Source organism: Sturnira hondurensis, unplaced genomic scaffold (genome assembly GCF_014824575.4).
Source record: "Sturnira hondurensis isolate 20B ecotype Veracruz unplaced genomic scaffold, ASM1482457v3 Scaffold0022136, whole genome shotgun sequence".
Taxonomy (NCBI): domain Eukaryota; kingdom Metazoa; phylum Chordata; class Mammalia; order Chiroptera; family Phyllostomidae; genus Sturnira; species Sturnira hondurensis.
The window spans coordinates 6798784-6942962 of NW_028094767.1; positions in this window are offsets into that span (position 1 = coordinate 6798784).

Below are 144179 nucleotides of genomic sequence, written 5' to 3' on the forward strand. Positions count from 1 at the left end.
ATAGAACTTTAGTGACAGCAAATAGCCACTCTGCTCTTTAGGACACATATATAACCTACAATCAGCCAGCCCACATTTTGTCATTGTTTCTTTCCATGGAGTACAGGTAGAAATTAACCCCTGATCCCTCTAAAATTTACTGCCTCTTGATTTTATAAAAATTTTCATTAATAATTATAAAGCTGTGATATATACCATATTTTCTGGAATTTTAGCAATTAAATACCTAGCATTTATTACTAGCATACACAACCTTCACCTCATCTTTGTATGGTGAGACTGACAAATTACTTCAGAGCAAATGTTAGCTCTTACATATTTGCTCCTTGGATGTTCATTTGAAAATAAATGTCTTAAGCTGTAAATTATCAGAGTGACAGACAGGAGAGAGAGAAAATACCTATATTTTTCCTATCAATTAAACACATTTGATTTTAGAGTCAATGCTTTAGTGAAGGCTTTCAGAGCTGTTAAACATTGTTCATGGCTGGCTCCGTGATTACTCTCACCACGCATCTAAAAACTCCACCGGGAGAAATTCTGCTCCCGGTGTCAGAGGTTGCACAGTGCCCAGGGTTAATCCTCTCCCTCTTTAAAAACATCTCTACAGTACGCCTGGGCTCTGAAAAGAGGAGTGGCTTAGGATTACTCAAGTTATAAGTAGAATAAAGTCGCAGATCTCAGACTGCAGTGAGTGTCAGAATCAACTGGCGTGTGGCCATGCAAAATCGCAGACAACTGGGTCCCGCCCCTGGACTGCGTGATTCAGTAAGTTTGGGATGGGGTCCAAAGTTTGCATTTCTAACAAGTATCCAAGAGATATGGATGATGAAGCTGCTGGTTTGGGAGGCTTACCTAAGAACCATTATTAATAAGTATAATTTATTCATCTGTCTTCCTAGGTTACACATTATGTGATAATTGAAAAAGTTATGAAAGTCCGGCAGACTATATGATCCCATTTCTTGGAGATTTACAACAGATATTCTAAGAAGAAGAAAATGTTCAAGAATTTTTTTGTGTTCAATTTTCTGTTACTCAGTATTTATTTAAGTTATTTGATCCAACCCCCTTTATATAATGGATAATTAAAATCTACTTGGATATTTTCTAAAATGGAGTTTAGAAAATTCTTCTCTTAGAACTTGACTTTGAAAACCTCAGAGCATGCTATCTTAAGGAACTGCATTGCTCACATTCTTTCATCTTTTTTTCCTTTTTACTAAGAAGATATTTTGCTATATTGTGTAAAGTTTAAGATAGCACTAGTCTTTCTCAGAGAGAAGGTTGAACTTGATTTTGTTTTTTAATAGAATATTAGTTAGAAATGAGTGTGAAGGCAAGTAGGACACTTCAAATGGGAAAACCAGGTTCTGAGAATGTGAGACATGAGGAAATGAGTTTGGCCTAAATATGGGTCATAGAAGACCCAGGAAGGGACAACATCTCAGAACAAAGCCGCCTCCTGCACTCAGTCATGTTGTGTCCACATCAAAGTTCACTGCAGTACTTTTGAAAAGCTTCAAAAGGTGTTCAAAAGTTGTTAAAATTTCCAGCTCTGGCTTCCTATATCTCATTACCCCATACCAGGTCAAATTTTCTTCAAGGAAAAGTCTGGTTTTTATCCTAGGATTATATTTATAAAGGAGTTGTTTTATAGACATTGTAAGGAGATATAACTAGGCTATTTGAATTTTTAAAAAGTTTGTATAGATTTTCACATTGAAGGGATTAAATATATTTAGGGTTTGAATTAAGTATGAACAGGTGGGGTAATGCCAGGCGGAACTTAATTCATGTTATTTTCATTAAAGATAATCACAATCAATTTCAAAATTCTTAGTGTTATATTCTACCCTCAGTGATTTATTTTAACATTTGTCCACAATGTCTTAATGTAGGGAAATATGGCCCTTTAGGGAAATGATGTAAAATGTGACTTCCAGCATAGAGAAAGAGGGCAAGTAACATTAAAAGTGGTCCTTGAAAGTGTAAATATACTTTAAGTGGGTAAAATAGAACAGCCATGCTCATCGTACATGTTTTATTTTTCCTGATATTATAATCTGTCAAAAATATTTACTCGTCACTTACCTTGTGTCCGATGTCCTCTTTTCACTCTCAGATCCAAGTAAAATCAATAGCTTGTAATGAATGGGAAGGTCACCTGGCAGCCAAAAGGAAGTTGGTAACCGTATTAGTTTTGTATTGCTGCAAAACAAATTGTCACACAAATAGCTGCTTAAAACAACACACTCCTGATTTCACATTTCCGTGGGTCCAGAAATGGACACAGCTCACCTGCGTCCTCTGCTCAGGATTTCGCAAGGCTGCAGTCTAGGTGTTGCCCAGATCACACGCTCTATTAGATTGTCATCTGGGGAAAGGTCATCTTTCAAGATCCCTGAGGTTCTTGGAAAAATTCATTTTTCTGTGGCTATGAGGCTGAGGTCAGTTTTTTTCCTCTTGGCTGTTAGCCGGAGCCACACTCACCTCCTAGAAGCTGCTCAGTTCCTCTCTCTATTACCCTCTCCATTGGCCTTCTCAGAAGGTGGCAGCTTAATCTTTCAAAGCCAGAAAAGTAAAAGAATCCTTCTCATTGGTTGAGAGTCCAGTTCTTCTTTAAAAGATTTTCACCTAATTAAGTCAGGTAAAACCCAGATGATTTATTTTTTAATAAATTCAAAATGAATGGTTTTGGAAAACTCATCTTCTGTCTTCCTAAATCTTTCACCTCTGCCACATTATGTGGCCTGGAAGCATGTCCCAGCCACACTCAAGGGCAGGAGCACACAGGGACTGACTCGTCAGGGAGTAGAGGTCAGAGATTCTATCCCAGTTAAGTCTCCCACAATGACTTAGGTCACATGTTATTTTAATAAGCAAATCTGTAACGAGAAGAAAAACACTTTAAATTAGTGGCTAATGGAAAGGAGAAACACATGGTGAGTTTTAGAATATGCTCATGATTGGGCTTTACAACAAAGCTTATGATTTTATTGTTTCGGAATAGGACTTGTGTATTCAGTTTTTAAATGCTCCCAGGTGATGCTTGTTCAATTAAGTGGATACAAGTGCTTTCAGAAAACAGTGAAAGAACTGAAGTATTTACCCAACAGTACACCCCTCTGTAATCTCAACGGAAGACGCAGAAATAAATAAAATGGTTTAATCGAACACTTGCAGGAGAATGGGCTATTGTAATCTGGGAATCATTATTACTCACATTTTTGTGGGACATCTAGGTTTTAATTCTTTAGTAGAGAAAATGTTTAACTTGAAAAAAATAGTTCAAGTTGTCTGATTCCTTCCTGAAAAATTCAGCTCTCAGAGGCTGAGAGCAATTTAATCCTGCACTGGTGGGGTGGCGGGGCTGCCCTGAGCTGGAGAAGAGCGTGGTGGAATGAGACTGACGGCAGTAGGAGAGCAGGGAGAGGCAGAGTGTGAGAAAGCTGAGGAAGGTGTCTGCACTGGGGTGGTGATGGCAGTAGACCCGTGGCCTCAATGAGGACCAGCCTATACACACTGATGCACATATTCATGATGAAAATTTCTCACTGTCAGAGGATGGAGGTATAGGTATACAGAGAAAGAAGACTGTAATGAATCCCATGATGTTCTTGGATGGGAATGATTATCAATGAGAACTCACTTGTGTGTGTGTTCATGTGTGTTTATCTAATTCTGCCCACTGAAAGAGCCTCGGAGCAGTGTCACTCCAATAGTGATAAGTGCATTGAGTGCCTAGATCTTGGCTTCTAAATGCCCCTGTCACTAAGAGAAACCATGGCTTCTTGAAGAAGTGACTGATTGTAGAAATGGGGCAGTAAATGTGTAAGATGAGCTTGGAACATATTTTGGAGAAAGTCCTCAAAGAATGTTGGGAACATGTCAAAAGAACACAGGTGTGAGCTTGAAGAGGTCCCACTGTTGAAAGCAGAGATGATTTAAGCATCAAAATGAATATATACATTATAGAAACAAATAAATGCATAAATGAAGAGAAAATAAATATTTTCTTGCAGTAGAAAGCCATGCATTATAGAAGGAATTAAAAACTCATGATTTGGTAAATTCAGAGTTATTGATACAGGTAAGAATCATCTGTGGATGCTAAAAATACTGGGTAAAATTTTGATGAGAGCCAGGACATTTACGTAATCCCAAACTGTCTTCCCATGAACAAGAAAACAACAACAAACTTCTTTAATTTCAAAAAAACAACAACAAAAATAACTTCTAAGTGGAAAATCATAGCAGCTATAACTGTAATCAAGTGGTCAAATTAGCATCACCAGCACTGGGTCAAAGTACAAAATGAAGTAAAAAGCACATGATGACATATAATACAACGTGAACGTCGTTATATAAACTCGCTCTGCGAAGTGTATGTTCAAGCATCAAGGACTTGAAAGTCAATGAAGGAATGAGAAACTATTCCAGACTTAAAAGACTAGAGACATGACAACTAAATACAACGGAAAGTCTTTGTTTGCATGTTTCACTACACATTTTATTATTAGACAATTGCAAAAACTTGTGGGGTTTGTGGATTAGATAGTGAATTGGTTTGCTAGGGCTGCCATAATGAAATTCACAGACTGAATGGCTTACACAACAGGGATTTACTTTCTCACAGTTCTGAAGGTTAGAAATCCAAGACAAAGGTGTTGTCCAGTTTGGGTTTTTTCCATGGCCTCTCTCATGAGGACGCTTACCCTCTTGCTGCCTCTTCACATCTGGATTGGATTGAAATATCCTTCACAGGACTGATTTTAACTTAATCACCCCTTCAAAGACGCTATCTCCAAATACAGTCAAATTCCAAGGTACTAACTTTAGGACTTCAATTTCTGAATTTTGGAAGAGAGAATTCAGCCCATAACAAGTGGTAATAACAAATCAGTGATAATTTCCTAAGTTTGATGGTTCTATTGTGGCTAGGTTAGAGAATGTCCTTGTTTTTAGGAACTGCACAGCAAAGGTTTTAGGAGTAAGCAGACATCAAGTCCGTAGCTTATTCTTAACTGGTTTAGAAAAAAACCAAGTTATTTGTGCTATTCTTTTAAAAAAGTAACACAAATAAGAAAGATTTTGAGCGGCATTATGGGAGAGGCATTACCGTGAGAAATAGGCATAAGATAGTGACAGCAATTACTAAGTAACCATCACATGAGTTTTCGGTTTTTGTTCATGTTGCAATCATAGGAAAAGTGAATACAGATGAATCACTTTCTTGCTCTAACTGGGAAAGTTATCCAGGCAGATAAAAAAAATAGAACCCTAAGGAAAAAGGAAGAGATAAAGCTCTAACTCAATATAGTGAAAGATGAAAGATTTTTGATGCTCGAGGCACAAAACTTTACATCAAATACTAACAACCTAAGTGGAGAGAGCTCTGACAGACAGAAGGAGATACATTTGTGGTTGGCTGTGAATAAACTGGAAGCATCGGAGTGGAGAGTAAGTTAAAATAATTTCTGAAGAAGACAGAAGCCAAGTTCAATATTAATTAATAATTAATAGCTATGGACAGTATATAAAGAAAAACCATCCAATTTCCCTTCACACTGATCCTTTCTCCTTTGAATATTACTATTATATTTAATTACATTCAACACAATTAGTTGATTAGGCTTCTAGATTTTGTGTACATCATCATGGAGAATATAAGTCCTCACAAATACAGGACTTACCATCTAGTAGTGAAGATTAAATGAAAAAACTGCTCCGGTATTTTTACACAAGAGAAAACAAGGCTTGTTTTACTATTCATTGATTGAGGAAAACTGTGGAGGTCAGGAGAGTGAGAAAGTACGGCACTGACCCAGTGTGCCACGCTCTCTCTTCGCCAGGCCTTCTTGCATGCTGCAGATTCCACTTCTTCCCCCACCTTGGGTCTCCATTCACTTAACTAATGTCTGTGCTCTTAAGTACCTAGCAGCATAAGCTCTATTTTATAGACAATAAAGATACTTTACACGTTTTTGAGGAGGGCATCGATGTAATCGCAGTTCTAATTCAGCCTCATTTGTTATTTCAAACAATGACTTACTGGCTTCCAGGCACAATAGGCTACTTATTCCTGACACCTCAAGAACCTGGGTTGAATGCCTTCCTTATCGTTGTATGGAACCCTTACTTATAACATCTAAAGAATCTCTAGCATAGTGATCTGCCTGCCTGTCTGGATCTCCTACTGGCTTATGTGTTTCGTGGGCAGTTACCATGTTTCACTGACTCTTAGATCTTCAACACTTAACTCAATTCCTTGAACATAAAAGTTTGCAAAACTATTTGATAAATCAAAGGGTAAATTCTTTCTGAAAAAGTTATAACCAAAGAGTTTGCAAATTCAGAGTAATTTCTTCCACTTGGAGAATAACTCATGGATTAGGTGGAACTTGAACTGGTATTTGAGGTATGGATATAACATGAAAGGATAGAAAAGGAAGAAAACAAATTCTCATCTGGGGTAACTGTGCAAAGATGTGCAAAGACTTCCAAGGACAAGGGGCACTGTGATGATTAGTCACTTTAACTGGATTGAGAGTGTAGCCTATCTGAAATGTAAACTTTTTCAGGTATTGCATTAAATATTTGTAAATAAAAATTGAGGGCTAGGTTATAGAGGAAATAAATATTATGCTAAGAAGTGTACATTATATGCTGTAGGTCATAAAAAGATGTGAGCAGAAAATTGGCATTTTCAAGGATCTGATTTGGGGTTCACTTATTGCTTTAGTACTATTTTTTGCATGTCTCTTTCGTTCCGGTCACTGTTCAGATTCTAGAGGTAACATGAAGGAACTATCATGGGAGCCATTGTGATGCCCCTGTAAAGACTGGAGACACAGCAGAAAACAAGCCAACTGCCATAGTATTGAAATAACCTAGTGAGAAGTAATGAGACCTTTACTGAGACACTGAAAGTGGAAATCCTGAAGTGATTTTAATAAGCATAATATAATTTACAGAATAAGTAACTAGATATTTATTTTTTCTACATTACATCACTTGTCCAAACTTGGAGTAGGTCTATGTACTGGAATCAAGTAATCATTTTATGAATTGACTTTTGGTCTATCTCAGTTTATAATATTGAATTTCAAATCTTTCTAACCTGTTCATGTTCACAACTAAATCAAGCCTATTTTAATGTGTACCTAAGGGGTAGAAACCATTTATTGGGCTCATGAACAAAAAGGAAAGGATATATGTCTTGTGATTTGTATAACTTCTTCCCTTTCATTCTTGTCACTAGTTCTAGAGGGGGTGGGGAGTTTGTTCTGCCTTCCTTAGTGTCAGGATCATTGTCAACCTCTGGTAAAAGAGGTGTTAATGGCTCCTCCTGAGAGATGCCTTATCTACCCAGGTTCCTACTTTGCTAGAGCCAGGGAAACCAGGAGGCTGAAGATTGGGTCTTCCTTCAGCCATTGCAGGCATGATCTGACATCAATTGTGCTTGTTCGTGACCAGGGCTCAGATATTTAAAAGCACTTAGCCCCAGCCCCAGTCTGTGTGACAGTTTGTTGGAGCATTGTCCAGTAAACCAAAAGGTTGAGGGTTTGATTCTGGGTCAGGGTACATAAGTAAGCTGCAGGCTTGAGACTTGGTCAGGGTACATATGGAAGGTAACCAATCAATGTTTTGCTCACATCAATGTTTCTTTCTCTCTTTTCCTTCTTCTCCCTCTGAAATCAATAAACATTTTATATATCTATGCACATATACATATATGTTATATATATGTATGTATATATATAGCCTGTTTGGGAAAAGCCCAGCCATTATTAATATAATGGGAATGGTTTGCATGACATTGAAATAAATTGGCAGCCAAGCAGAGTGGACTGGAATGCACATGCATGAACGATGACTACTTCACTGCACTAGTCAATGGGGGTGGTAGACACTATTAGGTGAGCATGTGTACTGTATGACCATCACATTCAAAATGACTGAGCAAATAGAGCAACAAATCTGCATCAAATTTTATGTTAAGCTGGATCCTTCCTTCGTGGAAACTATTCAGGTGATTTAAAAGGTTTTGGGGGGCAATGCAATGAGCACATAGCAAATAAAAGTGTGGTATGAATGCTTCCAAGATGGTCAAGAATCTGTTGAAAATGATCCACATTCTGGAAGGCATGCAGCAAAGCAGAACACCTGAAAATGTTGAAGGAGTATGGGTGGTAATCAACAAAGATCGGTGACTGACAGTGCAAGAACTAGAAGCTGATCTGGGGATTCCAAAAACTACTGTGTCTGAGATTTTGACACAGGATCTTGGCATGAAATGCGTCGTGGCAAAATTCAATCCACAGCTTCTGCTACCAAGAGAAGAAGGAAATTGTGCTGCAGATGCTAATGACTTAATTCAAACTGCTACCAATGAACTGGATTTCCTCAAGAAGGTCCATAACTTTGAAGGGGACTGAGGCGTCATTGTCCTATGTACAATGTCTCTTGTACCTTGTATATTCTTCAATAAATGTGTCTATTATTCCTAATACATGGATGGATACTTTCTGGACAAACCTAGTGTATGTCTCCATCCCTCAGAGAAATCAGAGTAGGATTAAATTTCAACATTTCCTTTTTCCCCCAAAGGCAGTGAATCTAAACAGAGTTTACACAAAGCCCTCTTTCCTCCTAAGCCTCTGTCAAAGATATGTGTGGGTGGGAGGGTTAGTTAATATTGATTCACTGCTTTAACTCTATCTACTTTAACTTATTTAGAGAACTGACCCTAATATATTAGATTAGAACATTTCTCTGGCTTCTTGGTTTTGCTGACCAGAATAAAGAAAGCTTTGATTCATAATACATTTTGGGCTAAACATATTCACAATCTCATTCTAAATTTCACTTCAATTTTCAAAGAGAAAAATCTATATTGATATTCTGACCGTAAAAAAATGTTCTCATTTCTTTACTTTTCTTAAGTCTTGACTGCGAAAAGGAGCTTAGAAAACACAGGCCTTTTAAAAATATTGTGCAAATATTTACCAAATGTTGTTAAATTGGCAAAACTGGCTTTGGAGTGGCAGCCACTGGAATTGTAGGTAAAAGGGCTGGAACAAGATAACAAGCTTCTAGGGTGACCAACCTTGTCCTTCTTTCCTTATTGAAATGACCACGAATGTCCCAGAGAGTGTCAGAATCAGAGTGACTCTTTTTCATTGCATCACAGGCCCAGGGTCAAAAATTGCCTCCGTGTCACCAAAAATCAGTGAGAGCCATCTGGGCGTACTTCCATGGCAGCTGATGCTTGAGACCCATGTTTAAGTATTTCTTAAGCATGAGCAAACAGTCTCAGTTGAATAGTATTAATGCCAATCACTGAGAAGGGGTTTATTTTAAAAATGTACATAGAAACATATAATATCATTGTATTTTGAACAGTTTTAAAATTTTAAAGGTGAAATATTGGGAATGAAGTTTCAGTTGTGTGTGTGTGTTTGCAATCAATGCAATACAGAATTACGAAAATGCAGAGGCTGATGGTTGAGTGTGGTGCATCGCTAGTAAGAAACTACACCATATGTATTTTTTGAATGCTGCTCTCATCTTTATTCAGAGTACGTTGGTGATTTTTAAAAGTGTTCATTTCTAGAATAAACAATAAGACTTCATAAAAAACTCAGATTTCTATGAAATATTCCTTGCATTAGTAAATTAACCGAACCTTCATAAATCACAATGTGCACTTGCTGAGCCCCTCCCTGCTAAGTGCTATGAACTGATCTCAATACTTTACATGTATTCATTCATTTATTCCTCACAGCAATGGTGTAAGTTAGATACTATTATTATCCTGATTTCACAGATAAGGCAACTGAGGCACAAAGATTATATCTTGCCCAACGTCATAAACCTAGTAAGTGTCAGAGAAAGGATTTAAATTCCAGCAATGTGGCAGTAGAATCTGTGTTTGTAACTACTGTGCTACGTGCATTTTCTTCTCTGAGCCTAGGAACAGTGGGGACCATGCTCACCAGTGTGAGATGCCAGAAGCCAGTAGCCAAGTGGCAGAGAGAGCATCAGCTGCTGAGCAGCTCAGCGCTCAAGCTGCTCCTGCTTTCCAGCGCAAGGGAGAGGCAGGGAGCAGATCTAAAGAGGCCTCTGCTCCACTAGAGTTATATTACAAAAAAATAAATGCACAAAATTTAAAGAAGTTGCCAGAGTAAATTCATTTCTATTAAGATCAAAATATGCTTTTTTTTAAAAAAAAATAATGAGTGATAAAAACAAACCCACTGAAATATTTTCACTGTTTTCTGTTAGAGGACATTTTCAAGTCATAGTCATCTGTAAAGAACCTAATTCGCCATTTTGGCGCCTCAGAGGGGAAGGCTGCATAGTGGGTTGCGCTGTAGCCTGAGTGTTTGTGTGCCCTCAAAACCTGCATGGATTGTTTCAGTTATGGGGCCTTTGGGATATTCTAAATCATGAGGGTGGCACCATCATGAACAGAACTAAGGCCTCATAAAAGAGGCTCCAGAGAGATCCCTGGCCCACTCCACCAGTGAAGACACTGAGAAATCTGTGACCTGGAAGAGGGCCCTTACCCAGTTTTGCTGGCTCCCTGATCTTGGTCCCACAGCCTCCAAATATTTGAGAAAATTTTTGTCGTTAACAAGCTACTCAGTCTGTGGTAGTTCATTTTAGCGGTCTGAAAAAACTAAGATGGATACTTTCTGAATCAGAGGGTTTTAAAGAACTCATAAGCCAGAGAATTTGGTATTTTTCCTTTCCAGAACTTATTTGTTTTTTTAACTTTTAATTATTTTCAGAGTTATCTAATATTAATTTCTCCTTATTTCTTCCTTTATTAGTCTCTCTTAACCTTTCCTTTTAATTTTTTATTTATTGATTTTACAGAGAGAAGAAGGAGGAGAGAGAGAGACACATCAATTTGTTGTTCCAATTAGTCATTGGTCAGTTGATTCTTGTATGAGCCCGAACTGGGAAACCTGCAACCTTGCTCGTTTGGGTTGATTCTCTAACCGACTGAGTACCTAGCCAGGGCCTGACATTTCTTGATCCTCCCAAAATTTCTTACATTTGGGACTGACAATCAAAAGGAATACACCTGTAAGATATTTTTATCATCAGTGCCCATGCCGTATCTGTTGTTAATTATATTGATTACCATCCCTGTTATATCACTTATCATTACCAATATGTTCTTCACTAATGGTCTTCTTATTTATTTTTAAGAATTCTCACCATCCAGAAATATTATGTTCTGGATAGAACTTAAAGGGCAAAGCCAGGGGATGAGAATGAATATCAGCTACATTTCATCTCCTAATCAATGTAGAACTACACATCTCACCCTTTTCCTGAATACGACCATTTGTATCAAAGTAGAAAGAAATATTATCCAAGAGCTGTTGTGACCAATGGCCAAGGACTGAATTTGGTCTGAAAATGTTTGCCTCACCCCTGAGTAGTCAGAGAGGCATAGATCTTTAGGATGTCAGGGATCTCAGATGTTATCTAGATCAATCTCTTCATTTTATTGATAAGAAAACCAAGCCCGAGGCAATTAAGTGAGTGGCTGGAAGTCACGGAGGTTGTTCAGAGAAGAAGCAAGAATGAAAATTTCATATTACTGGACGTGAAAAGTTTGGGCCACACCTGAAGAGCTAACATGCTAGCATGTATAGAGCGCTTGCTTCATGCCAGTCTAACTTTACATATATTAACATTTAATTTTCACAACAATCTCTGCTTGTATCCTTTTTGAAAAATCCTTTGGCTCTTAATATAGAAGTTCTGGCATAAATAACACCCCTGTTTCATTGCAAAATCTTTTATTACAAAATCATAAGCATGTAATTCTGTAATATAACAATATCACACTCAAGCGCACCATATGACATTTTAGGTGAAATGTTCAAATTAAAACTGTAAACTATTACACACATATTATTACCCTACCAAGCACACTCAAGCAAGTGTTACTTCTGACAGACCGAGTATGTTCTAAAATATACTCGTGCCATTGTAACAGGATAGGACAGAGCAGAGGTCCATGAAAAATAGGGCGACCCCCAATCCTGCAAAAGACAGGGTGGAGCAGGAAGGATGCCCACTGAGCTGAAGGTAGTAGATTTGGGGCACATTGCATAACAAAGGCAGATAAAACAGTGTCTTTCTGAAGGGAGGGGCTGTGGAAGGAGACTGCTGCCTGGGGCAAATTATAAATGTGGCTCTGAGAATTGGCACTGGAAGAGTGACTCCTGACATAGCCATGGGGGTGGAGAGCTCACACAGAGCCTGCATGAGCTGCAAGGGCAGGAGGCTGAACCCAGGACTAACAGATATATGTGTGCCTGTGCATCGCTGGGAAACTTTTGCCTTTATCAGAGAGAGCAGCTAAAAGATGCTCAAAGACACTGAGAAGCTGACAAAATAGGCTGGACACTCCCATTGGCTTCCTGAGCAAATGGGATTTGGGGAGGGGTTTTTTAAAAAGTAAATGGTGGAAAAAGGTTAGCTATCTCTCATTCTGTCTCTCAGTCTCTCTTTGTCTTTGTCTCTGTCTCTCTTGAACACACACGCAAAGGTATGTGTGCACTTAATACAGAGAAGTCTCTCTCTTGCTTAGGAGTTGGTGTAAGTGCTCTCTCTTGGCTTTTGCCATTTGGATGTTTTGGGGCTCCGGCCTTGCTCCCTGCACTCATGGGACCAACATCTGGGCAGGAGCCTACTCCTGGAGACAAGGTGCTATGAAGGGACATGTGCTTCCCTAGGCTCCAGCCTCTGGGACACCATGATCAAAGGTAGCATGGAACACAGTTCCTGGATTCCTACATGGAGACCGAGAACAGCACACTCCAGATCCTGAAAGAGAGAGCGACTGCAAGAAGATGGCAACACCGAAACCCACATGTGCTTGTTGTAGAGAGGATGGGGATGTTTGCACGGCCAGCTTAAGAACAAATAAGGAAATGGAGAACTTCTGGACGCAGTTTTGGCTTGTAGTCATTTGGAGAGAAAGGGAAGTTCTGTGCCTCGTGAGAGAAAGGGTTTCAGAGCAGGAGTGCTCTCTGTGTCCCCAGGGTTGGAACCCTGTTAATAAAAACCTTTTTCCTTCAACACAAGTCATCAGGTCATGTGGACTAAAGGTGCCAAGTGGTTGAAACCTAGTTTGCACAGTTATGCCTTGGCTAGAACAAAAAACCCACAAAAAACAAAATTATTTTCAGAAAATGTAACATGTGTGTAGAAAATAAATAGTAAAGGCTTTTTTTGTTTTGGAATATATGCTTGCAACAAGGCTCAAATAAGTATGTGCCATGGACACAAATTTTTAAGGGGTAATGATTCACCTGGATAGACTAGACTTAACAGCACTCATAATATTTAGAAGTTATAATCAGAGAAATGACAACTAAATCAGAGCCATGGGCAATATCATCCATTCATTCATTTCTTCAGGAAATATTTACTCAGCAGCCCTTCTACCCCATGGTCAGTTCTGGGCATTAGGCTACTGCAGTCAACAAAATGACGATGATAATTTCTATTGATTGAGTGTATATGATAGTGAAAGAAGACACTCACAGATTTAAGAAAGGTAACAAGTAGGTAAATTCATATTTTGTTACAGAGTGATAAGTTCTTTGTTGAATAGGGGAAAAAGGCATTAGGGTTTGGGAGTATTTGAGGAGGAATTATAGTTGTAATTTAAATGGAGTCAGAGTATATTTGCTTGAAAAGCTGATTTTTGAGTACAAACTTTAAAATAGATATATACATATTTGGGGTTAAAAGGGGGCAAATGAGTGTAAATATCCCTATGAAGGAAGAGTTGTTTGGTATGTCCAAGATATAACCAGAAGCCCAGTGTGGTTGGAGATAAGATCAGAGAGGAAGGAAAGGACCAAAGCAGACACAACTCTGTCCTAAGATGAAAGGAAAGCTATAAAAAAGGTTTTGAGATGAACCAATTTGCAATTTATACTTATAAGAGGTCATTATTTGTGCATTGAGAAAACCATAGCAAGGTAAGGTAGGATCTGAGTCAGTGGTCAGGAGGCTATTGCAGCAACCCTGGTGAGAGACCACACTGATGGGAAAATCAGTAAACATTTGTGTTCTAGGGTAGGGACACAGAGGTGATCAGTAGTGGTAAACTGCATAGGTTGTGGGATTAGTTGCAATATTCACCTGACAATTTTGTTATGGGGCCTGAGAGAAAGAATGAAACCAACGATGGAACCAAATATTTATTTACCTGTACTTGGGATTCAGCAACTTGGATAATTGACTTGTCACCAACTGAGAGAAAATTCTAATGATACATGCTTTTGAACAAAGTACTAATTCAGGCTTTACAGATAATGTTGGAGTTAGATANTAGGTTGTGGGATTAGTTGCAATATTCACCTGACAATTTTGTTATGGGGCCTGAGAGAAAGAATGAAACCAACGATGGAACCAAATATTTATTTACCTGTACTTGGGATTCAGCAACTTGGATAATTGACTTGTCACCAACTGAGAGAAAATTCTAATGATACATGCTTTTGAACAAAGTTCAAAAGCTTTACAGGTAATGTAAAGCCATTCAGGCTTTACAGATAATGTTGGAGTTAGATATTATAGTTCCAAGTGGAGGTATCAAGTAGGATGTCTGAGATGTGACTGAGAGAGGTCTAAGTGGGGGACCAAAAAGTTGAGCTTTTGCTATATAGATATTATTTAAAACCCTGAGAATAACAAGGGACTGTATATTAATACAGAACTATAGATGATAGGGCCCTGGGTATGCCAATGTAAAAAATTGAAAAAAGGAGAAATTAGATGAAAAACTAAGGCAGAACAATCTATTAATTATAAGTGACAAAGCATATTGAGTTCTGGAAAACAAGAGACTAATGTTATTTAGGAGGGGGAAGTGATCAATTGTGTAGAATTTGGCTGATAGATCAATTAAGACAAAGACAGAACATTGAACTTTGAATTTAGCAACAAGAAGGGCATTGGTGACATTTGCTTAACAGTTCCATGGAGACAGGAGCGTAGAGTTAGATTGCAGTGAATCAGGCAGAGAATGGAGATGAATAAAAGAAAACAGGGAGAACAACTCTGGAGCAATGTTACTGAAAAGGGGAGTAATGGCAGGTGTCTGATGCTCTTGGGGGAATATATACATGTACAGAAGATGTTTGTGTGCTGAGTGACATCATTTAGTAAAGTGGAATCTGAAGAATCAGGAAAAAACTGAACCAAAGGAAAACAGAAAATGGCTACATTTTATTAGTGATAGAGGAAATAGAGCTACATAAAAGAAAAGGAACAGTCGAAGGAGAGATTTTAAGGAAGTGAAAACGAAGACTGCCAAAACACTCTCTTTCTATATATTAACATTCCATAGATAGAGTTTTGGAATAAGTAGGTTATAGTCTGAATATAAGTGTTTAATGGAGGCTGTTGGACAGTGTCACACTCCTGTGGGGACAGTGTGTTGGAGGAAACTGCAGGCCAGCAACGTGGAGAGAAATTACTTGAGGAATCTAGCTGGCCAAATACATCCCAACATGGTGGAACTGTTTTGGTGAATGTATAACCAATTAACTGTCAGAATTAAATTCCCGGTAAAGAAGCTCACAGAGAATACAAATTTATTTATCTGGATTAGGCACATTCTCTTCTGACTAATGCTAGAGATATCACCATATTTTGTCTTTTAGTCTCTTCCTTTTTTTCAGTTTGTCTCCCTTCTCTTCATATATTCCTCTAGCTCCTTGAACATAGTTGAATGGAGTTATTTTAATATGTTGCTTTGGTTCTTTTCAAACCCAGTCATGCCTCCCTAAGAGCATTTTTAGGTCACTTTGATCAGATTGTATGTGCATAAAGAATGTCTCAAGTTTAATGACAAATGCTTTAGACAAACGAGAGGATGACTAAGCTTATTCTACAACTTGAAGACCCCTAAGTAATTTATCACAGGGTAACTTTTACTACAGTGCTGGAGAAACTTTATGTACACCTCATGTACTTCATGGGTAGTGGTTGAGTTCTTCTAAAGGATGGCAACTTTGGATGTTAACCATTCAGGAAACAGACAGAACCTTCTGAAAAGCCAGAGACTGACACTTTCCATCTAGGCTCTCCTTTCTCATGTGTACAGTAGCTATTTAGGGAAGAACTAAATACCATCTATTAGATGACAGTAATTCAAAAGTAACATCATCTGTAAATTTAGCATCATATTTAGTTACTAGCTAAAGACATGAGAAAAATGGGCTTTGCAAAATTAAGTTCAAAATTTAAACGTATATAGCCTGGGATCGATGTAACTCCATGATGCCAACACACCACAGGTTATTTTATTGCTCCATCATTTAATCTTTGCAGACGACTTCTGTCCTCAAGACTATCTCATTGTCATTGGTAGGCACTGCAGCTCTGGCCACCAAGTGTCCAAGAAAGGCACAAGGATCTTAGAATCCTGTGAGCTGACATTGTTGGTAGGAATGCAGACAGGCGAAGCTACTGTAGAAAACAGTATGGAATTTTCTCAAAAAACTAAAAATGGAACTGTTTTGACCTGGCAATCCCACTGCTGGGATTATACCCTAAGAACCCTGAAACACCACCTCAGAAGAACCTATGCACCATGATGCTCACAGCAGCATTATTGACAATACCCAAATGGTGGAAGCAACCTAAGTGCTCATCAGTAAACAAGTGGATCAAGAAACTGTGGTACATTTACACAATGGAATACTACACAGCAGAAAGAAAGAAGGAGCCCCTACCTTTTTGCAATAGCGTGGACAGAGCTGGAGAGCATTATGCTGAGTGAAATAAGCCAGGAGTGAAAGACAAATACCATATGATCTCACCTGTAAGAGGAACCTAAAGGACAAATGAGCAAAATAGAACCTGAAGCACAGAATCAAGGAATAGACTGACAGTGACCAGAGGGAATGGAGGAGGAGGACAAGGGGGAAAAAAGAGGAAGGGCCTAATCAACAAACAGGTATAAATGACCCATGGACACGGACGACATGGTGGGGATTGACTAGAGGAGAAGGGGTGGGTGGGGCAGGGGAGAGCCATGTGGGGAAATCCGACAACTGTAATAGAACAACAATAAAAAAAGAAAAAGAAAAAGTGGGGGTGTGCAGAGAGAATCCTGCCAGCTGAATTCAACCTTTCAGAAACCTCACCCAAAACTTTCACTTATATCTCATCGACCACAACTTGTTTCTGTTAAAAAGCTGGGAAAATAGGATTTCGTACCTGGATACAGCACCACCCCAATAAAATCAGGGTTTTTCTACTAAAGAAGAAGAAAACAGTGAATTCAGAATGGACAATAAACTGTTTTGTTTCACAATTGGTCTAAGTTTTGACCTATTTTTAAAGAACTTTGATAGTCTGTGTATTAATTTTTAAATTTTGCTTCAGTTTTTTATGCCTGAGATTTTTAGTTATTTTTTTCTCAATGGTTTCTGCTATTGTCATCTTTAACTAGATGCCTAAGTGTTGCTCCTAGTATTAGTGGTAATTGTCAGATACACTGTTTACACTTAGAGCTGATTTTTTTCATTATCGCTTTGACAATTGTTTTTTCAGATCTATTTTTTAAATTAATTAATTTATTTTTAGAGGGGACGGGAAGGAGAGAGGGAGAGAAATATCAATGTATGGTTGCTTCTCGTGCACCTCTTGCTGGGAAATGGCCCCTGCAGGGAACTGGCCTGCAACCCAGGAATGTGCCCTGACTGGGAATCGAACCGCGATTGTCTGTTTCACAGTCCCGCACTCAATCCACTGAGCTACACCAGCCAGGGTCAGATCTATTTTGTTAATAGCTATTCCCCTTAACGTATTCTTTGCTTTTGGCAAAATAAATCGTTTATTTCACATGCAGTCTTCCATACAGTGATTTTCAACTCATTATGCTAAAGAATATTACTATAATAAATTTGTTGAGCTTCTGTGTAATCCATTGTCCCAAAACTCAAATGATTTATAACATTTCAACACTTATGATTATTAATTTGGCCCTCCCAGGTTTATTTCCTTTATGATTTTCCACGAACATAAGAAGATAAATTTCTACTTAGATAATTCTCCAAATGATCTATTTTTTTCTGTTTTAGATAGTCTTATGCTTCTGATAGCAGTTGTATGAGATTTTTTTGTCTTTCTATTATGTTAAGGCCAAATAATACACATTTATAAAAATATCCATTACCATAGAAACTTAAAATCAAATTTAGATCAACTTTTAAAATAACTAATAATATATACTTACTGAATACCTGCTCTGTATCAGAGTGGTAATACTGTATAGACATATAAACATGAATAATAATGGTCCTAATTCAAATAATTCTAAACAAGAGATGGGGGCGGGGATACTGGACTAAAGAAAAAGATTCTGGCACTGATTTGGAGCAGAGGTTTTCGGAGAAGAGAGTCGGGCAAACGATTCCTTCTCTGCAACAGGAATCACAGAACAACATTGATATGAGAGGGTTTTAGAAATGGGCAGGGTTAAAATCACTCTTACATTGCCATGTATAGGGATGAAATCACTCCATAGAGCAGCATTTCCTAATTGTGTTCAAAGCATTTACGTACACCCCTGTCTGCCATAGATTTTATGAGTAAATAGGTCAGGGAAATGCTGAGGGCATTCCATTTTCTTGGGTATTAAAAATGCCAATAACATCAAGATAATCTGAGGACTCTATGGTAGTAAGAACATTTACATCCATAATTTTCTAAGATCCTTTTTCCAAGGAATTTTTGTTTTTTTTTTCCTTCCACCTCATTTTGTATTTTAATTAATATTCTGTGAAACACGGTATAGAAGACACTGCTATGGGCCATGTAGAAAGCTTTGAATCAAATCAATGTGCTCTGCGTAGTTCAAAAGTCCATTTTAGTAGTTATATTAAATTGAAAACTTAGCAATTGGAGGCCTGAAAGCAATTATCAGGCTATTGTAAAAGTTTGAAAAGGGGATCATGAGTTCCTAAGCAAAGCAATGCCTTTGAGAAATATCTAAAAGACAGAATGAGAAGATTTATAGATAAAGAAATAAAAATTACACATGTAGAGGCAATAAAGTCCAGACTATCGCAGAAGAGAATGGGGGATATTTATATGGGAATGTTTACACATCCAAATGAAATCATCAAAGCCTTGTGAAAGATACTTCCTTTTGAAATGGAGAAAGACAAATGCCCTGTTAGTGGTGCTCAAAATCTCTTGACACGAGACAGTGAAAATGTAAATAAAATATTTTAGCTTATAACGACATTATTTCTATTATAAGAGCATTTGATTGTAATAGAATTCAGGAAGAAAAGTATAGTTTAGGATATAAATATGTTCTGTAAATGCCTCAGAAACATAACATACCCCAGGATGAGATAGAGAAAATTATAGAAACATTCTGAGCAAAGAAGTTACAGCAGAAATGTGGTCTGAGAAATAACATGCTGATTACGTACTGAGAACTAGAGGCTGGTAGTGCGATGTATTTCTGAGGCATATGTGATAGTGAGAAGAAAGTTTGTACTGGTTAGCTTTATTTTTATTGCCTTAATGGACTACATTGAGTCTAAACTTCAAGTGCTTACTTGAAAAACAAAGAATTCATAAATCTTAAAATTTGATTCTTGGTTATTCTCTCATTTCTTTCTTTCTTTCTTAATATCAAACTCCCCCTGACTGGGTGCCATTATGAAAAGTTTCTCATAAATCTTGACACTAAATGTTTCTACCACACAAATGAGCTTAGAATTTGGGGAATTAGTAATTACTGTTAAAAATACAGTGTTTCACATTTTTAATAAAGAACATAATCAAGTAGAACTAACCATTTGGATGTGGTGAGTATGCCTTTGGACTATTTTTATATTTATTACAATTTAGACTGCAAGAGTTTTTATGTCACCGTTGAGATAATGTAAGAAGATTAAATTAAATGTTAAGAAGATTAAAATTAAATTTAAGATTTCCAACCTCTCCACATATTATAAGAATACCATAAACCTTAGGCTAAAGCAAAATTTAGATTAATATCTACCCCAAGTAATTTAGGTGTAAAATAAGCATGCAAAAATGATGGCATGAACATATTGAATAAGAATAAATGTTCTAATTTGAATATATTTGGCTATCTAATGAATACAAGGCAGGGTGCAGCAATGTGTGTGAAATCCCAAGTGTTCTATTCCATTTATGCTTTCTTGCATTTCTGTTGATCATAAGGAGAAACAGACAGTTCTTCTCTAAAGAAGTATAGGCCCATCTGCTTCTTATTTTGACTGTTTGAAAGTTTTAAACTAATTTTCAGACCATTTATAAAGCCGATCTAAAAGAACTTTAATTTTAAAACTTGTCACTTAAGAACACATTTAAAAATCCCGATCTCATATGATTAATTTTTTAAAAAATATTTTCTATTGCATCATCAATTTGTTTTTCTTACAACAGAAATTGATATTGGCTTTACAGGTTTTCACCATCATAAATACAATAGAAAATAGTAGGTAAGGACAAAATTCATATATTCTGAGGTCAATATACTGTTAAATTTTATCTCTCCCTATGATTTTTAGTAATATTATGAACTTCATTTTCCCTCCTAATAAACACTACTATCACCTATGAATAGATTCCACGTACCCCTAACTATGAAGTCATCTATTTACATATGCATATTTTTTACTTTTCCTTGACCTACTGATTATCCAGGAACACAAATGGTATCTACTGATAGGAAGGGATTAAAATAGTGCATTTTTGCTGAGGAATTAGGATGTCTAAAAACTAAAATTGTTATTATTAATTACTGATTATATTAAAGAGCTTTAGTTAAATCTGGTCAAATGGACAGTTATAATTGGCATTAACAAAATAGAAACAACATTTTGATTCCTGTAGTGCACTGTTTTGTCAGCTTCCTCGTTTATAAGATTCAACTGTATTTCTTTCATTTGAGGTTGGATAAACTCTGTAGGGAAAGTCACCTGTAAAATATGATATTTTAATCATTCTCTGTTCAGTTCAACAAAGAGAAACAGAACATGAAATAATCAGCCCACTCTATCTTCTCATTACTTCATCAACTGAATTAAGAGTCAACTTGACTATAGGCAAGAACTTCCCATGACGTATGGCATCAACAACTATGAGGGCATTAATACTTTCAAGGCCAACACCTGTTAGCACTGGTCCCTACTGTCTCCAATCCTCAGGAAAGTTTCTGCCTCCCTCTGTGAATTGATCCATACTGCATATTGGGGAATGGCATGAGAAACATGCGGTGCTGGCACTTATGAAGAAGAAAGAAATTTGAATTCAGCAGAGCTGTGTGAGAGTGAGCAAAAACAAAGCCTGAACTATAGGCACAATATTCCTGCAGATTTTTGATAAATGTGTGGTGAAAAAGAAGAATTCTCTAATTCTTCATAGATTTCTCAGTTTCTTTGTATTTCTAATATTATATGAAGGAAATGTGTTTCCTGGTGATTAAATTTCTTACTGTAACCAGGTAGTGATTTATTTATTTTTCTGATATTCCCAAAAGTGCCAAGAGGAGAAAAAATATATTTGTGTTAGTGGGTACATTTAAGTAAAATAAATTAATTGTAAATGATGGTGTGGATTTACAGTATTACTTACAGAATTCACTGATATATTCCTGGGTAGGGCTTGGCTAAGTATGCATGGCACTAATGTCTACACATTTGGCCCCTTGGTAGATAAAGCAATTAGAATTCTCTCAATTAAGAACAACCTGTGTTATTTTCAGTAACAAATAATAGGCAAATACTCCACTGAAAATTATTTTTTATAACAGCTCATGTTTCATATAATATTTTTAGATCTAGAGCCATCTATAAAAAGGAGCTATCAACCATGTCTGAATCATCCGACTGATACCTTGCTGCGGTGTATTGTACAAAGGTGGGAAGTTGGCCAGAATGGGTTTAATACTCTCGACTTAACAAACACTCAGAAAAATGATTGCCTGTCCAACTGCCCAAACTCGAGCTCATTGAAGGATCATAACCAACGTGCTAGTTGCCCACCAATTTCCCTCAGAGCCCTAGGAGGGACAAAAGCTGTGCATGCCTGGGAGAGTATTGATGGATTCCGGAATTCCTTGTGGTCTGAAATTATTGTACTAATGGCACTAGATGTGCTATGCAAAACAATGGCCTCCCCCCACAGATGTCTACACACTAGTCCAAAGACCCAGAAATAAGTTATTACATGAAAAAATAGAATTAAGGTTGCATTTGAAATTAAAGTTGTTAACCATTTTACCTTATCATCGGGGCATTATCCTGGATTTTCTAGATGGATGCAATATAATAATGAGTCCTTGAAAGTGGAAAGGAGAATTAGAAGAGAGAACCAAAGAACCAGCAGCATGAGAATGATTTGGCCAGACGTTGTAGGCTTCCAAAATGGAACCAAGCTACGGAAATTGGTGGTTGGTTGCAGCTAAAATAGGAGCAATTGTTCCTACCCAGAGACCATGGAAAAGAATACAGAAATGTGAATGCTTCATATTAGCCTGGTGAAACTATGTTAGAGTTCTGACCTTGATAACTATAAAATAATAAATTTGTGTTAAGCAACTAAATCTGTGGTAACCTGGTATGGCAGCAATGTGAAACTATACATATTTTGGTTCCTGAAATTGGGGTGCTGCTGTAATAAACACCAGAAATTTGGAACTGACCTTACAATTGGGCAATGGGCAGAGGCTAGAACATGATAGAAAAAGCCCAGGCTTCTTTGAACAGAGTGATGGTATAAATTAGGTTGCTAATGACTCTGTAAGGGAAGACTCGGGAAGAAGTGTAAATAAACTACGTATGGTACAGAAAACACTTATTGCCTTAGAGACTATCTAAAAAAGAATGTTGGTAAATAATGGCAAAAGTGCTGCTGGAGAACTCTCAGAAGGAAATGGAAATGTTATGGAAACCGGAGGAAAAGAGATCCTTGTTATCAGTGACAGAATCTTAGCACAACGGTGCCCCGCTGGGCTGTGAAGAGTCAACTTTACAAATAATGAAAGTGAACATTAGCTGAGGACATTTCCAAGTATTAAAGGTGTATCCACTTTTTATGATGCTGATAGCAAAATACAAAATAAAAAAATATAAATTGGGGAAGTATTGTTAAATATAAAACAAAACATGCTGGATGAGTGGGGAAAATTTTGGGCACATCCACATTGCAAAAGGTTCATTATTGGGAAAGTAGACACTAGGGATAAAAAAAAACAAAAACAAAAAATAAAAACATGTGGCTGGACAGCCTTTTGTTAATACCTTAGATCTAAATTTTTAGTGTGTTTTCGCACAAAAGGCTCTGAAAACATGAAGTGTGTGACTTGGTTCCTTTCAGTTGTATCAGGAGAAGCCAAAATTAGAAGTGAGATAACCTGAGTAAGATCTGCAGAAGGACCTCCTGTCTAGGGGAGTGAATGCTATGACATACACTGGTAGGTAAAGGGTCAATGCCATTTGACCCTCTATTTGACCCTCATCAGAATGGCATATACTTGGTACCCCATCTTTCCCAGCAAATACCAGCAGAGTGTTACAGAGACTGGTGTTGGAAGCCACATAAGCTGTAGGACTCATCGGAGGCTGCTACTCACTGCTGATACCTCTGTTCCTCTTTTGATTTTTGAAGCTTCATGTTTGAGAAATGAGTTTTAGTGCACATGGCCAATCTTGTGCTTGTTTTGTTAAAGTATGGTAGAGATCAATATGGTACGAGCTAGCAAAGTTGTACTGGATACCGAAGCTTATCATATATTCTGAGAGCAGAATAATTACACTTCCTAAGCAAGTTTCATCCGTCTGAAGGAGGTCTGGCAGGTCTGGCAAGGGATTGTTTTCATGTTTGGCAACACATGGTGACTTTTACCTGATAATGATGAAATATTTCTGCAATTTCTGCTTTCCTATATTTTTTTAGTGGAAGAATGAGGTAGTTTTTTACTTGTAAAAATTAAGCATGTTGGCATTTGAGGTTTTTGTGAAATTAAATATATTCACAACTCAATTTTAGTTTTACGAGTTTAAATTCATACTCCTAAATATAATATCTTGCCCTCATGTCCAGTCTTTTTACTCCGGAGTCCAAAAACATATAACACATTATAAGTAATTTCTCAGTGCATACAAGTCCCAAGAGCATTGCTTTTGGTTTCTCCAGTCTTTCAACATAATCTGACATAAATGTAAACAGAGAAGCATCCACATAATAGTCAAAGCAAATTACTGTAATATGACTAAGGCAACATAGTTGTCAGAATAATTTTGAGTATATTTAATAATTCCTAAATCAAAAAAGGTTTTATTCGTATATAAAAACTGAAATAAAATCTCACATATTAGTGTCAACACATGTTTGATCCACTATAGATTATTCAGTAAACTTCGATATCTTACAGCCACGACAGATTGTAGTTACGATATCAAAGCGGCATTTTAAAAATATGTTGTTTTACCTTTCCCTGATATTGAGGCTGAACTCCTCCAAGAAGGCGGCATACCTATGACAAACTCTATGAGGATAAATGAGATTGTAAATGCTTCCTATATGATTTTTTCTATGTGCATTATGAAATATGCAAAGTTTGGATAGTAAGGTATGTGTTGTCAACTTGAGAACTAGATTTGACGCTTCTAGCACAACTACTGGGATTGAAAATACGGTTTTATTTCCTTCAATATGAAGGGCTGCCGCTAGAAAAGGGTATTTTGGAACAGAAAGATCATGTCTTTCAGGTTTCACACTGAAACAGTGGGGCCGTTTTATGCAGGGGGCAGTTTGGATGCACTAGACTTTCCCACAACCTGAAAAGCCTTCCTGGGCAATCATTTGTTGCATCTGGTGAGGGCAGAAGCCATTTCTTCTGGTCATGGTGCCGCCATGTACCTGGACACACAGGTGGACTGGAGGTCCTGTCATATGAAAAAATCCTCTCTTCCCGCACTCCTATCTCCTTGATACACGTTCATTTTCTTGAATTCATTCTTAGACCCTCACATGCTTGGGAACATCCACTGAGTTGTTTTCTTTTTAAGATTTTATTTATTTATCTTTAGAGGGGAAGGAAAGGAGAGAAGGAGAGAAATATCAATGTATGGTTGCCTCTCGTGAGTCCCCTGCAGGGAACTGGCCTGCAACCCAGGCATGTGCCCTGACTGGGAATCGAACCGCGATCGGGTGGATCGCAGGCCCGCACTCAATCCACTGAGCTACACCAGCCAGGGCTAAGATTGAGTTTCTTAAGGTCTAGGAAACAAAAATAGAGGAAAGCCAAAGCAAATTATATACCCCAATACCTGTTCGTAACTTTAGTTTATGCTCAGAGTATTAGTTTTTGACCTTTAGGACTAAACCACGTGCAGAATACAAATACCATTGTAAACATCGGGGTAATAGCTAGTCCTTGGCTCCTTTGTGCACCGCAAATTATGAGGAATTTATTTCATAATGGCAAAGGTTGGAATGAAAATATCCCACATTATTCTACCAATGACAAGATATAGCACAATTATTATAATACGGTGAATGTTATTACATAGAATATTTCTTTTAAAAAGTAACCCTCATTTTGTAAAGCAATTTGAGTCTCTAGGGACACTGGAGAATGTGGAAAGACAGTCACCTAATAGTGAGGAGTGCATTACGCTGTAACTGTTTTTGAAAGAGGAGTATGGAGTGGAATGTAAATCAATATATTTATTTCAAAAGGCTTACTTTAAGGATTTCTTCAAATTTTCTATTTAAAGAAACAAACACCTGGATAACCATTGTAATACTCTACTGTGTTAATTTTGTAATAAAACAAAGTAGTTATTGTTATTTTCTTTTTACAGTTTAGGAAACCAAAGTTAAGAGAGGTTAAATTCTACAAAACCACATGATTTGAACAGACTCAATTTTGAATTCCAAAGACTACAAGCTGTCTCCTACTTCAGTAGAGACTGGTAAAAAAAAACTGAAAGTGTCAGTAGCAGTTAATGCAATGCCTTCAGATTCTTTTTTCGGAAGGGTAAAAACACACACCTTTAAAAGGCTTCAAATTCTCACTAGTAGAATAAACACTTAAATCATACTAAATTAGTCCACTCCTTATCTCACTTCAATCTGTGACATTTCCACTACACCCAAGTGTCAGGATATAAATATGTAAGCATTGTGTTATTTCCCCAGATTTTGAAAATAACTTCATATTAAATTCACAATTTTCTCCTAGCTAAAATTGTATTTTATTGATTCTGAATTTTAACCTGTTTTAGTTTTTGTATTTTTTGGGGGGTATTACATATTATATACTGCTTTATGTGATAATCTTTAATGCACATCATCAAAATCTATTTATTTCTACAACAATTTTATATGGACATCAAAGAATTTCTGTTTGCAGAGAAAAATAACAAATGCAAAAAATGAATGAGCATAGGTGACTTGGCTTAAATTATTTGACTGCTAAATAACATAGGAGTTCCTTGTGGCTTGGAGTTGTCTTTATTCTACTTTCTGAGTTCTCAGCTGTCTCCTTGTGTTTCTAAAATGGTAATTTCAGGTATATTTTGGGTTGGGACTGTGATGGGCTTAAGAACCACTTTCTGTTCTGTAGCCACTCCACAGAGCCTTCTTGGGGCCTGCAACTCCCTGGTCTGTGGGTAGTCTTTATACATGAAGGTGGTTTAAATGTGTAGCTAATGAATACTTCTGTTTTAGTAGCAAGTTCTATATCACCAATGGGCAAGGCCAGCATGAACACAAATCTCTGTGGTGACTTTGGAGCCTACCTGATCTCTACTTTAGTTTCTGAAAGAGCCTTGACCAGAGAAACACAGAGAACATGTATGTATACTGAAACCTTGCTATGCTATTTCAGGTACCAAAATATGAAGCATACTTGGAGGTCAAGGTGCCCTATGGTAAGTTAATTTATAAAAACAGACACACACACACACACACACACACACACACATATAGTATTCTTTATGGACCACAGTTAGGAAACCGATACTCCAGATATATATATATTTGAAAATGTATACCATATACACATTTACCATATATATGATGATAATATATAATATATTGGACTTCCGCCAAGATGGAGGCATAGATGGAAACACTGTGCCTTCTCCCACAACCAAGTTTGGATACAACAAAAGTTTTGGTGAACTACCACACATCCAGAAGCCAGAAAACTGAATTATACGGAAGTCCGACAGCTACGAACCGTTCAATGAGGACGGTAAGAGGCAGAACTAGCAGCGGAGCTGGGTCAGCCAGGGCAGATCTAGGAGCGCAGGCAGCCCAGAACTAGTAGGGGTGCGGAACAGACTGACCAAGGTCACACACTCTCGCGCAGTGAGACAGACCACACAGGCCCCAGGGGGCAAACCCAGTGGTGGAGGGCTGACAGCGGTGGCACACCAGCGTGCCGAGGAGCGGGGCACGTGGCCCTGGTGACGGTGCTGGCTGCGGTGCTGGTGGGGGTCGCGGCAGTGGCTGTGGCGGCGGGCGTTGGAGAGAAGCCATTGCCCCTCTTTGACCCCGCCCCCACATACGACGTCACAACCCAGCGACTGAGCTGCCCTGCTCTGGTGAAAACCTAGGGCTCCGTTCCTGCTACTTAACAGGCACAAATAGCCCAAAGGATGGCTCAAGAAGAACTCACAGTCCCAGAGCCAATAACTCTAAGCGACCAACAGATTGCCAGGCTCTCAGAAGCCCAATTTAAAACACTATTTATTAGGATGCTCACAGAATTGGTAGAGTACAGTCACAAATTAGAGAAACATATGAAGGCTAAACTAATTGAAATAAAGGGAGATGTCCAGGAAACCAATAGTGATGGAAAGGAAACTGGGACTCAAATCAATGGAATGGACCAGAAGGAAGAACGAAACAAACGACCAGAAAGGAATGAAGAAATGAGAATTCAAAAAAATGAGGAGAGGCTTAGGAACCTCCAGGACATCTTTAAACGTTCCAACATCCGGATTATAGGGGTACCAGAAGGGGGAAGGAAACAGCCACGAGTGGAAAATGTATTTGAACAAATAATAAAAGAGAACTTCCCCAGTCTGGCAAAGGAAATAGACTTCCAGGAAATCCAGGAAGCTCAGAGAGTCCCAAAGAAGTTGGATCCAAGAAGAACACACCAAGGCACATCATAATTACATTAGCCAAGACCAAAATGAAGGAGAGAATCCTAGAAGCAGCAAGGGATAAGGGGACAGTCACCTACAGAGGAGTACCCATCAGACTGTCAGCGGATTTCTCAAAAGAGACCTTACAGGCAAGAAGGGGCTGGAAAGAAGTATTCCAAGTCATGAAATCCAAAGACCTACAGCCAAGATTGCTTTATCCAGCAAAACTTTCATTTAGAATGGAAGGACAGATAAAGTGCTTCTTAGATAAGGTCAAGTTCAAGGAGTTCATCATCACCAAGCCCTTATTATATGAAATGCTAAAGGGACTTATATAAGAAAGAGATGATGAAAAATATGAACAGTGAAAGGACAGCAAACGCACAGTTATTAACAACCACACCTAAAACAAAAGCAAACCAATAGGACAGCTAGATCAGGAGTGGAACCATAGAAAAGAAGAACACATGGAGGGTTAGCAACAGGGGGGTGGGAGGAGGAGAAGGGGGGAGAAGGCACAGAAAATAGCATAGATGGTAGGTAGAAAATAGATAGGGGGGAGGGTGAGAATAGTGGGGGAAATATAGGACCTAAAGAACTTGAGACACGTGGTTATAAACTAAGGGGGGGAGAAGGGTGGGGGAAGGAGTGTGCGGGTGGAGGGGAAAGAAGGGGGGGAATAGAACAACTGTAATGGTATAATCAATAAAATATATTTAAAAAAATTAAAAATATATATAATATATTGATAATGTAATATATTATGATAATAATATATAACAATAAATATATTCTAGTTGATTTTAGGCACAAAATATGCAAATAAAATTTTTATTATTTACTACCTCCCCTCCACTCTGTATCTAAGTCCTATTAAAAATAAATTAAACATCTATTGAGTAATAAAATACAAACTATAAGAATCAGATAACATTTGTCTAGGTACATCTTTAAAACTGGAAGGATTTAGAATATTTTGCACCAGTAATTTCAATCTTATGTTTATAACTTTTTCATGCCTTTGAGGCTTAAATATGTCATAAGTATTTAAATTTATTCATTTACATCTTGAATCTTACTAATTCTGAAAGACCATAATGGTTTAAGAAATTGGCAGGAAAAGTGATAAGAAAATCTAACCTGAACTTTTGTAATGTTTATTACATTTTTATTTTATCTTTGTCTTAAGGTCTAATTCCATAGTAATACTATTTTTCTTTAGATGTAACAATTTTTTGTATCATAATTAAAACATTGTATTATTTATCATTTAATTAGAAAAGAAAAAATTGTGCTTTTAGCATTCATGGGTTAAAAAAGTATCAGTTTTCAGATTTGGGCTTCTACCTTTGTGGTGACAGAATATGCTTATAAATGGTACTTTATGCTAATAAATAAAAACTCAAAAGTCTCTGATCTGTAACCATGAATAAAAAGAGATAGATTTGCTTTAATGTCAACATACATAATTAAATAGAATTTAAATTATTGTATAATTGTTTCATACTTGGCATATAGCTATTTATTCACCAAAAATTTTACACACGTCCAACCTCACTTTTTTAAATGCAATATTAAGTGAGCAATAAATAAATTACATATACACATATATATATACATATATAGTACCTTATTCAAGAAATTTGTTTTTCTCTAGTCATTGTGCTGAACATTGTATCTCCAGAAGTTATAATTGGAAGTTTGTGTCCGTGAGTGTGTTCTGTGCCACTGAGTCAGCTCCAGCTTCTGGTGTGACCTTATGAATGAGTGGTGTTTACAATGTCCTGTTCTTAACAGTCCTGTGCATCTTCTTTTGACTCTTACTATGGCTTCTTTTAGGATTTAAGTGGCTTTGTAAAAACCTTAATTCTACTTTATTTGACCACTCTTGTAATAATCTGCTAATGCATGATAAAAAAAATGGTGTCCAGGTATTCAAGACAGTCGATTGCATGAAAAAACAATTTTAGCTTTTAGAGCCTTTTGCATAACTAAGAAGCCTTCTTATATTAAAGTATAAAGTTGCAAACCATTTATATTCAAAATTATAATTGGTGCATTTTTTTACTTCCTGTACCAAAAAATATCTAAGGTTTTTTTGTAATGAAAAATTACATAATATATTTTTAATCTATTCAATTCTACACATGAATTAATGAAGATTATATACATAGAGACTTTTTTGTGGGTGTATTTATTTTCTTCCAACTGGCCAACAATTGGAGAATGCTTAAATACACTGTGGTGCTTTGAGAAAATAGAAAATATTTAATTACTTATTAAAATATTTCTGAAAGCATTAATTACTGGGAAATGCTTATCACATAGTATTTAATGAGAAAAATGCACATGTGATCTACCATTATTCAGTTCAACAATATATTATTGACTGCTACTCTGTCTGCATATATAGATTCTTCTTTTGTTTAATAAGTGGATCACATTCCATTGTATTCAGCTAATCCTGTTTCGAGGAACATTAAATTTATTTCTAAATAGCCTACTATAAAAAGTGATGAAAGATTATTTTTGCATAAATATATTTACATGCTTGCATAATTATGTATTATTTATCTCTTGAAATGGTGGTATAGTTTGTAAAAATAATAAGTGAAGCATTTTAATTTTCTTAGTTGATATGTAATTCAGATATTCTCATTGAAATCATAACATTAAAAACACTCAATTATAATTGGCATACAATATTATATTAGTTTCAGGTATGCAGTATAGTGTTAGACATTGATATAATGTACTATATGATCACCTCTAAGTCCAGTACCCACCTGGCATCATACATATTTATTATAATATTATTGACCATATTTCGTATGTTATACTTTATACCCCATGATTATTTTATAATTGTCAATTAATATGTACTAATTCTTTCATATTTTTCTTTATTTTTTTTCAGTTACACTTTACATTTAATATTATTTTGTTTTAGTTTCAAGTATAAGGCATAGTGATTAGACAATCATATACTTTCCTCCCAATATTTTCAGTACCCATCTGGCACTGTACATACATACTTATTATAATATTTAACATTTTTCCTATGCTGTACTTTACATCCCTGTGACTATTTGGTAATTGCCAATTTGATATAGTACACAGTGGGACCTTCCAATCAAATTATATAAAATAATTTAGAATTGATTTTTAAAATTAACATAATATAGTATATTAAATATATCGAAATTTTAATTCCAAAGTTTTTAAATTAAAAGTAATACTTATTCTTTATGACTATTAAAAATTAGCTGTAATTACTGAGAAACCACTTTACATTTTGGTATATTTTCTCCACGGGAAACATCTGTGTGCGTGTATGTATGTATAATATTTAAATCCTATGCATTATTTATCTACTTACGTTTTATTTCACTATAAAATGTGAATATGTATTTTCCATGTCATTATAAATTATTCAAAAGCATGTATAATGTGTGTGCCAATTTGCTTATCTGCCCCCATGGTTCTCATTGAAATTATAGCATTTCAGTCTTTTTTTTATTTTTCAATTTTATTTTACTTTATTTATCTTTATTGTTGTTCAAGCACAGTTATACAAATAATGTTATGATGATCATCACCCTTGTATAGATAATCATCCCATTTCAGATCCTTTTCTTAGTGTTCCTGCTAAGGGACCAAAACAATGGTTACCCACTTAAAGCTCTACACAAAAGTGCCAAGCAGTTTTTCACCTAGGTTGTCCAACCAGGAAAACTTCCCAAATGTAGTTTCTAGGAATGGAAGTTTCACCAAATCCTGCACAAATATTTGTAAATAAATGAAAACGTTTATGTACCATTGTGGTGTCTTGCCTGGTTGTAGTAAATTGTCCTCATAATACTCAATGTTTCTCAGGAGTGATTTTCACTTTTTTGAATGTACATTTTTTCTTTAAAAACTTTCTTTTATTGTTTCATCTGTTCTCAAAGATTGTTAATCCTTATAATTCTTGGGGTTTATTTATTTATTTAATTTTTTGCTGGCTCCTTGTCCTTTGATAGATTTCTGAGTCCTGAAAGATGGCCAAGTCATTTATTGGTCCTCTTCTTTTGACCATCGATATTTTCTCCTCTCATAAAGTCCCATCTTCAGTGCTAGCTTATCCTCTAATATTCAGACTGACCTACATAGTTCCCATGTAACCTTTCCTTGAGGATCCCAAGCTGACTATATTCAGAACATAACTCTTAATCCTCAGTGTCTTCCATTTTGGCGGTTGGCAACACTATCTACCAAGTTAAAGTTAGCAACCCAAATCCTGGAAGTTATCCCTGATTTCTCATAGATTACATCCATTGACATAGGCTGTGGTTATATTTTCACCATATATCCAAAATATTATTATATTAAATTATCTTCAAGTCTAACATTTTAGTCCCAGCTAACTTCAAAAGCTTCCTATGAATTAATTCACTCCTCTATCCCAGAATTTTTCCACACAGCAGCTAGACTGACCTTTTGAGAAAAAAATGTGAAGCAATAATAAGCACATATTATGGGTAGACTTATAAGTGTGCACACATCCAATGGCTTACAAAGCCATCCTTGATCTAACATGCCTATGCCTCCAAATACTACAGTGGTACTTTGATACTCGGTAACTCACTCGGAAATTTGTAACAAAACTGAATGATTTTTTCCCATAAGAAGTAGTGTGATTAGATTCATGAAAGTTCCCCATAATGTTGGAATAATATTAAGTAATAAGGTTGTTTTGTAACACAGGACCTTAAAATTAAACATATATGGATAAAAAGCAATTAATTACATAGAATAAAATTTAACTTCAGCCCTGGCTGGTGTAGCTCAGTGGATTGAGTGCTGGCCTGTGAACCACACGATCGTGGTTCGATTCCCAGTCAGGGCACATGCCTGGGTTGCAGGCCAGTTCCCAGCAGGGGACTCACGAGAGGCAACCATACATTGATATTTCTCTCCTTCTCTCCTTTCCTTCCCCTCTAAAGATAAATAAATATAATCTTTTAAAAAATTTAACTTCATTTTGTGTATACTGAGATGAGTTCCTGGCATAGTGGGATGGTGGCAAGGTAGAGGAGGAGGAAAGGGGTTTATTGCTGGACAGATGTTCTCTTTCAGGACAATTTCAGGCCATTTCTCAGGGCTTTCTTCTGTTTTCTGTGTCTTAGTTTCACTGAACACTACTGGAGGCTCAGATTTAGGGAGTTTCACTAAAAACCTATTAAGAGAAACCTGTTCCTGTCTATGTTTCAAAATGTTTCTGAAGTATGACATTGTCTGTTCATTAAATATGTTCACATTTTGGGATAGTTTTCCACAAAATTTTGAACTTCAACCCATTTACCACACATCTCTTCTGTAATACAGGACCTTAAACACATCCTCCCTCCCCTCCTCCTCATGGGAGGAGACGTCCTCAGCCACTATTTGTTGCTGTTCCTATGGAATCTGAAGCTCCTCAGTGCTCAGCTCTGCTCTGTGCTCCTCCACTAACTCTCCAGCATTTTCATCACTGACCTCCAGGCCCGTGGACTTGCCCAGAGACACAATATGTTCCACTACTGGGCCACCAAGATCACCCTCAACGCCTCCAAAGTCCCTTGGAGTTACAGCTTCTGGCCACAATCTTTTCCAGGAAGAATTCATGGTCTTATAGGAGACTTCACTCCAGGACTCTTCATCTACGAGAGTAACGTAGTAGAGGACTTTAAGGTGGTCCTCCCAGAACTCTCTGATTGCCAACTGTGTATCTGAGGTTACTTCAAAACACCTCTGGAAAAGGACCTTTGTATAGTTTTTTTGAAGCTGGAAATGACCTGCTGGGCCCTGGGCTGGAGTAGAGTTGTGTTAGGGGGCAAGGACTTCACGGTTGGAAAACTGAATTTCTCCAGGAAGTTGGCCTCCAAGCCTGGAGGGTGAGCAGGAGCTTCATCCGTAATTAACAAAGGCCTCAGAGGCTGTTTGTTTTCCTGCAAATATTTTTTTAATACTGGGATCCAAATCTTCATTCATCCACTCTCTAAAGAACCTTGTCACCTAAGCTTTAGTATAGGCCCTCCATATCACACTTAATTTGCTTTTTATCACAATCTCTATCTTGAAAAGTCAAGGTTTTCACTGTGATATGCCAGAAGAGGCTTATGTTTTAATTCCTCATTGGTGTTCCCACACACGGACAGAGGCAGCCTGTCCTTCATTGGCTTGTGCCCTGGCAGTGCCTTCTCTTCTTGTGGGATGTAGGTTCTGTTAGGAATTTTCTTCCAGGAAAACAAACAAATAAACAGACAGACAACAACAACAGTCTCATTGCAGTTAAACACTGGGGGAACAAACCCCTCAGCCTCTGCATTCTCTTTAAACTTGGTGACACAACTTTCAGCAGCTTCTTTGTCACTGGTTTCTCTCCCATGCCTTGCCACACGATGAATGCCAAGTCTCTTCTTCAATTTATTGAATCATCCATGACTGGCTTTAAACACTTCAGTGTCCTCACCACTTGTTCCAGGCTTGTATTTTAACAGACCAGCATGCAATTGCCTAGCTTGCTTGAAAATTATTGCCTTAGAAATGCTCTCACCCACGGTTTTCCCTTAATTCAGCTGTAAAACAATTTTGCGACTTCTTCCAATGTCTGTGAACATTGCTAACTCACAGACTTTACACCTTTATTGACACTTGCTGTTTTAATAACTTCCTAATTTCTTACTGTTGTTGAGACATTGTTCTTGGCATCTTGAACATAAGAGTGATATCAGTCATTCCCACACCACTCATACTTAGCTAAATTTCCTTTTTTAAAAAGGTTTATTTATACATTTATTTTTAGAGAGGGGAAGAGAGGAAGAAAGAGAGGGAGAGAAACATCTATGTGTGGGTGCCTCTTGTATTCCCCCTTCTGGGCACCTGGTCCGCAACCCAGGCATGTGCCTTGACTGGGAATTGAACTGGCAACCCTTTTGGTTTGTAGGCCAGTACTCAATCCACTGAGGCACGCCAGCCAGGGATTTTTTTCTTTTTGATTGTGATTCTTATTAACTGCCTTTTAGGCTTAGTGATATCACTCTTAACCTTTTTTGAGATCCATGATCAGCACTTAAAATGCACAAAAGTACAAGACAGTAGCATGTGGGGATTCTGCACTGTTCTGGAGCTACCATGAGACTGATGTGTCAAACTTCATTCATTGTGAGAGAGGGGCATGAGTGGTGAGCAAGCAATGAGTGAGGAGGCATTTTCTCTTGTGGGTGTGACTCATACAAGTTCCAGCAAGTGTGACAAGTTCCAAGCAAGTGCCGAGTGCTGAAAGCATTTTTTTCTCATCAAAATGCCATGAGTGGCAGGTATTAGGAGGTCTGAAGCAGATGAGTACCTTGATGTGACCACTCTCACTGTAGTTCAGAATACCGCAGGTAGACCAGCATTGTTGCGCAATCCAACAAACTGGGCTGATTTCTCACCTAAAAACTATACTCACTATCTTCTCTGCCTAAAATGCTGTCCACATGTTTTTACATGGCTAGACCTATTTTTTTACATCACTCGAATCTTAGTTCAAGTACCAACTTCTCGAAGACACTTTGCTGATGAAATCATCTAAGCAGCATTGTACTGGCAGATCATCACTTAAGCTGTGTTATGGTCTCTACAGCACTAACTGACTTCAATGTACATACGATAATGGGTGTTTTATTTAAATGGCATATTTTGAAACATCTTGAAGTATATCACATTTATTAATAATATATATTCCTGATTGCATCTCACTCTCAGGCTCCACCCATTTGAAATGAAATAGCCCAGAATAGCTGTGGCTTTTTGATAACATTAATTTCAAAAAGAACTCACAGAGCAAGAGCAGAGAAACATCATGGAAAGAGAGGGAAAGGAGAGAGTTAAAGAATTCCAACCCTTTTCTTTAGACATTTGCCCATAATTTGATATATAACAAATATGACTGGCATTTTATAAATTTGGCACCCTACCTTGATGAAGTCTTTTATTTTATTGAAATGAAAAAATCTTAGACATTACAGAGAATTTTAGATTTTAATTTTCTTGTGAAACAAAATCCAAATGTACTATAATATTGTTGCTGTCTCGTTTTTCTGTCTCAGGATTTCTGCTTTATCTTTGAGCTTACCATACTTAGACACAGATAGTTTTTTAATTTCCTTAATGTTTTAACAAAAACCAAACTGCCTTATTCCTGTCTTTTGCTTAGCTTGCTTCCTGTTCATGCTCCTTTAATACTCTTCTCTCCCTCTCCTCTTTATGAGTAATCCCTGCAATTTGCAGACATCATCTTAAATACCCCCCCCCCCCCCGTCTGTCTCTCTTCCTCTGGAAACTTTTTGTTCTAGAATCAGTTTCAGTTCCCTTGCTCATGCTTCCATATCATCCTATACACATACTTCCTGTCATTGGTCATAAATGGAATTTCAGAAAAGTTTTATTGATGTGAAATTGACATAATAAATTGTACATACCAAAATCACAAATTTGATATATTTTATCATGTGTGAAACTGTCAATGTAATAAAGAATATATATAAACACTGAACTTACCTGGCTTCTGTTACCATAGATTAGGTCACATTTTTTTCCTTTTTCTCTACCTTCTTATATTTTAAAGTCATTATCAACAAACACACAGTTAATAACAGTACAGAGAAGTTCCCTGTATCCATCATTCTGATTTCTCTAATGACAACTTATATAACTTTAGTAAATTATAAAAACCAGGAAGTTGATATTGGCGGAATTCAATGAACTACGTTACTACATTACAAGTACAAGCCTTACTTGGATGTTATACAGAAGTCACCAGAATTTCCAGTCTGTGAGGCTCATGTAGATTCAGTTTTCCTTATCAAGTTTCATGTGGAATGGAAATTTACATAAAAGCAATAAAATAGTCTTTGACTCCATAGTTTTATCTTGGTATCTGTTGTTCTGGCTTCTGCTCTTGATCCAACCCTGCAGTTATAGGTCACAGATGACTCCTGGCAAAAATGTTTCAAGAGAGTAATTTCAATCTCACATTTTTTTGGTGAAGAGTCCATGTAAAATATAAAGAGGTTAGAAAACTGTAAATAAATGAAGAGGGAAATTTATCTAGATAATAATGAATTAAAGGGCAGGTACAGTGAAAGAAAAAGTGAGAATAACTTTGAAGATTGGATGTAGCAGGGTGTTCAGTAAAAATACTCAGACTTTCTATCAAATGAATAAAACTGGAGAGGCATAGGAAGGTGATTTTGAGAAATGTTACTTTTAGTAATGAATTAAATAATCTTCTCTACAATTGTTCAAGAGATACCAAAAACGATAAAACTAACTTTTTAATTACTCATGATTTTTCAGCTGTGCATGTATGAAAGTGATTCAGTACAAAATCTTAACTATGTGTAGTACTATAATGATTTAGGGTATCACTGAATTTAACCATCACAAAAACCAAGATCATTCCATTGCCAACATCACTGCCCAAGCATTCGTCCATCTATTGAGCTCAATCTTGGTGAAAAATCATTAACATCTTTCCAGTTCTGGAGAGATAAACTTTATATTAATCCTCACCTCTTACCTTAGAGCACAATTATCTATTTAACTATTGTGTCCAATAGATTCCATTTCTTAAACTTCTTTCTAATTTATTCACATCCTCACCCTATAGCCCCTGACCCCTGATCCAGGTTGTCCACCTCTCTGGCCTTCAGTACAAAGTATAAATGCTTCAGTATAAATGCTTCTATTTCCTTACTTTATCTCTGGTATCTAGCCCTTTACACTGAAGCCAATATGACTTTCTAGAACTCATACCTGATGTTGATATTGTATTGCTCCCAAAACTTCAGTGACTTCTTGTCCTTGGAAGGAGCCCAAAGTCCTCTCATCTCAACTTTTCTTATCTCTGAGGCCTCACACATGGAATAGTTCCACACTTCCAACTTTTAACTCTCTGACATACCAAACATTTACTTTCTTCAACTATAACATGAATTATCCAGCCTCTGAAACTTTGTCCTGTATAGGTATGATATATTTTCACTTCTTTCAACCTGGGCTTGTTTCTGCCTCACTGGGGTTTGTTCTTAATCATCTTTCAGGTTTCCACTCAGGGTTCACCTCTTTCAGGAAGTCATCCATTGACTCCTTCTCTCAATTCTTGATCAGTCTCTCCTCTCTGTATTCTGATAGCTCCCCTACTCCCTTCTGTTGGAGCTCATTGGAATACGCACTCATAATAATGTTTATTTGTCTTTACCAGACTGATAGCTCTGTAAGCACATAGACCATAACAAAAAAATAAGGCCTAAGGGGGTGCAATGGAATAAGTGACTAGTGGTGGGGCAGCCTCCACAGGGATGCCTTCCTCCCACCTTGGAGTGACAAGAAATGAGATTTACAGTTTATATCTGGGAAGGAACTGTGCTCTTGGTGGTATGTCTTTCATTACCAAATGACGCAGCTTCCTGAAAGAGGATTAATACACCCCTATATCCGAGAGTCAGCCAGCTGGGAAGAGATTGAACACATAGATCTGAAAAGAGTGTGGGGTCTGCAGACCACGGCACATCCTGGAGAGGGTGAGCATTCCCCAGACCATGGTGAGAGGATTGATGGAGGTGCTCAGGTATCAAGCATCAGGGGCTCAGTGGGAAGCAGACTGAGCAGATGGTGGCAGAAAATAAAAGGATTTATCTGTTTCATTTCAAGGATTCTCTGGAAGTAAGCAGAGTAAACACAATGAATTAAAGAAATAAAATAAATACATTGTAGGGGAAAAGAAGGTTATTATATATTACTCTCTATATTAAGTCTACAAGAAAATGATTGTAGATAGATTAAGGCAGAAGAGAGAATAAACCAAGAGAGGAGAGATGAAGAAGAAATTGAAGGTGGTCAAAAGCATAAGTAGCTGTGGAAGATGAGCTTAAGTGAGAGAATAAATGGACTTCAGGAAGAAGCTGCCATCTCTTCCCTGTTGTGTCCGTGATGATTAAATAGGAACTTCTACCTCAGCTGTTGCCCTTTCGCTCTTTCTCCTACCTCTCACTTACTACACACACATGAACACAGACCATGTATTTCTTATTTAACATTCTAAAAAACAAACAAAATACCTAAACCCCCTAGGAACAAACAAATTAAAAAAAACAGTGGCTGGTTCATACAACATTCAATAATATTTGTTGAAGTAAAATTAAACTTCACCAATTCTATTGTTCTGTGCAATAGTAAATGTGCTGAATGTTAAATAAAAAACATCTTTCATTTTCCTGCTACCATAGATTGGTTAAGAATGTCACTATCTTATATTATCTTGTCAGTGTGCCTCAGAACATAAAACTGCTGTGCCCGCTATTGTATGATAGACAAACACATATTTAGTGTTGGCACAATTTTCTATTAATTTATTATTAGGAACACAAAAAACATGACACATTTACAAACAATATTCTCAAATAATATTTAAGAGTATAGTTTTTTCTTTGTTTCAGTGAAGATGTACCCGTCAGCTCTAAGTTTCTGTTATTCTGAGACCTCATAAGTTGCTGAGAGGACAAATGGACTGCACTAATTATATTGTAATTTCATAAGAAGTGTCATGCTTCTGTCTAGCAGACAGGGTATCAGCTGTCTATTTAACAAATGACATTTTCCAAATAGACTTTACATTTTATAATTGTGAACATAACATCACTATTTTCACTTATGAAGTACAGGGCCCAGCAAAAATAATGCCATTTTTATCATAAAATCTTTTAATTTGAAATCATAAGCATGTAATTCTGTAACATAACAATATCATACTCAAGCACACCATATGATTTTTAGGTGAAATGTTCAAATTAAAACTATAAATTGTTACACTCACCCTTTTACCTTATCAACCACACTCAAGCAGGTGTTACTTCTGCCAGAAACTGTATGTGTTTTTGCTATATTTTGATGTTCTATACAACTGCACTGGATTTCTTTAGTCCTTTTAAAAATCTTTTCTTTTTTATTTCATTGTTGTTCAAGTACAGTTTTCTGTCTTTTATTCCCATCCCAGCCAACCCCCTAGCTCTCCTCATCTCCCTCCCATTTCTACTCCTCCCTAGTTTTTGTCCATGTGTCCTTTATACTCATTCCTGTAAACCCTTCCCCTTTACCCCTGAAATTCCCTCCCCCCTCCCCTCTGGCCAGCCTGTTCTCTATTTCAGTGTCTTGGTTATATTTTGCTTATTTGTTTGTTTTGTTGTTTAGGTTCCTGTTAAAGGTGAGATCATATGGTATTTGTCTTTTACCACCTGGCTTATTTTACTCAGCATAATGCTTTCCAGTTCCGTCCATGCTGTTGCAAAGGGTAGGAGCTTCTTCTTTCTTTCTGCTGCATAGAATTCCATGGTGTAAATGTACCACAGTTTTTTGATCCATTCATTTACTGATGGGCACCTAGGTTGCTTCTAACACTTGGCTATTGTAAATTGCTATGAACATTGGGGTGTGTAGGTTCTTTCGGATTGGTGTTTCAGGGTTCATAGGATATACCATATACAAAAATAAATTTAAGGTGGATAAGATATTTAAATACAAGCTGTGACACCATTAAAGTCCTAGAGGGGAACATAGGCAGGAAAAATCTCAGATATTCCACACAGCAATATTTTTTGCTGATATGTCCCCTAGAGCAAGGGGCATAAAGGAAAGAAAAAAACAAATAAGATCTCATCAAAATAAAAAGCTTCTGCACAGCTAAAGAAAGCAGTATTAAAAGAACCAACTGTATGGGAAAACATATTTGCCAATGATACCTCAGTCAATTATTTAATCTCAAAATTATATAAAGAACTTACGCAACTCCATGCTAAGAAGACAAACAACCCAATTAAAAAAATGGACAAAGGGCTTGAACAGACATTTTTCCAAGGAGGACATACAGAAGATCCAGAGACACATGAAAAGATGCTCAATATGGCTAGCTATCAGAGAGATGCAAATTAAAACCACAGTGAGATACTACTTTACACCAGTCAGAATGGCCATCATAAACAAAGCAATGAACAATGAGTGTTGGAGAGAATATGGAGAAAAGGAAACCCTAGTGCACTGTTGGTGGGATTGCAGACTGGTACATCCACTATGAAAAAAAGTATAGAATTTTCTCAGAAAACTAAAAATGGAACTGCCTTTTATCCAGCAATTCCACTGCTAGGATTTTCTTTATTCTTGAGTGTTGCTTCCTGATGTGTCAGGTGCTAAGTTATTTGTATTTTAATGTTATGTATGGAAAAATAGTCATGATGCAGGATGAAGACAATCATTGCCTTTACCAACCTTCTTAAAAATTAAAATATAAATTGAACATGTAATATCAAAACAAAAGACATTTTTTGACGATTGATTCATTTTCAAATATAATACACATATTCATTTAATTAACATTCAGTTAAATTTCAGTTGTAATTCAGTTGAGTTTCACAGACTTTACATGACTCTGTAAAAGGATCAAGGTCACAAAAACAAAACACTAGCATCATACCATAAGACCCACTTTCCCATGACTTGTGCTAGTCAATATCCCTCCCCCAAAGTTAATCAGTACCCTGACTTTAAACAAAAGAGGTTTATTTTGCTTGTTTTTGAATTTCACATAAATTCAATTACATGGTATGTACCCTTTTGTCTCTGATTCTTATTTCACTCAATATTATATTAATGAGATGTCCATATTGTTGGGTGTGTTTGTAGATTATTTTCATTGCTGTACAATATTGCATTATTTGCATGTAGTACACTTTGTGCTTTCATTATACTGTCGATAAACATTTGGGGAATTTCTAAGTTTTTACCATGAGAAGTAGTTTTATTATAGTAGTTTTATTATGAACATATGTGGATATCTTTTAGATGTATACCCTCAAGTGGGATTTCTCAGTCATAGTATATACATACATTTAACTTTAGTTATACAATCAAATGTTTTCCAAAAAGTTTTACCAAATGCTCGACTACAAGTAGTGTATGAGAATTCTGGTTTCTCCAAATCCTTGCTTACCATTGCTATTACATTACTATTACTATTACTATTACCATTGCTATTATATTACTATTACTATTACTGTTACTATTACTATTATTACTATTACTATTTAAACTTTGCCCATACTGCAGAGTGTAGTATACTTTATTGTTCTAATTTGCATTTCTCTGATGATTAATAAAGATGATAATTTTTTTCTTATATGTTTACTGGCTATTTAAGTAAACATATTTACTGGCTACTTATTTTGTGACATGTCTATTCAAATTTTATGCCCACTTTTTATTAGCTTTAATTTTCTTCTCATACAAATTAGTAGAAGCTCTTTATCCTTTGCTGGGTTTCAAATATCCTTTTTCACGCTCTGAATTTTTTTTTAATCTCTTAATGGTTTATTTTGATAAACATAATTCCTTAAGTTGAAGATAGATCGATTATTTGGAATTTTTAGCATTATGGTTAGCATATACAGCAATTTTCATAAGCTTTTTCTTACAGTGAAATATTCTGAAAGCTATCCTAGTAAAATAATAAGCCTTTGAACTCTGTTTTGTTCCCTGTGTGCAGTGTTACCATAGGCAAGACAGTTAATTTCTCCTTGCCTCTATTTCCTCATCATGAAATAGACACAATGGAAATAATAATACCTACTTCCTGGAATGAATGCCAAAATACAAGATATATTGTGGTGAAGTTACTTTGTAAACAGCAAAGCACAACAGAAGTGCAGCATCACAATAAAGAGAACTATGTGGTTTTCCCATCGTAACTCCATAGAGCATATGAGGCCTAATTTGTGCCATGACAATGTTCATGCCACAGAAATAATTAAAAATTGATAAATTAGGATATTTTATCAACCTATAGTTATCTCTAACATTGCTAACTAGAACGAAACCCCTTTAATCATCAGATCAATTAGTTCCTTTAAATTTCACGGAGGTCTTGTGGTTCTCGTTTGGGAGCTATCACTTAAAATTATGTGTCAGAGCACTCCTGTTCATACAAGGACTGTGGCCATTACACTACCAAAAATTCCAGCATCAAGTATTGTCACTTTACAGAGTCATAGTTTTCGAATATTTTAATAGTACAGCTATAAATCTAAGAAATATATTTATTATAGATTCAATTAGCATCTATGAGAATCTAATTAATATTAGCCAAGATAGGTTGAATGATGTTTCATTAAAAAAGTAACTCTAACCTTTCAGTGCCTTAAGGCAACACAATTGCTGTCTGTGATCCATGTTTTTTGTGTTCTGAATACAAGTTGGCCTTTAGAGTATTGCTAGTTGTGGAAATGATAATGGTACTTTAAAGAGTCTCTCTGATGTTCCATCCAAGACACACAAGACCCTTTTTCTTCATAAACCACTGACAATAACTAGTAACATATCTCCACCCTCACAAAAATAAATCCTTAAATGCGTGCTTATCAAGTGGCTGAAAGGAGAAGAGCAGAAATATCTAACAAAGGCAATGATTATTTGTACTATGCTGTTTATACATATGGGTTTTTAGAGAACACAAAAATAAAAAAATACATAGCCTGTGTCCTTATAGTAAGAAACAAACAAACAAAAAAATTCTACTCCAGCACTGAGACACGCGCAATAATAGTTCAGTGGTTACACAAAGGAAAATAGGATAAATTCTTTGATGAGCGTGATTTCAGAAAGAGGGATACAATTGATATGTGTCTTGGAACATAAATAAGAGTTCAACAGGAAAAAATAAAATTGAATGGGTAATTGTTTCAGGCATAAGGGAAAAACTTATTCAAATCATCAGAAGTATTTATCTTCAACAATGAACGTGTGTGATTTAGCACAGCAGGGTCATGGCATAAAGGAGACACATGGTAAGAAACGGAACTGGTAAGTTAGAAAGAGGTGAGGTCATGGCAGGAACTGCACGCCAAAAAGACTGAACATAGATTTTATGTTTCTAAAGAGCATATAACTGGAAGATTTTGAAAAGGAGAGAAATATTACCAGATTTTTTTACAAGAAATGTTTCAGTCCTAGGTGGAGTCCTATTGATCGGTAGCATAAAAATATAATCAAAGACTCCATTTTACTCAGGAGCAAAATTACATTAGATTACATAGATTAAAAAAAGGAAAAGAGTCATAATATCAAGGAGTGCCCTGGTTCTGGCCAGAATTGAAGGAACTAATGAAAATAGACAACAGATATGAAACAATGGGTTTTTAGACACTGGATATCAGACAAAAATTACAGTGATTCCTGACTGACAGGAAAATAACAAGGTGAGTCCTACAATTGTCTATCTTACTATTTGGAAAGAGTTTCTGGTCTGTGGCACAAGGAGATATGGGGATCTAAACAGAGAATGACGATCTCTCTTAGTTTCAGAAGTGAAACCGGGAACAAACATAGGAAGGCTGGTGCGGCTAGATGGAGTCTTTAGGGAAGCACACTTGAAAAGAACAGAACTGCAGATGAGAGAGAGAGAGAGAGCGCTCTAAAGTTAGGGGAGAGTGTGTGTGTGTTTAAAAGAGCTGCGGTCTTCAGGTGGTGAAAGACAAATACCATATGATATCACCATTAACAGGGATCTAAACAAAACAAACAAGCAAGCAAAATATGACCAAAGACACTGAAATAGGGAACAGGCTGACAGGGTCCAGAGGGGAGAGGGGAGAGAATCACAGGGGAAAAGGGGATGGACTCACATGAACAAGTATAAAGGCCACATGGACAATAACTAAGGTGGGGGGTGGAAATGGGAGGGAGGTGGGGAGCATGGGACGGAGGGCAGGGTTGGGAATATAAGATAGAAAGCTGTACTTGAACAAGAATTAAATAAAAAAATATTTAAAAAAATAAATAAAGAGCTGTGGAATTTTTAGCAGAATACTCATCTCTGCAGTTGGAAATTGCCCAAGGCTGGGGAAAGAACTACCTGAAAGGACTGGAAAACCAAGACCAGTTCCTGATCCTACCAGTTAGGGTGGAAAATCTCAGTTTGATAGGGCATTGGGTATGGTACAGATTTTGTCTCAGATTGGGGAAAAAAACCCTAAAGCATAGTTTTTCTGTAAGTAACATTGATTTCCAGAACAAAGCTCAAGAATATTCAAAGAAATATATAATATGCTGCATCTGGCAAGTTAAACATACAATGTCTGACATCAAGTAAACAATTGCCAGGCATATAAACAGGCATGAAAATATCACTTCATATGAGAAGAAAAATCAATTAATTGAATCATCTACATTTAACACAAATTATACGATTAGTAGATAAGGACATTAAAACAGCCACTGTAGCTATGTTCCATATTTTAAGTAGCTAGAAGAAAAATTGAGCATCTTAAGCAGATATGTGGGAGACATAAATATAGAATACAAGGGGAGACCCCCCAAAGAAGAATCATCTTAAGGAGGGTGGGCCCTTATAGTACAGGCTTCTTTACTAAGTGAGTGTTCTAAGAATACATCTGTATCAATGTACTAGCTGGAGTTGTTGTGAGAGGTGGTATTTAGCCTCCATGATTTTTTTTTAAAAAGTCTTTCAACCTGTTTGCCCATTTCCTGATGGGTGATACATGAGTGCACCTTCCCACACTGTGCTGGTGTTCAGCAGATTTTACTGAAACGGCATGACCCCCCATGCTCCACCCTCCGTATTCACCCAATCTCACCCAAAGAGACTATTTTTGGTTTCACCAGATGAAAAAGTCCTCAGAGGGAAATATTTTGCTGTTGTGGAAAAGGTGAAAGAAAAAACAGCAGAAGCACTAAAAGGCATCAAAATTGATGAGTTCAAAAACTGTTTTGAGCAGGGAAAAAAGTGTTTAGATAGGCATAGTGCCTCAAGTAGAGAGTACTTCAAAGGTGACTGAAGTTTAAACATCTGAGAATATGTGCATGATTTTTTATAAATAAATTCTGGGTTTTAGCCCCCCCCTGTTTAGTAATGAAGTTATTTATAAAGTATTCAACTCCAAAATAGATTTCTCCTGCCTTTTGGTATAAGTTATTTGATTGAATTTACATAGTAAGCTAGGTGAAATAATGTCTAAAGAAGCTCATTCACAGAACAATGGAAATCTTTGTAGCAAGTTATTTTTTTAAGAGTTTATGTATTTATTTTTAGAGATGGGAAGGGAGGGAGAAAGAAAGGGAGAGAAACATCAATGTGTGGTTGCCTCTTGTGCTTGCCCTACTGAGGACCTAGCCAGCAGCCCAGGCATGTGCCCTACACTTGGACTCAACTGGCAACCCGTTGGTTCACAGGCCAGCACTCAATTCACTGAGCCATACCACCCAGAGCTGTAGCAAGTTCTTTTACTAAGGATTTTATGACCCCAAAGGGCAGAACTGAGAAACAAATCCAGTAAAGTTACAGGATGCAAAAATCAATATACAAAAAATCAGTTTTATTCTGTACACTAACAATGACCTATCTGAATAGGAAATTAAGAAAACAATTCCACATACTGTATCTTAAAATAAATTAACTAGAAATATTTAATAAAGGAGGTAAAAGATCTCTACATTTAAAACAGTAAGACACTGATAAAAGAGTTGAAGATTCAAATAAAAGAAAAGATAATCATAGATTGGAGGAACTAATATTGTTAAAGTGTCTATACTACCCAAAGCACTCTATGGATTTAATGACACCCCAATCAAAATTCCAGTGGCATTTTTCACAAAATTGAACAAACCTAAACTTTGTTGAAACCACAAAAGACTCCAAATGAACAAAGCATTCGAGAAAGAAAAACAAGGCTAGAGGCATCACATTTCTTAAAATTTAAAACTATATTAAAAAACTATAGAAATGTAAAAATATGTTATTAGCATAAAAAGATACTTTGGTTAATAGAACGGAATTAGAGAGGCCAGAAATGACACACATCTACATGGTCAACTAACGTTTGACAAAGGCACCAAGAGTACACAGTGGGGAAAGGATAGTGTCTTTTATAAATGATGTTTGAAAACTAAACAGCAACATGCAAAGGAATGAATTTGTATCTTTATCTTACACAATACACAAAAATCAACTCAAAATGGACTAAGACTTAAACCTAAGATCCCAAGCCATAAAATTCCAAAAATAAAACGTAAGGGATAACCTTTTGACATTTTTTTTCATTTGACAAGACCAAAAGAAACAAAACCAAAAGAGAAACAAAACCAAAATAAAAACCAAACAAGTGAGTCTACGGCAAACTAAAAAGCTTTTGCACAACAAAGAAAACAAGCAACCAAATGAAAAGGCAACCCATGGAATGGGAGAAAATCTTTGCAAACCATACATCTGTTAAGGGGTTAATATTTAAAATATGTGAAGAATTTATATACCTCAATAACAAAAATATAAATAATAAATAAACAGCCCAATATAAAAATGGTTAAAGGACCTGAATAGACATTTTTCAAAGATATACAAATGGCCAATAGGTATATAAAAAGATGCTCAACATCATTAATCATCAAGAAAATAGAAATCAAATTTGAGGCTATATCAACTCATACCTGTAGGATGTCAATTATTTTAAAAATAGATAGCTAGTATAATAAGGATGTGGAGAAAAAATAACATATACAAACTATTGGTGGGAATGTAAATTGGTACAGCCATTATAGGAAACAGTATAGAGTTTCCCCCCAAAATAAAAAAAAAATTGGCTCTTGGTCAAGATTGTGGAGTAGGTAAATGCTGTGCTTGTTCCCTTCCTCAACCACATCAAAATTACAACTAAACTACAAAACAACCATCACTGAAAACCACCTGAAGTCTAGTTGTACAAAAGTCTAGCAACAAGGATCTAAAGAAGCCACATTGAGACTGCTAGGAGAGTCAGAGACACGGAGTGGGCTAATTCCACACCCACGGGCAGTTAAACACAGAGGGATATACCACTGCAGATATTAACCCTGAGGAATGAGGGCTTCTAACACCACATCAGGCCACCCAGCCCAGGGTTCCAGTGCTGTAAAGAGAATTCCCCATAATTTCTGGCTGTGAAACCAGTGGGGATTGTGGCTGAGTGAAACAGAGGGCTTCTGGAGTCCCAGATTCTCTTCTTAAAGGGCCCACATGGATTTAGTGAGACTTACTGGCTCTGAGCTCCAGTACAGAGGCAGCAGTTTGGAAGGTACCAGGAACATACTGGGAAGAATTGAATTGTCCATTGAGGTTTGAAGAGGCAGCTTTTCCCATACAGAAGTGCAGACAGAGACTGTAGTTCCTTTTCTGAGACCTCCTCCCACAGAGCTAGCCGGCAGGGGCCATAGCTGAGTCTCCATCTACTCGGCTCACACTGTTACCCCTGCGTTGATAATTTCCTAGGACTCTGCCCGCCCAGCTTGCCAGCCCACCCAAGCTGTTTTCAGGGTTTTTTTCATACAACAATCCCATCTTAGCTCATGTTGTGGACTTTCCTTAGCTCCCATTGTGGACTTTCCCAACACCTCTCAAACAGATAACATTTGGCCTCTTATCTCCTGCTAAGTGGCCCCAGGCCAGGCACTAGCAACAGTCAAATTTGGCTTGAGGCTTGGCCTCTCCCAGGCACTTCCAAACCCATCCAAATAACAACCATTTGTAGGTCACTTTGTAGTTCATGCCCTGTAGTCCCGGGGAGGGCACAGGTAGCAGCTGACATTGGCCTGAACCTGCTGGAAGGCCCCAGAGCCAGCCTACCCAGGAAACAGCTTCAGGCCCCTAGTAAACATGACCCAACTACCTTCAAAAGTGACATAGTCAAGGGGAGGAGAAAGAGGCCACCAGAGATGCAGTGAAATGAGTGCTGCTTTATGGGGAAGGCCTCCACAGCAGATCCTCTATGGTGGTCATGACCAGTACACACAGCTCATTGGCCTGGGGGTAAATTCCAACTATTGATGTAGCAATAGTAACCAAGGCTTGACTACAACAGGAAGGTGCACGCAGCCCACTCAGGGGCCTGCACAACTCATTCCTTTATGTTCCACTGTATAAGTTCACTCTATCAAAACCAAGAGACATGGAGTCTCTACCTGATACACAGACACAAACATAGGAAGACAACAAAAAATGGAGAGACAAAGAAACATGTTCGAAATGAAAGAACAAAATAAAATTCCAGAAAAAGAGGTAAAAATTGTGGAGACAAGCAACTCACCAGATGGAGAGTTCAAAATGCTGGTTATAAGGCTACTCAGGGATCTTAGTGAGAACTTCATCACAGAGATGGGAGATATAAAAAATGGAGATAGTAAACATAAAAGAACAAATCAGAATGAAGAACACACTAACTGAAGTGAAGAATACATCGCAGGAATCCATCAGTAGAGTAGATGAACCAGAGGATCAAATCAGTAATTCAGAAGATACCAAAGGAGAAAACAGCCAATCAAAACAGAAAAAAAGAAAAAGTAATTTAAAAAATGAGGATAGTATAAGGAACCTCTGGAACAAGTTAAAGCATACCAACATTTCCATTATAGGGATACCAGAAGAAGCAGAAAGAGAACAGGTGATTGAGAACCTACTAAAAAAAAAAAAGAATGATGGAAAACTTCCCTAACCCAGTAAAGGAAATGTACCTACAAGTTCAGGAAGCACAGGACCCCAAACAAAATGAATCCAAATAGTCCACATCAAATCACACTGTAAGTAAAATGCTAATGGTCAAAGATAAGGAAAGAAGTGGTAAATGGTTAAAAGCAGCAAGAGAAGGATGGTTGGACACCTACGAGGAGCTCCTATAGGCTGTCAGCTGATTTGTCAACAGAAACTTTGCATTCCAGAAGAGATTGCCACAAAATATTCAAAGTAATGGAATACCAACAAAGCTGATATTAAAAATTGAAGGACAGATAAACAGCTTCCTAGACAAGAAAAAGCTAAAGGAGTATATCACTAACATACTAGTATTATAAGAATTATTAGATGGTCTTCTTTAAGAAGAGGAAGAAGCAAAGAAATAGAATATGAATAATAAAATGGCAATGGATCCATATCTATCAATAATTATTTTTAATTTAAACTGGTTAAATGTTTCAATCAAAAAATATATGTGACTGAATGGATAACAAAATAAGACACATATGCTGTCACAAGAGACTCACTTCATTTCGAAAGACACACACACTGAATGTAAAGGGATGAAAATATTTCATGAAAATGGAAATGGAGAAAAACAGCTGTGATAGCAATACTGATACCAGAGAAAATAGACTTTCAAACATAGACTATATAACAAGAGACAGAGAAGGATCCAGAAATTCCACTCCTGGGTATTTACCAAAAAACCCCAAAACACTAAATCAAAAAGACATATGCATGCATATGCTCACTGAAGCATTATTTACAATAGCCAAGATATGGAAGCAACCTAATTGTTTATCAATAAATGAATGATAAAGAAGAAGCAGTGCATATATACAATGGAATGTGATTTGGCCATAAAAAATAATAAAATCTTGCTATCAGCAACAACAATGTGGAAGGACCAAGCAGGTATTATGCTGAATAAAATAAATCAGAGAAAGATGTAAGCCAGATGATTTCACTTATATGTTGAATCTGAAAAAACAAAATAAATGAATAAGCAGAACAGAAACATACTCGTAGACTCAGAACATTTTCACAGTTGCCAGATGGGAGGGAGGTTGGAGAGCTAGGGAGAAAAGGTGAAGAACTTTATAAAGTACAAATTTATAGCTACAGAATAGTTATCAGGATGTAAAGTACAGCATAAGGAATATAGTCAATAATATTATAATTACTATTTATGGTGTCAGATATACTTATATATCTACTAGATGTATCACTTCATAAGTTATATAAATGTCTAATCATGGGGTTGTACACCTGAAATTGCTGCAATATTTTATATTAACTGCAATTGAAAATTAAAAAGATTTTAAACAAATCAAATTAAAATGTCAAAAAATTAAAAATAGAACATGTAATCCAGCAATTCCACTCTTAAGTATTATATAGCCAAAGGAAGCAAAATCACTATGTCAAAGACACATCTGCTCCTCCATGTGCACTGCAGTGTTATTCACAACTGCCAAGGCATCAAGTCTAAGTTTCCACAGATGAATGAGTGGATAAAGTAAACATTGTAGATATATAGAATGAAATATTACTCATCCTTAAAAATGAAGAAAACCCTGTCATTTGTGACAATGTGGTTGAACCATCAGGGCATTAAGCTGCATGAAATAATCAAACAAAAACAGATACAGTATAGTATCACTTATATGTGGAATCTTAAAAATGTAAGTGGATCTCATCAATACAGAGGATAGAATTATAGTTGTTGGGGCCAGAAAAACTAGAACAGGTTGGTTACATATAAACCTTCAGTTATAAGATGAATAATTCCTGAGGATGTAATGCACAGCACGGTAAGGTAACTGTAGTTAATATTACTCTATTGTATATTTGAGTTTGCCAAGAGGGTAGATCATAAGAATTTTTGCACCAAAAAAAAGATAATCATGTCAGGTAATGGATATGTTAATTAACTTGATTGTGAGAATAATATCACACACACACACTACATATATACATATATATATATACATATATATATATATAGTGTGTGTCATTATGACACATAATGTCACTATATATATGGTGTCATTATGTCATATGCTTTAAATAAATGTATTTTTGTCAAAAAGTAAAAGAAAAAAGTAAATAAAAGAGCTGGAGAAATGCAGAATGCCTGGAGAAAAAAAGAGAACTGTAGAAAATGTAAATTGATTACAGAACAAAAAATATTACTGTAATAGGGAAATAGAATTTATTTTCACTCTAAGATGTAAGTAAGCAGTCTATCTGAGGACGTCACTTAAATTTGGGGTAGTGCTTTATAGTAAGTGTTTTGATAATTAAAATAAATTAAGGCTCCCAGTCTTATTGAAAGCTTTAGCAGTTTACTTGCTAAAGGACTTAGATGACTCTGAGGGAAGTAGTATAATTAGTTTTAATTTAGAATACTTGTATGATTAGTCTGAGTTTTTCCTCTTTTATTATGTTTTGGAATAGAAATGGCTCATTACTTACATTTTGTAAATAGCAGGTGTATCACATAGCTATTCTCAATCTTTTTCTTCAAATCTTAAAATACCACCATTAACAGTTTATGGTGGGATGGGAGGGGAGTAATAGACAGAAAACTGTACCTGAAAAATAATTAAATTAAAAAATATTAAAAAAGAATAACAATAAAGGTATGCACTATAAAAAAACAGTTTACGGAATAGAAAATTCAGCTGCTCCAGATATCAGCCTTCTTCTTGTATCACTGTCCTCTCAGTTGTGCCAATGATGGCAAGCAATTGGATCCTTTTTTGTTTGATATCAAGTAATATTGATTTGTTTCTTTGTTTCATTATTCTAATACGAGTCTCCAGCTATTGATTGGTGTCAGCAAAGTCTTTGGATGTAGAAAAGAAAAAGAGGGAAGCTGACTATGAATAAATGTTCATCCAAGGTTTACTGACAGGAAAATTACTAAACACAGCAGAATAACAATAGCTAACATTTAAACACAATGTGCCTGGTACTTTGCTAAGTGCTTTTCACTTAATAATTAAGACACTTTATAAACAAGGTTTTATAAACATCTGTAATTTACAGATTAGGATGTTGAGAATCAAGTACATAACTGATCTCAGACTTCAAGGTTAAAAATTACGAAAGCAAGATTTGCATCCAGCTAAGCATACACTCTTAAAAACAACATACTTACTCCTCTACTTTATGAGATTTGGATTGAAAAAACCCCACATTATCCTTATACACAAGTTTTAGCCCACACACATGCAAATTGTTTGTGGATATGTTTATTACAAGAAAATATCTGTCATAAAGAAGCATTCTCCAATAATGATGGTTTTCTTGTTCCACAAGATGAGGTAGAACTAATGATGGAAAGCCAGTTTAAATACAGAGTAATTTTGAACCTCTGGAATTGGATCTGGAATACTGCTCTCAGCAGGATTTTTATCTCAGTTCAGTTAACTTCTATGAAGCTTATTTCTTTGTCTGTAAAGTGGGAATACTATTATATAGCTCATCATTGTTGTGAGGATTTAGGAGACAATGCATGGGGAATGATTTATAAAGTGACTGGAATGTAGCACACCCTCAACAAATGTCACAATTATTTTCATCATCATCATTGTCACCATCATAATCTTCATCATTTAGAATTATAAATCCATCTTCTCAGATAACTATTATGTATGACTGATATACTAATGCAGGCTAATTATTAACATGTTCCTCATTCTAAGCTAGCTTGATTATAGGATGTGATGCAGAGATTTTTTTGTTCTGAATAAACAGTGAAGTGGAAAACCACAAATATAACAATTATTTGATTCTTAAGTATAAGTTGAATGTAAGACAGATATTGAAAATCATCAACATATAATAAACTATTCCAAAGTGTTTCTATTTCCCGGGGGAAGAAAATGAATATTGTTATACTTTTGGATTTATTACCTTATTGATCAAATTAGAATGATTCATAGTAATTGTTATACCTCATTATCAAGCTCCTTATAATGGTAGACATCACATTAAAAAAAGTAGTATTAGTAAAAGCAAAAGTGTTTTTAAAATTGCCATTAGCCATCTCTGCACTGTAGTGGTATATTCATCACACATGTCCACAGAAACAGAAACCAGTGGGAGGTGATCTACCTCCATCTAGCTGGTGGTTCTCATGATAAAAACTTTCAAATTACTTAAACATTATTTTTAATATTTGGCTATGCTTAATGTTACTGGAGCCTCTGAAAGTATCATAGCAAATATAATGGACTGTGACTTTGAGTGTCTTGTATTAGAATGTGACATCATGACATGTATTTGATTGGCTGTCTCCAAGCCATGCATTTCATAAGCCAGGCACATGAGGCCATAGGGCACTTATTTTTTATGGCAAGTTCCTCGACTGGAAAGCGATTTCATAGGCTGAAAGTTTAAATAGGAAACTAAATATTGGAAATAAGATCATTGCTTCAGCTAGAAAATTGCAGTCCAAAAATAAAAGTCTGGAATGTGGATTAAAACCTATTGGTATTTAGCATTACTGTGTTGGATGGAAGAAAAACATTTTCAGAGCTATAATTTTTTCATATATTTGTGTATTTTCAGATTGGTATTGTTTAGTACTAGACAGAAACCCTATGGCTTCATGATGTGTTGCTTAACTGAGGACAGAAAAAACAGAATTCTGTTGTTGGATTCACGTTAAGGGTAGAAGAATTAATTAACATATTTTAATGATTAACTTAAATTCTGTCATTTCAAGCTGTCTAGTGTCAAATTTTGAATGTAATAAAAGTTGAATACATATTTGTTGAACCGAAAACAATTAAATCACATTAACTTAAAATTATTTGGTGCTTGATTTTTAAAATTCTAAAATATTCACTTCTGAAAAATAAATATAAAGGGTGGTATCTAAATTATAATCTATAAATATTTGTAAATATGTTGAATGATTACAAATAGCTTTTACATTGAAAAGGTTTAGATAATGAAAGAAGTGAAAAGATGCACACGTTCAATAGGGATTTGTGAATTTTGTTTCACAAAATGTAGGCATACGGAAGAGCTATAAATAGTTTAATTATGAAATGAACATTTAAAATGTCACTTTCTCCAAGGGCAAAAAAGTGGATACTGCTGTAGGTTGTTTTTAATCCTTTTACAAAAATATTTAAGTGGCTTTGTTTCAGACCTATAGCTGAAAACAAATCAGATTGCTTTCCATCAGTTGCAGCTTCTATATCAGGTAATGTCCACATCTATGAGAGAAAATTTGGATGAAATGCTTGGGAATCTTCCCAATCTTTCATAATCCTCACTGAGATCTGTCATTCCCATACAGAGATTCCAGGATGTTTCTATAAGTTTTAACAGTTCCTATGATTTCCTTTGTTCTGACTGGGGAGAAAACATGCGTAATTACTGTTTAGTCCAAAGATGGCCAATGTATTCGCTTGTATTTGCCAACAGTGGTGACCTAGTGTAGTGATTATAACACTTTATCAGTGTATTCACAAGAAGTTTAAGACCCCATCCTGGCTTAGTGTGAATAAGTTTTGATTGATGGGCAGCTATGGAAAGAAATACTAGCAGGTTACCTATCCTTGGTCTTTTCTATGTAGACATGTCAGAGAAACTAAGTATACTTTTCTTAAATTGGTTAGAGCCCTAAGTCAAACAAAGGTTATAAAAATAATCATCTGTTTACTGATAGTGATGCACCCTGAATAGATAGATGTAGGTGCTGCATGCATAGGGCACATGAAACTCAACCCTTTACTAGCTGGATGCCCTAGGCTAATCTATTTAAACAATAAAATAATGATAGTAACTTACTCCTGTAGTGGTTATGAAGATTTGACAATATAGTAAATGAGACATTATTATGACAGTATTTCTCACATAATAAAATCTCAATAAATATTAATAATTATGATTCTCATCATGTTGATTATATGACAAACATATGTATATGTGGAAGATAATTATTCTGATAATTCTCTTTTGTATTAAATCATTACTTTACTATGATATCCCAGTTGTCCCAATTTTTCCCCCTTTGCCCTCCTCCTCCCATCCCGTCTCCAGCCCCCACTCCCTCACTCAGTCTCTACAATGATGTCTCTACATGGATGTCCATGACGTCCATGGGTCAGTCATGCATATTCTTTGTCTAGTCCCTTCCCCTTCTTTCCACCATTATCTCCCTACCCACTCCCCTCTGATCACTTTCAGTTTGTTTCATATTTCCATGCCTGTGGTCTATTTTATTCATTAGTTTATTTTGTTTATTAGATTCCTGTTATAGATGAGATCATATGATAACATATTTTGCCATATATAATGTGCACCAACTTTTCTGGCTCAAACTTTCAGGAAAAAAATAATTCATTTTAATTATTTAATTCAATTATTTGTTTGTTTATACTTGTTTTTTGCATAGTAAAGGAATTTTAGGATTTAGTTTTGAATATATTATGGTACAAGAAATTTTATGTAACAAATAATTACAAAACACATGAACAGATACAAGGTATTTCAGGTACTACCCATGTATAATGTGCATTCTTATTTTGCCCTCACAATTTGGGTAAAAAGTGCATATTATACATGGCAAAATGCGGTATTGTCTTTCACCGACTGCTTTTTTTACTTAGTATGATATTCGCCAGTTCCAAACATTTTGTCACAAAAGGTAAAGGAGTTCTTTCTTTCTTTCTTTTGGCTGCATAGTATTCCACTCTATAAATGTACCACAGTTTCTTGATCCACTGATTTGCTGATGAGGACTTAGGGTGTTTCCAGCACTTGGCTACTGTAAATAATGCTGCTATGAACATCGGGGTGCATAAGTTCTTTCAAATTGGTGATTCAGGGTTCTTAGGTTTTATCCCTAGCAGCAGAATGGCTGGGTCAAAAGTAGTTCCATTTTTAGTTTTTTAAGAAAATTCCATAGTGTTTTTCACAGTGGCTGCACCAATCTGCATTCCCACCAAGAGTACACAAGGGTTCCCTTTTCTCCTCATCCTCTCCAACACTTGTTTGTTGATTTGTTTATGATAGCCATTCTGACAGGTGTGAGATGGCATCTCATTGTGGTTTTAATTTGTATCTCTCTGATGGCTAGTGATGTTGAGTATCTTTTCATATGTGTATGGGCTATCTGCACGTCCTCTTTGGAGAACTGTCTATTCAGATCATTTGTTCACTTTTAAATTGGATTGTTTTTCTTCCTGTTGAGTCCTATGGGTTCTTTATATATTTTGGAGACCAAACCATTGTTTTATGTATCATTGGTGAGTATATTCTTCTATACAGTTGGTTTCCTTTTAATTTTGATGATGGCTTTTTAGCCATGCAGGAATTTATAATTTGATGTAGTACCTTTTATTTTTTCCTTTACTTCCATTGCCCTACAAGATATATTGGAAGAATATTGCTACATGAGATATCTGAATGTTTTCCTCTAGGAATTTTATGGTGTTATGACTTATATTTAAGTCTTTATACATTTTGAGTGTATTCTGTTGTATGATATAAGTCGGTGGTCTGGTTTCATTTTCTCCATGTACCAGTCCAGTTCTCCCAGGCCCATTTATTGAAGAGGTTATTTTTACCCCAATTGATGCTCATACTGCCTTTGTCAAATTTTATTTTTTTATTTTTTATTTTTTTATTTTAATTTTTATTTAATTCTTGTTCAAGAACAGTTTTCGGTCTTATATTCCCAGTCCTGCCCCCCCCAGTGCTCCCCATCTCCCTCCCATTTCCGCCCCCACCTTAATTATTGTCCATGTGTCCTTTATACTTGTTCATGTGAGTCCGTCCCCTTTTCCCCTATGATTCTCTCCCCTCTCCCCTCTGGACCTTGTCAGCCTGTTCTGTATTTGAGTGTCATTGGTCATATTTTTGCTTGCTTGTTTGTTTTGTTATTTAGATTCCTGTTAACGGTGATACCATATGATATCACCTTTGTCAAATTTTAATTGACTGTAAACACTTGGGTTTATTTTCTGGGCTCTCTATTCTGTTCCATTGGTCTACACATCTGTTCTTATGCCAGTGCCACTGTTTTGATTACTGTGGCTTTGTAATACAGTTTGATATAAAATATGGTGATCCTCCTACTTTGCTATTCTGTCTCAAGATTGCTGAGCCTATTCAGGGTCTTTTTTAGTTCCATACAAATCTTTGAAATAATTATTCTGAAATATGCCATTGGTATTTTAATAGGAATTGTGTTGAATCTATATATTGCTTTGGGTATATGGACAATTTAATGATGTAAATTCTTCCAATCCATGAACACAGTATATGATTCCATTTATTTATGTCTCTCTTAATTTCTTTCTTCAGTGTTTTGTAGTTTTCTGAGCACAGGTCTTTTACATCCTTGGTTACATATATTTCTAGGTACTTAATTTTTTCATTGCTATAGTAAATGGGATTTTCCCTTAATATCTCTTTCTGATATTTAATTGTTGGTGTACAAAAATGCCATTGATATCTGAATATTGATTTTGTATCTCTCTATTTTGCCAAATTCATTTTTTAGGTTGAGTAGTTTTTTGTTGGAGTCTATAGAGTTTTCTATGTAAACTATCATGCCATCTGCAAGTGTCGGTTTTCCCTCTTGGATGCCTCCTTTCCCATTTGGATGCCCTTTATTACTTTTTCTTGTCTGGTCACTGTGGCTAGAGCTTCCAGTACTATATTGTAAGAGCGGTGGAAATGGATACCCTTGTTTTGTTCCTGATCTTAAGGGTAAATACTTTTAATTTTTGCTTGTTGTGAATAATGTTGGCTATAGGTTTGGAAAATATAGCTTTTATTATGTTGAAGTATACACCCTCTATTCCACTTTACTGAGTGTTTTTATTATAAATGGATGTAGCATTTTATCAAATGCTTTTTCAGAATCTATTGATACGATCATGTAATTTTTGTCCTTCCTTGTGTTTGTGTGGTGTATTATCTTAATTAATTTGTGAATATCATATTGATCTTGGATTCCTTGGATAAAAGCCCACTTGATCATGTTGTGTGATCTTTTTAATGTATGCTGAATCCATATTGCCAATACTTTGTTGAGAATTTTGGCATCTATGTTCATCAGAAATATTGGCCTGTAGTTTACTTTCTCTGTTGTATATTTTCCTGGTTTTGGAATTAGGGTAATACTACTGGCCAAGAGAAAAAAATTCAGAGTCTTTCCTCTTCTTGAATTTTTTGGAATAGTTTGAGAAGTATAGAAGTTAGTTCTTCCTTAAATGTTTGGTAAAATTCACCTGTGAAGCCGTCTAGTTCAGGGCTACTGTGTGCTGGGAGTTTTTTATTACATCTTCAATTTCATTAGTTTTTATCAGTCTATTCAGGCTTTCTGTTTCTTCATGATTCATTTTTGGGACAGTGTATGTTCTTAGAAATTTCTCCATGTAGCTCAGGGTGTCCAATATCTCAGCATATAGTTGTTCATAATAATTCTTACAATCCTTTGTACTTCTGTAGTATCAGTTGTGATCTCTCCTCTCTCTCATTTCTGATTTTATTCAGTTGAGTCCTTTCTTTTTTTTCTTGAAAAGTTTGGTTGAAGTCTTGTCGATGTTGTCTTTCTTTTCAAAGAACCAGCTCTTGGATTTATTGATCCTTTGAATTGTTCTTTCAATCTCTATGTCTTTTAAGTCTGCCCTGATCTTGATTATTTCCTTCCTTCTACTCATTCTGAGCATTGTTTGTTGTTGCTCTTCTAGTTTTTTATGATGTAGGGTTAAGTTGTTAATTTGAGATTTTTCTATCTTCTTTAGATAGACCTGTATTGCTGTGAACTCTAAGGATTGTCTTCACTGTGTCCCATACATTTTGGGTTGTTGTATATTTTTATTCATTTGTTTCCAGAAACCTGTTGACTTCTGCCTTGATATCATTGTTGACCTATTCATTATTTAATAACATGTTATTCAGTCTCCATGTATTTGAATGTTTTTTTAAAATTTTTTCTCTTGAGGTTATTTTCTAGTTTCAATCCATTGTGATCAGAGCACATGCTTGATATAACTTAAATTTTCTTGAATTTATTGAGGTTCATTTTGTGTTCTACCATATGGTCTATCTTTCAAAATTTTCCATGTGCATTTGAAAATAATGTCTATCTTACTTCTTTGGAGTGAAAGTTTCTGTATATATCAATTAAGTCCATTTGATCTAGAGTGTATTCAGTGCCACAATATCCTTGTTGATTCTTTGTTTGGGAGATTTATCTATTGCTGACAGTGGGGTATTAAAATCTCTTACAATGACTGTGTTGTTGTCAACATATTTCTTGGAGTCCTCCAGGGTTTTCTTTATATATTTAGGTGCACATATGTAGAGTGTATATATCAGTTATATCCTCCTGTTGGATCATGCCTTTAAGTATTATGCAATGACCTTTTTTGTCTCTTTTTATGGCTTTTGTTCTGAAGTCCATTTTTTCTTATATATTATTGCTACCTCAGCTTTCTTTTTGTGTCCACTTGCTTGGAATATTTGTTTCCATCTCTTTGCTTTCAACCTGTGTAGATCTTTTGTTCTTAGGTGGGTCTTTGGTAGATAGCATATACATGGGTTATATTTTCTGATCTATTCATCTACCCTATGTCTTTTGTTTGGAGCATTTAATCCATTTACATTTAAGGTTATCATTGATAGGCACTTATTCATTGCCTTTTTTTCCCTTACCTGTCCTTCTCTCTTTTTCCTTTTTATAGCCGTCCCTTTAGTATCTTTTGCAGTGCTCGCTTTGTGGAGATATATCCTTTTAGTCTTCTTTTGTCTGGAAAGTTCTTTATTTGTGTTGAAAACTGGGAATTTTCTAAGACAGTAAATTTCTGGTACTTTCATCACACAAAATGGTGACTGTGAGAAGATACATTGATTAGCTTGACTGTCATAATTATTTTAATATATATAGTCATTATATATAAATATATATAATCATGATGTGGTACACCTTAACAATATGCAAGTTTATTAAAACACAAACTTGATTTTCAGCAAATAGAGTTCAAGAGGGAAAATATGTGAATTTGTATTCAAACCTAGGCATAGCTAGTTACTATCTCTATAATATAAGGTAAAACAATATGTTGATCTGCTGCAATTTTTTACATTTAATAGGATACAATTGTGTTTAGTTTATAAGGCTATTGTGCGGACTGAATAGAGTATACATAGGCCTGACTCATATTAAGCACTAACTCCTGGGATTCTTTCATACTAGTCCTCATATAGGTACTCCAATGATGAAATAGAAATTGCTATCTCAACATATGGGGTGGGAGGGCGGAGATAATAGTTAGCTGTCCAATAATTAGTTTTATATATCTAAAAGTTATCTTTTAAAAGGTCTATCAGATGATGCCAGTAACCTTGCAAATCTTAAAATACAGATAAAAGATTCTACTATTGGTAACATAGCTCACCATATCTATCCTCTAATGATTTCTTCAGAATTATCCATTTTGAATTCCCTCTGTGATGGACAGACCTTGGGTGGCCACCATGATCTCCACCTTCCCATCTTATGCAACTTTCCATTCTGCAGTGTAGGCAGGATTTGTAACTGCCTCCTAACCCATAGAAATGACAAAAAAGAATTATGGGATATCACTCCTTTGAATATATTATGCTAAGAAAGTCTCCATTGTGCTAGCAGAATCACTATAAAGGTTTACTTTTGGGGGGGGGGTTGTTTGTTTCTTTGGATTTTGTTGTCTGTTTGTTTTTTAGTCCTTGGTAGCTTTGAAGTAGCAAGCTGCAAATCCTACAGCTGAAGACAATAAATTCTGCCAAAAACCTGAGTGTGCTTCTTTTTTTTTTTAGATTTTTAAAAATTTATTTATCTTCAGAGGAGAAGGGAAGGAGAGAGGGAGAGAAATATCAATGTATAGTTGCCTCTCATGCGTCCCCTGATGGGAATTGGCCAGCAAACCAGGCCTATACTCTGACTGGGAATCAAACCATGATTCTCTGGTTCCCAGGCCCGTGCTCATTCCACTGAGCTACACCACCCAGGGCTCTGAGTAAGCTTCTTAATAAGCTCTTCTCCAATTGTGCTTTCAGATGAGAGTGTGGCCTTAAATCGAACATTATTGCACTCTCACAGAGGACCTAGATAGCATTTGTAGAGCTCCCAATTTGCAGAAATTATGAGATAAGTGTTTATATTTTAGTACATTAAATTTATGGTAATTTGTTATGTGACACAGAGAACTGCCTGTCTTTCTTATCATTCAACATACAAAATGTATGCTCATCATGTTTTTAACCAAACTACACTAAGTCCTACCATTCCCAAACCTGCTAGTTCATTCTCTATACTGCCTTTTATTCATTGTCCCAATACATTTGAAATTAATTTACCTTAAAACTTCTTTAGTATGTGATCTCCCAAGGAGATTGTAATCTCTGTGTTTATACTGAATTCTGCTATATCCCCAGAATCTTGGGTAAAGCCAGGAAAAAGAGGAGCTCAATGCTATCCTTCTGAAAGTACAGTTTATATCTACCCAATTCCAACCAACTGGTTTGTAGATCCCACTGACATAATTGACCTTTCGTTGAACCTCTTTCAGCAAAATCACTTGGTTTATAATATCCATAATTATCCATATAACAATTTACTATGTATAAAGGCAAGATGAAATTGGCATTAATTAGCAGGACATGCATTCATAAAACATGAACCAGTCTAAAATAAAATGTTTTAAATATAAAATATCCTCAATGTAGAGCTACAGAGATTTATAATTATTTTTCCCTATAAAAATTTCCTGATGATCACATTTCTGAGACATTAATCTGTAAATAGGTTTCCTCAAAGATCATGAACATAAGCCATACACTATATACCAATAGATAAAGTAGGCTATTGTAGAAAATCCCTTGCTATGCATTCAAATCTTGGTAAACTTGTTTTATTTATTTTGGGGACATTATTAAACTCTTTTGACTGTGGAAAAAAAAGGCATGTTCATTAACATCAAACACATGTAGTCATACAAAAATGTCATAATCAAGCTGATCTAAATATCTACCAGTTGTTTTCTTCACAGCACAACAGTGAAGAAAGATCAAACTTCTCTTTAGAAAGAAGACAGGCACAGAACTAAACTAAATTTCCTTAAAACACGAGTTATTTTTAGGCAATGCTAGCTTACCTGTTACCTTCTCTCAAACTGGATGGACCATATCCAAATCTTTAAAACTCTATACCAAATATTTTTAATTTGTTCTTTAAAATAGCTTCCATACCTACCTTGCCAAAAAATGCAAGATGTTCTTTTTGATAGTATGTCTGCTTTATCCCTACCACTTTAAAACATATAATCATGGGAGAAAAAAATAAAAGTGTGGGATTAACAAATAGACAGTAAGTCAAACAATATTATGAAATGTTGATATATGTGTTTTATGTATTTGATGCAAATATTAAAGAGTGTCAGTATAAATATTAAATATATATCTAATATACAATATGTGTTCAACATCAATTTGAATTCTGCCCTGGTCTCCACTGACTTTTACTGTGATAAAGTTAATATTCCTTATGAACCTTCAATCCCTTCATTTTTAAAATACAGAATCTAATTTTATCTACTCCAATAGGTTGTTGTGAGTATTAATGATATAACACAATAAATACTAGATATTACTGTCAGCAGCATATAATTAAATATTGCTTTTGTTTTAAAATCATACACATTGAAAGAGAAGACATTATATAAAATAAAAATAAAAAATTTTATTTTGCATAATTTCTAATGCTGTGTGTTGCATTGCTTACCTGAAAAAAAAAAAAAGAAAAACCCCTAGAGCAAGGAATGCATGCTACAAATTTAATTCTGTGTCAATGTTACACAATTGTAAATACATCCACATTTTCCTCTGAGGAGAAGCATCATTTTCCCGGTGGCAGAAAGCCTTTTTCTTACCTGAAAAACACTACTTCTCTGCCCCCATTATTCCTCTAGCTTCTAAAGATAAGTCTGCAGACTATGTAAGTTGTTATGTGCTTCTTTTCTTTGAGTTACAATATATGTTGGCCCGAGGAGGTTTGCAAACCTTGGTCAATATTAATATTAATGAAACAATTTGGGGCATAAGCAGCCCAGAGAACAAGCTTGGTTTTCACAGACTGTGCTACATCTCCTCATTAAACATGGAGAGTCTCCCTCTCACATTCAATTAAATAATATTTTTTTCCTGGCAATCTAAGGTTTTTAAGTATTGAGGGAGGAAAATAAAAGTCATCCTTTCTTTCCAAGTAGCATTCATTTCTCACACTAGACAAAGTGCTATCAGCCCGGGTTGACAGTGTGTAAGTGACTCCCTGGTCAGGGAGACGCCCCATGCTCTGTTGAGAAATAATGAATGATTGAAAATTCATGATCTGAAATAAAACTTGGATCCCTAAGGGTTATTTGAGAGCTGTTATTTATAACAGCTCGCAGAAAACCACATACTGCTGGTAATGCACCGTTCGAGCAGATATATTCCAGGGTGTAGGTTACCCTTTTGTTTTATGTGTTATTAACTCTTCTAGGAACCAGTTATCTTCTGAAAGTGGTGAAGATGACATTAATGAGACAGTATCCAGGGCTGTGTTAGCAAGCAATTGTCTCAGTGAATTAAACAATTTTCTAAATTCAACTAAACTGTCACAAAGTCTGGCCAATTATTTTCTTATCCTCTGTTTTTAGACTTCTCCACCACATTCACCATAGAAGTTGTCCAGAGCCTTCTCCACTTACCATATACATCCAAACTTAGTTTTACCAACACGTGAAGTCCATTTATCAACTTCTCACTTGCTGATATTCTAATTCCCTGGAGGATTAGAGAAGAAAAGGAAGCAACTATCATTTTCTGAAAGCCTACTCCTATTATGGTGCTCAGAACAGCCCTGGATGTTGATACCATCCCTTCATTTATGGATGAGAATATTTGCCCCTGAGAAAGCAAGTGGCTTGCTGAATATCATACACATTGAGGTAATGACAGAGCATGGATTGTACTCAGGTCTGCCTGATGCTAGCTAGGTTCATGTTCCTTTGCAAGAAGCCCAGTTCATTTTTGCCATGACCAAACATTTTTTGCCTGTGTGGTCAGTTCAATGTCTGCCTTATCTAGGACCTACTTCTAGTTTCAACAGTTACTAACCATGTTTAAAACCCTTTCATAACTGACTGTTTTAAAGGAAAACTGACTCATTCTTGCCTCACAAAGTGAGAAACATAACAAACAGAAACTACTTTCCTGCAAGCCTAGTATACTTGCACCACAACCCAATCCCCTCCTTCCTTCTTACCTGCTTCACTGATTACCTATTTGAAAAAAATATTTTATACTATGGATTCTCTGTCTCAAAAATCACTTTCTTTGTAATCCCTCACTATCCGTCTTCTGCTTCTTTTATGAAATATTCTTCACAGGGTCATCAGTTGTCCCACATTTATATATGTAATTGCTCCTTTCCAACTTCTAGAAGCATTTCAGGGGGTTTTCTAGTTCATTGTGCATTGTTTTTCTTCATAAAGATAGCTATAATACACCGTGTGCTAGTGACTCTGCTAGGATATCTACATCTTTATTACATCTAATCTTAAAGGGAGTCCTTCAGGTTAGAAATTATTCATTTTCATAGACCAAGAAAATGAGGCTCACAAAGCCCATGTAAGTTCCCCAAGGCAACACAGTGAAATGGAACATCTAAATGTGATACCATAACCGCTTTCTTCCAAAATGTCATGTCTACTGACTTTGTTTCTTTCTTATTCCGTTAATTAGGACATTTCTTGTGACTTCATGACAGTCTGTTCACTGTCTTCATTAGGCTCTTTTCTCTGAAAACATCATCCTGTATAATGCCAACAGTCTTCACCAGGTAGACTGACTTCACTCTGAGTTCCGGTGCATATCTTTCTGACACCCCTTCCTCCTTCTGTCCACATATCTCTAGCACACGGGTTTTACTTTCTTACTGCCAGCTATGCCAAACATTCTCAGCTAATTAGTCCTGAAAAAATAACGCATTCTGAGCCCCCTACACCTTAGTTGTCCTGTTGTTAATTCTATTTTATGATTATTTTTCTTAACTGATGTCTCTTTTCCCTAGGTCGTATTATAAAATAGATCATTGTTTTTGCCTAGGTTACAACAATAACTCATTACAAGATCATTATGAGTCTTGTACAGAATGTCAGCTAAATCTTTCTAACATGTGTCTTCTTTCATAACATTTCCTTGCTCATGAAGCACCATAAGACTTCTGCTTAACTCTTAAGTCTGACAAGTCAATTCCTTCCTTCACAAGGCATCAGCTTCTCTGATACTGTCAAAGCCTCCATATCTGTATTTAAATCAATGGAATTGGAGAAACTAGAATACTCACTTGTATACATTTGTTTGCCCTTTTAGCAAAGTTAATTATCTTCCACACATCTTACTGTAAATCTTATTTTTTATCTTCACCCAAGGACATGCTTATTGATTTTAGAGAGAGGGGAAGGGAGAAAGAGAGGGAGAAAACCATCAGTGTGGGAGAAACATCTATGGGTTATCTCCCACACAAACGAGGTATGTGCTTGGACTGAAAATCAAACCTTTGGTTTATGGGATGATGTATGTGTGCATATATATATATATTATATATTTATAATTAGAAAATAACAGACAGTTTGAAAATGAGGGAATAGGAAGAAGAACCTTCAAGCAAACTTCTTATGTTTTAAAATGTTGCTTCTTGACTCATTGTGTGTGTATATTCTGAATTTAATTTGATTCTTTTCTCATTGCCTGTTTTTACTGATATATGCATATTAAGAGAATCCTATATCTAGCACCACTTTAAAAACATTTAATTTATGGAATTGTTATGATCTGAAACAGATGATAATATTCTTTCTTTTGTGTCATATAGCTTTTTTGGTAACATCACTCACAATTCCCTTAAACTCTACAAGTAGGTTGAAAACCTTATCCAGATATAGGATGAAATAATAATGTTAGAGCAAAAATCCATTGTACAAAATTCATGTTTCCTTCCCATGGCATTAAACATATGCCTTGAATGCATCCAATTGAGGGAAAATCGAATTTATTGGCTTTAAAAATCAAGAAGATAATATCACACGATAAAAGCAATATAATATTGTCTCTGACAGACAAAAATACTCACCAAATGGTCCATTTACTTCTCTGTATTTTTAATACCTCCATGCAGAGCCACATGACTGTGTTGACCAATGACAATGAAGAATGATATGCCATTTCTAGGCTGAAACAATAGGAGCCTATGCACAATTCTCCAATCTCTCTTTCTCTTTTGTGTCAACTGAACAGATTACATAGCCCAGGAAGTGCAGCCATAGCTGATCACTCTTCTATCAGTCAAGTCTTGAGGAAAATACGGAAAACACAGACATTCCCTAAAACCTTACACAATCACTGCATTAACAGTATACAAGCAAAAATAAACATTTGTTTGATAAGCCATCGGAATTTGGGGGGTTAATTTGTTATTGCAATATGACAGTACTTACATTAGAAAATACAATGTTAATGTCATTTTAAGATAATACCTTTATTACATGTTATTTTAATACTAATATTATTCTTTTATGATAACACTGGATATCATTTTTCACTTTGAAAATAGCTCTTCTGTGGAAAGAACATCATTCTGAAGGTAATCTGAAACAGTAAATCAAGCTCCAAAGGGAATTTTACTGATTTAATTATTTCATTTTACATAGTGCTTGGTAGTTTTCAGAGTTTAAATACTTTAACAATTTAATGCTGCCAATAATAAAATCATGACATGGAGTCTATTCAAAAGCAATTTATTGTACAGTCTTCCACTTTAGTTGTCATGTAGCTATTAAAATAAAACACAGAAATAATAATGAGCCCAAAGAGATATCTTTCAAGTGTATCCAATAAATAACCCAGGAACCCAAAGTATCTACTTGACCTAGAGCCAATGAAATTTAAAATACTGCAGGAGCCCTGAATGTTGTGACTCAGTGGATTGAGCACTGGCCTGTGAACCGAAAAGTTGCCAGTTTGATTTTCAGTCAGGGCTCATTCCTGGGTTGTGAGCCAAGGCCCTGTTGGGAGCATGTGAGAGGCAACTAATTGATGTATCTCTTGCATATTGATATTTCTCTACCACAGTCTCCTTCAAAATAGGAACGTCAGGACCTCACATATTTCTCCCAATCACCATCAGCTGTCCTGTTGTATTTTCCTGAACCTCATCAATGGTCTGAAATATCTTCCCTTTCAAAGGTGATTTTAGTTTTGGAAAAAGCAAGAAGTCACGGGGTGCCAAATCTGAACTGTAGTGGGGGGGGTGATTCACCTAGGTCTAGTTGTTGTTTAACCAAAAACTGTGCACCTCATGTGATGCACAAACAGGTATATAATCATGACGAAGCTGCCAATCACCAGTTTCCCATAGCTGTGGCCTTGTGAATCATCTGAAGAATTTCTACAGAAGAGTGTTCAAGCTTAATGCAATTTTTAATGCAGAATCATTGCTCTTCTCACTCAGTCATTTTGGATGCATTTGCCACACAGTACCCAAGCTTACTCAACAATGTCTACCACCTTCACTAACTAGTACGGTGAAGTTGTCCCTGTTCATGCATGCACATTCTAGTTCACTCTCCTTGGCTACCAGGTTACATCAATGTCTTGCAAACTGTTCTCATTATATTAATAATAGCTGGTCTCTCTCTCTTCCTCTCTCTCTGTCTCCCTCTCTCCTTGTGTGTGTGTGTGTGTATTTGTCATTCACATTCCTTAATAGTTTCAACTTTATGTACTTCAGTAGTCATATTTCTTTTGGAGAGGGATTGCGGTGTGGCAGCTGAAACTCCTTCTAGAGTTGGAGCAGTAAGCCATTCTGTAGGTCTGGTAACAGGCAAGATCTGTCTTCCACCACTGGCTTTCTCTAATGTCTCTCTAATGTCTCTAACTGAGCATGCTGGCTAGTTAGCCAAACTGAGCTTACTCAATGGTGCCATGTGGAACTTTAACTCTGGTTCAGTGACACAATAAATTAGGGCATAGATTAGAATTTATTGCCCAGGCTGGTGTGGCTCAGTGAATCAAGTGCCTGCCTATGAACTAAAGGGTCACAGGTTTGGAAGATGGAGGCATAGGTAGACACACTTTGCCTCCTTGTACAACCAAAAGGAGGACAACAACAAATTTAAAAACAAAACTAACCAGAACTGCCAGAAAATTGATATGTATGGAAGTCTGACAACCAAGGAGTTAAAGAAGAAGCATTCATCCAGACTAGTAGGAGGGTCAGGATGGGCAGCCAGGGCAGAGAGGACTCCTGGTAAGGTAGTGGTTGAAGAGCCAGGACTGGCAATCTGGCAGCTGGAAACTGGGCAACCAGTGGCTGACAGAGTGGATGGTCTCACATTTGTGTGCAGGTAAACCAGGGGGAACAACTGGGGGGCAAGACAAACTGTACAAACCAGGGTTCTAGTATGGGTAAATAAAGCCTCAAAACCTCTGACTGAAAAACACCTATGAGGATTGAGATAGTGGGAGAAATTCCCAGCCTCACAGGAGTTCATTGGAGAGGGTCCTAGAATGCTCACAAAACCACCCCCTGGAATCAGCACCAGAGGGCCCAATTTGCTTGTGGGTAGCAAAGGAAGTGACTGAAAGCCTGCTGAGAGCTGAGCAAGCAGCATTGTTCCCTCTCAGACCCCTCCCCCACATACAGTGTCACAACACAGCAACCTCGGTTGCCTGGCCCCGGTGAATACCTAAGGCTCCACCCCTCACAACAAAATAGGCACTGAGACAAAAAATATGGCCCAAATGAAAGAACAGATCAAAGCTCCAGAAAAAATACAACTGAGCAAAGAAGAGATAGACAACCTATCAGATGTAGAGTTCAAGACAGTGGTAATCAGGATGCTGAGAAAAATGGTACAGTATGGTCACAAAATAGAGAAAAAAAATGAAAGCTGTGCAAAGTAAAATAAAGAAAAATATACAGGAAACCAACAGTGAAGGGAAAGAAACCAAGACTCAAATCAACAGTTTGGACCAGAAGGAAGAAATAAACATTCAACTAGAACAGAATGAAGAAAAAAGAATTCAGAAAAATGATCAGAGGCTTAGAAACATCCAGGGCAACTTTAAACATCCCAACATTTGAATCATAGGGGTGTCAAAAGGAGAAAAGGAAGAGCAAGAAATTGAAAACTTATTTAAAAACATAATGAAGGACAACTTCCCTAATCTGGCAAAGGAAATAGACTTCCAGGAAGTCCAGGAAGCCCAGAGAGTCCCCAAAAAGTTGGGTCCCCAAAGGACCCAAGGAAGTATACACCAAGGCACATCATAAATAAGTCACCCAAGATTAAAGAAAAGAAGAGAATCTTAAAAGCAACAAGAGAAAAGGAGAGTTACCTATAAAGGAGTTCTCATAAGACAATCAGCTGATTTTTCAAAAGAAACCTTGCAGGCAAGAAGGGGCTGGAAAAAATTATTCAAAGTCATGAAAGGCAAGGATCTACATCCAAGATTACTCTATCCAGCAGAGCTATCATTTGGAATAGAAGGACAGATGAAATTCTTCCCAGATAAGGTGACGTTAAAGAAGGTCATCATCATCAAGCTCTTATTGTATGAAATGTTAAAGGGACTTATCTAAGAAAAAGAAGAACATCAAAAAAACTCACAGCAGATTGACAACAAACTCACAGCTATCAACAATTGAACCTAAAAAAAAAAAGCAAAAACAAAATGAACTAAGCAAACAACTAGCACAAGAATATATTCATAGAAATAGAGATCACATAGAGAGTTATCAGAGGGGAGGTGGTGGGGGAGAATGGGGAAAAAGGTACAGGAAATAAGAAGCATAAATGGTAGCTACAAAACAAGGAGGGGGGTAAGAATAGTATGGGAAATAGAGAAGCCAAAGAACTTATGTGTATGACCCATGGACATGAACTAAGATGGGGGAATGATGGTAAGTACTGGGGTACAGGGTAGAGAGGAATAAAGGGGAGAAACAACGGACAACTATAATAGCATAATCAATAAAATATATTTTAAAAAGCAAAGGGTCTTATGTTTAATTTCCAGCCAGGGCACATGCCTGGGTTGCAGGCCAGGTGCCTAGTAGGAGGAGTGTGAGAGGCAACTGCACATTGATATTTCTCTCCCTCTCTTTCATCCTCCCCTCCCCTCTCTCTAAAAATAAATAAATAAATAATCTAAAAATATGAATTTATTATAGTGGTAGCCACAGTCATATAGTAGAAGTCTTGGTGCATACCGCCCAAAAATCTCCATAAAATAAAGTATATTGTTTGCAGCGTTTTTTTGCATTGTTTAGCAAAAATCTGAAGGGCCTCACAATCACTCAATAGATGCTATTGAGTTTGAAAGAAACACTTTGTAAACATTATAACAGAATGAAGTACAGTCTGTACTTTAGTTCTTAAATCAAGTTAGCCCATTGAATTTTAATGAATGTCTGATTCCAGACACTTTTCATCTCAGGTATGTGCATCCATTAAAATGAATAAATCTTGCATTTTAGAATTTACATTTGAAAATAAAATTTTAATTTATTTCATAAGAAAAATATGGCCATAGGATCTATCAACTCTGTCCAATTTTCATAGGTAATGATCCTATCAAAATTAAAAGAAAATACTTTTTTAATTTGATAAAGAGAAAAATAAGGTTTATATACTCCACACCATAGCCTATGTTATTTAAACTATAATGAATTATATTCTATAGTAGATCACCAAAACAAGGTCAAAAGGGTAATATATTCACTTTTTTAAAGCACTTTAAATGAAACATCTACTTCAATGTCTGTCAGAAAAATCCTGTAATTTTTTTAAAATACTGAATAAAATAATTGACTTTTACTGTAAAATCACCACCAATTTTAATGTAATGCTCTAGCTAATACAGTTTCTAGTAACCTATGATTAACTGTTTTTGGATATATCCTTTAGGATTCTCCTATCTTGCCTTAAAAAGGATATACATTTAAAAAGAGCCCTGGCTGGTGTAGCTCAGTGGATTGAGCACGGGCCTGCGAACCAGACGATCGCAGTTCGATTCCCAGTCAGGGCACATGCTTGGGTTGCAGGCCAGTTTCTGGCAGGGGTCAGTTCCCTGCAGGGGATGCACCAGAAGCAACCATACATTGATGTTTCCTTCCTCTCTCCTTCCCTTCCCCTCTAAAGATAAATAAATAAAATATTAAAAAAAAATAAAAATAAAAATAAAAAAAAAATAAAAAGAAATAAAAATATAATTATTTTCTTTCTTTTATGTTACCATGATTTGGGGCACTGGTGCCTATCATATTAGATTGTAAAAAGAGGATATGAGTAATTAGTCGGATTTTTTTTTACTAAGTTCTGGTATATAGTTTCTCAGAGAATTGACGAGAATATGATGGATTTTCTAATGTGAATCTGTGTTAGACTGTGCCTCCTCTTACTGATGCTAAAGAGCTACTTTCATTATGTGTAGCCCTGCCAGGTCCACAAATCACTGGAAACCCAATGTAGACAAATTTAAGAATCTTTTATTAATAAGCAAGACATGTGACATTCTGTAATGATGAGCCTCCATCCCATCTGAATAGGAGCCATCTCTCTCTTCTTTATCTTCATCGGCTTAATGCATCTGACTACTCTTGAGACTACCTTCATCCTTAAACTTTAGTTATCCATTCAAATTCCTGGAAAGCAACGGAAAAACCCATCCTTTCCCTCCCACTTAATCTCAGTCTTTACTAACTGTACAAATTGGAGTCTTGTATCAATATGGGCAGAACTTGTTAGACTATTTTAATAGAGACTTTTCTGTTTTTAAATCTCTTTAGAAATGGTAATGTCCAGCTTCATACCTTCAAACATACCTGTTGTTTGCCAATTTTCTAAAGGAAGTTAGTGTTACTTTTCCAAAGGTTATACTCATCTTTCTGTATTACCCTTTCCTGAGCAACATGTTGATGTTTTCTGGTTCAAACAAATGTAAGTCTTTTTGGCTGCATTGCAAACAATTTCCTCTTACTCTCCTCTTAGTGTGATATTTTTCATCAGCAAATTCTTTAAAAATGTGAACTCGTGGGGTAGCTAGATAAATAAGCTGGACATGGAAACTGTGTTTTTTGTATCAGGTTGATTAAAATTCTCAGTTCTTTGAACTTTTTTCCACTGGCCTAATTTTCTAAAAGTTATTCATCTTTGCAGTTCCTGCTAAACCTTTTCAAGTTTTTCATACTTTTAGCCAATGTCTAAATTTCCTAATTCTAATTCAGTTATATCAAACTTATTTTTATAAGTTGCTTCAAAACAATTTTAAAAGGATATATTAAAGATAAATAAATATTTCTTATGTATTTTAGAGCTTTTATATGACCAAAATAACTGAAAAAGATAGTTAAAAAGAAATACAAAATAATTTTACAATGATAAACTCATATCATTTATCACCTATCATTTTAACTTACATGATTCTATAGCTATTGAGAGATAAGAAGAGGCAAAACACAATGCTTACATTCAAGATGCTTCCATATATTGGAGATTTAAAAAAAATGTCATTACAAGAAATATAGTAAATGTTATAATTAAATGCTTGTCCTCTTTGTACATTATTGCTTATTATTTAGGCTGCTCTATTTTTATCCATAAGTGTGGTTATTTCTTCCTTTTTCAAAACTTACAGATTGCGGAGTTTGCATTCTTATTGTCACATTCTTATAGTAATAAATATCCATTTTGTAATCTATGAAGGTATAAACATTTATATAACTTTATTCAAGGTATAAATAGTAAAACTTTGAGATCAATGACCATAACTATAACAAATAAAAAAATATTACATAAGCATCTGAGAACATGAGACTGACTTCTGTGGAACATAACACTTACTGATGCTAGTTAATAACCATTTTCTGGGTACAATTCTCCAACAACTTTCTAGTACTTAAATTACCTTAATACTGATCTATTTAATACAGTACTTTCCTGGAAATTTCCATGTTACCTTGTCACCCGAGCCACTCTTTAAATCTGAGACCAGTAAAGTTTCATGGTTTAAGTGGAACAACTCAGACATGGAAGTAAAGATGATAATATCAAGGTTAAGCACTCTCAAAGTAACCCAGGTGACTTATGTGGCTTATTGACATGTATAGCAATCTGAATAAATGGTTCAGGGGGAAACCTAGCTGGCTACTTAGACAGGTCTCCACAGGATGGCCGTGTGTTGGTATTACGATGACGTGGCATGATCTGCTTCAGTAATGAGTGTCTGTTAATCTTAGAAATTCGATTCCATTAGTGCAGCCAGAGGCAACAAAATCAACAATAGCTATTGGGCATGCAAAAAAATTAGAACATTCATTTTTATTAAAAAAATTTCATAATAAGTGTTTAGTAGATGATCTTCATTGATTCTATTTTGTTTAAAGGCAGATCTATGTAATAATTCAATTACCATCATAAGGTTTATTTCTTTTTAAAAATTTTATTTATTTATTTATTTATTTATTTATTTATTTATTTATTTTTAAAGGCAGGAGAAGGGAGGAAGAAAGAGAGGGGGAAATATATCAATGTGTGACAGAAATATTCATATGTGAGAGAAACATTGATCATTGCCTCTCGAATGCTCCCAGTGGGGGACCTGGCTTGCAACCCAAGCATGTGCCCTGACTGGGAACCAGACCAACAACCTCTACGTTTGCAGGCCAGCACTCAGTCCACTGAACCACACCATTCAGGGCACAAACCCACTACTTCTACTAGCTATTCTTGAGGTTTCCATAGAAGGATGTTTATCAGCCTAATCCCTCAGGCCCCTTTTGGTTTTTGTCTTCTGCACAATCTACTGCTATACTTGAGTAACCTTAACTCACTGATGGATTTAGAAGGAAAATTTTAACATGCTTGGACCAACCCCCTGCTCTTTTCCTCTTTTTCTTGGGAACTCTGTGCACAGACAACACAAATACTGTTTTGTTTCTCCAGACTATAAATCTCACAGAAATAGAGCTCTAATGGGGAGGGCTTGCTGGGTCTGATGCTCCTGTCACGAGTTGCAAAATTCTGTCTAAATCTGGAATTCAGTACTTTTTAAGTCTACTTACATGTAGATATAAGCTATAATGCTTTGGATTCAGCTTTATGTATACTAAGAATTTTTTCTACGTTGGCCTTACTCTATTTCCAGATTGTTTCAGATCAGTCAGAAAATATACCTATTATTTATTAGGTACTGCTATATTCCCTAATACATTCAACCATTGTTAGGACATTTATTCAGTGCTAAAGTGCTTTTCATAGATGAGAAAACTAATCTTATTATTACCATTTTACAGATGTGAACACTTAAATTTTGAAAAACTAAAAAAAAATTGTTAATGATCACACTGAATGTGTTACTTATCTACAGCTGTGTGACAAATTACTCCAAGATTTAGGGGCTTACCACAATACCAATTATTATTGTGCAATTTCTCTGGCCTAGTAATCCAGTCTTACCTTCAGGGCATCTCATGATGTTGCAGTGAAAATATAGACCCAAGGATAGAAATTTCATTTGAAGGCTCAACTGAAGAAGTATCTGATTCTAAACTCAGTCAGTCATTATTGGCAATATTTAGTTCCTTCCAGGGTGCTACTGGCTGGAAGTTGATCTCGCTTAATTGCCACCTGGGTGTCTCCCACATGGCAGCTTGCTTCATAAAAACATGTAAATTAAAGGAAAAATACACTGGGTCTGATAGCAAGGTGGAAATTATAATTTTTTGCAACCTAGTCATGAAAGATTCTCTCATTACCTTTGCTGTATTGCTTTGGTCAAAATCAAGCTAGTATGGTCCAGCCTACACTCCAGTGCATGGTATTCCACAAGGGCATGACAAACAGAACAGGGAGACCTTTAGAGAGCATTTTACAAGCTAGCCTACCACACTGCAATTAATTGGAAGAGTAAGAATTTGAATCCAAGTATTCTGATATCAGGTCCTATTCTCTCATCTATGTCAGTAGTTCAAAACAGCTTCTGCCCTCTACAGTGTTAGAGCATAGTGCAATCATTTGGCTATGTGGTTCCCCATTTCAAACCTTTTATTTCTAGTACACATGCATCTAAAAAACAGAACAGCTGTAGAATCTCAGAATATTTAGACTATTGATCAGGTTATGGTCAAGTTTCTCTTGAGTATCACTGTAAGTTGATTTTACTCGTATCTGTTATAAAGTATGACATATACACTTTAATATTTTAACTCCTAGATGAGCATCTTGTTTTCTGGATTATTTAGTCTTCCCAAATTAATTATTTGGAACACAATTTTTGAAAAGTAAAACATATTTCTTATTTTAAACATTAATCTTTAATACTAAGGAAGTAATTCCAGATTTACTGGAATTGGTGATCAATATAAATTAATCCTTTACTAATACAAGAAACTTCCATATATATTTTAAAGCCAAATATAACTCTCAATTATTATTACTCTCCAAATTAATAGCACATTGGAGTACTGTGCAATTATGGAAGGCAAATTATATATCTCATTAGAGAAAAGAGGAAATCAGTAAATCATACCAGTAATGCTTCCTTTTCTCCTCTTGTTTATTTTTCTTATTGCACAACAGGAATAACATGAGGGAGATTCATAAAATAATTAAAGTCCATATACAGAAGTATTAGATTTTTGCCAGGGGATGTAGATTAAATATTTTCCATTGAATTATAATGTTCCAAACAGTTTCTTTATTTTCAAGTCATTTTCGCTAAGTGGGGATTTAAAATATTTGAGGCTGAGACTCATTGGCCCCTCAGGCTTAGACTCTCATTCAAGTAGATATTGATTTATACATAAACACTTAGCTAGACTGGTGGAGTATCTATTTATAAAAACTTGCAGTAGTCTACTATAACAAAATATATTTCCACTTAATCTACTTGTCTATAAATGTAAACTGTGTCTTTCACGTTTTTGAAAGCAGTAGTTCTGAAACAAGAAATACTCTGTTTTTCCAGAAAATGTCAACAGATCTATTCAAATAGTTACTACTTGCTTTTAAAAGAAAATCCTCAGAGTACCCCACATTACTGAATAATCTCTTTAGATCTTGTGGCATTTAACAACCAACACTCAACTCAGACAGTTTGTACATCTTCCCTTTTATTTGCTATTCTATTCCTTGAGCTTTCTCAATTCTCCTAACTTTCTTTGTTATAGTCACTGGGAAATTATACATTTCAAGTGAAGAATATCACATTTGCCCTTTCATTAAAAAAATTAGAGAGAGAGGAGGAAGATGGCAGCGGAGCAGGATGGAGCGATTCCAGTTTCCATATCCCTGGGAGAAAATCCTGGTGGATCTACTGAGGAACAGCACCATCAATCAACACTTTCCCAGCACTTACAAAAATAAGAGACCAGAGAGTGTGACAGAGGCACCAGACAGTTACAGGTCAGTGGGGTTCAGGATGTGAGTAAAGACAAAAGCGGAGGTGGTGCCTGGTGTGTGTGTGTGTGTGGGGGGGGGGCTGCGTCCTCAGCCAGCGCTGAATGGCCTCGGTGCTGCTGCTGGGGCGGGGTACAGAGGCTTCGGTCTGGGACCAGAGCCAGGGGTGTCTGCTACTAAGGGTGCTTTGGAAGTCCTGCACCCATCGGGTCTACAGCAGACTCTTTGGGAACCTTGGGCCTGCTACGGGGCGGTGGGAGAGAAGTGACTCCCTCCCTCCCCGTCTAAGCAGGGCTGGGCAATACAGGGCAGAGACCTGTTTGCTTAAGTTTACATAAAGGGTAACAAGGACAGAGGGCCATGTTCAACTGCAGACTCTGTGGTCACCAGCCCACCAGCCTGGGAGAATTGAGAAGACCATTGTCATCACTGGTCTTTCTGGGGCTTGGGCTGGGCTGAGAGGCAGGCTTTGTGGAGAAGTCTTTATTGGAAAGTGAACTGAGGTGTTCTGCTACAGCAGCTTGCCTTACTTACCACCCAGGCAGCAGCCATCCAGAGGAGGGGTGGGAGCACTGGAGTCCCACCACAGGACTGGGAAGGACTGTGCCAGATTCCGAGGGACCCAGGCAGCCTGCCGGGTGTGCGGGCAACTGCATTCCAGTCTGGTGGCCTGGCTAGTGGGCGGCACGCCTGAACCTCAGCCCACAGAGAGGTCCTGCTGCAACCAGAAAAACCAGTTTGTGTAGTTCGAAACCAACAAGGGAAGGTTTTTTATGTTTGTTTGTTTTTTTAGCAAATTTTTAAAGTAATCTTATATATTTTTAATTTTATTATTGCTTTATCTTCCAATACTTTGTTCCTCTCCTTTCTTTTTTTCTGTTTTAGTCCTTCTTCCTTTCTTCCCAAACTTATTACTTATTCCTCCTTTCTCCTGCCTTTTTTTGTGTGTTTGTTTGTTTATTTGTTTGTTTGTTGCTCTGATTTCTTTTACCCACAAGAGACACAAACAGCTGGGAACTGGGAAGGGACCAGAGTGGGACCCAAAGAGGGGGCATCTCAACAATAGAGACAGAGAGACAAATTTCACTTTGCTATAGTAAAAAAGCCTCAAGTTGCTGCAGAGTTGTATTATTTTTTCATTATTCTCACTTCTTTTATATTTTAATAGTATCTTTGTATTCCTCCTCTTTCTGTATAGGTTTTTTAGTCTTGGCTGGTTATATTGTATTATTTGACAGGTTCCCCCTGTTCTTTCCTCCACAGTGTATTGCTAATTTTCTGTACTTCACGCCACTTGTTTTCCTTTGGCACACTACCCAAAGCTCTAGACCCCCTATTCAGACAGATCACATAGAGTCTGTCGTATGATTGTTGCTCTAATATTATTGTAAATAATAGCTGTTCTATACAACTGTAAATACTTCACAACACATTTCTTGGATCTTAGCCCACTTTACAGGTTCCTGAATTCTATTACTATAGTGATTAGCTCTATTTGCTCACACGCTACACCTAGTTACTATTATTTACTCTCACCTTACCTCAAAATCTGACCGCCCTCAACCTCACTGCTTTCTAGATCCAACTCACAAGCCTTCTCTCCCCAACAAGAGACTTATCTTTTGTCCATTCTTTCTTAAAAGTGGTAAGTTGGGTTGAAGATTATGGTTAACACTATATATAGTCTAAAGAGTTTCTATTTTTTCTCTACCAGCTGTGACTGTAAATATCATAAAATACTCTTCTGCTGTCATAAACCATTTTGCTTCCCCCTCCAACTGATCACACGCACACACACACACACACACACACACACACACACACACAAAGGAGTAGGTGGAAGGGGAGAACATCAAGATACTTGCAGGAGTCTGCACCACTAAATTTCACAAGTATTCTACCACAGAAGTTCACACCGTAAACCCAGGGAGTCATAACAGATCAATTTAAGAAGCGCAGGCTAACAAGAAGAATCTCACAAACATTGGGAAGACAAAAAAACAATCCCCAAATGAAAGAAAAAGTGGATGTCTCAGAAAGAATGTTAGATGAAATAGAGGCAAGTCAACTATCAGATATTGAATTCAAAGGACTTGTTATCAGGAAATTCAAAGAGCTCAAAATGAGGTACCAGAAACTACAGGGGAGCTACAATGAACTCACCACAAACTATATCAACATGAAAAAGGAAATATAAACCATCAGCAAAGGCCAAGAGGAAATGAAGAATGAAAAATAAAATTTCTGAACTGAAGAACACAGCAGAAGGAAAGAAAAGCAGGATCAATGAGGCAGAAGATTGGATCAGTGAGTTGGAGAACAAAGTAGAAAGAATCTCTCAGAAAGAGCAAAAAAAGGAAAAGAGGCTCAGAGAGAATGAGGAGGGATTAAGAGAAATTCAAGACAATATGAAACGTAATAATATATGAATAATAGGAATACCAGAAGGAGAAGAAGAAGAACAAGGGATAGAAAACCCATTTGAAAGAGTAATGATAGAAAATTTCCCTAATTTGATAAGAGAAAAAGTCACATGAATCCAGGAATCATAGAGAGTCCCAATCAAGAGGAACCCAAAGAGGCCCACCTCAAGATACATCATCATTAAAATGGCAAAATTCCAAGACAAAGAGAGAATCTTAAAGGCAGCAAAGGAGAAAAAGGAAGTAACATACAAGGGAGCCCCAATAAGGTTGGCTACTGACTTCTCAAAGGAAACACTCCAAGCAAGAAGAGAATGGTAAGAAATATTCCAAGTGATGAGAACCAGAGGCTTACAACCAAGGCTACTTTACCCAGCAAGGCTCTCAATCAAGACACAAGGCCAAATAAACAGCTTCCAAGACAAAAGAAGTCTAAAAGAATATGCATCCATCAAACCAGCTCTACAAAAAATAGTAAAAGGACTGCTTTAAGTAAAGAAAGGAAAAGAGAGAGACAGAGAGGAACACAGGCACATAAATGGCAATGAATAAGTACCTATCAACAATAACATTAAACGTAAATGGATTAAATGCTCCAATCAAAAGACATAGAATAGCTGAATGGATAAGAAAGCAAGGCCCACTCATTTGCTGCCTACAAGAGACCCACCTCAGGTCAAAAGATCATTACAGACTAAAAGAGAAAAGCTGCAAACAAATGTTCCAAGCAAATGAACAAGAAAAAAAAAGCCGGGGTAGCAATTCTCATATCAGACAAAATAGACTTCAAAAATAGGGCCATAAAGAGAGACCCAGAAGGTCACTTAACACTCAAGGGAAGAATCCACCAAGAAGACATTAACATCGTAAATATATATGCACCCAACATCAGAGCACCCAAATATATGAAGAAAATCTAGGAGGACCTCAAGAAAGATATTGACAGCAACACAATTATAGTAGGAGATTTTAACACCCCACTGTCAAAAATGGACAGATCTTCCAAACAAAATATTAACAAAGATATTGCAGCATTAAACAACACCCTAGATGAAATGGAGTTAACTGATATATATATAGAGACCTTCATCCCAAAGAAGCTAAATACACATTCTTTTCAAATGCACATGGAACATTTTCAAAGGTAGACCACATGATAGGACACAAAATGAGCCTCAACAAGTTCAAGAAAATTGAAATCATACCAAGCATTTTCTCTGATCACAAGGGACTGAAGTTGGAAACCAACCCCACAGGAAAAAAAAAAAAACCAAAACACCTAAAATCATGGAGACTGAACGAATGGGTCAAGAATGAAATTAGGGAAGAAATAAAAAAGTTTCTGGAAACAAATGAAAATGAACTCACAACAACCCAAAACTTATGGGAAACAGTGAAGGCAGTCCTGAGAGGGAAGTTCATAGCAATACAGGCTTACCTAAAGAAGATAGAAACATTTCAAACAAACGACCTAGCCCTACGCCTGCAAGAACTTGAGGAACAACAACAAAAACAGCCCAGAGCAAGTAGAAGGAAGGAAATAACCAAGATCAGAGCAGAATTAAACGACATAGTGACTAAAAGCACAATTCTAAGGATCAATGAATCCAGGAGTTGGTTTTTTGAAAAGATAAGCAAAATAGATAAACCTTTAAGTAGGCTCATCAAGAAAAAAAGAGAGAGGATCCAAATAAATACAATCAGAAATGAAAGAGGAGAGATTACAACTGATACCACAGAAAGAGAAGGGATTGTAAGGAATTACTATGCAGAGTTGTATGCCAAGAAATTTGAAAACCTAGGTAAAATGGACAAATTTCTAGAAAAATATAATCTTCCAAAACTCAATGAAAAAGAAGCAGAAAACCTGAATAGGCCAATGACAGCAGATGAAATTGAAGAAGTAATCAAAAAACTTCCATCACAAAAAAGCCCTGGACCAGACGGTTTCACAGGAGAGTTCTACAAAGCTTTTAAGGAAGAGCTAACCCCTATTCTTCACAGACTATTCTAAAAAATCCAAAAGGAGGGAAAACGCCCCAACTCTTTTTATGAAGCCAGCATCATCCTAATTCCAAAACCAGATAGAGATATAGCAAAGAAAGAAAATTTCAGGCCAATATCGCTGATGAACATAGACGCTAAAATCCTCAAGAAAATACTGGCAAATCACATCCAACAATACATCAAAAAGATCATACACTACGACCAAGTGGGATTCATCCCAGGGATGCAAGGGTGGTTCAATATTCTTAAATCAGTAAATGTAATACACCACGTAAACAAAAGCAAACACAAAAACCACATGATCATGTCAATAGACTCGGAAAAAGCTTTTGATAAGGTACAACACCCATTTACGATAAAGGCACCTAGGATAATGGGAATAGAGGGAGCATTCCTCAACATAATAAAGGCCATATATGAAAGACCTACAGCTAACATCATACTCAATGGGCAAAAACTAAAAGCTTTTCCACTAATATCAGGAACAAGACAAGGTTGTCCACTTTCACCACTTCTATTCAATATAGTATTGGAAGTTCTAGCCACGGTGATCAGACAAGAAAAGGAAATAAAATGCAACCAAATCGGAAAGGAGGAAACAAAACTGTCATTATTTGGAGATGACATGATAGTGTACATGTAAAATCCTATAGCCTCTACCAAAAAACTGCTCCAACTAATAAATGAATTTGGCAAAACAGTGGAATACAAAGTCAATATCCAGAAATCAAAGACATTTTTGTATACCAAGAGTAAATAGTCTTAATACTTAAATGGAGGCAAGGGAAAGAAGACTTGTCAATGCAGTAGCATGTGTTCTGAGGAAGACAGTGAAAATTAAACTGTAAGCATGTGCAATCCAAGCGCTAAAGAGATACTCTCTCTTTCAAGATGTGGAGAGCAGGACCAATTAAATGGCATTTGTCCAGTCAAGATAACATAAAGTATATAAGACAAAATGGAGTTACTCATGTCAACCAAGATGGCTGCTAGTCAGTCAGGGCACTGTGGTTCAAGAGGGAAACTACCTAAATCAGAGCAGACACATCTGGAAAGGAGGAACATCTAGGTATATCTGCACATGTGATCAGAACAGCCATGTCTTCAGGGCAGGAGCACCCATAGATAGGCTCCTGGGCAAATCCCTGCCCCCAACATCAGGGGTGTCAAGACACTTGCCAAAAAAAAAAAACACAGAAGGGTGGAGTACACCAGGTTCAGGGTATAACTGAGATAGGTTCCAGACCATTGCTAAGATAGCCATGCTCCACACACCAGAGTGCTGCTCCGTGCCACGCTGATCTCCCTTGGCATTGGCCACCAGAGGCTCTGCCCTGCTGGGCTGAGGACTTTGTCTGCCCTGCTACCCACTTGGATCTGGAGATCCTTCCTTGCAGCATGATGACAACTCCCTTGCCCACCATGCTATCTCCCAGATTTGCAGACTGAGACTCTGGAACTTGGGTTTTTTTTTATCCACCATTGATTGCCATGTGTGTATGTTGTATTTTTCTTAGACTGTTAGAGGGTGAATAGGATATTAATGTATGTTGATGTTCTACTTTGAGTGAACCTGCATTCAATAAAAGCTGAGTGAATAGCATAGTTGCTGTGTGTGACTCTGGTTTATTCCTTGGTGCTGTGCTAACTTGTAGGAAAGACTATATCATGAAGCTACACTCATGACAATAGTTCAACAATTTTTAAGACAATATAAAGTATCACTTAAGACTATTCTCTTTACTTTTTCTCTTCTTTTTTTCTTCTCTTCCTCCCCTCTCCTCTTTTGATTTTCTTTCTTCCTTCCCTTTCCTTTGCTTCCATTTCCTTCCTTCCTTCCATCTATCTTTTTCTCCTCTTCCTTTTAAATATATTATCTGTTCACAAATAACAAATGACTAATTTAATGTTCAATGTAACTTTTCTCAAAAAGAATACCTTGGATAGACAGTACATATAATACTGATCACTAGAAAGAATGTTCCCTATTGGAAAAATGGCAAATTAACGTTCAGCTGTACATTAATCTGTATGAGGTTAGTGAAAGCTACGTACTTTCATCCTCATAAATATTAGTCCATGACTAAATGTTCCAACTCCTATTAGGAATGGAATTTTACCAACAAAGCAGATGTGCAATCATTTTTCTTTTGACACATAAAAGTCTGTGTGAAAATATCAGTCCATTTTTAGGTACTTGGATGTCTTACTCCTCATAAGAACATTGATTATCAATTTATAAGCTACTTTTATACTGCATGAAATAGTCAAATATTCCCTTTTTATACCCAAACCCATATTCTTTTTTAACCTCTTTCAGTACTTTCAGTATACATGCTTAGTCAGTTTCATTAAAAAAATATAGCCTCATAGGTTTTTTTTTAAATCATAGAAGTTGGTCCTAGCTTCATAGTCAGAGACAGGGAATACTTACACTTTTTTTGGATCTCTCAACATTCAGTGACGAGCATCCAGTTCTGTTTTTTTAATGAAACAATTCCCATTAATTAGCTCATGTTTTGCCCCCTGATAATAGTAGGTCAACAGGATTACTAAATACAAAAATATATAATTTTAACTAAAATGGATTTATAATTGGTTACTAGGAATAAATTGAGGAAGTTAAAAAAATTATTTGCTGCATTTCTTTGGTTTGGGTCTCCAGTATTGTGATTTTCATTTTCTGTGATTATAATGACCACAAACCTTGTTGTTGTATGGTAATGAAAAATAGGAATTGCATAAACAGACACATTAGAATCAGTATGACATTGTATATTCTGATATTTAGTTGGTTCTAAAATCGTCTTTGTAGTTATGCGTTAGAATAAGTTCTTATGTTTGGCCATAATGACTGACTCAAGATTCACCTGATTCACTTTTCCTATTTTTCCATCAAGTGGAGTGACTGCTAAATTGCAAAATGATCACAGAGCTGCAAAGTCCAAGTAGGAAATCAGTCATGACATGTGAGAGACTGGTCAACCATGGTTCATGGTGAGAACCATTATCCCCCCTACAAATTTTCCCTGCAAACATATTTAGTGGGAACCTTCATCACTTACAGTCTGTACTAGGCTGTGGACATTCAAAGAGGCAGGATCAATTAACTATGCTTGTGCTCACCACTTCCCAGTGAGTTTCCCGATCGTTCACACTGTATCCTGTGCCTGCCTTTCCACTGCTGCTTTACTGTTTCCCAGGAATAATAATTGATGAGATTTGCAGCTCACTTGAGTAGAATTTGTTTATATATCTGTCCATGTACTTCTCTCTTTCTCTCCCTCTCCAAAATGATTTTTTCTGACATTCTAATACTTTTCCATTTTAACACTCTTTCCTTATTTTCATTCCATCAGGCTGTGGACACTGGAGCCCCAGCCATGTTAACTCCTTAAATGCTTTCTTCCTATTGATGATAATTAAGTCTAGATGTTGTCACTTCTGATTCTTGACCCTAAGGTTTGAAAGATAAATTGTCTATCAGGTTGAACAAAATTAGATTATTTGCTATTAGAGTGTGAGTTTTCTTCCTTTGTTTACACAACTTCTTATACTAGCTGTTTATTATCATTCACTTATATATTTTACATATTAATTCATTTGACCTATTAATATATCAACTGCCAACTAATTTCTAGGCCCTGAATTAAACTTTTCTACTCTATCCTGTGGTATAAAAGAAGAATCTTTGCTTCCTTGACAGCTTACATTAAAATGACTTATTTTTAGTCAAATGTCCAAAAAACCCCAAAGTTGGTGTGTTTCTTCTAATAAAAATAAACATTTATTTCTCTTTGTTTGCTGTTTGGTAGATACGCAGAGGCATTGAGCGTATTTTTGTAAATGAAAAGTAAATCTGTGGGGTGTTGATAACGACAAGATCATTGCCAAGTATGTGACATGCATCTGATAGGAGGGTGGTTTATCTTTAGTTGTAGGCTTATCTTTAGTTGTTCAGCTAAAAATGAAAGTAAATCCAGTAATATTTCAGCTGGGCAACTGGTATATTTGAATATTAGATTGAATGACATGTTAAATTTGTTTAACCAAAGCATTTTTGTTTATTAAAGTATATTATTAATGAAATAAAAGACTGGGACCCCATGAACATTGTTCAAAAATACTACTTACTATTTTAAAAACTGTTTGAAATATTAACTTTATCCAACCCTGGAATCCTGGCAGATAACACACTGGTTATAATACAAGATTCTCTTAATACTTTTATGAAGATCTTAAACATTTCTAGCTAAGTATTTTGAATGTCTGATTAAATACAGACTTATCTGACTTAAAATGAACAAGCCCTAAATCAGGTGTCTTTCAAGTTTATTAATAATTAAGGAAAATCTAAGGATATAAAAATGTCATAGATGGGGCAGAGCCTTAATGCAATCTATTTATTTTTTTGGCTAAAATATCTTAAACCCTAGCTTATTATGTTTTTTTAAGTAAACTGATTATGTTGATGGAGATGCTTTATAAATTAAATATCATATTTAGAGTTATCTACTACTTAAAACAGAACTAAACATGACAGACTTTAAACAAAGCACTTGTACTATGCTCTTCTTCAGGTCTTACAAAGGATTGCCTGGAAATGTGTACTCTCTGTGAAAAATGAATAATACTCTCTTCCCCAAAGTGTGTCTTTAAGAATCATTCACAAGAGCATCCAATTGTGTCTCCTGGTTAACCACAGTTAAAGCTTCTGACAGAGCCAAATGTGTCTGGGGCCAAGCGGGATGACATACAGAGTTCTTCTAGCAAACTTAGGTTATAAAGAAGAAATTTTAATGTTAAGAACACTTTGGAATTTTAAATTTAATTATAGCTTTTTATTTTTCCCACTGTTGCTGAGAAGTTGAAACTCTGAATTTTAATTTATGCAATAAAAATGGCACGACAACTTGCCAAGATTCTGTGGATATTTTTAAAGGACTAGGGCAGTAGGCTGATAAAAATGAGATGATATAAACAGATATCAAAAGACTAATTTTGAAGTTACAAAATCAATTTTCAAGGCAGTTCCATGAGACCTAATACTTATGGGGGGTGACTCTCAAAGATTCACACTGAAAATGTGTAATATCCTGGGTCCTTACAGAATACTTAGAATGATTTGGCAGTAAAGATAGGTGTAAATTTGCTCTAAGGTAGAAGCAAAAGATGACATTTTACTTGATACAACATTTTATACCCAGAATATCAATGGCACATAAATCATTCCATGGTGATGTTCACATATTTCTGCTCTTAATTAAAAAAAACTAGACAAATTATTTGTATATGCTATACATTAATAGTAATATTTCTTTTTGTTAAAAGTTTGTCTTTGAAGAAAATATTTTTCCCTTTATTGTGACATGCTTTAAACCACTTTGATATTTTCCCAGATATATAAATTTATATAGAATCTCAAATCTCAATTCTATATTTAATATAGTATCTTGGGACCAACCATAGACAACGAATGATTGCCTCTAATCGTTCAAGTTGTAGAACACACTGCAATGAGTTCCAAAAACACTTTCTTTCTTGAGCTACTAATAGTTTTCTTGTCCTCTTTCTGCAAATTACTTGTTTAAGTGGATCTGTGGTTTGTGAGTTATTCAAGCCTGGCATAATGGAAAATCCAGTGAAAACCAGTCTCTAGGCCTCAAGAACATTTGTGTCCAGGCAGGATTTATTTGTGGCTTTGGCAAACTATTTATTTTTGTTTGAGATATTTCCATTTTGTAATATAATTGGAAATATTTAATTTTACACTTAGCACAATATAAGAACAGCACTAATTTCATCATGTTTTCTTAAAGGAAACAATACATCAATACATCATACACTGCTGAAGCAATCTATACTGTTATTTATATTAAATAATATAAAATTTGATCCAGTTCTAAGTCAGTTCAAACTAAAAGTTTATTTAGATCAAAACGTTCACCAAAAATATTCCCCTTACTCTAATTTCATCAAGATTCCATTTTTGTCTTATTATCTTATTGTCTTATTATTTCGTTCTTTGTTGTTAAGAGTATATAATGAGTCAAATAAGTATTACAGATAAAGTTAATAGAATAAAGCAAGGTATTTGAATCTATGTCGGAAAGTTACTGTACCTTGTTACTTTCTTTCATATACCATTACAAATATTATAATGTTATCAAATAATAATTTTCAAAGTAAAAAATTACATATATACAAAGATTTTTTAGGAAAGACATAATGCTGTATCATCTATATTTTTTAAAAATATTTTATTTATTTATCTTTTAGAGGGGAAGGGAAGGAGAGAGGAAGAGAAATATCAATGTATGGTTGCTTCTTGTGCATCCCCTGCTGGGAACTGGCCCCTGCTGGGAGCTGGCCTGCAACCCAGGCATGTGCCCTGACTGGGAATTGAACCACAATTGTGTGGTTCATAGGCCCGCGCTCAATCCACTGAGCTACACCAGCCAGGGCTGTATCTTCTATATTATACCAATACTATTCTGAAGTGAATAATTCAATAACTCAGAATTTTAGAATATTACCTAAAACATTATTTAGAAAAAACTGAATAGTGACTCCTATTTCCATATAATGAAAAATAAAACAAAATATAATCAAATTTATTGGCTCACATGCTTAACATGTATGAATATAGGAAAATCTAAATCAGAATATAAAAGGTGAACCTCATTATACACTTTTTAAAATTCCTTAAGAAAACCCCTGGGAGGAGGGGAATCCGTAGTAAACAAGCCAATCTCAAACATTAGTTTCATAGACTTGTTTAAACTGCCAATAAACTCCATCTTCTCATGGTCTCAAAAACTTTCTGATTTTAATTCAATATCAAACTGAATAATCTATATCTATCTAGGTCCGTAAAGATATTCCCACTTCTATTCATTTAAAAGTTGACACCAGGAGTATTTGTGCCCGAGTCTCTTAGATTACATTGGAAAGTTGACTCGAATACATAGGAGATGCAGGCAGGAAACAAATGAAGGAATAGCTGATTATAAGGAGAAAAAAATCCCCATGAAAATAACAACTGACTCTTGGTTGATAAATCTGTGTTATGAATATAAATAAAACTTGGTAAAAAAACAATCTAAAGAAAAAAGTCTTTTTGAAGGGAATAGCACTAGTTGATTATATAACATGGTGATATTGATTCAGTGTTGTTACATCTAAGTCAGCAATCTATTTTTATGAAATAGAAGAAGTTTTCCAATTTAACTGTAAACAACTAATTAAATTTAACAATATGGAAAAACAACAACAAACACTAGTGGTCAATCAAACTCATCTCCTTGATCGATAGAATCTGAAGACCAGTGATACTTGCTTCTTGTTCAAATTAACTAAAAAATTTTGCTTCTTCTTCATCCCCAAAGTCCTTATTCTACATACAACTTTTCTTCTAAGGAATAAGGTGTAGCTAGTTACCTCATTTCTCAGGAATGCTTGTTAGAAGGAGATAAGTACAGACAACGCAGCGGTCTTCAACATGCATAGAGGTCAGGTCTTCTGTCTTTCTGATAACGTTTGGAAACATTGCTGGTGGCCCCACCCATGTGGCTGCTGTACCATGCTCTTTTTCCCTTTCCTAAATCTTTAGAAAGGCTTTCAGTCTTTTTCCACACTGATCTTGGGTGACAGCAATTCTTTCCTCTTGACACAATTAGTCAATAGCCACAGGGAGAATCTAATCACACTGGCACATAACAGTGATGTAGTCTTAAGATTCTTGTATAAATTAATTGAAAATATTTTCCCACTGAATAGATAGCAAAAGCTAAGCCCCACAATAACCTTTTCTGACTTTATCTTGACATGAGTAATCTGGATATTGCTATGAGAGTTATATTTGCTTTGCTCATGTAGGTTTTCCCCTTATCTAGAGACTCAACACATGTAGGTCATTTTGGTGGCCTCTACACACTACAGTATGAGCTAGTTTATTTAAAGCCATTTTAGAGGAGAACAAAAATATTATATGAAATATCACCTCTGTCACTATTTAAAATAATGAATATTTTATACTTGGAAAAGGGGAACATCTGGAAAGATGTTCTAATTTCAGATTTCAATTCTGACTTTGTCACAGTGACTCCTGTTCAATGACACATTCACATTTCATTAAATACTCAGTACATAATATTAGTATCTTTTTGTATCAAAATATATTGCACATATAAGAGTAATTTTGTCATTCTGGGTGCTGAGCACCCCCAAATACACTACCACGGTCACCATACCAGGTCTGTTTGATAAAATGTATTTCTGAACATTTGATAATTTTTTCTGATCTTTTAGAAGGCTTTTTTACTTTTTGATTTGCTTCACATGTTAAGGACCAATTCCATCTTGCTTGTATACTATACCTTCAGGGCCTTAAAATTCACATACTTTCAGTTGAATAAAATCCTAGACTACTGGTCTTCATATGGAACGTTTCCAGGGAATGAATTCACTATTCATTTACTCTACACTATGGTGTGATTTTATGCCCTTAAATCAAGTGATGAGACTAGGTTTCAGATTGCTAACCAAGGAATCAACAGGCTAACCATGATCTTCAGCTATCTCCCGGAACATATGTCTCTCAGAGGGAACATTTTTTGAAGTCTAAAATGCTCTGTTAGTTTCAGAATAGCTGCATTAAAACCTCTATTATCTTCTGTTCCTTTGAGCATAAAAAACATATCCTGGAGGTCAGGTCCCCTGAAGGGTGACTTCTTCATAAGACAACTGCAGAGTCAAGTGCAGTTGCAAGCAGTTTTACACTTCTCCATTTAGATCATGTTTGAGCAACCCTTAATCCTCTCATGAACCCAAAATAGGTGAATCCACAGGAAGGTTAAACAGTCATTTAAAATTACACGTAGTAAGTGATGCAGGCAAAGCCACATGACTCTGCTCAAATTAATGTGAAGTGTCTGCTTCAGATAACTTCATGTAATGCCATTCTTTATGATTCTATAGTTAAATCATTTTTACTAACATGCTTCTAAATGGAATAATATCACTTCTCATCTCAAAAGTTTTATGAATACTCTATTGCATATATAAATTTTCCTGTACCCCAATAAGATGCAATAAATACAGTAGCACTTTCTTATTCTATTGAGCAATTGAAGAAAATGTGTTAAGGCTATAGCTTAACCCATATTTTTTCAGAGTTGATATGTGAAGATATTATGCATATTCACCTGGTAATGGAATACATATGAGAAAGGTGATTTAAATCAAAACAGATCTAAGACCTAGACTTTAGGAATTCTTACCAGTCTCTTCATTAAAAGAAATTAGAAATTAAAACTAAAACCACAAGTAAACTTGCATATAATATGTTACATTCATATAATTATGCTTACACTCTTTGAAGGAAGGCATTGTATGAACACTGTGCTGATTGGACCTACACCCTCCTTATCTCTCCACCTTGAAGAATTTATTAATCCAGCTTCTAGAGAGCTGCTGGCTTCCCTACCCAAAATCATGCCTCTTTCCCATGGCCTGTGCATTCAATGACTGGCTAGTATAAAAAGATCAAGACTCTTTGACTGTCAGAGATCTAACCTCCTTCTCAGATTCTGCTTTCCAGTGGATGTTCATCTGCTCAGAGCAAATACTTGGTGGGTGCTCAGTAAATACTTGCTGAATGAAGTATATTGAATGTAGATTGTAAATGAAGTGGTGCCCAGGCTTCGATTTATTTTCATTTTGACTTTGTCTAAATGTTTATCAAAGATTTCAGTTAGATTATATAACAATACATAACAGGATTAATTTAAAACATCTTTATATGTTTCTATGTTTCGAAGACTTAGCTAAAGAAAGATTTATCCCCTGATTATAGTGAAGTGGGAAACTTTAAGCATCTCAGTCACAATCAGTGACACACTTAATAATATGGTTACCTCTACCATTAGAAATTGTGATGAGTTATACAAAGATGAGAGACAGAGACAGAGACAGAGAGATCCTACATGTATTTCCAGATTTAAAGCCAGTTGTATCTAAATGTTCATTTATTTATCTAGTTGTAATTATTTAAAGTTTTTGAAATGATGGCCAACTTTAATTAACCACATTAACTGTGTAAAATTAAAGCACATTGCATTTTTAATGAAGCGGTTTAAATTTGAGGTTGAATATTTATTTTGTGAAATCATTGATGTTTCATAAACCTTCCTTTTCTGGAGTGAAATTTTACTGAAAGTGAAGGATAAACCTTCCGGTGCAACATCTGTTCCCATGGATAAAATAGCATTTGCGTCCAGCAGGAACAGCTGTAGCAACTGCCAGGCCCTCTCCCTGGAGGAAACCAATCCAGGGAAGGAAAGGCCTTGCAGAATCGCCATGGGCTAACACTAAGCAAAAGTGTTAATTTAACCTGTTCAATAAGATTGTGTAAATATGACAAAATTAGAGTTTCATTTACTTCCTGTACACTTATAGATGTGTTACGTAGTTTCTTTCTGATTAAACATTAAAATGATAAACAGGAAATTTGGTATTAATGATGTGTGTGCCTGTATTTTTATTGCTTTTTTACATTGTGCAGTGTTATTCCCAAAATTGCTTTATATCATGCCTTTCAGACACACAGAACAACTTATCCATTATTACAAAGTTATGCTTACAGTAATATAAAATGCTAAATGTTGAGTAATACAAACTTTGTGTCTTAGGCAACATGGAAGAATTACTGAACATTTTGGTCATTGTAGATTCTGCATGCAGCTTTAATTTAAAGTCTTGTAGCTTGAGATAGAAACTTCTAATATTTTTTCACATCCAATTCTCCTTTCTTCTAGGTGAAGGAGTGGATTACATTCTAATGCACTGTTGAAATTGGATAGAGGCATGTGACTATTTCTGGTAATGAGTTTTGAGCATTAATAGAATATATCACTTCCAGGACAGAGCACTTAGTTGATGGGTTGACACCTACAGTGCTCCTTTTCCTGCTGCACTGAACAAGGATACCGCAGATTGCAGACAGTGCAGCCGCAGCATGGTGGAGCCTAGGTAAACAGAGGATTCTGAGAAGCCATGTGGAGGATAAGCACCCTGGAAAGTTACCCAGGCCCACAAAAGACCTTAAGAAGTAGGAAATCAATCTTTGCTGTGTTGAATCAGTAGGATTTTAATCTATCCGTTCCTGACTTTTACCTGTAGCTGAAATATATTAACCAAATGCTTATTTAAATTTCACAAGGATTATTTAACTGTATTGTTTTTGAAGTATTCATGATTTAATAGATAACCCAAAGAAACACATTCTAAGAACAGGATAATTTGGTTTTGAAAACAGCAAAGTCATTTTAGTGGCCCCTAATAGATCAAAGTAATATCTTAAGAAAAGTTACCTCTATAAGACTATAAATTTATTCCATGTGTTAATGTCTAATACATCATAAAAAAATAATATGTTGTCTTTTAATACATTTCTCTTTGAGTATTACAGATATACATACTTTTACTTATTTAATATTTCTGGTTTATCTGTTACTGTTTCTCATTTATTCTGTTAATATTGTCAATAATATATCCCAATGCTGTTACTGTTCCACACTATTAACATGTCACTTTATAAGTTCTTCTGGGAAATAACTAAACAGAAAACATCAAATTCAACATTAAATAAAGGTAAGCATGGCTCATGACCTCTTCTACCCTGCTTCCTATATTTGGTTTTTAATATTTTCTCAGTCAGATTTAAGTACATTTTCTTAGTAATTTTCTTCCCAGGAAATATGTTCTGTTATCTCATTCTCAGGATTAATATTTTTAAATTTTCCAACTTTTAAAATTGCATTTATTCTTGCTTTATATTGAAATTCTAGCCACACTTTTGCCTACAAAGACAAAACAAAACAAGAACAAACCAAACAAAAAAAACTAGTTGAATTGAGATTAGAGCGAACTGCTTCCAAGTAGAAACATGTATGTTGCTCTTCTCCTCCAAAGTGAAAGGTGTGATTAATTAGAAATGAAAGACATCAATTTAAAGACAAAACAAAATAAAATAAAAACTGATATAGTCACTATAGATTTGATGACAAATTTTTGAAACTACGAACTAAGACTCAGGTCTGAAGACCGCTTTTATGTTTTTGTGGAGTTAGTACTAGAAAACATACCGCTATTTCATAAAATGAAAATACACAAAATAAATTTAACAAAAGATAATTATAATAAAATAAAGTAACATGTAACTAAGGTTATCGTGGAAAGTTTAGTATTTATCTAACAGAATGCCATGCATAAGCCAGACAAAATATAACCACATAATCATTAAATATAGAGAACTCATATCATAATTCCCTATTAGGAATATCCTTAAAATAAATAAGTGATAACCTGTGGTTATGCTCAAGTGAGAAAGTAGGAGGGAGTGAGCTCTTCAGACCTGAGATGGTAGTAGTCAAATTGGTCGTTATGGCTGATTGACTGGATTTCTTACACTACTTTTAAAAAAGCATGAGTCTACTCAGGGTTAAGATATGACTTTCATAATGTTGGATGGTCTCTGGCTTGATATGTAGAGACTATTTGAATCTCATTTGCCAATTACTTCTTTATCTATGAGATTTCTGAGGGGCTCACAACATAATGTGGGGAAAAGACTGTGTTATTGGTAGATGGACCAGTACTTTATAGTCAAATAAAGAGTTCTGGTGAGTTCGGGTTTCAGCAAATTTGTAGGGCCAGCTGGCAGGTAAACAAAGGTTTATGCTTCAGTCTTGAGGCAGGATTTTGCCTCTAGGAAAATTCAGTTTTTGCTCTTTAGCTTATTGGATAAAATCCACCACTTTATTGAGGATAATCTTCTTTATTTAAATCACCTGCTTTAGCTGTTATCCACATCCATAAACTACTGTCACAATAACACAGATTAGTGTGAAATAACTGGCTACTATCCCTTAGTGAAGGTTGCACATAAAACTAGCCATATCAGCCTTATAACCACAGACAGACAGAAGAAACCACTTCACCACAATGACTCAGGTAGCGAGTGCAGAGGAGGTATGAGAGGGCTGCCCGAGCTCCCATGGGGGGCAGCTGAAGTTCTGGAGGAATATTTCAGCAGCCAGGGGCTTCCCTCTGGGAAATATGGGATCTACATGCCAAGCTGGCCTCCGAAGCCTACAGCACTGGAGCTAGAAAAGAACCCAGATAACATCCAGCTGTGGAAAGCAGCAGGGTTTCTGTCTGCCAGGAAAAGACAGTTGGAGACTCAGAGAGCCTCCATTAAGGGCCAAAGCACAAAATTTCATTTGCAGTCACTTACCCTAGGCTCCAGGACAGAGAGGGCAGAGAGTGGACTAGAGAATCATGAGGAGAGTCTGGGGAGAGACCTGAAGGAAGGGCCACTAGGATCCCTGTGCTTAGTCATTCCCCACACTGCAAAAGCCATCTTTATGAGAAGAAGCACTCCTCTCGGATTGGCATCAGTCTAAGGGGAAGCAATGACTCTAGCCACAGGAGTTACTCTGCCCCACTCTGTGGAGCTTAAGCTGATCTGCTGTTTACAGCCTGAGGCTGTATCACTGATATACTTAACACCTAAAGCTGAACTCTAAGAGCTCTGTGAGACTACAGCTGACCCTCCCCAGGGCCTGGTGCTCTTAAAAGGCAGCCATGGTGCATAGCTGAGGGAGTCACAGTATACAAACAGGCCCAACAGAGGGAGCCACATGCTGTGCATTGCTGGTAGCTCCAAACAGGTGGACCATGGCAAGGCATAAGAATCGTTTAACAAAGAACTGCGCCAGAGGATTTGCGGGTCTACCTAACACATAGAAATAAATACAAAGAAGCAGCCAAAATGGGAAGAGAAAGAAGTAAATTTCAAATGAAAGAACAAGAGAATTCTCTACAGGAAGGCTAGACTAAGTGGAGGCAAGCAATTTATTAGAAAATTTAGAGTAATGATTATAAGGATATTCAACAGCATGAAGAAAGACATAGAAACCATAAAAAAGGACCAGTCAGAACTAAAGAATGCAATATCTGAAGTAAATAAGACACTGGAAGTAATAAACAGAAGGTTAGGTGAAACAGATGACTAATTCAATGATTTGGAAGACAGGGTAGAATAAAATACCTAGGCAGAGAAGCAAAAAGAAAAAAAAGAATGCTTAAATATGAGGAGGTCTTAAGAAACATTTTGGGCAACATGAAGCATGACAACACTCACATCATGGGAATACTAGAAGGAGAAGAGAGCAAGCAAGGGATGGAGAACTATATCAAGAAATAATGATGGAAAACTTTCATAATCTGGTGAAGGGAAATGATACAAAAGTCCAGGAATCTCTTGAACAAGTTGGACCCAAAGAGACACACTGTAATTAAAAATGGCAAGGCTTAAAGACAAGAATGAAACCTAAAACTTGCAAGAGAAAAGTGGGTAGTTACATACAAGGGAGCAAAAATAAAACTGTCATCTGATTTCTCAACAGAAATATTTCAGGCCTGAAGGGAGTAGTGTGAAATATTCAGTGGGTTGAAAAGCAAGGACCTACAACAAGGCTACTTTACACAGAAAGGCTATCATTTAAAATTGAAGGAGAAATAAGGAGCTTCCCAGACAAGAAAAAGCTAACGGAGTTTGTTAACACCAAATCAGTATTGAAACAAGTGTTAAAGGCTTGCTTTAAGAAGAATGAAAAAAGAAAGAAAAAATAGAGGAAAATAGTCTAATAATAAAATGGCACTAAACACATATCCATCAATAATCACCTTAAATGTAAATGTCTTAAATAATCCAACCAAAGACATAGGGCAGTTGAATGGATAAAAAAACAAGACCTATGTGTGCTGCCTCCAAGAAACCTACCTCAGATAGATACACACAGACTAAAAGTAAAGAGATGGAAAAAGATATTCATGCAAATGGAAAGAAAAATGCTGGGGTAGCTACTTATATCTGACAAAATGGATTTTAAAACCAAGGCTACAGTAAGAGACAAAGGACACTACATAATAATAAGGGAACAATCCAACAAGAGGGTATAACCCTAGTAAACATTTACACATCCAACACAGGAGCACCTAAAAATGGAAGCAACGATTGATATTCATAAAAAGAGAACAACAGAAATGCAGTCATACATATTTGGGGATTTGAACACCCCATTGACTTCAGTGGATAGATTTTTCAGAGAGAGAATGAATGAGGAGACAGTGGCCTTAAAGGGCACACTAAATCAAATGGATTTAACTGATATATTCAGAGCATCTCATCCCAAAGCAGCAACCTATACATACTTTTCAAGTGTACATGGAATGTTTTCTAGGATAGACCACAGGTTAGGACACAAAACAAGCCTTAAACAAATTTAAGAAGATTGAAATAATATCAAACATATTCTCTGACTACAGTGCTGTGAAACCAGAAATCAATCACAAGAAGAACACTGAAAAACACACAAAGACATGGAAGCTAAATAGAATGTTATTAAACAATGAATGGATAAAAAATGAGATCAAGGAAGGAATCAAATATACTTTGAAACACATGAAAATGAGAACACAACAATCCAAAATCTATGGGACACAGGGAAAGCAATCCTAAGATTAGCAGTACAGGCTTTCTCAAAAAAAAAAAAAAAAACCACCACCAACAAAAAAACATGAACCGGCTCAAATAAACAATTTAACTCCACCCTTAAAGGAAATTGAAAAAGAACAACAAAGAAATCCCAAAGTAAGTAGAAGAAAGAATGGGTATAGAGAACATTATGCTAAGTGAAATAAGCCAGTCATAGAGAGATAAATCCATATGATTTCACTAATATGTGGAATCTAATGAACAAACTAAGCTAACAAGGAAAAGGGGAACAGACTCACCAATGCAGAGCAGGATGACAGCTAAGGGACCGGGTGGTTAGGATGTGGAAGGATTTAGCAAAAAGGAAAGAGGACTCATGGACATGGACAACAGCGGGGTGACTGCTGGGGTGAGAGAGGTATAAGGGGACTAAGTAATGGAAAAAATATAATAAAGATTAAATTTAAAAAAGAATCCAGCTGTCTTTGCTGTCATGAATTCAGATAAATTTGTAGGTAATCAAGGCATCTACTGAACATACCTTAGTTTATTCATGTCTTTATCCAATTAAAAAAACCTAACCTTATCATTCTTCAACACAAGATTAAATCTTGGTAACTTAATACTGTTAGTTTATATACACTTCATGTATAAAGACCAGAAACAATCATTAGTTTAACAAATAGTGCTTAAAGGAAGAGGTTTGTACAGTTAACAAACTGGATAAACTAAGAATAAAACAAAACTTCAAAGCAATCGTAAACACAAACACAATTTTTGCAACAATGATACCTTGTCTAAATGTGACATAGATGCATTTTGCAAATTTTGCAAATCAGCCAAGCAAATAGCAACCCAATCTCCCATAGAGATAAGAAAGGAAGATGGAGTGAACTGAGAGTTGGGCAGGATCGGAAGCTTTTCTCTTTTCTCCGCAAGCCCTTGGGTAAATCCACTTTAAAAACATCAGCTCTAACATAGGCTATCGGTGCACTGCTCAAATCCCATTAACATTCATCATTCCTGAGCACGCCAGAAGTTTCCTATTAAAGAATTGCCAGGCAATTACATTGCTGGTAACAGTTCTAAAGTAATGATGGATAGAGGTTAAAGGATAAATACTTTTAGCAGGTTGCTCATCTTTGTGTGGGACAACTCTCTGGTATATTCTGCCCAGTCTCTCAGAGCTCCCCAGTGGGAATGTGCCCAAACTGCACGGAGAGCATCTACTTGTTATATCATGTGTAGTGGTTTCTTTTCTTCTGTGGGTCACTTCCCCACTCTCCTACTGGAAGTTCCTAGGATTATCTCCCAAGGAAACTAGTTGCAGTGAAATCTTCAACCCAGATTCTGCTTTGAGGCAAGAGCATGGATGGAATTCTAAATCTAAGACAAATTCAGATACAATTATTCACACAATTTTATTAAAAACTTTGAGAAATGCTGCAATAAAGAAATTGGTTATTCTTATATAATTTAGTATACTCTAAATTTATTTAACCACAGAAAACACATTTTCATATTGCTATTCAGACCAACTAGAGTTTATGTATTAAACTTTGAGAAATGCTGACCTGGAAAAAATTGAGTGTATTTATTCATAATTCTTAACTATTATGATTATTTTCTTTATTAAAATGATGTATGTAGTACTTTTCACATTACTCATGTAATTTTCAAAATTAAATAGAGCTTCTAGATTGATGTATTTACTTATATTTAATGTTTCCCAAATGGAAGTTTTTCTAGGTGAGACAAAACATGCAGAAACCCTACAATTAAGATTATTAATAATATAATGTATGTTAATGCATAAACATGAAAAAATTCTGTGTGAAAAAATACAGTTGCATCCAAAGAGAAATTGGAAAACAATATTTGCAAGTCATCTCTCAAAGATGTAATTTATTTTATATAAAAAACTCTGTATTAAAACTATAGAAAAGCCCTGGCTGGTGTAGCTCAGTGGATTGAACATGGGCCTGCAAACCAAAGGACTGTGGTTCAATTCCCAGTCAGGGCACATGACTGGGTTGCAGGCCAGTTCCTGGTAGGGGACTCACGAGAGGCAACTATATGTTGATATTTCTCTCCTTCTCTCCTTCCCTTCCTCTCTCTAAAAAAAAAAAAAAATTGTAGAAAGAACAGTTTAATACCAAACACATAAACTGGGGGAAAGCTATGAACAAAAACTATAAACATATTTAGGTGACATTTTCTCCTATATGAATGTCCCAAGCTCAATAGCTTGACCTATGACAGTTTTGCCACACAGTCCTTGTGAGAGTATAAACTGGAACCATCCCCCTTGCAATATAATTTGGCAATATCAGTAAAATTCCACTTTAAAAAATGCATTTGCAAATAAATGTATTTGTGTAAAAAGATTTATTTATAAGAATATTCACTGAGCCATTAATAGATAACTTGGTAAAGATAGAATAATTCTGCATTTGAACACTGTGTGGTCATTACAAATAATGAAATAGAACTTTGATCATGATTATTATATGCTAGAGGTCGGTACCAATCATTGCTTCTTAGAAGAACTAAAAGACTGGACAGGGTGGAATGGAAACACCTTTTTTAATTCCATATCCATTGGATCATTTGAGCTTATGTTCCCAGTGTATGCATTATTTTATGGGAAAAAGGCAATAATATTGCAATATTATTTACCCTGTTGATTTTTAGCTGAGAAAAAAATACTTAGAAAAAAGAAAAATGTATCTTTCATTTGATTTTCTTTTCCTTTCCTTAGTACGTATATTTCCTTGACCCCATTTATCTATAGTAAATATATGAGGAGAAAACCTGAGAAATGTGAAAATCATGTGGCTCTGTTGTTCAAATCAGAATCCCTCATGGATATGGCTAGTGCTGGACACCAGATCCCGTGCTAGGTAGGAAGAGATTCAGAGATAACTGACACTTTTCTTAAGATCTCAAGGTTAATGTCAACTCTCAAGTATGTAGAGGATCCCAGAGATTGAACAATTTTTCACTTTAATTCAACTGTACACAACGCATTGAACTTTTTCTAGATGGAAAAGATTGTACTAAGTGCCATGAGGACAGTTGTCTATGAAAAATACAGACTAAGATTTATTTCTCTGATGAAATATCCTTGTAACAATGACATGGAGTTAGCAGATTTCCAGATATAGTTATAAGTCTTTTTGCTGGGAAGGGTGTCCCTTGTGAGCTCCAAATCTTTGAAACAGACAGCTCTAGCCCTGGCTGGTGTAGCTCAGTGGATCGAGTGCGGGCCTGGGAACCAGAAATAGATAGCTCTAACAAGTGGTATTTCCTAAAATTGTATTCCAATCAGAACAAGAGGTTATATAATAATAATACTATAAAATATTTTAAAAGAAAATTAAATCCTTTAGCTCCACAGACAATCCCTTTGTCTTATTTGTTTCCCCCTAACATCCCTACATCTTCTGTCTCATTTCCTTTCTTGGTTGCTATAGCATTTTAATTTTTTTCTTCCATTTTTTGCAGTCACCAAGAATTACATAAAAGGTGTCACAGCTTATATTTAAGTCTTTTATCCCCCTGAATTTATTTTGGTGTGTGGTGTAAGTCGGTGTTCAAGTTTCATTTTTTTTTGCACATAGCTGTCCAGTTCTCCCAACACCATTAGTTGAAGAACTATCTACTCCATTTTATGTTACTGTCCCCTTTGTCAAATATTAATTGACTGTAGAGACCATTACAGTCCTAGAGGAGAACATTGGCAGGAAAATCTCAGATATTTCACGCAGCATCATTTTTACTGAGATGTCCCCTAGAGCAAGGGAAATAAAGGAAAGAATAAACAAATGGGATCTCATCAAAATTAAAAGCTTCTGCATGGCTAAGGAAAACAGTACTAAGGTGAAAAGAGAAGCAACTGTTTGGGAAAACATATTTGCCAATGATACCTCAGACAAAGGTTTAATCTCCAAAATATACAAAGAACTTACATGACTCCACTCTAAGAAGATAAGCAACCCAATTAAAAAATGGGCCAGGGACTTGAACAGACACTTCTCCAAGGAGGAAATACAGAGGATCCAGAGGCACATGAAAAGATGCTCAATATCACTAGCTATCAGAGAGATGCAAATTAAAACAACAATGAGATACCATTTTACACTGGTCAGAATGGCCATTATAAACAAAGCAACAAACAACAAATGTTGGAGAGGTTTTGGAGAAAAGGGGACCCTAGTTCACTGTTGGTGAGATTGCAGACTGGTAAAACCACTATGGAAAACAGTATGAAATTTTCTAAGAAAACTAAAAATAAACATGCCTTTTGATCCAGCCATTTCACTCTTATGAGTGTATCCTAAGAACCCTGAAACACAAATCCAAAAGAACCTATGCACACCAATATTCATTGTAGCGCAATTTACGATAGCCAAGAGTTGGAAGCAACCTAGATGCCCATCAGTAAATGAATGGATCAAAAAACTATGGCACATTTACACAATGGAATTCTATGCAGCAGAAAGAAAGAAGGAGCTCCTACCCTTTGCAACGTCATGGATGGAACTGGAAAGCATCATGCTGAGTGAAATAAGCCAGGCAGTGAAAGACAGATACCATATCCGGTACCTAAACAACAGGAACCTAAACAACAAAACAAACAAGCAAGCAAAATATGACCAAACACACTGAAATACAGAACAGGCTGACAGGGACCAGAGGGGAGAGTGGAGAGAATCACAGGGGAAAAAGGGGAAGGCTTCACAGGAACAAGTATAAAGGACACATGGACAAAACCTAAGGGGGGTGGAAATGGGAGGGAGGTGGGGAGCACTGGGGGTGGTGGGCAAGGCTGGGAATATAATACAGAAAACTGTACTTGAACAATAATTAAATAAAAAATCAACAATAAAAAGGAATTGCATAAAAAAATTACAGTGTGTACTACCTAGCACACTAATTTTGAGCTTTTCTTTTTTACCAATCATTGAACATTATTTGAGACCATGCCATGAATTTAATGGCCTCAGGTCTAGTTATATTGTTTGTACTTCTTTCTCCTCCTTGACTCACAGTTGTGTATTTAGCAGCCCTTGTGACACTTTGCTATTGGAATTCAATTCTTTGCCTTTCCTCTTCAGAGCTTCAGGCTGACAACTGTCAGTACCCTTCCCAGGTTGATGGTCTGTGTGGAGCCGCCTACCTATGGTACTTCCTGCTCCTAGGCGTCCTTTCCTTGAAACCAGAGAACACAGGAGGCAAGTACTGGAGGTGTTTATGAAGCTACAGATCTTGTAATCAATCTCATCAATTCAATTTTTTTACTAGTCTTTTAGAGAATGTATGTAGAATATGTACGCATTTTATTTTTTTCTCCTCAAAAAACTTGTTTGTGTGACAGCTACATAATATATTTGCTATTTGGGAATTTGTTGATGCAAAATATATTTGACTATCAATAGTTACAAAAATTTAATTTATATGAAACACTCTATTGTTTATTCTTATGTAACATGTCATATTTTTGTTTGTAAAATACAAATACTAAGATATAGTTTCTTTTGTCCAGTCTAAGTATAGTAGTTTAATGAGGTGCAAAGATATTCAAACTGGATATTATTGATAGCAACATTATTAAATATTTTCTAATGGATGTATTTACAATTTTTATAATAACAGAAGTTTTGAGCAGCCAAAAGAGAAAGTTGCTAATTGCTACAGTCTATTGCCTTTGTCTGTATTAAAGATCATGCAATCAATGGAAAGTTTAAAATATACTGGAATGCTGAAACTATTATTCAAAATCATTATCGGTGTAACTACCAAAGACAAGTGCACAAAGCATTGGAGTTAATAAAACATTTCAATGAGTAACACAAGTCCTGGGTGAAAAGCTCCCCCAGACTGTCGAAAGTTTAGAAACTCATCTGGAAGAGTAAGCAAATGCCAGTTAACATAGAAAATAATGGAGTAAATTTACTGTGTCAGATGAATAGAATATTTCAGCTGACAATATTGTATTCCTCAAATCTATTCAGAGCAGGCAGAAGACAAGAGAAAATTGGCTCTCTAAAGTGACAGGGGGAGAACTGTATCTTGTAGATAAGGCAAAGGAGATTTGCTAAACAGTTTATTGTTTGTTGCTATCAGAACAGAGAAAGGCCCAGATTTCTGAGGCATATTTCTTTGTGTATGTCAATGCCCAGAATGATTAGCACCACATTCGATCAGAGCTGGTTGCGATGACTTAGCCTGACCTTTAATTACCTTTTCAGAAAACGTAAACAACTTCGATGGTACCCACTCACACTTAGTAGGTATCTATTCTAAATGAGATATAGAATTAGAAAAATACGTTCCATTCTAGTTAGTAAACCCGCTAGAAAATTTAATGGACTGGCAAGATTCTCAAAAATACAGACCTATGCAAGTGTTATCATTCAAGACTACTGTAGTGTCAGGGAAAAGGGAGAGGTAAAAGATCAAAGGTACTTGACCACAAACTTGTCTGATAATTTACTGAAATAAAACCTAAAACACTGATGTCTAGGCTCACCCTCAGATATTCTATATCCGTATGTTTGGGTGGGGGGTAAGAATTCACCTCACCAGAAAGGAGCTCCAAGTTTGCATTGGTGTTTGCAATGTGCAGACCACACAGAAAAGAGCTAGAGAGTTTCCTTTACTTTATATACCGACTGTGTAACTAATGGCTCCCAGTTTGCTCCTGGCCCCATCCCTGTTCTGCTCCATACGGAGAGGAATCCCATTTCCCCAGCTCTACTGGCCGTTCACTTCTGGTTAAGACCCATCAATTAGAGGTACTCTAGTTGCATAATCACTGTTTTTCTCGCTTCTCTAGGCCTGAAGCTGACAGCATCATTCTGCTGTTGCTGATCTTTAAATTGCTTCACCATTCCTTGTTTAACTTCTAAGCATATGTAATCTCATATGTAATCAATTATCCGTGTTTAATATCTTTATGAAAGATCTAAAATGGCTTGTCTTTCCTGGTGCACTGTGACTGAAAAAAAATGTGGTACAATGCCCTAGGAAACTACTACATTTATGGGTGCTTCAGCATAAGAAATAAAAAAAAGTTGGCAAAGTTAAACTGTGTGCTTTGAAATAAAATCATGAGAATTTCTTTGTGTGTATATTTCCAATAGAGATATTGTCAATTTTTCCTATGTTAAATACCACTTGAATGTGTTTAAAAATATTATTTTGAAAGAAAATAAGTTTAAGGAGTGATCAATAAAAGTCTGTCTATAAATTCAATAAAGAGCCATTAACTTCATAGAGGAAGAGGAAAGATAGGGGAAAGATTTTCCTTTTCTTATCTGGGATAGTAGGATGTTGAAAACACAAAGCTTCAGTAAATCACTGTTTGTAGAACTTGAGAAAATGTAGTATAGGTCAAATCAAATGTATCAGACTAATGAGTTTATTTAACTTAAGCCAAGTAAATTTCTTGAGGGAAAAAAAACAGTTGAAATCTTGAGAATTCTTAGATTCCCCCACAGTACCTTTCTATTTGTTATTGTTGCTGTTGGCATAGATTCTTAATACAAATTGAAAGAATGATTATTCTTTAAGTTTTGTCATTTTAGGGATCAGAGTCACCATGGTATAAGGATGCTTAACTAACACTCAAGATTGTTGATTTGTAAGCCATTGACTTAAATCATTAGTAAGTGGTTTCTCATGAAGAATAAATTTTCATGCCAGTGATAATATTTATGTTTGATTGGAGAGTGGGAAGGATAAGTAAATAAGGAGCTCTCTGCATACCAGACTTTGAAGCTATTCCAATTATGTATTGGAACAAAAGGTTGTTAAATTTATGCTTCAAAAGAATGATCAAATGAAATAGGATGAAGGAAGAATTATTATCATCATTGAAGTATTAAATTTGTAATTTGTAATTTGCACAGAAATAATGATTGATACTGTTTTACTATCTATAATATTTGATAACTAAAATAATATATTTATTTTATTTCAGTACTTTTTATGCCAGGCAATGTTCTAAGTTCTTTACATATCTTATCTTAAGAGTCATAAAAATACCTTGTATAACAGGTACCATTATTATCTGTTATATTTTATTTTTTAATTCAATTTAATATTTAATTTAATCTTTATTTTTTTCATTACCTCTGTTCTAAAGATGGGGAAACAGAGTGTAAAGAAAATCAGTAACTGCCCATGTGGCCCAGCTCACACTGGGAGGCCCAAGATTTGTATGCAGGCAGACCACCTTCAGAGTCCATGCTCTTAGCCAGAAGTAAGTCCCGCCTTTTCTGGTACCACGGTGCCATGACACCCGCTCTACATTCTATGCAGAGAAAAATCTAGGTTCCGAAAAGTTAACAGTCTTCAGCTGAGTAGAAATAATGTTCTGAAGAAGGAATCAATTACTGGTATGCCTAGAAAATTAGTGCTGGGAAGATCCTTACTATCTTCTAAAATCTCAAATTTTTCAGTCTAATTGATCCAAGTGTACATTTTCTTATGTTAATAAATGTATTTGTTAATCAGTCTTATTTTTGAGATTTTTGAGCCTTATTCATATTTTTGAGCCTCATATTGCCGAGTGTAGATAAAATGGTTCTTTAAAAGTTGCAGGGTTGTTTTCTAATTGTGTTGTAAAAATCTGCTTCTATTCTTTTTTGATGGTGAATGTTTGAGATGGGAAGTATGGGATTTGCTGATAGCTCTATACCTACTATATAGAGGAAGCCAGTCCATAGAAAAATTGAAAAAAACAAGAAAATGGAGTGAGAATGGTATGTGTGTGTTGGGAAAGGGGGGTGATGTACAGTGGGAATTTTAGTAGTGTTCCGTTCCCTAGGTCCAATCAGTAGAGAAACCTTTGCTTTTCCTATAGTTACATTAACTTTTGAATGAATTATATTTTTCTTAATTTTTTTAACCACACCTAGTTTTTTTCTGCCATTTGTAATAAAAATACCAACTAGTAATTTAAATATGACTTTCCTATCATGCTTAAATAGCTTTTATTAAGAACAGGGCAAAAACTCTTCAGAGATTAATATAACTAATTATGGATATCCCTTAAAAGCAAGGGGTGTAAGTGCATCCTTAAAGGTAGACACAACAGTAAGAGAAAGAGAACATCTGTATAGGAAGCATCCTCTAAGCACATTGTGCTGGCTTTGACCTCAGAGGGGAATGGCTTTACTAGTCAATCTCAGAGACACAATCCCAATGGGGCAAATAATATTCATCATTAAATGCCCTTGTACATTTAATGAAATTTTAAAAAATTTGCAGACTTGTTTGACCCTAATTTGGAAAGTAAAGTACTATCACCCATATATTGGAATGATTTGTTATAGGGGATGGTGGCGGTAAAGACTTCCTCATATGTATTCAATGCAAAAAAGGACAAGCCTTCAACAGGATATGCAAGCTTTTCTAAGACCTCGATCACATTTTGGGGAGGGAGCTATTGTTTGTAATATTAATATAAAAAGCTAAAATTATTTTTTACATATGGCAGGCTAGGTTTCTGCTCCAAGTCCTAAAAATTTGGGAACCTGGATACATAGGTTGATATTTTTGTTATCTTCTATATCAACACTGGGTCCCTCAGAATAATTATAATTTATATAGCAAAATTTGACTATACAGGGAAGAAATTAGTAAGGTTGACTAAAAGGTAAATATAGTTTACTATCTATAATTAATCACTTGTTTGTGTCACAAACCACCAAAATAAAAAATGAAAGGCAAATATTAGAAAAAAATTACATATGTCAATTTAGTATCATTTGCCTTTTATTCACTTTTATGTGCACACTTTCATTAAAATTATACCTAGAGTCTAGTACAGTTAAAGCATTTTGTCTAAAGTCTGAAAATTGAAAATAATAAATAATGTGTAGATCTTTTAAATGTTTTAGTTTGGGGTAAAGAATGCTGTTGTGGTTTTGAGTACTTCAGCAGTAGTGGGTTTTTAAATATTTTGGGGGGAATTAATTATAGGTTGTACTCCTATATAGAAATAAAGAAATGCCAGTGTGTACATGCACTTACTACTCTTTCTCTCTATGAGGACTGAGGTGGGGAGAACACAACTTTTCCTTTCCCTAATCCTAGATTATTGACCACATCAAATATTTAGATTTTATGAGTATTCTAGAGAAAGTAAATTGCTCTGAAAAAGTGAGGATGGCATTTGGAATTTATTAAGGATAATATGGCCGGGTGCCCATGAAATTAGAATATTATTCATCCTATATTGTCTCTTTCCTTTCCTTTATTATTTTCAGCATCCATCAAATCTTTAAGGAGCATCTTCTAAGTGTAAGGCACTATATGACACAATGAGGACTGGAAATGCATAAGAACCTTTGATGCCAATGAACTTAAGATTCACCGGGAGAGTCGGGCGCGTAACTGGAGTTTATTGGTGCACAGAGGAAGCACACCTCCTTCACACAGGGGTGTTAGAGCAGACTTCTTTGAAGAATTAGACTTCAACTAAGTTCTAGCTTTTAAACAAGAATTAACTGTAATCTAAACTAAAAATGAGGATGGGAGTGGAGATATTTTGTCAGAGAGAACAGAATATAAAGGCTTAGAGGGTACAGACTAGACGGGGTAGTCAGTGAATAAAAGCAGTGTTTTGTGTCTGGGAAATAAAGTGTGAGGTGAAATGGTGAAAGATGAGGTTGCAGGAATTGGCATGAACATGCACGAGTTCCGAGGAAACAAAGATTTTATTCTTTAAATGGAAGGAGAATGTTGAAGTGTTTTGAACAATATCAAACTATATTGCATTTAGATAGATGATTCTGTGTGGAAGGGTTTTATAACACTGGAGACAAGGGTACATATCGTACAGAAACTTCCAACATTGCTGAAAAGAAAAATTTTAAAGATATAAAGGTGAATTATTACCTTCAAAATATAGAATTAAATTTATAGCACACTTTGTAACAAAAATGGTAAATTCCTTAAGACAGTGCTGATGCTGAGTAGCTGTCAACCTGTAATTCTTTACTTGAGTAAAACTTCTCAGAGTTAGGAGAAGTGAAGGCAACTTTAGACAAACACTAACAGAGGCCACGTTTCATGGACAATCACTCAAATGAGTCCAAAAAGATATATTTTAGCAATAAGAATTGTGAACAGACATTAAAATAGACTTTCTAAAATAACAAAACAATTTGTGGTGAGCAAATAATTAATATATTATTTCAGGTAATTAAACATAGGCCAACATTTCTCCTATATAAAAATCTGGAACTAAATATCCAAACAAAGAGTAAAAAGGAAGGTAGAAAAGGTTATGATGAGCTGTTCAGTGAGGAATTAAAGTATGCTAAAGTTATTATCATATTTATGTTTAAAAATACACACTGTATTAAATTGTAAAAGAAGAATGACACTTTCTCTACACTTTTCTGTCATTGATGCTTAACCAACCTGTGCCTCCTTGCTGCTCAGAATAAAGTTCAAAGTAGAAGTTCCTTCATTGTTTCCTCTATATTCTAGTAGTAAAAATGATCCACAGAGGAAGCCAGCAGCTTATTGGAACACTAGAGCATACCGAGTATTGTACTGTATTTGTATTATTAGTAGAATGAAGGTTTGTAAAGATTTTCAATAACACGGTGTGTCTAGTTGTCTCCTTCATAGTTTAAAGAGCCAGTGCACGCACTTCCCCATTCACAGGTGATTCAATTAACCTGGTCCTGTTTGTAGCTCTGCCCCAAGGCTGACATTAAGAGCAGAGTTTATTCCCTGGTATGCTGAGCAGCCTCTTCTGATTTCTGCTTAAAATGTGGCTCATATTTATTTAAAATAGAGTCAGTTGACAGAGTCTGTGGGCAGGTGGTCTTAACTGCACATTTCTATGTGCAACTGTGACTGCCTGTGTTCCCACGTGCCCGTGGGGCGGTTGGGTAGGAGAGAGTGGGCAATATGAGTGGAAGTGAAGAGTATGTGGAGGCCCTGCCCACAGAGAGAATCACCCCTCAAATGGCTCTGAAATTATTACTTTCACGATAAATACCTCAAGGAAAATTACTGTTTCATTTGAAAAGATTCATTTAATTTTTAATAAAAAGTTGATATTTTATTAAATACTAAACTCAGAAATATATATATTTCAAAGGGAAATGTACCACTCCTACTAAGAATATATAATCTATGAGAAAATATTCAGTTTAATGAACTCGTGACTTCAAACGCTTTGATGATATGTATGTTAATGTGTACCATTAGAAACAAAATAGTTTTTTTCCCTATATTAGTGACAGGCTGTTCAAAGATCCTCACACTTTACTAAGATATTATTATATCTTTGTCATACATTTCTTTAAAACATTATTTAACAAACTTAAGGAAATAGTCTCTGTTCTGCGTAGGTATGCACGTGGCCCTTCCCTCCTGGCTCTTATAAATGCTTTTCTTTTAATTCAACCTTCTGGGGCTATTTTTTGCAGTTAATGTAAATTCTTAGAGCCTTTTCCTCTTGATATCAACACTTAACATGTAGCCTTTTATTTAGCTGAACATGCCTACACAGATTTTCTCTGTAGATTATACTTCAGAGACAATGCTTCTTCTCTACCCAAAGTCTGAGGCACAGAAGGAGACCGGTCTCATTGTATACTGTCATTTGCTCTTCCTCATAGAAGATGAGGACATTTGAATTACAAAGACTGACTGTGGCATGCTTGGATTTCAAAACTGTAAAAATAAAATACTACTAACGGATATTGTCTTAAAGCCCTTCACCAGAGTTTTGTTTGTTGGTTTGCTTGTTTACCATTAAATTGCCTAGAGGGGGCTTTGAAAGTTTTTATTTAAATCCTTCACTTTCTACTGTTAGGTTAATATGCTGTGTAGAAGAAGTGAGTGCTGGGTCTGTGGAAATCACATGAGCACTCAAGTGGATCCTAACCCACTAACCCAGGGGCAATTATGTTACCGTTGAATTTGCCTTTTGGTTCCCGTGGCTATGTCTTCTTTTCCTCCTTCTGGAAACTCTTCCTTGTTCTCTTATCCCTCTTCCTGATCAGAGACTCAGATTTTTGATACATCTTATTGGTATCAATATGCTTAGTGTCTTCACTTATGGAATAAATTTATTTGTAATCCCCTGTTAAATGATTTTAGAATGTTAGGCAATTAGAGGATTTGAAACAAGATAGTCATTGCCATTTGCTGCATGGAGAGAACCCTAGCTTTGCAGACTGCTTGGAGCCAGATTTTTTCCTCTATAATATTTATTAAATGTGTGACCTTCATCAAGTAAAGCAACATTTCTGAGGCTCATTTCCTCATATATGAAGGAGGATCCATGAAAATATTTTAGAGTTGGGATGGTTAGAGATAATAACAATACATTGTACATAATAAACACTCAATACATGTTAGTTTCTTATATACTTGAAATTATCATAATATTGTATATCAGTTTATACTTAAATTAAAAATATATTAGTTTATATGTTTCCTGCTCCTTTATCTTCTCTTTTTAAATGGAATCAACACAGTGCTACTTCTCTTTAAATCAAATATCTTTAAACAGATAAGACTAGTCCGGAAATGTATTTTATGAGATTTATTTTGACATTAGGACTCTCCTATTTTACTAACTTCAGTTGTATGTGTCTTTCTTCTTTAAACCAGGTCCCTGGTGGCCTCATACTTACTCCTTTTTTCTTCCTACCTGAGCCAGGTCTTAGGAACTGATCTGCCAATTTCATTTTCTCATAGTTGAAAATGACTCATCTAATTGAATGTTCCATGCAAATTTGCATTTTAACAGAGCTCAAAAGTTTAAGGTGAATGCACATTCCCTACTAGGAAAATTTGAGGAAACCAGTAGTGGACAGCTGATGAGAATCTATTTTCTTTTTACTCTCTGCTCTCATAAAAAAATCACTCATATGAAACCACATAAACCTTTGTGCTTTGTACCTCCCCCATGCTTATTGAGACTGTGAACGTTTTACTCTGCAGAGAAAGAGAGCAACAGCTTTGTGGGTGCCTGTATGAAGCGAGAGAGCCACATAATAAGGCATTTGACTGATTGGGGAATTAAGCATTACAGAGGCACACTTGTCGTGCAAGGGCACTTTCAGTGCCTTTCCTGAATCATTCATATATTTTCAAGGAAGCTGAATTGTTTAAAATTCTCTGTGACTTTAACCTCTGATTCATCACATTTCAATATATTCTATCCCTACATTCTAATTCAACTCAAGATTCCTTCATACTTTTCTTCCTATCTTTAACATTTAAGTCTGCCATCTGCTTAATTTGTTTTACTGTGCAGGATTTAGCTTGAAGCACAGTGAAAATAAAGCACTTATGGTGAGTAGTTTTTATTTTGCAAGTAAGAAAAAATAAGGTCTATGCAGCATTTAGTCGAACATACTTAAACAGCAAATGGCGGAAGAGGCTCAGAGGCAATGTTTGCTTAAGTGTGCTGAAGGCAGTATTCACGTGCCTGCTTGGGGAGAGGGGATGTGGAGAAGAAAGGATAATTGAAACAGGGAAGAGAGGGAGTTCCATTCTTTGTGATATGGGGAAAGAATGTCTATAAGCATGGTCTGTACAACTTCATGTCTATGGAGACAGGGTTTTTCTAGCTGCCAACCACATGTCCTTCTGTGTAGCATGAAACAAAATGACATGAAGCCCTTCCACTGAGAAAATATTTCCTCAAATGCCCAGGTGTGTTGTTGGTCTGGCCTAAAACAGGTTTGACTTTCTCAACCATTTTTCAATGTTCTACTCACTTCTGCTATGAATACATAGAATTTGTAAAGGGGTTAGGTGCCTGGACTCCATACCTGGGCTGTCTGGGTTTAAATTAAAACTATGACACATATTGGTACGTAACTTTGAATAAATAACATGAATGACCCATGCTTCTTTGTTGTCATCTCTAAAATAATCACGATCATAATAATTCCTATATCATATTTCATGGAACTCAATAGTTATGAGTTATTTGTACAATGTATAAGGAACCATTGAGACTGTTTTTCTTTACTTTTTTAAATATTTATCTGGTAATTCTATATTCTGATAAATTAACTTCCTTTTCTGAGAAGTGACTGTTTTAGTTACTGTAAAAATGGAGATTTACTTTGTAGGACTGGAATAGGTACAGAAGATGTGCCTTATTAGTTAATGAGTGTTTTTTAATAGTTAAATTTTTTATGTTAATCAGTCGCCTTATGAGGAGGACAATGAACATGGCAGAGAACATAATATGTGTGTGCTAATCAGGACTGCAACACAGTTTATACTGGAGGGTTGGGGTGGGGAGAGGAGCTATACAGTAAGGGTAAAAATAATTTGTTTGATCAGATATGAGTGTTAGGCTCAGTTCTGGGGAGATTAGCATAGAGTCAAGGAAAAATCATAAGGAGAGGTAAAGCTGGGCTCACAAAAGCACCTGGACTGAGTAGAATTACTGTGCAATGTAGGATAATTGTTTTCCAATTGAAAGAAACTAAGACAGAAAATATTAACGTTCATTAGGTTCACACCAAAGTGGTCCATAAAAATTGTTTGTTCTCATACATATACTTTAAAAAAGAAATGCCAGTTCGAACATAATGTGACTACTTCCACATAATATTGAAACTGATTTACTTTCTCCCCAAAGCTTAACAACCCGAAGTCTTATTCAATTTCTACAGTTCCATGACCAGGATTCTTAGGAGATCTAATTTGCTCTTGTTCAATCTGGATGTTGCCCTAAATGAATTTGGGACATGAAACTGCACAATAAATCTCAACAGCTCCAAAAAATCAAGTCCAAAATGAAGTAGGTACGATGGGATAAACACAGAGAATGCACAATTCCATATGCAAAAGAAAAGTGTGAATAACATACAGTGATCCTTGAGCTAGAGCACATATCACTCCTGCTGGACAGGAGCCAGAGGCCACTGTTCTGAGCCAGTTGAGTCAGTTTCTTGGTCAAACTGGCCTTGTGTCCTATTGCAGAATGGCTGCTGTCCTTTCTCAGCTGAGCGGTTGAATGCTCCCATTTCGGGGCAGCAGTGCTTTGGTAGACAGCATCCTTTCTGTGTCAACTCAAGAAACATTTAAGTTGTTTTCGACATTGAAACATTGCCCAGATTAAAGTTTCTCTAACCCAATAATGCCCTTAAAATCTCAGCTGACTTTTGTGTGACTGTTTCCTGCTTCCTCCCTAGATTGGAAACCAGTGTCCAAGCTTGATGAGTCTCATCTTAAATCTTAATTTAATTCTGGTAGTTTCTGTCTCTTAGCAACCCATCTCACTGCTTCTGCCTGAAGCAGTGAGGCCACAAATCTGTCTCTTAACTTCTGGCTGCATGAGAATACTGGATTCTTCACAATAGGATTCCTCTTTTCTTTTTCAGACTGAAGTACACAACAGATTTTGGGACTGGTCCTGCCTGTACAATTTTGATATTTTGTTCCACATATGATTTTTGCATTAATTCTGATTTATTGAACTATGATTTATGTTGAATATCACAATTTTTGTGCCCTCTAGTATCATACATATTTTGTACCATTTACTAATATCATATACAATAGTTTACTTATATGTGTGTGTGTGTCTGTGTGTGTAGAAGAATTTCCCCTAAGGGTGACAGAACTCTGAGAGAGAATCTTGTTAGCATGGATTGGATTATATGCCCATCTCTGAAATGTCTTCTATGGCCAAGGACACAATGTAGTCCTGTTGATGATGTGCTCTGAGCGGCCACATACTTACTTGCGGACAGGGAACATGAGAAAAGGAGTGCTACTCTAAACAAGAGGACTGAATAGGGTTACTGTGATATAATGAAAAGGTGGTTCTTCAAAGACGAAATTTGCAGAAGGCAAAGAATGGTCCATTCAATGTGACACATGCTTGGATGTGGGGGGAGGCAGGACGTTTATATGTGAATAACTCTGAAGGAGGGACACGTCAAGTGAGACACCAAATGAGGAAAGAGGTGTAACATGCACAATTCATGCTGGGCTACTCCGCCCAGACACTGCTGTGGTCACCCTGGGAGAAACAAAGACATACTTCTCAGGACATACTTTTCTTTACCTTGGTTGGCTCTGCTCAGAGAGATGCCCAGGCTTCCTTTTTTAGGATGGCAATTTTCTCCTTGCAGTTAAGCAATCTCAATAGATTGTGTGAAATGTGTGCTATTTGTGTTGAGGAAGGTGGAAGGGATAGAGCTTGAAAAAAGCATCTTCTCTCCAGTGCAGTGTTTTGGAGACACAGCACAGAGCAAAGTGCACTGCACAAATATATTTACTGATCAAATTATCCTTTACAATTTTTCATTGGTGAAATACACACATCTAGGGTGGTTTTTAACAGTACCTTAAAATTGTTAAAAATCTTGCTTGTCAAAATATTCTGCTTACAATTAATAGAAATCAGTAACGTTGAATCATAAGCTAGAGAAAATTCTGGGCATGTACTGCATAAAACTTTTAAATGAATATTTTTTTCAGCAGATTTCAGTAGAGTACTTTAAATTCCTTCAACACATACGAGTACATTTAGTACGGAAATGAAGCAAATGTTTAAGAAGTGGTTACATAAGCTGGCCTCTTCTGCATGTGGGGAAACAATCTGTCTCAAGGGCACATAGACCATCTGACTTCCCAGGCAACTCCAGTGAGAACTGTGCCTTCTCTGGGCTCCAGAAACACCCCTCAGGGATGCCCTGCCTTGAACTGGGAAGGAGACACTGATTTGAGATTTGAATGCCTTAAGGACTTTTTGACTTACAGCTTCTGCCTGGAGTGATGGAGGTTTAATTCCTTCTTGACGCCAATACCTTTTCCCCTTTGGGTAGTTGTAAATCTTGAGTTTGTGGACACACAAACGTGATTTAGTTGCTTCTTGAAGCCTTTAAAATGAAAATAACATTATGAATATCCCTGTGTATGTACATTTGTCTCATTAGGGGGCATATGCAATTTTATAGAATATTATGGAATGAATCCAAGAAAAGATCAGATTCACTGATTTAGAGGAAATCTGTTCTGAAGACGATATTTATGTAACAGATTAGGGAAACTTCTTGAGGCCCCACTCTGCGATGCATCTAATGAAAATGTGAGGAGCCCAAATCTGAATTTTTTCATAAGATAACACAACTCAGTCTGTTGTATAATATGTCTGTACCCACCTTTAGTGTGTTGTGATCAGAAAATAAATATACCCTTTTATATATTGATTTTACTTCTCTATAAAAATGAGCCCAACTCTCAATAAAGAAGTGTAAATTGTGACAATTCTTCAGTCTCTTCTGTACTTTGCACAGTGCTGTAGAAACTTATGGCTGTTGAGGTTCAGCTCTCATCCGCCATGATAAAACTAAGCTGTGACATTTCCCTTCATTCAGAAGAGTAGGAATTATAGCCACATGCTTGCTATTCTTTGAAAGAGGAGGGGCAGCTCAGGTTAACCTCTGCTCAAAGAGCTACCCAGAGCTGAATACACTGGAATTTTAGAAGTGCTATGCAATTTCTTCACTAGATATGTAGCATACCGTATATATATATATGCTACTAGGTGTGAAATGATTGAAATTTTAATGGACAGTTTATAGTTCAGTTTCTAAGGACCCCAGGCCTTTAGATACGGCTGGCTGGTCTGTGAAAAACCCATGAATGAAAATGACCCCAGGTGATTGAAAATTACTTGCTCTACAGATATGTGTATTATACAGTCAAATAATGAAATGAGAGCCTCACACAATGCTGATTGTATTTGACATGCAGTTCCTTATAATTATTGCTGAAATAAAGTGACACACAGAATTTGTCCACAGCTCTATTATAGATGTGGTTAGATGTGGTATTTGGGAAAAAATAATATATTGTTGAAAATGAAAGTGGATCCTGTAGATGTACCCTGAATACCACTGGCTCAAATCTTTTGAACAAAAAAATAGCTTTGGTCAATGTACACAATGGGAGCTGATTCATTTCATGGGTAAGAAATCAGTAATTATGGCAGCTTATTAAATATAAAAATCTTTAAAAGTTCACACTCTCAGAAATGCAAGCAGTTATAAGTTATGTCTTCCATCTTCTCTACTGTATAAACAAATTATGAATGCTAGATGCTTAATTTACAGAGCATCAAAATATTTCCATGAATATATTAAAATGAATAAAAAAGTAGTAAGTCCAGGACTAACAGGTTTAATACATACGCTACATTTTTATGACCATCTGTTAATTCTCCCTGGTCATATAGCTTCTCAGCTAACTAGAATATACAATTAACCAAAAGCATTCCAAATCCTCACCATGCAGTACAAACAGGTGTTTATTGTATTTTGTAGACAAAGAAGTGGTTCTGTGGGAGTTGGTCCAATGTTTCCATATCTGTCAATCACTTATAACCACTTCCGATGAAGAAACAAGCTCCAGGACCTAGATGAGACAGAAAATAAAAATTCACTTTAAAGATTTTGAATCTATAAGCATGATTTAAACTTTGTAGAATCAAGGAATTTAGTCAAGAATAAAAATAAATATTTGGGACAGGTTAGCACTACTGGGCAAGATAGTCATTTTATTATGAGAAGGGCTGGACGATGGCAGGTAATACATTCCTGAATTTCAAGAAAGATTTGGTGATATAAGGCCAGCTTATGACCCAGATTTTCTCTCTCAGGGTCTGGTTTTGGTGCCCTTTCTCTATGGTCATGGGTACACTCATCATTATCATGGATGCTACTGGAAGCATTTGCTGCATGTGCATAACTAATGATGGTTACATATTTCCCCCTTTTCCCAAAACCTCTCTCTTCTATTTCCCCCACTCCTTTCTCTTGTCTCAAACTCTCTCTCTCTCTCATTAATAATTAAGGCAATTCTTATACTATCCTAGACATGTGGGGTTTTTTTTTCCCCAGAGAAAGCTTGTCATCACTACTTTTGTTTTTACCTGTTCCTCATATACTTTATTGATTTTCCTGCACATCAATATCCTAATCTATAACATGGAGAAAATAATCTCTGGCACATGGAGAGATTGAGAGTAATAGATAATGTTCAGGGATCCTAGCACCACTCCTAGTGGGTGCTTTCAGTCCTTTCATCCTATTAAAGTTCTTATAAAGTGCTTTATGCTTACCTTCTTATGTTAAGGCCCTTCACTATAAAACTTTACTCTAGCTGATAGCCCATATCTTTATTTTTTATATTTTTATGATTGTCCAAGTACAGTTGTTTTCATTTTCCCCTCACCATGCTCCCCACCCCACCCATTCCCACCTCTCACCCTCTAACGTACTTCCTTTGGAGCCAACCATATGAAAAATATATTTGCAAATGGTACCTAGGACAATGATTTGATCCCTAAAATACATAAAGAATTCACACAAGTCCACTCCAGGAAGACAAACAAGCCAATTATAAAATGGGCAAAGAACCTGAACAGATACTTCTCCAAGGAGGACATACAGAGGGCCCAGAGACATATGAAAGGATGCTCAGATCACTAGCCATTAGAAAGATGCAAATTAAACCACAATGAGATACCACTTTACACTGATCAGAATGGCCATTATTAACAAATCAACAAACAACAAGTACCCGGGAGATTGTGGAGAAAACAGAACCTTTGTGCACTGTTGGTGGGGATGCAGTCTGGGGCAGCCATTGTGGAAAACAGTATGAAACTTTCTCAGAGAACTAGAAATGGAACCGCCTTTTGACCCAACAACTGCACTGCTGGGATTATAGCCTAGGAATCCTGAAACACCAATGCAAAAGAACCTATGTGCCCCAATGTTCAGAGCAATAGCCCATATCTTAACATTTGCCTAACATCAAATTTTATCTGCCAATTATCCTGCTTCCTTAGCCTGTGGTCACATTTAAGAGAAAGAGTCTAAAGTAGTAAAACTAATATAAATCAGCAGCTCTTTGAATATACACATTTCTCAGATAAGAAGTTTTATTTTAACACCTAACTTTAGCAAACAATGTCTTACCAAAAGAAATAAATCTCATGACAGATATTTCAGGTGACCTAATAGGTTTGTACAACATAATTTTACTGTATTGGGTCTTTTGATTCCCATTAAATACTGTCATGCACAAGCTATATAGGTGTATTGTAAATTCTGCTCCACAGTATGTATGTGCATATCAAGCAAGTATAATTTTTCTCCATTACTTTTCTTTGATCAAATAATCTGAATATTTCATGTATCTTATTACTGGCTTCATGTGCATTTGTTAATAACTTAGGACAAGGTGTTTATTTGATGTTTACTATTTAATATAATGTATTGATTGGGAACTCACTAGATTTTTTAAAATATCATTGCAGATATTTTCATGTTTTTGTGTATTTAAAATGTGTTATGTTCTATCTAAAAAGATGGGTCAGGGACAATGACTCAGAAAGACAGCAGAGTTCAGAGAATAGTGCAAAGCACAAATACACAAATATGAAAATACAGAAATACAACAAGCATGGATATTTCTCTCATAACCACTCAATTGGCTAAATTTCTCTGGAACCTGGTTGTTGGTGAGGCAAAGCAGTCCAACTTAATCCCTGAAAAGAGAGAATAACTAAAATGTGTTTTCCTTCATCTCTGCTTAAAGATAAACCAAAGAAACATAAATATCCTTAGCAATATGCCCATCTATTCTCTCACTATAACATCTCAAATGTGTGATAATGAGACTCAGATTTTTATCTTCCTGAATATTATTTGAAGAGCTTTAAACTGTGGAATTTTTAATCTTTTTTTATACAAGCATTATGTTAGGGAATACCCCTTTACCTGATATTGCAACAAAAGCTATCCAACATAAGGATTGTGTTAGTGTCCAGAACGTGTGGCATATAGGGCACATGGGGTGAACATAAATTTGGGAAATATTATTGGACCACTAAAATTACATGAAATAAAACCTGTTTCGTACTCTTTCCATCAATTTAAAAATATAAAACTCTGCCTCACAATAATAAATAAAATCTGAAAAGAATTATAAATGCTGTTATAAAGTGGCCTACTATTGCCAAATTGCTATCCAAATTATCTGCTTGTGCCTGCATCATTTTTTTTTAGATATCATAAATTCCAATCCAAGACATTTTGTTCTACTCAACACTCTGCTGTAAGGCGTAGTTAATGTGACTTAAAGTTCTTGTAAAAGTTCTCTTAAATTAACCTCTGACCAGATAAATATCCCCAGACTTAAAAAAGCAATAATTTTAATTTAATTTCATATAGTCTGGACATATTGAGACAATCTTGTCTTGTTATACATGTTATAAGGGTTTTCAGAAATATCTATGAAGGACACATGGACAAAACCAAAGTGGGGGTGGGATCAAAATTGGGAGGTGGGTATGGCTGGGGTGGGGGGAGTTTTAGGGGGCAAATGGAGACAACTGTACTTGAACAACAATAAAATAGTTTAAAAAATAAAGTAGCCCAGGCTGGTGTAGCTCAGTGGATTGAGTGGGGGCCTGCGAACCAAACAACCGCAGTTTGATTCCCAGTCAGGGCACATGCCTGGGTTGTGGGCCAGTTCCCAGCAGGGGACACACAGGAAGCAACCATACGCTGATATTTCTCTCCCTCTCTCCTTCCCTTCCCCTCTAAAAGATAAATAAATAAAATCTTTTTAAAATATATAAAATAAAATAAATAGAGTCTGTTTACGCAACAGATTAGTAGTCAACAAATATAATAATGTACAAATACAGTGACATTCAACTATATATTTATCAGTTTCCACAAAATTTTCTAAATGGTGCACAGTATGGCTAATGGATGGTCCATGCTTTCTCTGTGTCTGCATCTCTGTCTATCTATTTGTATCACTGTTAAAGATGGACTTTCGATTTTTCTCCATTCTGGTGAAGTCATACTGTCTAAGATACCTGTGACAATCTACCTGGATATTAAGGGATTTTTCCATATTATATGAAATATTATTTTGGCTTTCTTTTCATTTCACAGAATGGATTTTTGTTGAGCAATACCAGATCTGTGACTTTTACATGTTGTTACCAAAATATTACATGCCTATTTCTGGCACATGCATATTTCTAGCACATGCATAGTACTTTGTAGTTATTAGATATGTGTCCATCTCCTTCACTGTACTCCTTGAAAGGTCTGCTAATTATTGCATGTTTAACACTCCATCTTCTGCCAAGCTAATAGCAGGCTTGAGGTAAATGCTTATTCACTGGATGAATGAAAGAAGGAATGAATGAATAGCTTAATTTACTGAAGCTTCACTTCAGATTTGTAGGATTTGAACTATAGCCTCTTTCTCTGGATCCATTTAGAACTGTTACTGTGGACATTTTTCCTAAATTAGTTGACTCTGACAGGTGCTTAATGTCTAACCAGAATTGCACAATTTGATCTACAACCTTTGATTATAAAGGTGATCTATTTAAAAATGTACAGTCTCTCAACAGTCATAAAAGGAAAGAGCTACTATGTCCTAATGAGGCTTTAGAATAGTTTACAAAATTAGACACTCAGAAAATGTCTTTGAGTCATAAAAATTTTGCATTGACTTTGCCTAAAGTTGTTGTAACATGATTGACCAACTGGTCCAAAGGCTTTTAGAGCATCTTCTGAGTCCTTAAATACTGCATGGACCCGCCTGATTATATCACACAGCTGTATGCAGGAAGAAAGAGGATTCAAAATGCAAATTAAAAAAAGCACACAGTACAATACACAGATTTTGTATCATAGAAATGTACAGTTGAAACCTATATAATCTATTAACCATTGTCACCCAAATAAATTTAATTAAAAGTAAAAATGCACCAAGGAAGAATTCACATGATATTGTAAGATTCCAGTACTAAAGTCAAGTGACAGCAACAAAAAATAATTAGCAATGATAAAACTGGGGAAAATAATGATAGATTGAAGCACTTATTGGATAGAAAATTTGTTTGCATGATCCATATTTATAGACTTCTGTCAAGTATCACTAATCTGTTGGGACTTAATCATCCTGTTTCCACAGTTTTGTTGATCCTAATTATAGCCATCTCTACCTTGTCATGACCACTGCAATCTTCTCCTCTTCAGACCACTGAGAAGTAGTAGTAATATGCCCTGTAACCCAAATTACATACCATGGATAAATAGCAATGACTTCTATGGTGAAGCTATACAACTGTCACTGGACCTACTTCTCAAGTAATTTCTCAGAAGGCAGTTCAACACTGTCCTAAGATTGCATAGTTCACTGTAAATCATAACTGGGTTGAATTCTGGTTCTACCATGTATTAGCTTGAGAGTTTGAAAAAATCACATAGATTTTAGTCTCCTTTCTATGTAATATCAAAGTATTTACTGCTCAGAATTTTTTTTTTAATACAAGTTTAACGGATTTAAAAGGTTAACTGGCTAGTAATTAAGATCCTGTATTGTCTTGTGTTATCATGGCATCATGAGAGGCGTGTTGATAACTGGCTTAACACAGAACCTCCCCGTTGTTTGGAGAATCCTGGGGAGACCAGCCTCTGAGTTCAGTCAGCAGGCTACAGTCACCACTCAGGTTCCAAAGAGAAAGCTGAACATTACCCGTATTGTTACACAAGTACTAGACCCAGAAGATATCTGTGAACTTCAAATTAAAATTTTTGTCATGTCAGAATCTAATTGTCTAAATCAGTCTAAACAAATTATTTTGAATTTGGTCTTTTCTCTGCTTGCTGTTTTTATTAACGCTTCCCTTAAACGAATCAACTTACTTTTACACATAAGGGGACACTGGAAACTACAACAGGCGATTGAGCATAGTCTTATAAAAATTCCTAAAACAACTAGGGGGCAGTCCTGTCAAGTAATAACTTAATATCATCATTAGTCAATGAAAGTATGAAAAATAATTCAGATTTTTAAAAAATAGATGACCGACATGATAAAATGTATTAAATTGAAGTGTTCTGTGAAAATCAAATTCATGATAGATACAGACTACCCTATACTTACATTTGCAGGAGCTTTTGAGCCTGACATTTTCTTTAGTGAAGATCTTGTTTGGTTGTTAATGCCTCTTCCATCATCTCTTTCCTTCTTTGCATAATTCCAGTCTTAGTTTGGGTTCTCATTACTTTGTATCCAGGCTAATCAGGTACCTCTTACTTGATACCACTGTATCTGAAGGAGATTTGTTTACCAGATATTCTACTTTCTCCCTGAGGGGCAGGATAACTCGGAGTTGAGGGTCTGAACTTATTCCGAGTTTGCATCTTGGTCTCACAAACTTCTTTGGGGTTTTGGGGAAGTTGATTAACCTGACTAAGTCCCAGGTTCTTAGATTTACCTCATGTAATTAATATCTTGCTGTCTTGAATCATCAGTTCTTGGGTAATGGATTATTGACTTGTAGGAAATTGAAAGTTATTATTTTTCAACCTTAAATATGAATGTATTAAAACTTTTTTCTTTATCTTACATCTCTCCTCCAGTCCCTGGCCCATTATTCTGCTCCTCTTTATACATTCCTAAAATTTTTTTAAATCTTGCCTCTATTACTTCACCTCCCATCTCTCTATATAGTACACCAACTGGGCTTTTTGCTACTATCTGTCTATGAAACTTGCTGTTATGCTCCTAACCAATTCCCAATATTTTGTCACATCCCTCACTACCCCCTCAATTCCCCTTCTCTAAAATCCCTTCCCTTCTCTAGGTCTTCTCATTTGTCTCTTAACTTTAAGTAATATTTAAATTAATTTGATGCCTCTAAAATTAGGATTTCGTACCAACTAAACAAATTATGCACTCACTGTTTTTAATCAATGAAAATTTATACTTTGCACAATCAATGAAATCTTTATTTTCAATCCTCTGAAACCTCAAATCTTTCCAATTGCAATGCATATATTACCACTACCACATACCTACTCATCCAGAAAAATATTTTAAAACACACACAACAAAGCAAAGAAACAGAACAAAACAATGCCATTTTTAATTCTTTATACTTATTCCACATCTTCTGTCTCTCATAGGGTTCAGTCTGGTGGACTTTTACCTTTAACATACATATGCATACAGGGTGGGCAAAGTAGGTTCGTAGTTGTTTGTGTAGATAAAGGCAAGCAAGTTGTGATCATTACAATAGCTTTATTAACTCAAATGCATGTCACAATGAAACTATAAACCTACTTTTGCCCCACTCTATATTATCCCCACTTAGGTCACTGCCAGAACTTTGTCCATGACACCATAGGTACCCCAAAGGAAATTGCAAAAGGTTCCTAACTGGTTTTCTGCATCTACTCTCTTGCCCCTTCTACAGTCCATTCTCTAGACAACACACAGATACTTTCTTGGAAGGAGTGCTATGGTCTGAAGTTTGTGTCCTTCCAACATGGACAGGAGTGTGGTGACTGCTGCAGGGGGGACCATCTAAGGGAACTAAATAGTAATGAAAAAATATAATACAAATGCATATGTTAAAATACTAACATTCAAAGGTGATGGTATTAGTAAGTGAGGCCTTTTTGAAGGTGATTAGGTCATGACCTTTGGAGTCCTCATGAATGGAATTTGTTCTCTTATGAAATAAATCCCGTGGAGCTCTGTAGTTTTTTCTGCCACATGAGGATACAACCAGAAGTTTGCAACCTGGAAGAGAGCCTTTCCGCAATTATGCCAGAGACACGATCTTGCATTTCCATCCTTCAGACTGCGAGAAAGAAATTTCAGTTTTTGTAAACCACTTAGTCTGTGATATTTTGATAAACTAGCCTGAGAGGACTAAAACAAGCAGTGATCATATCATGTTAATATCTTGCTTAACCTGTGACTTTCAGTGGCTTTCCACAATAACTGGAATATGGTCCAAATTCATTGCCACTGACTAAGAGGCCCTGTTTGATCTACATGTTATCTATCTTCTTCAAATTTGCTTTGGTCCACTCTCTTCCTTAGACATTAGACAGTGATCTTTCTACAAACTCTGGATCTATATTTCTTAATTTGGTAGTTATTAGTCACAAGTGACTACTGACCACTTAAAATACAATCCTCACATTTATAAATTTGAATCCAAATTCATTTGTTCTGTAAGTTTAAAATACATACACATTTCAAGGATAGTATAAAAGTAAATGTAAAGTATTTCATTAATTTTTATTAATAACATTTATGAAAGGTATTATTTTTGCTATATTAAATAAAATAAAACAAATTAAATATTAATGTAATTGAAGCACTGTATTTTTACTTTTTAATGTGGCTCCTAGAAAATTTAAAAATATTTATGTGCATTATATTCCAAGAGGACAGCATATCTCTAGAACAGACTGAACTTACTTCCATTTCAGAAACTTTTATTTTTCTTTCCAGTAGTCTCATCCTTTGAATATTCTCCTACCATATTGTCATTTGATTGTTTTGTTGCCTTTCAGATCTCAGTTAAATTAAATCTACTCAAAGTGCCTTTCCTTGGACAGCCTATATAAAACCTAACAGTTCCCCACTCCACCTTATTTACTCTTTATAATATTATTTATTTTATTTAATTCTTAGCCTTTGTAATTTTGAATTTGTTATTATCAATGGTTTCACATATATATTAATTGAAGAGAAGAGCATTATCTCTGTTATTAATTTTTCTGCCTCGGGCCCCTATTATATGACAAATTGTAGATACTAAATGTATATTCATTGGCTGATTGAGCTACTGAATGAATTAGTGGCTGACTATCTATTATACAATACTATTCTTTAACTTCTGTTTTTACCTACTTCAAGCCTATCAGTTTCCTGAATTGCAGAAAGTCATTTCAGTGAGTGTGATCATAGAGAGCATGTAAAGAGAGATATGGAAAGTTAATCTAAGGTACTCATGCTCTTAATGAACATGCCTCTAGCTTCATTTCTCATTTCCATGAGGGAACACAGGCAAGAGTCTTCTTGCATTTTGATTCCCTTGTGGAGATTTTGCATAATCTTGGGTACCTATTAATCATTCAATAAATTTATGTTGATTTTATTTTTCATGAGCCACCAGGAGCAGATGCGGCAAGGATCTAATTGAAACCGGTTCTGTTAGAGCACATATAGATTCAGCTGTGGTCGGTTGCTCTGCAAAGATTCCCATGGAAACTCACAAAAAGAGAGGCAAAGAGAGAAACGAGGATATTCAATCAATTTAAGCTTGGCAAGTGATATCCATTTGAATGCCTTACTTTTTTTTTATGAGAAATAGAGACTTGTCAGTTTTTTTTAACATTTTGATCAGTGCTGTTTTTCAATCCTAGATAGTCTGAAGTACATTTGTTGTTTAAGCCCTAGTAAACAAGTTAGAGAGGTATAGAGGAATGCACTGGGGAGATGGATGAATGCCTAGGGACTCCTCTCCTGGAGTTCCTCCGTTGCACACACAAAAATATTTTCCCTTGTTATTTGGAGCTGACATTTTGATAGAAAGAAGTTGATTTTTTTACATTGTTTTCTACAGTAAAAAAATTAGTTCTTACCTTATGTAGAAGACTCAGAGTTGTGCTTTTCAGGTCCCCATTTAAGAAGAAGCATGCTAGCTTCTAGAAGTGTGGTTACTCAACAGCCTCCAGCTGTTAACTTCATGGTCAGACTCTACTTTTGAATCAGGAAACACTGCTTGAAATGGCTGTTAAGTCAAGTACCTAGCCATCTGCACCTGAGATGGGATTCCTCTAAGAGACAACCTTTAATCTACAGCTCATGAGGTACTGATAAAACCTTTGCTGGATCACAACATTCCTTCTTTCTTTCTTTTTCTTTCACTGGCATTACTTCCCAATGCAAAGAGTTGCACATCCAGCTCCAGCTGTGTCTGCTTCCTGGAGACTCCAGCTGCAATGCTGGGCTGGTCTGCGGCTGACAGTCTAGCCCTGGGTCTGCAGTGGCCGCCCCATATTGTCTACTGGCAAATCATCTAGGAAACAAATGACAACAAAAATAGGTAACATATCAAGCCCTCCATTTGTTTCCCACCCTTTTTCCTATATTTTTCTTTTCTTTCTTTCCCCTTTCTCCAAAATACATTTACTTGGCACTTAAGCCCAAGTTACACAATGATAAAAAGAATGACAATACATATTCTCTGCTCTAGTAAGTGCCTACTCATTAGTAAGAATGGATTTTAATATTTTGGGTCATGGAACCTTTTGAAAATTGGAAAAAATAGACTTGGTCTCCTTAAATGAATATCTACACAGTCACACAATTTTTCAATCAGGTTGCGGAGTATCAAAGAAAGTGGACTCCTTAAATACTCTCGATCTGTAAGGATACACTTCTCTTGTTTTGAAAAAAATCATTAAAATATTGAGATAATCGCTGTATTTAATTAATTTGAATAAATTAAACTAAAACTTAATGAGATTGAAAAATTTTATATATTTTTACAAGAATTAAGAATTATGAAGTTAATTAAAGTTTAGATGTTTTAAAAGGCCCTGGGAAATTTGCTTGTTACTTCAATTCACTCGCAATCTAAATGTGGGAGCTTGATTTATAGTTTCCGAATACTTCTCTGAGATCACCAAATACACATATCTACTTACATCTTAGCTTTCTGAGTTAGGGGAACCAAGAAATCTGGCAAAAAATAATTTGGGTAATTCTTATGGATTTGGACATCATTAGAAAACATGTATGCAAAATACCCACTATTACTTTGACATACATGTTGTCATTGTAGGTCCAAGTCCTCTGTGTGTTTTTTTCAAATGCTCTTTACTGCTAAAATGTAAAGATTTAAATTGGTGAAATATTTTCCCTTACGGATATGCATGCCTTCAGCAAAAGAACAATATTTCAGTTTGCTATATTGCACAGAATTTCCAGAAAACAAATTCTCTTTCTAGAAATGCATTTGCTCATTCAGCTGTGAAATTTAACTATAACAAAACTTTGCAGAAATACAGCAGCTCTTCTAAATTTTGTTTCTTAAGAAGGTTGAGAGAAAACATTGTTTGGATGTTTTAAGTGCATGTTGATTTCCCTAAGGGTTAAATAGGTGGAGGAAACACACACACACACGCATGCACACCACTCACAAATTCACCAGGGATNATGCATTTGCTCATTCAGCTGTGAAATTTAACTATAACAAAACTTTGCAGAAATACAGCAGCTCTTCTAAATTTTGTTTCTTAAGAAGGTTGAGAGAAAACATTGTTTGGATGTTTTAAGTGCATGTTGATTTCCCTAAGGGTTAAATAGGTGGAGGAAACACACACACGCATGCACACCACTCACAAATTCACTAGGGATCTAGCTATCTCTTTCATAAGAAATATCAAGTCTAGGAACAGTAGTTCTTTACTGAGAAGGCAAATTGGGCTTATTGCTAGGAGCAATAAAATAGCAACTACCGTATAAACAAGCCTGCTTTCCAGCAGCAGCTGAAGGATTTCTTGGAGGACGATTGGACAGACACTTGGAAAAGATTACATTACAATTAAGTGTGTTTTCCACAAGATAAAAGCAATTCCTCAAGGTTCCCTGTGTGTGTGTGTAGGTGTACCCTGAACTCAGTGTGATTCACAGAAATATCCACTTTGTGGCACTGTGGTTTTTATTTTTTATCTGTAATTGAGAACCGAGGGCTACAGGTGCTACCAGCCCAGGAAGCTGAGGGACTTCGGAACACCCGAACAAAAGGAAGAAAGAATAGTTATGCTTCGTTTATAGAAGGTCTTCCAAAGGTATCAGATATGAATTTAAGTCAATTAAAGATTTTGAAATGATGAAACTCTTTTAAATTGCAAAAACAACCTTTTAAAAATTTGCGGAGTATGTCCAAAGCATGGAATATTGAAATATATTGAGCAAATATTTCTTTCTTGCTGTTGGAAGTAAACTTCCTCTCAATTCTGTCCCTGTCCCCAATATCCTCTTATCCAACATCATCAACAGAAATAGTTTCTGTGCAAGGAGAAATAGGTTAAGTATTATCAGCACAAAGACATACAATATATAATATAAAATATGGTGTATAATTCATTTGCTTTTAATTATATGAATACTTAATTTTTAATACATAAGTTTTCAAATACTATGAATATACAAATTCATACATATTTCACCGTACCCATTGGACTGAAGTTGTGCTCAGTCTCATACTAGCCTCAGAAAAGCAGTGATCTTTGTCCCTTCCTCCTATGAAAATCTTTTCATAAACACTTCTCTCATAGGAAAGCAATATTTAGTAAGGGCTCATGTGCCAGACCTTGTGGTTGGGAGATATCACAGGAAAAGATATTAGTTTAGAAGTATGCCATAGTCTTTTTGCATATTTCAAAGCTGTAAGTTAAAGCAATAAGGCCAGATGGAAAAATTAGCATGATGCTTGGGAAGAAATCTTTGGGTTGCAAGAAAAGTTTTTTCTGGTAAAAAAAAAAAAAAAAGAAAACAGAGAAAAAACTCATGGACACAAACAACAGTGTGGTGATTCCCTCGGGAAAAAGAGGTTGGGGGAGTTGAAGGAGCGTATAGGTGGGATAAATGGTGATGGAAGGAGACTTGATTGGGGTAGTGAACACACAATACAGTGTACAGATGATGTGTTGAAGAATTATGCACCTGAAACCTGTATAATTTGCTTAACCAGTGTCACTCCAAATACACTTAATAAAAAGAAACAAAAAGTTTTTCTAGGGAGTTAGAAAGCCTGTCTCTAGGCATTTGGTAACTATATGCATATTCACTTAGGAGGAAGAAAAACACATCATACATTAGTGAGGTCCCTTTTTATGAATGCACTCTGCATGCTATAAGGTAACGTGACACAAACCTTCATAAAGAAGCCAATATTCCTAGGAAAGCATAAAATTTAGTGGCTAAATCATCTTGGACATCAGATTGGTTGAATTTGAATCTCTGGTCTGGTATATTATTTATATAAGCTTAAGCTTGTTGTATTTAGTTTCTTGCTTTATGGGCCTATTTGGAACATTTTATGAGTTAACACATGGGAAGTACAGTGCCAGGCACAGTAAGCATGTAATACATGTTAATGTGAAAAAGGGATCCATTGAGAAAATTCTGATTCTTTCAGTTTTCTTCCTGCAGAGGGCATTTTATTTGTTTGTAAAGAGTTTGTTGCTCTGGTTTTCCAGAGAAAAGTTGGCTTGAATAAAATTAAGACTTGGGGACGTGTAGACAGAGAAATGGCTTTTATTTTAAAATTGGAAATGAGTATTGGACTATCCAAATTAGAGCTGCAAAGAAACACATGTCAGATGAAACTTAGATAAGAAACTACGTCTAAATCTAAATACCCATCCGGGCATGGCAAAGATCAAGAAGCAAAAGAATGTCCATGGCAAAGGATGTTAAGAGGCACGTCTTAAAAATTTACAAACTCTTGAAGAAAGTTGAGGTGAAACAGACTATGCTGTGGAGCATTGAAAAGCACACAGATTTTTTTAAGAGAGAGCCTTAAAAAGAGCAATACTATGAATAATACATTTTACAGGTCATGCTCAGTATTTTTTGAATCACATACCAGGATTACCTGCTTTATTTCTGATATCAACTTCTTTACTGGTACTAGTTAGTCTTAGAAAACCTTAGGCTTATAGAAGAAGAAAACTAGTACTTAAAAATAATGTACCCTGTGTTTAATTCCCATATTAGGAGTGTTTTTCCCCTGTAGGCTCACCTTCCAGTTTTGGAAGAAAGTAAGAAACAGCTTCTTTGTGGCTCAGCAGGAAGATCTTCCCATGAAGCCATCATGCTTTTCCAGCTAAAAAATCACAAGTTTGTGCAGCACACTTGAGCTGACTGATATATATTAATACTTGGTGAAAATAAATTTCCCTGCACATTTATTGTGTTTAAAAGAACTCTCAGGCTATCGCAGAGAAAAAACAGATGGGTGAGTATTATTTACCATTCCATAGGTTTCTAGATACTATGATTTAAAAGACAGAGAGACAGTCTTTAACCCTTCTACTTAATGACGATTAAACCCTCCTCCCAAGCCTAATATGGGCTCTAAACTCTGTCTCCAACATCAGCTGATATGTGCACCCCTCCAGTCATCCTGTTGTATCTACACTGCCCTGCATAGTAGACATAACATGGAACTTGAATCTCTGAAGGACTCACTGGAACTCTGGCATATGCAAGTTATGTGAATTTAAGCAATTAGCCTCCTGGAGACTTAATTTCTTCATTTCTAAAATATCAATAATACTTATCCTGTGATGATTTTGAGAGGATCAAACCAAATTGTTTTAAAGTATCTGATACCTAATATTTATAGCTGCTATTTGTAACATGTTTTTTTAATATTTTATTTATTTATTTTTAGAGAGAGGAGATGGGAAGGAGAAAGAGTGGGAGAGAAACGTCAATGTGTGGTTGCTTCTCATGTGTCCCCTACTGGGGACCTGGCCTGCAACCCAGGCATGTGCCCTGACTGGGAATCGTACTTCGATCCTTTGCTTCACAGGCCTGCGCTCAATCCACTGAGCTACACCAGCCAGGGCTGTAACATGGTTTTGTTTCAGCTTTTATATCCTATGAAAGGGGTTTTATAGGATTGCCTCTATTTCGGAAGAAACAGAGGGACAGGCACGTTTCTTTGGGGTGAAGGAAGGAGAAGTGAGGGAATTTATACTAGTGGACGAGGAAATCAGGCAGATCCCTCTCTGCTTCTTTGTGGTTGCCGATAGTGCTTTATGTTCCTTGTCTGTGGACCCATTTCTCCAGTTTCTGCCTCCATCATCACATGGCCTTCTCTCCATGTTTCTTCACATTCTCTTCCCTCTGTGCATGTCTCTGTGTTAAAATTTTGTAAGTACACCAACATTGGACTAAACCCTTCCAAATTCTGTTTGACCTTAATTAGCTCTGCAAAGATCCTGTATCTAAATAAGATCAGATTCTGAGATTCTGATGGACATGAATTTGTATTCAACCCAGTACAACGTTATATGTACCAAATCATAATATTACATTTTTTCAATTTATGTCAGAATAGTTTCAGAATATAATTTGCATGCCACGTCTTATTATTCCAGTGCTACTTTTTAATTTGTTTAAAATGGGAAAGATATTGCTCTATAGGATTTCTTCCTTGTTCGTATTCAAAAAAAGCACTGGTAGAGAGAATAATGTACAGAAATAATTACCTTTTTTATAATATTTAAAATCAACTTTAGATTTATACTTACAGATTACCTTGTATTGTAGAACTTTATTGAGCCAAACTCTAACATCGAAGTTCCTCAGCCACTGTGAGACAGGAGAGTGTGTTTGCCTTCTCAGGTCCCAGGGGACCATAAGGTCTGTCAATGGCTGTACTGCACCACACTAAAAAGTTTTTGCACAGCAAAGGAAATCATCGACAAAGTAAAAAGACAGCCTGCAGAATGGGAGAACATATTGGCTGATACATCTGATAATGGGTTAATATACAAAATTTATTTAGTCTTACAAAATACCAAAAAAATAACAAACAACCCAATTAAAAAATGGGCAAAAGCCTTTTAGACACTTCTTCAAGGAGGACATGCAGATGGCCAATATTCATATGAAAAGATGCTCACCATCACTAATCATCACAGAAATGCAAAACCTTAGTGAGATACCGTCTCACACCTGTCAGGATGTCTATCTATCATCAATACATCAACAAACAAGTGTTGAATGAGGATGTGAAGAAACAGGAACCCTTTTGCACTGCTGGTGGGAATGCAGATTGGTGCAGTCGCTGTGGAGAGCAGTTTAGAGATACCTCAAAAAATTAAAAATGGCTCTGCCTTTTGACACAGGGATTCCACTTCTGGGAATATATCTGTAGGAACCCAAAACACTAATTCAAAAGAACATAAGCGCCTCTATGTTCATTGCAGTATTATTTACAATCACCAAGATATGGAAGCAGCGCAAGGGTCCACCAACAGATGAGTGGATAAAACAACTATATGATATTTGCACAATGGAATACTACTTGGCCATAAAAAAGAAAAATTACCCTTTGTGACAGTATGGATGAACCTGGAAAACGTTATGCTAAGTGAAATAAGCCAGCCAGACAAAGGCCAATGCCATATGATTTCATCTGTTAATCGAATCTAATGAATAAACTGAACTAACAAGCAAAACAGAGACTCATACATGGAGAATAGGATGACAGCTAATGGTAGGGGAAGTTAGGGAGTGGAGGGATTGAGCAAAAAGGGAAAAGGGTTCATGAATATGGACAACGTTGTGGTGATTGCTGGGGAGGGCTATAAAGAGACTAAATGGTGATGGAAAAAATACAATAAAGATTAAAAAATTTAAAAACCCTCAAAGATTATTTATTTATTTAAGTCAGTTATTTGGAATCTAAATACATTATTTTATATAAACAGTATAACAAATGGTAGTTAGGCTTCCGGGAAAGCTGATGCAAGCCAATTATCATATAACTCAGTATAGGCATTAAACCAGTACAGGAGGTAGCAGGACTCTTGTATACTTCCTCTGCACCTGCTGAAGCTGGGGCAGCGTGGTTATCTCATTCTAATTGAATGGTGATATCTCTAACCTGAAGATGCTTCCTGTGCCTAAAGTCATTTGGGATGATTTATGTTTTTTTAAGTTCTTATATATGTATAGGATGTACATAGATGATTATTTCTAATTTGGGAAATGTCTACATCTAATTAATCACATCAATGTAGTAAACACAAGAGCATAATTCTCAGCACAGGCAAATTTATTTTACTTGAGAAGGTCTAACTTGCCTTCTTGCATAGCCGAGTTCTTAACTACTTCTTCTGCTTATATTTGGTAGATTCAGCAATTGAAATAGACAGTTCTGCCTAAGGTGTTGTTTAGCAGCTTATGTGTCTTTAAATCAACTGTAATAGGAGTAGTCACCTGATAGTATGAAATAAGTAATTTTATTTTTATCTATCATGAAGTATTAGGCACTGTAGAAAGCTGAGCTCATTTATTTTTTATTTTTTTTTATTTTCCCATTTAAAAGCAAGTCAAGTTAGTTCGAATACTACGTGAATTTGTACGTATTTGGTTTTAAGAGACAGTCCAGAAATCTTTCTTATTTCTTATTTATTGTATCCAGTCTGCAAGCTGTTCTCATTCCCATATTCCTTGCTGGCCATTAAGCTCTGTTTCTCAGTGCTCTTTCCAAACCACGTCCATCTCTCACTAAATTATTAAACAATTCCCACTGAAACATCTTTCCTTAAGTTAGGATGGGCAAACAAAACAAGCAGTGCTGGGCATAGTAAAGCACAGAACTCTTTGTTCCTCTTTTCCAAATGGTTTATTAATATGTTTCATTCAATATGCTATTGAAATTCATCCAAAATTGTGGTTTTGGAAGAATCTTTTCCTGAAACAAAATTGTAGAATGGACAATTTTCTATTGTTTGAAAGCTCTATTTATTTACCAAAATTTTAAAAATGTGTTAAATGAAGATTTATGTGCATGATTTTAAGCCACTAAAAAGATTATATTTCCATGGCTATTGATTGTTAGGTAATTTATGATCTAGAGAGAACAAATCAATTGTTAAACTTAATAACTATGAATTTAAGAATCTTTTTATTAACTAAGGAGAATACATTTTGATAAGAAATGACTATAAACATAGTGTAAAATTTTTAGTCAAGTGATCTATAGCTGCTTCAGTAACACTTGAAATTTTACCTCCACTTTGAGTTTTCATTTTGTCTCTTTTTTTAATTAATATGAGTACAAATGAATTTTAGAATATTCTTTTAGAATTTTATAATATTCTTTTGGAAGAATTCAAAATTATAAGTTTAATTACTGAAAACTTAAATATTAGGTATGGCGATGCTATATTGAGAAAGATTAGTGAGCAAATAAAAGAGATAATTTTGTTTTTAATAAATGTAATTGGAGTTACTCATTATAATTAAATGTTCTGCCTCTGTAAGGCTAATAGGGAAAGAAACTAATTCCCAAAGATTTTAGCAAATGTGTGATAAATACCTGTGTGATAAATTCTTAAAACAATAATGTTTAGCATCTTGCCACCTCTGTAGTTCAGCAGTCCAAGCACAGCCTAGATGAGAGACCTCTACGGGCCTTGGCCAAGGCATCATCAGCTGGAGCTGAGGACGTCTCCCAACTTCAAGGGGAAAGATCAGTTTCTAAGGTCAGTCATGGGGTCGTTGGCAGGAGTCAGTTCCTCCCAGGCTGTTCAACAGAGGACAACAACTCTTCATTGGCTTCCCTCACCTTCACTCCATGTGGATCTCTCCTTAGGACAGCTCACAACATGGAAACTGATTCTATCAGAGCTAGCAAATCTGTGGGCATGAGAGTGTGGGAAAGGCGGAAGTCACAGACTCATGTAACCTAATCTCAGAAGCAACATCACTTCACTTTTGCCCTGATCTAGCAGCGCTAAGGAAGACACTGGTTTCAGCTCATGCTCAGGGCATAGGATTACACACATGCTTGAACAACAGGCAGTAGGGATCACTGGGAGCCAATTCAGGGGCTGCCTACTACAAGGGGTTTGGAGAGACACTAAAGAAACCTTTCTTTATACAAAGAAACTGAGACAGAAAAATAAATTTATCTGATATCTACATTCACCATGGGCCATCAATAGTAATAATAGTCAAACTTTATTGATTTCGTCATACGCTTTCATTTGTTGCTAAGTACATTTATACATTTCATTTCATCTGTCATCTCAGACCCTTTTGAAAAAAAATTATATTTTAACCTCACTTTATAAATTAGGAAAAAATTCTGGGAGGTATAATAATTTGCTCAAAGAGTATAGCCTACTGGTGGCTGAACTAGGACTTAGTTCCTGGCATCCTAGCCCCAGATCCTACACTTTTCGGCACAGTATCATACTGAAAAGTTTACTTGAACTAGAATTTAAGCTGCTGTAAGAACATTGTCCATGTTTTTCATGCATATTTTCTTTTATAAATCTTCATATAAGATTTTCGTTTACTATTAGGGTTGAGAAAATATTTTTTCTGCTTTCAAAAAGTAATGCACTTGTTTCATTTTATAGTGGTCAGATAGATATCGCTTTTCCCTTATTTGGCATGAGTTCCAGAATTTTAAAAAAATGATTTTTTGAAAGTGTACATTATTTTGTAAAATAATGCAGTCATATCTACNAAAAAGTTTACTTGAACTAGAATTTAAGTTGCTGTAAGAACATTGTCCATGTTTTTCATGCATATTTTCTTTTATAAATCTTCATATAAGATTTTAGTTTACTATTAGGGTTGAGAAAATATTTTTCTGCTTTCAAAAAGTAATGCACTTGTTTCATTTTATAGTGGTCAGATAGATATCGCTTTTCCCTTATTTGGCATGAGTTCCAGAATTTTAAAAAAATGATTTTTTGAAAGTGTACATTATTTTGTAAAATAATGCAGTCATATCTACAGAACCTTAAGAATATTTGTGTTTTTCAACTTCACAAATATATATCTGTGATATATAATACAATGAAATATAAATGCAATGAAATCTAAATACAAAGTAATAATATAAATACAATGAAAATACTCACAAAGGACAAGTTATAACATTTTTAGTAGTAGTATAAGTTATGATGAAAAAATCAGAACTTTGAGGTAGTTAGATATGTTGAGAATTTAGGATAAAATATTGTTTTGTCATTTCAAACGATTGCAAAAAAACTTAGAAAATTCTAATGTACTTACTAAAAAAATTAGCACCAATTATTTTACATGAAACATAAACTCAACTATGAAAGAAACATTGATAGGAAAGTAGAGCAAAAGAAGTATACAAATCTCTTTTACAGAGCTTGTTTGTAAATTATGAAAGAATAAGTTTCTTTCTCTTACTTTGCCCTTAAATTTATCATTTTGAGAACAAAGGAACAAAATGAATTAGTTAAACTTAAACAGTTTCCAGCAAAATGAATAGGTTTTTCCTTTTGTCATCTAAATCTCATCCTCCTGTATTCTATCAAGATTTTCTTCCCAGGACGTTAAGGGTTTACTAATCTTCAACTGATTTAGCTTTTCTTCACTCCTAGTAGATAAAAAGTGCTTAACTCTAAATATTCCATGTTATAAATCCTCAGTGTATAGCATGATGCCTGGCATCAAGTAGGTACTTATAAAATGTTTCTTGAAAGAAGGAAAAATAAATGAGTCTCTATAGCTGGCATTTTTTGTCTATCTTTCTTTTCATGATCCTGACATTCTCTTTTATCAGTCTTGTTTAATATATAACAGAACTCCATTCAAAACTTTTTGGGATAAATGACCATAAAACAATTTTAATTTTTAATATAGATTTTTATGGAACAAAGGGCCTAAGACTGCAGCCTCACCACAGCTACTCCCCAACTCTGGACACCCATACTAGTTTCTACATTTCTCTCCTCAAATAGATTCTGAAGTAAGAGTCCTGTCATAAAGAGTTATGTCTTATTCATGATTTATTGTCTTTACCCAAAGACTCATCGCAGTTCCTGGCACAAAGCAAACACTTACAAAGGTAGCAGGATTTATCGTTGAAGTGAATAAAGGCTTGGAGGATTGATGAACTGAATCATGTCCTTAAATTTTTTTCTTTGTATTTTATAAATGTAGGGAATTATAAAATGTAAAGAAGAAAATGGGCTATTATTACAATACATAGATAAGTCTAAAGGAAATAAAAATAATAGTTGAACTTTGTTAGGAAATTCTAGTAATAAAAAAAGAACGGATGGTTGCTTTCCACATTGCTATCTCTGATGATAAATTGTTAACATTTTCTTGTGATTTCTAATAAAAAAAAGACCACATGCTAAAATGCCACTAACTAGTTGCATTCCTTTACATGGTTGTTTCTAAGTTTCAGCATATACCAGAATCCGTTGGAAGGCTGGTTGAAAACACAGAGCTCTGGGCCCCATGCCCAGAGTTTCTGATTCAGTGCATCTGGGGTGACACCTAGAATTTGCATATCCCAGGTGATGCTGGTGCTGCTGCTATAGGGATCACACTTAGAGAGCCACAAATGAACGTGATTTACCAAAAAAGTAATAAAATGCACATTGAGTTGCCCTTTGCTTATTCACTCATAGCCTCTCTTTTAAACCCAACACAGATGTTAAAGACTTAAAAGGAAAAATTTTGTTTAAAAGAAAAAGGAGATAATTTCACCTTAAAACCTTGTACGATGTAAAGCTGGGGAAAAATGTTGAATGAAGTATAAGGCTTATCTGAATATGTTGTAGAACTATGTCATTTTTTCCTTTTTCCTCTGGACTCATTCCTTTTGGTGCTACCATTTTTATAAATATCCTCTTTTTCATCTATCTTAGATTTCTGTACTGTCAAAAAAATGAGCATGCTTACTTTTACAGAGGTTATGCTCCTTTAAAAAATAAATGCAATAATTTAAGGGACCAGTAAACAGAGAGCTGCAACTTATTAACATAAAAAAACAGACTGGTTTGAACCTGTGACTCAAAAACGCACCTTGAACCTGTGACTCAAAAACACGCAAGTGTGTTTTTGGTTCTCTATTTTTCCATCATTAAGAAAAAAAAGAGAGCTAGTAATTTTTTCGTGTGAAACCCATATAGTTGCCCTTTCCAAAATTACTTTAAAGTTATGAAGCTCTCTATAATATCACATGTTCATGCGGCTAACATATTTGATGATAGACCTGTACCATAGGCAAAACTTGATGAAGATACGATTTAAAGCTAGCTTACTTGTAAGATTACACAATATCTCTATAAAGTGTTAATCATGTAGTTGGCTACATTTGAAGGAGCTTACATATTGCCATGGTTTGTGAAATGAGTGTATAGAAAATGACTATGAAAATGTGTTAAAATTTGGAAGCTTCATAGTATTCTCAAAAGAGGAGTTGAAAAATTAAGTTAATTTTTAACGCCACTGAGAAGCCTCAGCATGAAAAGCAGAGAAAGAAGAAAGCCAAAATTCTCAAGATTAAGCCTTCCTCCGGAGAAAGGTAAGTGCCAACGGGAAATTAACTCAGCTACTGAGTTAAGTAGCAACATATTTTATATATAATATAAAATAATTTAAGTATCAACATATTTTATAGAACTAAAATGCAACAATTACTATAGCAACTATTTAAACAACTATCATGTTAATGGAATATATATATATATATATATATATATATATATATATATTTACATTTGCTCTACTATAACTTGCCATAACTTCAACATGCTATATAATGAACTTAATTTAAAATCTTAGGTATAGTGATGAATTATAATCACTGTATTTTGCTGTGTATAATGAGCACTCACATTTTTGGCCCAAACTTTCAGGACATGTTTCCTAATTTGTGTTCCCTTTTGTTTGATGACTTGTTTGTCATCCCAAGACAAATTTTCCAAATAACTAATCAGTACTCTCTCTACTTCATCCCCTCCCACTTGTCTGCACCTTGCCCAGTACATTCTGGTTTCTGCTCTCTTCGCTCTAGAAACTGCCTTCTCCAACCTGGCAGTTTCTACTTCCTTCAAACATTCTCCTCTGTTTTTCTTCTATATCAATGACTCCCATTCAGGTACTTTCACTCACTTTTTTTTTCTATTCACTTTTTTACGCCCATGTTCACCAGGGTCCAAACATGACCCTGTCTTTTTCCTCTTCTATTCATCGGCCCTGGGTACCTCATCAAACCTTTCGCTGATTGCCTAAATGCTTATTAATCACCTTCATACAGGTTGCGAAGCTACATTAGAAGTTGTCTCTGGGAGTAATAAGTTGCATCAGCAACTTATGTTTGACCTCAGTTCTTTCCAGAGCATTTCTCCACCACTGAGTGTTAGTCAGTACTCATTTTTGTCAAAAAGATGTTAATAGTAGTTCAGCCAAGAGACTTAGTACTTTTCTTTAGCCTGTTCCAAATTCTTTCAGCTTTGATTCTTATACCAGATATAATATATACTTAAATAAACATCTGTATGACCACAAAAAATAATAAGTAAACTTCGTGAGCATATCAGGCATCATGAACTATTAGGGGATTATTTACACTTGATGGGAAATTAGTGTTATAGCTAAACAACAGATGATATGACTTTTAGTGGGGGCCACACAATAAAATATAGATGATGTATCACAGATTTGTACTCTGGAAATCTATATATTCTTCCAAACCATTGTTACCTAATACATTTAATTTAAAAATTAAAAAAAAAATAGCCCTGGTAACGTGGCCAAATTGGTTGGAGCATTGTCCCATGTAGCAAAGGTTGTGGGTTCAACGTGCTGTCAGGGCACCTGTCAGGTGTGGCCCGCTGATACGTTCGAGCACACAGGGGAGGCAGCAGATCGATGCTTCTCTCTCGTATCAGTGCGTCCCTCCCTTTCTCTCCCCCCACCCTGATCTCTAAAAATCAATAAACATATCCTCAGGAGAGGATTACAGTTTGAAAAAAAATGTCCATGTCCTTTTATACCCCCCAAATTGTATCAGTGTCATTTTATCATGTTTTAATGTACAGTTGTTCTCCCTTATCTGTAGGGGATATGGTCCAAGCCCCACATTGGAATCTTGAAACCACAGATAGTACCATATATTACATATACTGTTTTTTCCTATACATACATACATACATACATACATACATACATTTTATGGCTCCTCTTTGCATATATGAATTGCCAGCATCACTACTCTTGCACTTTGGGGCTATTATTGAGCAACATAAGGGCCATTTAAACACAAGTACTGCATACTCTGACTGTTGATCTGATAGCCAAGATGGCTACTAAGTGACTAAGGAGAGGGTGGTCTGTACATCGTGGAGACACTGGACAAAGGGATGATTTACATCCTGGGACAATGCAGTTTAGCATATGACTTCACTCTACTGAGAATGGCAACAAATTAAAACTTCTACATTGTTTATTCCTGTATTTTTTGTTTAATATTTTCAGACCACAGTTGATCACCAATAACTGAAACCAGGGAAAGCGAAACCATGGATAAGGGGAAAGTACTATAGTCAAGAACGAACTTCAAGAAAAATAGTCTTGTTTGCTCTTTGTAATAGTATATGGCAGGTGGGGCTGCCTTCTCCATCCCCGCAGGCAGGGAGGTGCTCCTCTGAAGCATTAAGATATCAAATTCACATATAATTGATCAAAGCAGGAAAGTACACAAATATGTGGAGATTTATTTTAAAATAATGTTGACAACTGTACCAAAATGGGGTTAGTACACCAACGGACTCAAGGAAATCTGCATAAAGAAGAAAGTAAGTCTGTGTGTATTCATCGCATTGGCATTGTGACTGTTTTAGCTCCAACACTTCTAGGTATCTAGGCCATCTAGAAGCCTAGTTATCCCAGGGCTCATGTACCAAGCTCGAGGAGTATGTCAGGATTATTCTCTTCCAAAGTATCCTGATATTTTATAGCAAACGACTTAACATTTATCTTAGACATTGATGTGGGTAGAGAGCAAAATTAGAATATTTATCAGAAAACTTCTCTTCCCATGTCTTGTTTTGTCGCTTGCAAAAATAGCATGGCAGAGAAAGCATTTATTTTAATTCTGAGCACCTAATAAGCTTTGCTTTTTCAAGCCTTGAACTATTTTTCAAATTTTACCATAAAAATATCTCTATTTATCTTAGCCTCTGGGCACTTGTGCATCGAAAATACATAAATCATCTGAGAACTAATAAAACAACTGCAGCCCAGCAGAAACTCAAGGAAATAAAAGCATTGTTTTAAAAACTAACTCAACAAATGTCTATTTAACTGAAAGAAAGAAACAAAAATGGCTTGCTTTCAGCACAGCTGAGTCAATGTGAAGGGACCACATTGTAATGGTTACAGAAGGCTGTATCTGTCATGAAGGAGATTAGGAGTCAATATATTCCACAAGGCCTTGGAGATCACATCCTGACTAGGACTTAAAATGTAGGTTGGGGTTAGGAAAGTATGAAGAAATCCTACACCTTGACAAGCAGTCCAGAAAATTTTTTACTTTAAACTTTAATATTTGTATCAGGTGTATTGTGCTTTCTCTTTCTTTTTTCTTTTTTTTTTGTTCAGAATTAGGGAGAGGACCTTATTTGTAATGGCCTAGATTTTCTTTTGTATCTTAAGGTCATTAATGGAAAAACAGACATCAAGGGAGAAAGGTGTAAAAGCACAAACAATATAGACAAAAAGATCCAGCTATTTTAAATATACATATCTTACAGATATGATTGTATTGTCACAGATATTAGATGGAGTCATGCCCTTTATAGAATTTGACATTCCCTTGCCGGGATGCCAGAAAATTTCCCGGTGAGCTTCCATTCTCATCATCTTCATTGACTCTGATTTTCTACCTTCCTTTGATTCTTTGTTCTGACTTATTACTCATCCTTTAACTTTATATTAGATTTGACCCAACTGGTGCCTATGTCAGTCCCATAGCTGATTCCTTAAACTACCAATACCCCTGCCCACTTAAACAGGACTGCAGTAGGCATCAAAACATTAATTGTACTTAAAAAATAGGGTATTGGGGAAATACTTACACATACCAATCTTCATAACGAAAAACAAAAAAAAAATACAGATTACATACTTGTGTCCTTTAAAGTTTTTTGATTTCTCCACCGCTGGTGTTATCACCTGTAAAGACAGCATCAGCTTTTTCTGGGATAAGTCTAGGTCTCCAGACCTGTTTTTACCCTCCAGCTCTCTCCTTCTCTCTGACTCCTCTCCCAACCTAATGACCTTGAGGAATTCCAATTTCTTCTCCCCACCCCCTTTTTCCTATTTTGTAAACCAATTCAACTCAGTCTAGCTCCAGTTCCTAAAATCAGCAAAAAATCCACATGTGCATGTTTTAAATCCTTTAAAATACTTTTTTTACCCCAAGTGGTCTTCCTTTTTTATTCTCTTATGAAGGATTCACATACCTTAAACAGAATTTTAAAATCATTTTAAAATAAATATATAATAGGTTTATGCTTTTTAAAAATGAATTGGGCATGTCAGTATCTTGAATTAATTTAGTTCATGACACTCTAAAATACAGGCACTAGTATTCTTGTTTAACAAGTAAATGAAAAAAAAAAGTATTTAGAGATTGGGAAATTTATTCAAAGTTCTCAAGGCGATCGGTCCCTAGATTTGAGCTCCTGTACATTTGAGTACAACCACGGGACTTCTCTGTAAATGTGTCCAATCCGGGAGGAGATTTCACGAGCCACATTGTTGTTCGTGTAAAAGTAATTGTATGAATTACTCATCAGAAAGTCTGCAGAATTACGGACAGGAAGGCACGAACAATGGAGTTCAAATATGGAATCGAGAGAGGTAGATTAAAACAGAAAAATAAAGCAGTTCGGTAGTTTTGAGAGACTGCTGAGGCCTAACATAAGTTATTTCTTGAATGTTCCATCATGAGGATGGCATGATTTAAAGTGACATTCACAGTCGGGGGTGACGTAGATACGTGATTGGGTGTGGGCGCCCTCCAGAACAAGCAAGAGAAATCACAGGTCCTTTGATTCTCCTTGCATCTGTCTGTTACAACTTATAGTTGGAAAAATAATTCCTGAATTCTTAACCTTTGTGTAATACTACTCTATATAATTTTAAATGAAGTGCACGGTTCTAATAAATGCTGAAGAGTGATTAAGAACTCACTAGGGAAAAATTATTAATGAGTCAATGAATTTTTAAAGTTGATGGGATTGAGTTTATTGATTTAATGTGTATAAATATGTGCAAAGCCACAGTTGCTGATTTCAAAACAACTTCCTGCAAAAGGTGAGAAGATTGCTAAATGATTCTACCCCTGCAAGTGTGTTAGTGTAGTGGGAGGGGTCACTTTTTCAAAGTGAGACAGGCCTAGGTTTGATTCTAGCTCCTTTGCTCCTGGCTGGGACACTATAAGCAAGTTGGTATCCCATGCCTCAGTTTCTTAACCTGTACGCCTGCACATGGCAGTTGGCATGTAGTGTGGTATCTCTCCTTGCAGTTTTGTTTTTTTTCTAATTGCTGACCATATTGAATACTTTGTATGTGCTTATTTCCCATACCCTGTACCTTCTTTTTTAAATCCTTACCCAAGGATATGTTTACTGATTTTAGAGAAAGGAAGGGAGCGATGAGAGAGGGAGAGAGAGAAACACCAATTAGTTCCCTTCTATATGTGCCTCAACTCCAAGTTAAATGTCTATACAAATTATTGTCCATTTTTTGAATGGGTGCTTTTCTTATTACTGTAAAAGATATTTATACAGTGATGTATTCTAGATATATGTCCTTGATCAGACATGATTCGCAGATACTTTCTCACAGTTGGTGTCTTGTCTTTTCATTTTCTTAATACTGATGCTTAATGAATTGTTTTAAACAACAATTATTATTTCATATTATTGTTTAAATTTTTTTAAGTTCTATGAAATTTAATTTGTCACTTTTTCCTAATACAGCCTATGCAACTTCTTGCTCAGTCACTTCTATAATGTTTTTAGTATAGAACAATATGATATTCTGTCAAATGTTCAGATGGTGCAGGTCCCTAGGGATCATGTATGACCAAGGGCAGGAGGGTTTATATAGCAAGACCATAAATATCCATTGCAATCCATTCCAAATTTGTGTAAAATGTTTCTAGCCCTCCTTTGTGATAGGAATATAGAAAATGTTTCTGTCAGACAAAGGGCCACCCAACATGCTCCTGAGATGTTAATTTGCTCTAATAAAATGCTATGTCTGGCATAGTTTCTGCGGTTGTGTTGCTATCAGAGAGTTCAGGAGAATGTGCAGATTTAAAATTTTCAAGCTCATAACATCTCAGGATCCCAGTCCTTTCCT